Source organism: Bos indicus x Bos taurus, chromosome 7, assembly GCF_003369695.1.
Source record: "Bos indicus x Bos taurus breed Angus x Brahman F1 hybrid chromosome 7, Bos_hybrid_MaternalHap_v2.0, whole genome shotgun sequence".
Lineage (NCBI taxonomy): Eukaryota > Metazoa > Chordata > Mammalia > Artiodactyla > Bovidae > Bos > Bos indicus x Bos taurus.
Genome location: NC_040082.1, coordinates 90271764 through 90383359, shown reverse-complemented (window position 1 = coordinate 90383359; position 111596 = coordinate 90271764). Strand labels below are relative to the sequence as shown.

The window sequence follows — 111596 nt, the reverse complement described above, 5'->3', positions numbered from 1 at the left end:
AGTCCAAGGGACTCTCAAGAGTCTTCTCCAACACCACAGTTCAAAAGCATCAATTCTTCGGCACTCAGCCTTCTTCACAGTCCAACTCTCACATCCATACATGACCACAGGAAAAACCATAGCCTTGACTAGACGAACCTTTGTTGGCAAAGTAATGTCTCTGCTTTTGAATATGCTATCTAGGTTGGTCATCACTTTCCTTCCAAGGAGTAAGCGTCTTTTAATTTCATGGCTGGAGTCACCATCTGTAGTGATTTTGGAGCCCAGAAAAATAAAGTCTGACACTGTTTCCACTGTTTCCCCATCTATTTCCCATGAAGTGGTGGGACCGGATGCCATGATCTTCGTTTTCTGAATGTTGAGCTTTACGCCAACTTTTTCACTCTCCACTTTCACTTTCATCAAGAGGCTTTTGAGCTCCTCTTCACTTTCTGCCATAAGGGTGGTGTCATCTGCATATCTGAGGTTATTGATATTTTTCCTGGCAATCTTGATTCCAGCTTGTACTTCCTCCAGCCCAGCGTTTCTCATGATGTACTCTGCATATAAGTTAAATAAGCAGGGTGACAATATACAGCCTTGACGTACTCCTTTTCCTATTTGGAACCAGTCTGTTGTTCCATGTCCAGTTCTAACTCTTGCTTCCTGACCTGCATACAGATTTCTCAAGAGGCAGATCAGGTGGTCTGGTATTCCCACCTCTTTCAGAATTTTCCACAGTTTATTGTGATCCACACAGTCAAAGGCTTTGGCATAGTCAATAAAGCAGAAATAGATGTTTTTCTGGAACTCTCTTGCTTTTTCCATGATCCAGCGGATGTTGGCAATTTGATCTCTGGTTCCTCTGCCTTTTCTAGAACCAGCTTGAACATCTGGAAGTTCACGGTTCACATATTGCTGAAGCCTGGCTTGGAGAATTTTGAGCATTACTTTACTAGCGTGTGTGATGAGTGCAATTGTGCGGGAGTTTGAGCATTCTTAGAAAACTTTAAATGCCATTTAAAATTTTACATCGCCCTGTAGTTCTACTGGAAAACACTGGGATAGGTGCTCAGTGACTAAAGAACAACTGAAAGCACATATCAACTGTGGAGCCTTTTTTGATCACATTCTCTTGCTGCTGTACAATATCTCTATTATTTTCAAAGCATTTATTAGCAGCTGAAATGCCTTGTGTATTGTCTGCTTGTTTATCTGTTTCTCCTAGATGTCTCTCTCTCTCTCTTTTTTCCTTTGTGGCCACATACGTAGCTTGTGAGATTTTAGTTCCCAGACCAGGAATCAAACCATGGCCCTTGGCAGTGAGAGCACTGTGTCCTAACCACTGGACCACCAGGGAGTTCCCTTAGATTGCTCCTCTCTGAAGTAGGAATTTGCTCTTGCTTATTCGTGTGTCCCCGTGGCATAGAACAGTGCTTGGTACATAGCAGGTGTTCAATAAATATTTGTGAAGTGAATGAATGAATGAATGGAAGGAATATGGGGAAATTTGGGGAGGGAGTGAAAGACTCTTAAGTCCCTTTTACCTGCAGGTAAAACAGGAGATGGCAAGAGTGAATGTCGACATTCTAGGAATCAGCGAACTGAAATGGACTGGAATGGGTGAATTTAACTCAGATGACCATTATATCTACTACTGTGGGCAGGAATCCCTCAGAAGAAATGGAGTGGCCACCATGGTCAATAAAAGAGTCCGAAATGCAGTACTTGGATGCAATCTCAAAAACGACAGAATGATCTCTGTTCGTTTCCAAGGCAAACCATTCAATATCACAGTAATCCAAGTCTATGCCCCAACCAGTAACGCTGAAGAAGCTGAAGTTGAATGGTTCTATGAAGACCTACAAAACCTTTTAGAACCACCACCCAAAAAAGATGTCCTTTTCATTATAGGGGACTGGAATGCAAAAGTAGGAAGTCAAGAAACACCTGGAGTAACAGGCAAATTTGGCCTTGGAATATGGAATGAAGCAGGGCAAAGACTAATAGAGTTTTGCCAATAAAATGCACTGGTCATAGCAAACACCCTCTTCCAACAACACAAGAGAAGACTCTACACATGGACATCACCAGGTGGTCAACACCGAAATCAGACTGATTATATTCTTTGCAGCCAAAGATGGACAAGCTCTATACAGTCAGCAAAAACAAGACCAGGAGCTGACTGTGGCTCAGACCATGAACTCCTTATTGCCAAATTCAGACTTAAATTGAAGAAAGTAGGGAAAACCACTAGACCATTCAGGTATGACCTAAATCAAATCCCTTATGATTATACAGTGGAAGTGAGAAATAGATTTAAGGGCCTAGATCTGATAGATAGAGTGCCTGATGAACTATGGAATGAGGTTTGTGACATTATACAGGAGACAGGGATCAAGACCATTCCCATGGAAAAGAAATGCAAGAAAGCAAAATGGCTGTCTGGGGAGGACTTACAAATTGCTGTGAAAAGAAGAGAAGCAAAAAGCAAAGGAGAAAAGGAAAGATATAAACATCTGAATGCAGAGTTCCAAAGAACAGCAAGAAGAGATAAGAAAGCCTTCTTCAGCGATCAATGCAAAGAAACAGAGGAAAACAACAGAATGGGAAAGATTAGAGATCTCTTCAAGAAAATCAGAAATACCAAAGGAACATTTCATGCAAAGATGAGCTCAATAAAGGACAGAAATGGTATGGACCTAACAGAAGCAGAAGATATTAAGAAGAGATGGCAAGAATACACAGAAGAACTGTACAAAAAGGATCTTCACGACCAAGATAACCTCGATGGTGTGATCACTGACCTAGAGCCAGACATCCTGGAATGTGAAGTCAAGTGGGCCTTAGAAAGTATCACTACAAACAAAGCTAGTGGAGGTGATGGAATTCCAGTTGAGCTATTTCAAATCCTAAAAGATGATGCTGTGAAAGTGCTGCACTCAATATGCCAGCAAATTTGGAAAACTCAGCAGTGGCCACAGGACTGGAAAAGGTCAGTTTTCATTCCAATCCCAAAGAAAGGCAATGCCAAAGAATGCTCAAACTACCGCACAATTGCACTCATCTCACACGCTAGTAAAGTAATGCTCAAAATTCTCCAAGCCAGGCTTCAGCAATATGTGAACCGTGAACTTCCAGATGTTCAAGCTGGTTTTAGAAAAGGCAGAGGAACCAGAGATCAAATTGCCAACATCCGCTGGATCATGGAAAAAGCAAGAGAGTTCCAGAAAAACATCTATTTCTGCTTTATTGACTATGCCAAAGCCTTTGACTGTGTGGATCACAATAAACTGTGGAAAATTCTGAAAGAGGTGGGAATACCAGACCACCTGATCTGCCTCTTGAGAAATCTGTATGCAGGTCAGGAAGCAAGAGTTAGAACTGGACATGGAACAACAGACTGGTTCCAAATAGGAAAAGGAGTACGTCAAGGCTGTATATTGTCACCCTGCTTATTTAACTTATATGCAGAGTACATCATGAGAAACGCTGGGCTGGAGGAAGTACAAGCTGGAATCAAGATTGCCAGGAAAAATATCAATAACCTCAGATATGCAGATGACACCACCCTTATGGCAGAAAGTGAAGAGGAGCTCAAAAGCCTCTTGATGAAAGTGAAAGTGGAGAGTGAAAAAGTTGGCGTAAAGCTCAACATTCAGAAAACGAAGATCATGGCATCCGGTCCCACCACTTCATGGGAAATAGATGGGGAAACAGTGGAAACAGTGTCAGACTTTATTTTTCTGGGCTCCAAAATCACTACAGATGGTGACTCCAGCCATGAAATTAAAAGACGCTTACTCCTTGGAAGGAAAGTGATGACCAACCTAGATAGCATATTCAAAAGCAGAGACATTACTTTGCCAACAAAGGTTCGTCTAGTCAAGGCTATGGTTTTTCCTGTGGTCATGTATGGATGTGAGAGTTGGACTGTGAAGAAGGCTGAGTGCCGAAGAATTGATGCTTTTGAACTGTGGTGTTGGAGAAGACTCTTGAGAGTCCCTTGGACTGCAAGGAGATCCAACCGGTCCATTCTGAAGGAGATCAGCCCTGGGATTTCTTTGGAAGGAATGATGCTAAAGCTGAAACTCCAGTACTTTGGCCACCTCATGCGAAGAGTTGACTCATTGAAGAAGACTCTGATGCTGGGAGGGAGTGGGGGCAGGAGGAGAAGGGGACGACAGAGGATGAGATGGCTGGATGGCATCCTCTGACTCGATGGACGTGAGTCTGAGTGAACTCCGGGAGTTGGTGATGGACAGGGAGGCCTGGCGTGCTGCGATTCATGGGGTCGCAAAGAGTCGGACACGACGGAGCGACTGATCTGATCTGAAAATGATGCTGAAGCTGAAGCTCCAATACTTTAGGCATCTGATGCGAAGAGCTGACTCACTGGAAAAGACTCATTGGAAAGACTGAAGACAGGAGAAGGGGACGACAGGATGAGATGGTTGGATGGCATCACCGATTCAACAGACATGAGTTTGAGCAAACTCTGGGAGTTGGTGATGGGCAGTCTGCATGCAGTCCATGGGGTTGCAAAGAGTCCGATGCCATTGAGCATTGAGCGACTGAACAACCTGCAGGACTCAGTACTGAAGGTAATAGCCTCTATGGCCACAAGGGGGCGCCCGAAACCAGGCTACCAATCCCAGTCGCGGCAGCTTTAGTTTCCATCCTGCAAAATGGGAATTTTGAGCAGGGACACGGGAGGATGAAGCCCGAGGAGCAAAAGCCGCTGCCCTATCCCGACCCTGGCCCCTCCTCTGCACTTCCAGTTGTCTGAGTCAGTGGTTCTCAAACTCTATCAGGCATCCGAAACGCCTAGAGCCTCAGCGAAAGATTATGAGTCCCCACACCCCGAGGTTTTGATCCAGGAGCCCTAGGTGGGGCGGGACGGGCCGGAGAACCTGCATTTCTAACGAGCTCCTGGTGGATGCTGACGGGGGCAGGTCCGGGCACCTTGCTTTGAGAACCATGGATATAAATCTTTTCTCAAGGCAGATTCAAAATGAATCAGGACCAAAGAACTCCTCTTGGAGCCTTTTAGAAAAATGGTGGCAAAATACACAAAGCGTATATTCACAAAGTATTCACTGGCATAGCTTGGCTGCATTCAGGACCTTCACACTGTTGTGCGACCATCCCCACCATCACCTCCAGGACTTTCTCAGCTTCCCAAACGGAAGCTCTGTGTCGATGAAACACTGACTCCTCACCGCTCCCCCACCATCTACTTCCTGTCTCTATGGATCTGACTCCTCCAGGGACCTCAGGTGAGTGGAATCAGACACTATTTGTCCTGTTTTCTGGCTTCTCTCACTGAGCATCGTGTCCTCAAGGTTCATCCATGTTGCAGTGTGTGTCAGAATCTCCTTTTTAAGGCGGAATCATATTCCATCGTATGGGTAGACCATATACGTGTATCCATCATCTGTTGATCCCCTCCCCTCTGAGTTGGCTCATTTCTAACAGCTAAGCTGGGGGATCCCTCCACCTGATCCTGGGTCCTGTTCTCTACATCTTCCCTTTTCTTCATTTGTCTCCTTATTTTGATAGAGAGGACTTCTAGGCTCAGAGGGTAAAGCATCTGCCTACAATGTGGGAGACTCGGGCTTGATCCCTGGGTTGGGAAGATACCCTGGAGGAGGAAATGGCAACCTACTCCAGTACTCTTGCCTGGAAAATCCTATGGACTGAGAAGCCTGGTAGGCTACAGTCCATGGGGTCACAAAGAGTCGGACATGACTGAGCAACTTCACTTCCACTTTTGATAGAGAATATTTTAGAAGCATCTTTCTGAGCCCTGGGTCTGACTGAAGGCTTCTCTGTCTCGCTGTTTCCCCTTCATCCCATCATCCAGCACCCCAAAGCCCAGTCTCAGCCTCCCGCTGACCTCGCCAGCAACCTGACAGTGAAGAGAGGGGTCACGTGTCTGGAGTTGGACAGGCCTGGGTGAAAACATCCCAGCTCCGACCTACACCAACTGGGTGCTCAGATCCCCCACCTGTCTCTGAACAGAAATCATTAATAATGAATAAAACTACTAATAGCAACACTTATTATTCCCCAAACCATGACTTCAGAATGAATAACTGCCTGACCGTGGCACTGGTGAGCTCACCACTGCCCTTTAATAATATTATCATTCTTAACACAATAAGAAAAGAGGCTGCTTCACGACGAGGTATTTTGTGTGATTCCACACATGTGGCTTCAGCCCTCTGGGCTCCTGTTTCCTCATGTGTGAAATGGGGATGATAATAGTTTCCATCTGGTTGATCAATATTATCAAGTATTTATCATCTTCTAGGTGTAATGTTTTGTGTTAGGTAATGGGGATAAAACTCAACCTTCAGAAAACTAAGATCATGGCATCTGCTCCCATTGCTTCATGGCAAATAGATGAGGAAACAATGCAAAAAGTGAGAGACTATTTTTGGGGAGGGCTCCAAAATCACTGCAGATGGTGACTGCAGCCATGCAATTAAAAGATGCTTACTCTTTGGAAGGAAAGCTATGACTAACCTAGACAGCATATTAAAAAGCAGAGACATTACTTTGCCAACAAAAGTCCATCTAGTCAAAGCTATGGTTTTTCCAGTAGTCATGTATGGACATGAGAGTTGGGCTATAAAGAAAGCTGAGCACCGAAGAATCCATGCTTTTGAACTGTGGTGTTGGAGAAGACTGTTGAGAGTCCCTTGGACAGCAAGGAGATCCAACTAGTCAATCCCAAAGGAAATCAACCCTGAATATTCACTGGAAGGACTGATGCTGAAGCTGAAACTCCAATCCTTTGGCCACCTGATACGAAGAACTGACTCACTGGAAAAGACCCTGATGCTGGGAAAGATTGAAGGAGGGAGAAGAAGGGGACGACAGAGGATGAGATGGTTGGATGGCATCACCGACTCGATGGACATGAGTTTGAGTAAGCTCCAGGAGTTGATGATGGACAGGGAAGCCTGGAGTGCTGCAGTCCATGGGGTTGCAAAGAGTTGGACACAACTGAGCAACTGAACTAAATTGAATGGGGATATAATAGTAGTTTTAAAAAAAGGAAACAGGGACTTCTCTGGTGGTCCAGTGGCTAAGACCCCATGGTCCCAATGCAGGGGGCCCGGGTTTGATCCGTGGTCAGGGAACTAGATCCCACACGCCTCAACTAAGACCCAATACAGCCAAATACATAAATAAATAAATTTTTTTTAATTAAAAAAAAATAAAAATCAGGTCTCTGACTTTGGGGGATATTGCATAGCACTGAGCTCGACACTTAAGAATGTTATTATTATGTATAACTAATTTTTACCACATTACAAATACACGTTATGTATCATAAATATCTTATTTTACTTATTAGTATTACTTGTCTACTATATCACTATTTATTTTTTTTTAATATATCACTATTTAATAACGTTAATATATCAAGCAACCCACTCCAGTATTCTTGCCTGGGATAATCTCACGGACGGAGGAGCCTAGCGGGCTACAGTCCATGCTGTCATAGAATCGCACGCGACAGAGAGACTGAGCCCTACAGCAGTATTGGCAGAAATGGCGCTGCTCTTCCATTCTCTGGGCGCGTGAGGGCGCTCGTGGAGCTCCCGGGGACTCTGACGCATGCAGGCCCCGCCCCCGAGTCCCTATTGGCGATGCGCGAAGTGCGCGATGGCGCAGCGCCTGGCCCCGCCCCGGGCCCGCCCCTCGCTCCCTGGCCCGGCCCCCTCCCTCCGCTCTCCAGCCGGCGGCGGTTGTTGTTCAGCGACGGCGGCCGCAGCTCGGGTCGCAGCCTCCGGCCGCCCGGCCGCCCGCCAGCCCGCCGGCGGGTCCGCGCGCGGCCATGGAGCTGGAGGTGCCGGACGAGGCGGAGAGCGCCGAAGCCGGGGCCGTGACCTCGGAGGCGGCCTGGGCAGCGGAGAGCGGCGCGACAGCAGGTAACGGTTCCGGACCTTCCTCCCCTCCCCGCTCTCCGAATGGACCCGCCTGACCCCCCTGCCGGGGCCCAGTGGACCCGTCCGAGCGCTGGAGGGGCGTCGGGACCCGCTGCAGGAAGGCCGGAACGTTCCACTCGGGGGCGCTCGCGGGGGGGATGGAACGCCCCACTCCGGGGCCAGGGGACGCGTCGTCTGGGGCCCGAGGGAGGACGGAACACCCCGCCTCGGTTGCTCAGGCGTGGCGCCGCCCATTCCTGGGGTCCTTGGGGAGAGCTGTGGGTCTGGGGGCGGGGGTGGGTGCAGGGCCCCATTCTGGGAGGCTGTGGGTGGAGCAGCCCCGGTTGGAGGCGCGCGGGGAAGATGGGTCCTCACCTCTGGGCGGGGGGAGGCGACCCCCGTTTAGGACGCGCCATGGGTGAGTGGGTGCCCCGCCTGCCTCCTGCTGAGGGCGCTGGAGGACGACATCCCACCCGGTCTTGTGAGGGGGCTGCTCTACGCGTGGGATTGTGGAGTAGCCCCGTTCCGGTGAGGAGCCCTGCCTCCAAAGGGTGATGCGGACCCTCTGCTCCCGGCCGCCCACCTTGCTAGTGTCTGCTCCTGGGCCTCACCTCTTGCCCTGCAAGCGGTCACCCTCTGGGCCCATCTTACTGGTCGTGAAGGGCAGGGGCTGCTGTGGTGGAAATGGGGGGTCTCGAAGGCCAGCCGGGTCAGCCTCCTGACTACCTTATCATTCTTTGTGGAATTCACCAGACCAGGTTTTTAGTTCACTGGCCGTTCTTTCCCTTTCTGGGCCTCGGTTTACTTGCTCTAACAGGAGGGGGCTAGGGGTTGACATCTCCAGACACCTTCAGTGCCAGGGCTCTACAAGCAGGTGGGGAACAGGAGAGCCCCCAGCCTTTTCCCTGGATGTTGAGAGGGGGCTGCCGTGGCTCTGTAGGGGGTACTGCTTTCCCCTGCCCCTCTCCTGGGCCTGTATCCCTCGCCTTTCCCTAGAGCAGGTTTGGGGAGGGAGGCGGCCTCACCCAGCCCTGCGGGCTCCAGGCCGAGCCCAGTCCCTGCCTGGAGGGGCCGGTTCCTTCTTGGTCCAAATTTCAGGCTCCCAAGTACGAAGTTTCCGGATCATCAGAATTCTCCATTTCCCCCTACCTCCCCCCCGAGGCAGCCCTCGCTGGCGAGTCCCTGTGGACGCCCACCTGGGGCACCCATCCTCCTCCTCCCCCGGGCCTCCCGAAGCTTCCGTGGCAGGCGGGAGAGACTGCGCTGCCCGGGAGTTGAGAGAAATGTCTGGAGGAATAGCCGGAGCAGGGAGCAATCTCCACCCCGCCCCAGCCCACCCCGGGCTCCGGAGCACTCCCACCGCTCCCCTTCCTGCTACCATCTGGAGCTGCATGGTGGATGACCCCGTTCAGCTCCACCATCCGGCCCCCACGCCCTGCTTCTTTGCTGGCAGCGATGCCATGGCTTGCCAGCACCAGACAGTGGACGGGCCCAGCTGAAGTCCCTTCTCAGCCCCCTGACCTCCACCAGCAGTCCTCTGCCCTATATGGGCAGAGACAAAACAGCCTAGGACGCAGTGACCACAGGAAAGCCACACAGCAAACGTCTGTCTTATCAGGGGCTAGGTGATGGGGTCAGATAAAGTTCAGGCCCCAGCTGTGGTTGGGTCTGAACCCAGGGACTTGACCAGTGAGACCCCCCCCCCGACCCCCGCCTGTCCCCAAACCCACAGAAACCCCACTCCCACAGCTGATGGCTTATTTCACTCACTGTAGGGTCAATAGCTCCCTCTCTTGTGCTGAACCCATTTCTGTTAAGTTTAGGGAACAACTGTCCACGCCTTTCCTGCTGCTCACACAGATGCATAAACACACAGCTGGGGCTGCTCATTCACCAGGGGGTTTGGAGGGTACCCTCACACCTTGGCGCCAGTGACGGTTGGGGCTGGAAAATTCTTTGTTGTGGGGACACTGTCGTGGACACTATGGGGGGTGGAGCACTCACTTGATGCCAGGAGCCCCCCAGTTGTGATGACCACAGACCTCCTCCCCAGACATCACCCCTATTCCCTGGAGACGCAGCCACCAAAGGTGAGGCCTGCTGTACTTCCCTTATCATTCTATGCCTTGCTGGCTTTTTTATCCACAATATGATCCCCCCGACTCCCCATCCCCACGTTGGTATCAGTTCTTTTCAGAGAAAGAGAATACAGTGCTATGATTGAGAGGGTGGAAACTGTAGCTTGCCTGAGTTCCACTCAGGTGCTCTGTGACCTCCAAGGTCAAATGCCTTGATCTCTCTGAGTCTCAGTGTCCCCATCTGTAAAATGGGGCCACGCCGCCAGCAGTACCTGAATTAGCGCATCAGCAAGTGGAGAGTGCTTGGGGAACTTTAGCAACAGCCCACACCGGTCAGGCCTTACTAACTCAGGGCCTCCTGGTGGGGGACGGTTGGGTGGTGTCTGGAGCTGGCTTTGTTGTCACAGCCATACTGCAGTAAACACCCTTGGACGTGGCCTGGTGCCATGGTGCTTTCATCTCTAGAGGTTGAAGTCCCTGCCTCTGAGTGGCTGGGTCAGGGGCAAGCAGGTTGACGCTTGGGGGCTTTGTGAAGAGTCCCGGCAGGGCTGAGAGAGCCTGGCTGTCTGTGTGCCCACAGCCTTGCTAGCTCCACTCTGGATGTTATCGGCCTCGGTCACTGGGGCCAATCTGATGGGAGTTAAATGTTGGTGGTGTTTAGAATCTGGTTACTTTAAACACCTGGGTTCCCAAGGCCTGGTCCAGGGAAGGCCTGCTGGGGTTCTCTGCTGGCTTTTGGGGACTGTGTTGGGTGTCTGGCTCCAGCAAGGATCTCAGGGAGGGCTGGGCCCTGTGGGGGCCCATGAGCTACCTGTGGGCTTCAGCCGTGCTGTGGTCTGGTGCTTCTGAGCTATTTCCCTCCTGCCCTTCTTGCTTCCATGATATTTCAGAACAGTCAGCTTCGTCCCACAGACCCCCAACCCCTTCCCACGTCTAACTTGGTGGCAGATTTTGTTGGCTTTGCCTCCAAATGGACTGAAAATCCACCCACTTCCCCCCACCCCTCTGCCTCCTCCTGGTTTAGCCCCATCCTCATGGCTGGCCTGATCTATCTCTTCCTGTGATACTGCCACTCAACTCCAGAAGGCTCTGCCCCTCCTCTGCCACAGCCCTCCAGGGTCCCACATCTCTGGGGAAAAAGCACAGGTCCTCCCCAAGGCCATGCATGTCCTGCCCTCCCCTCTTTCCCCTTCTCTAACTCTGTAAAAGACCCCCAGGCCTCCACCCTGCTCCTCCAGCACACCAGACCCAGTCCTGTCCCAGGGCCTTTGCACCTGCTGTGCCTTCTGCCCGGGATGCTTGTCCTCCATATCCCTGTCTTTGCTTCTGGAGCTCTTCCAAGTTTTTGCTATGACATCTCCCCTTGGGCTTCCCCTGATGGTTGAGGGGCCTGAAGGAGGGGCAGGAAGCCAGCACGGCCCAGGCAAAGGCCTGAGTGGCTTGAAGAGCAGTGGGGGCCATCATGGCTGGGCAGATGGGGCCTCCTCATGAGGCTTCCTCTGCAGCTGCAGGTGGATGGTAACCTGGGGCTGTGGCCGCCCTTGTCCCCTCACTGACTCAGCTACAGCCTTTGGAGGCAGAAGGGTCCCAGTTCTAATCCCACCCTGGCCCCTTTCTAGTGACGTGATGTCTGGCATTTGGTCGGCACACTCAGTCCCTTCTGTAAAGCAGCCTCGGGAGCTAGACCATCTTTGCCAGCTGGGGACTCTCTTCCTTGGTTTTTGCATCTGTGAAATGGGCAGATGACTGTGCCTTCTTGGAGGGCTGGGCCAGGTGGATTGGCCTGTAGAGCCCTGGAAGGATGGATGGGGACCTGCTCGAGGGACCACTTCCCTCAGAACCTGGACAGGCAGGGCCCATGTCCAACTGGGCTCATGCGGTCATGTGGTTATCTCTCGCCCTGCGCCTGGTTGTGGCCTGTTGGACATTCATGGAGGCTGGCTGGGGGTGGGGGTCAAGTACCAGGGCTCCCTCACCCTCAGGTTGGTGGGGGTTAGGATGCCATGGCAAGCAGGTGAGACCAGGGGTCGTAGACTGAGGCCCGAGTCCATCCCACCTGCCGGTTTTTGTCTGTCGCGTCTCGTTGGTGCTTGGCCATGCCCTGTCACTTGCCTGTCGTCCACGGGGAATCCAGCTACAGCGACAGAGCTGAGTGTTGAGATGGGCTCGTGGCCTATGAAGTCGGGAAAACTTGCTGACTGGTGCTCTATGGAAGATGCCTGCCAAGCCCTGAGTCAGGCCACGCCAGCTCCAAGGGAGCTGTGACGGTAGTGAAAGGGGCATCCTGGCCCCAAGGGGTGACCAAGACCTGCTGTCTTAGAGCTGTCAGGGAACAGGTGACCCGAGGGAGAAATAGTAGCCATGTCAAGCATGTAGGCAGGAGATCAGCTGTGCAAAGGCTCTGAGGCAGGAATGAGCGTGGTGGGGACCTGGCCTCACTTGGGTTCTGGTCTGAGTCCAGTTGATGGTTCTGGCAGGTGTAAGCAGGGTGGTAAGTCACACTCCAGAGTGATCACACTTGGGCTGCTTGGTAGGGAGAGGGCTGTGGGGCCAGGGGCCTGGACGGGGGTCTTGTGGGGGTGGAGAAAGATGAGGGAGTCTGCACCCTGGAGTTGATGAGGGCAGATAGGGAAGGGCCCAAGAAGCAGCAGGTCTAGGGGTCCAGGCTCTGGCAGGCTTGTGCTGATGGGGGAAGGGAGGGTCTGGTGGGCTTCCCGGGATTCCCAACGCAGGTGGAGGCCCATGGGACCTTGGGTGGGGCGGCCTGAGGCTCAGCCTGACTTACTCTTGCCTGGGCCAAGGACTGTGTACCTCTCTCCACCTCGCAAGATAAGGACAGTGGGGTCCCAAAGATTTGGTAGGGCAGGAAGAGGTGGGACCCACCTCCCCTGGCAGCACTCATTAAGTGACAGCATTTACCAGCCTGGGGGCTGAGGATAAAGAGCTTCTGGACTCCAGGCCCCCTGTTCACCCAGCCTGCCGCCCCGGCCCAGCCCCAGCCATGTCACCACTCAAAACAGTCCAGGTCAGAACCCTGCTGGGAATTTCCAGGCTGCTGCCAGTTGGCTTCGGGGCTTGAGGTGGGACCGCCCACATTGGGGATTACTGACTTGGGGATTAGTTGAGGGGCCCCTGCACTAATTAGGCACCACCAGGCCGCCTGGAGAGGTTAGGGTCCAACCTGAGGAACCAGATGCCAGAGCCAGCAGGAGGGCATCTGGGGACCTGGCGTCTGGCTCCGACCCAGGAAAGGGACCCCAGCATTAGTCATAGTCGCGCCTCACTCAATCACACACTCATCGTGTCCATATGTGGGCCTTGATCCTGGGGGCCGGGGATGTCCTTGAAAGTTTGAGGCTGTGGGATGCAGGGCAGGTGTTCGTGTACACATGGGTGCTGAAGAGTGGCTGGGCCAGGCGCTGGAGCCAGCCCAAATGAGACAGTGTGGTCCCTGTGTAGGGGGTGTGGGGGTGGGGGGTTGCCAGTGGGGTGCATGCAGACAGTAAGTAAAGGAGGAAAAGAGGTATAATGCTGTCAAGGGGAAGAGAAGAGCAGAGCAGAGAAGGGGAGAGAGAGGACAGGGGTGTGTACTATGGAGTGTGGAGAGGGGCTTCCAGCACGTGCAAAGGCCCTGGGGCAGACCATGTTGGAGGAACATAGAGGAGGCTTGTGTGTCTGGAGCAGAGTGGGGAGGGGAGGTCAGGGAGGGGATGGGGCAGGTTGTGCAGGACCTGGGGGAGGACATGGGCTTTTATCCCAGGGAGTTGGGAGCCCTGGAGGGCTGTGGGCAGAGGAGGGGCGGGCCCTGACTTAGCTGCTCACAGACTAAGCCACAGTGGGAGACGGACTGTGGGGAAGGAGGAGGGGGTAGGGTACCAGGGCAGAGGGGACTGTGCGGGTCGTGGTGGGTGGGGCTGGGGCTCAGGTGGAGGCAGGAGTGATTCAGAGTAGATTTCAGAAGCCAGGTTGACAGGACTGATTGAAGGGTTGAGCATGGAGGGGCAAGAGACAGAGGGGAGTAGGGGGTGACTCCCATGTTGTGACCTGCGCCCCAGAAAGACAAGCTGCTTCGTCTAAGGTGGTGGACGGGGTGAGAGCAGGTGTGGGGGACGGTTGGGTACAGTGTTAGTGTGAGACACAGAGAAGTGCTTGAGGGCAGAAGACCCAGTCTGGAGCCCAGGGGTGGTGGGCAGGTGGCTTTGGGGTGGGGAGGTGGGGGCGAGGCAGGGCCAGGGCCTCCCTGTGTGGAGCGAAGACCAGGCAGCTGAAGTCCCTGTTTGGAGACACGTCTTAGCGCCTCTGGTAGGACATGGCCTTTCCAACCTCTGACCACTGGAGGGAAGGTGACTAGGGAGCGGGCGCAGAGGATTTGGGGTCCCAGCAGCTCCGGGAGGCTCATAGGGGAAGCAGGATTCAGACTTGCCTTCCTCTCGGGGTCCCGTGAGGGTTAGATGAGCTAGCTCACAGGAACTGTCCAGGACAGGGCCCAGCCCTGGAGGTTGGTGGCCCAAGGGGCACCTACCAGGGCAGAAATCTGAGTGGGCTGTCTCTTGGGTCCTTCTGCCACCAGCCAGGGGCTGGGATGGATGTGGAAAGAGCAGGGGCCTTTATTGGGGTGTCCTCAGGATAGGAGGGACGATCAGGGTCAGCACCCTGAGCCAGCTTAGGGTTGACTGGTTTGATGGCGGTGGCTCTGGGATGTGGGGTGGGCCCTGACTGGGCCTGGCCTGGCCAGGGGTGGTTAGGGTGGGGCCCCCGGGCTTGTGTGTGAGCAGGATGAGGAGGGGGAGGGTGTGAACCATGGTGGCTTGGTTTGCACAGCACACATGTGCTCATGGGCAAGTTGTTTGTGATCTGGGAGTTGGCTGACTCAAGGAGGGACGGTCCCCAGGTCTGCAGGACCCCCAAGATGTTGGAGCGTCGTTAAGATGCATGTGGTTAACCCCAGGTGAACTGTTCTGAGCTCCCTCCAGCAAGGGTGAGTGCTGCGCCTCGTCCATTTCTTCCATCTGTGCTGAACTTACACACAAGGGGATGTTTTGATGTAGTTGCAACTTGTATATATGTATCTGTCATACTAATACATATCAAATCTGAGTCAGAGAAAACATGAATCAGAGAGAAAGGTTTTCACATATTTCATCTTAATGTTTCATCTTCATTTTGTTGAAAATGTATCCTGGGACTTCTCTTGTGGTCCAGTGGTTACGATGCTGCACTTGCATTGCAAGGAGTGTAGGTTCGATCCTTGGTCAGGGAACTAAGATCCCATATGCCAAGTGGCATGGCCATAAAATAGAAAAAAAAAAAAATGTTTCCCTGCAAAAGGAGCAAAAAAACCTGAGATAAAGGGACCTACCCACCGAGGTCAAAGATAAGAGAGTTCTTGATACCTCTGACTATAAAGAGAGTTCTTGGGCCCGTCTGCATCCTGTCTTGATTCCATACTCACAGACCCTTTTTCCCCACTCACTCCACTTCTGCATTCCATCCTGCACATCTCAGGACTCTTACCTCACTTTCTGGGAACTGCATATCAATTGCATCGTGTGTTTCCTGTTTTCAAATTACATATCAGTCTTTTACTTGTTGATGTGTAGGAGCTTTTTATATATTATGGAAGGTTTATTTATTTTTTAAATCCATGATACAAGTAAGTGCAAGAAGCGTCTCCCCATCTTCTCTTACAGTGATTATTGACGCCAGGCAGATATTTTCTTTTCATGTGGTCACATTTATCATTGTCTCTCTTTCTATGGTTTCTCAGGTTGGTGAGTGTGTCATTTGTGCTGAGGTTACAGTTAAATTCCTCTAGTGCGTCCATAATTTTACTTTTTCCCCTTTATGTTTAAATTCCTGTTAGATGTGGAGTTTATCCCGGCATGAGATGTGCGAGGGTTTAATTGAGCAGAGTGCTCCCGGGCACCTCTGGGTCATCCCAGCCCCTCTTCTGGATAATCTGCCTTCCTCCCGCTGGCAAATGCCACCTCCCTCACAGGCCAGACTCCGGCGAGCGGCTGGTCTATTTCTGGACTTCTATTCGATTCCCCTCATCTGCTTCTGCCTTCATGCAGGAGTCATGCCTTCAGCTACAAGTAATAACACGTTTACCAGGAGAAAAGCTGCAGTGAGACCTGCAGTTGGTGGAAAGTGAGCGTTTGTTTCTGTCTCAACCCTGCATCTCTGCAGAGGCAATGACTGTCTTTCTGGGTATATTATTATCCTTTCAGCATTTTACTTTGAAAACTTTGAAACCTTCACAGGGTTCTGGGGACATTCTGGCGATACCCACATGCCCTCTGCCATGAAGTCCAGGGGAAGGAGGACACGCAGGGCTGGGCTCCCTAGGGCTCTGTCACCCAGGGTCACGACTGATCCCCACGCGGCCTGGTCTGACGCCAGCTGTTGATTCAGTCAGAAATGCAGAAAGCCCGGCGCTAAAGAGACCCCGCACCTTACCCTTGTCTGTGGTCTGAGGGCTGAGCCCAGCAGGCAGGGCATCACCTCACTGGGCATGTGGGGAGCATCCTAGGACCTCGCTGATCTGCATGTACCTGGGAGTGAACGTGTGAGTTACAGGTACATGCCAACCACTAGGTAGACCTGCAGATGGGGAATCTGTGAGTAAGGAGGACGGAGGAGGCCGGGCTGTGTGTCCCATAAACAAAGAGGCTCCCTGAGCCCAGCGCAGGGTCACGTGGAGGAAATGGAACGTGGGACAGGATTCAGTTCCATGAATTAACTCAGGCCGTCCTGCGTGGTAACATCTGCTTCCTCCCTGGGACTCCATCCAGGGTCACACTCAGCATTTGGGGTCAGTGGGACCCTCTGAGGGCCGCTCTGTGACCCAAACCTCAGATGACCGCCCATACCCTGCCACCTGTGGAGCCACTGGGCATGTGCCTGGTGACCCTGCCCTCCTTCAGGGAAGGGAACCTGTCCTCCGCCTGCTCCTCCAGGAAGCCCACTTGATTTCCCTGGCCAAGGCCGCTCCCACTGCCCTTAGGCCTTTCACGTGCTGTGCTGGCCATGTGGTGACCATCCACTGCCCTGTGGGTCGTCTCTGCCTGAGCTGCAGGCCCTGAACTCTGGCAGCAGACCTGTGCTTGGTCCCGATGGCTATTCTGCTGTCTGTGGCACCAGGAGTGAAGGTTCTGGAACCTTCTTTCTCTCAGGGCCCGCAGAGTCCTGGACAAACACCCCTGCCTCTGCCCCCTTTGCCATCCCCGGCCCTGTCCTGTGCAAGGCTTCCTGTTTACCACTCTGGAGACACTTGCTCCGTGCACTGAGATGGGGGGTTGCGGTGTGGGCTGCTGGTCAGGACTTGGCCCCCACCTGCACACTCCCCTCCAGCCACATCAAACCCTGTCTGCTGTTCCTGGAGAGTGTCCCATCCCATCACCACAGGGCCTTTGCGTGTGCTGCCCACTGCATCCCCCCAGCCCCCCTTAGAAGTCAGCTCTCATGATTTTTCTCTTCTGTGAAGCTGCCATGTGTTTCTGGCACAAAACACAGATCTGGCTCCACCCTCAGGCCCACCCCGGGCACCTCTCTCACCAGCACCCCTCATCTCCCACGCCCTCCGCCCCCGCCCACAATGCAGGGACCCCGGGTTCAATCCCTGGTCAGGGAACTAGATCCCACATGCTGCAGCTAAGATCTGGCACAACTGAATAAATAAATATGGTAAAAATACTTCATTGCTTAAAAACTCTACTGGCTATTTGAGCCTTTAGAAAGTAGTAATAATTTTGCAGTGGTAATGTCAAAGATCACTTACGACAGGTCACTGTACCAAGCATAGTAGTGATGAAGTTTGACACGTGAGAATTAACAGAGTGTGACTCAGAGACTTGAAGGGAGCAAATGCTGTTGGGTAAACGATGTTGGCATATCTGCCCAGTGCAGGGCGCCCACAGACGTGCAGCGTGAGGAGCACGCGGTGTTTGCCCCGTGCAGTGAGGCAAGATTGGGCTGCAGACCTGTCTGCACTTAGGCGTTTTCCTAAGCGCTTTTTTTTGGGTAACGGCTTTGTTGAGATAGAATTCGCATGCCACTGGGTTTACCTATTCAAAGTGTGTAATTCAGTGGTTTCACTATATTCAGAGTTGTGCGGCCATCACCACAGTCGATTTTAGAGCACTTTCATCACCCCAAAAGGAAACCCGTCCCCATGAGCAGTCACCGTCCATCCCCTCCCCAGCCCCTGACCACCAGGAACCCGCTCTCTGTGTCTGCGGATCGGCCTGCTCTGCGCGTTTCCCGTCAGTGGAGTCACACCCTGTGTGTCCTTCCATGTCTGCTTCTCTCACTGAGCACCGTGTTCTCAGGGTCTGCCCATGTGGTAGCAAGTGTCAGGGCTTCTCTCCTTCTCAAGGCCAAGTGACGCTCCCGGGTGTGGAGGGACAACGTGTGTTTATCCACCCGTCTGTGGGCATTCGGGCTGTTTGCACCTCTCGGCCCATGTGGCTCCATGTACAGCCCTTATGTGGACACGGGTCCTCGTGTCTCTTTGGCGGACACCCAGCCTTGGGGCTGCTGGGTCCAATGGAAACTCCGGTTACCCTTCTGAGGAGACACCGCCCTGTTCCCACTCAGCTGCACCTGTCCCCCTGCCCCATCCTCATCGTGGGGTGGGGGTGGCGCTCACCATGATCTCCAGGTGTGTTTCCCTGATGGTCAGTGAACATCTCTTGCCTGTTGGCCATTTATGTTTCCTTTTTGGAGAAATGTCTGTTCAAATCCTTTGCTTCTTTTCTTTTTTCTTTCCTTCTTTTTTTCTTTTAAGCGTTTTTTTTTTTTTTTTTGATGTGGACTATTTTAAAGTCTTCCTTGAATTTGTTGCAACGTAGTTTCTGTTTTATGGTTTGGTGCCTTGGCCATATGGTATGTAGAATCTTAATTCCCCGGCCAGGGATCAAACTCACACCCCCTGCATTGGAAGGCGAAGTCTTAACCACCAGGCACCGCCAGGAAAGTCCCTGCTTGTCTTCCAGTTGGGTTGGTTTTCGTTTCATCGCTGAATTGTAGACCTTCTTTCTATGGTTTCGACACGAGCGCCTCCTCGGGGAGATGATTCACAGTGCTCCCTCCTGTTCTGTGGGTGGTCCTCTCACCTCTGCAGTGGTGCCTGTGGAAGCACAGATGTATTTCATTGTGACCAGGCCCCATTTCTCTCTTTTCCTTGGCTGCTGGTGTTGTAGCCGAGAAATCCCTGCCTGACCTGGGGTCATGAGGATTGACCTTGTTTTCCTCTGAGGGTTTTATGGCCTTAGCCCTCGCATTCGTTTAGGCTTATGATGCGTTTGAGTTAATTTTGTGTTGCTGTGAGCGGGACCCCAGTGTCTCCTCTCGTCCAGTTGTCTTGGTGCCCTTATCTTCTGGTCTCCGGTCACTGGGGGGCCCGGACAGATTCCAGTCTGGGAAGAGCTGCAAGTGGACCCTAATCACCAACCACTCATGGGTCCTGCAGTGACAGATGGGGCAGGGCCTGCCCCCTCCCTGCCCTCACCTCTTGTCGCTCACTCTGTTCCGGCCTCAACAGCCTCTGGCTGACCCCTGGCTCCGCAGTCCCAGTCCTGCCTCAGGACCTTGGTGCTGGCTTCTCCTGCTGCTGGGAGGTTGTACGGCTCTCAGATGGCTGGTTCCTTCCCAGTTCTTCCGTGGATGCGGTTGTGGCTCAGGCTGGAGTCTGCTGTCTGATGTCAAATGCATCCTCCTCTCTTGGTCCTGAGTGGCCTCTGGTGAGTGACCTGGCCTCTCCGGGCCTCGACCTCCACATCTGCTGCGTGGACGTGATGATAGCACCAGTCCTGTGGGCTGATGGGCAGTTTCAGTGAATCAGCAGTGCTGGCTTCATCGCACGGCCACGCTCAGCAGTAACTGTTCCTGGGCCCTCGTCCTGTTGCTCCGGCTGCTCCCCACGGTAACCAGTGGGCCAGAGCTGGAGGCCCACACGGCAGGCTGTACCCCGAGGCTCCTGCCCCTCTCTGCGCCAAGCCTGCCTGCCCTGGCCCAAGACCTTGACATGATTCCTGGGGTCACCACCAGGGAGAGAGGGTGGGTGCTGGTGTCCATGGTGGTGCCAGGTACCTGCTCGTAGGGCTGCAGGAGATGTGACTGCTACCCACTAAGGGAGCAGCTGCTGGAGGAGCAGTGGTACAGGAGAAGGTCTAAACCAGGCAGGGTGTGACTTATGATCAGCGGCAGGGAGTGGTGTCAGGGGCCAACTCCAGCCAGTGGTCAGGGAAGGCCTCTCTGAGGAGGTGCCATTTGATCCAGACCTGATCCGTGAGCTGGGGCAGAGTGTTCCACACAGAGGAGAAGCATGTGCAAAGACCCTGGGGCAGGACTGTGCCTGGCACGTGTGGGGAACAGTGAGGGGGCTGTGTGGTGGGAACACAGGGAGTAAGGGCAGGAGGAGGAGGGGGGTGAGGGCCGGAGGACCCACCATGTGGACTGCTCTCTGTCTGCTCTTCCCCTTTGTCCTCCAGGGGCCATGTGGAGACCAGGCAGCACCCATTAGTTACTGCCGTGTAACATTATCCCAGAGCGTCATGGCTTAAAACAGCGAGAAACACCTGTCATCTCACGCTTTCTGTGGGTCGGGAATCCAAAGGGTGGCTTAGCACCACACCTCGTGGCTCCATCTCTTAGGAGGTCGCAGTGAGGCTGTGGGCCAGGCGGGAGGAGCTGCCCCCAGGATGGAGCCTCCATTCCCTCATGTGTAAAATGGGACGCTCCTAACACCAGATGGTCAACACTGAAATCAGATTGATTATATTCTTTGCAGCCAAAGATGGAGAAGTTCTATTCTATACAGTCAGCAAAAACAAGGCCGGGAGCTGACTGTGGCTCAGATCATGAACTCCTTATTGCCAAATTCAGACTTAAATTGAAGAAAGTAGGGAAAACCACTAGACCATTCAGGTATGACCTAAATCAAATCCTTTATGTTTATACAGTGGAAGTGAGAAATAGATTTAAGGGACTAGATCTGATAGAGTGCCTGATGAAGTATGGACTGAGGTTCGTGACATTGTACAGGAGACAGGGATCAAGACCATACCCATGGAAAAGAAATGCAAGAAAGCAAAATGGCTGTCTGGGGAGGCCTAACAAATAGCTGTGAAAAGAAGAGAAGTGAAAAGCAAAGGAGAAAAGGAAAGATATAAACATCTGAATGCAGAGTTCCAAAGAATAGCAAGGAGAGATAAGAAAGCTTTCCTCAGCGATCAGTGCAAAGAAATAGAGGAAAACAGAATGGGAAAGACTAGAGATCTCTTCAAGAAAATTAGAGATACCAAGGGAACATTTCATGCAAAGATGGACTCGATAAAAGACAGAAATGGTATGGACCTAACAGAAGCAGAAGATATTAAGAAGAGGTGGCAAGAATACACAGAAGAACTGTACAAAAAAGATCTTCACAACCAAGATAACCTCGATGGTGTGATCACTCACCTAGAGCCAGACATCCTGGAATGTGAAGTCAAGTGGGCCTTAGAAAGCATCACTACGAACAAAGCTAGTGGAGGTGATGGAATTCCAGTTGAGCTATTCCAAATCCTGAAAGATGATGCTGTGAAAGTGCTGCACTCAATATGCCAGCAAATTTGGAAAACTCAGCAGTGGCCACAGGACTGGAAAAGGTCAGTTTTCATTCCAATCCCAAAGAAAGGCAATGCCAAAGAATGCTCAAACTACCGCACAATTGCACTCATCTCACACGCTAGTAAAGTAATGCTCAAAATTCTCCAAGCCAGGCTTCAGCAGTATGTGAACTGTGAACTTCCAGATGTTCAAGCTGGTTTTAGAAAAGGCAGAGGAACCAGAGATCAAATTGCCAGCATCTGCTGGATCATGGAAAAAGCAAGAGAGTTCCAGAAAAACATCTATTTCTGCTTTATTGACTATGCCAAAGCCTTTGACTGTGTGGATCACAATAAACTGTGGAAAATTCTGAAAGAGATGGGAATACCAGACCACCTGACCTGCCTCTTGAGAAACCTATATGCAGGTCAGGAAGCAAGAGTTAGAACTGGACATGGAACAACAGACTGGTTCCAAATAGGAAAAGGAGTACGTCAAGGCTGTATATTATCACCCTGTTTATTTAACTTCTATGCAGAGTACATCATGAGAATCGCTGGGCTGGAAGAAGCACAAGCTGGAATCAAGATTGCTGGGAGAAATATCAGTAACCTCAGATATGCCTCAGATGACACCACCCTTATGGCAGAAAGTGAAGAGGAACTCAAAAGCCTCTTGATGAAAGTGAAAGAGGAGAGTGAAAAAGTTGGCTTAAAGCTCAACATTCAGAAAACGAAGATCATGGCATTCGGTCCCATCACTTCATGGGAAATAGATGGGGAAACAGTGGAAACAGTGTCAGACTTTATTTTTCTGGGCTCCAAAATCACTACAGATAGTGACTGCAGCCATGAAATTAAAAGACGCTTACTCCTTGGAAGGAAAGTGATGACCAACCTAGATAGCATATTCAAAAGCAGAGACATTACTTTGCCAACAAAGGTCCATCTAGTCAAGGCTGTGGTTTTTCCAGTGGTCATGTATGGATGTGAGAGTTGGACTGTGAAGAAAGCTGAGCGCCAAAGAATTGATGCTTTTGAACTGTGGTGTTGGAGAAGACTCTTGAGAGTCCCTTGGACTGCAAGGAGATCCAACCAGTCCATTCTAAAGGAGATCAGCCCTGGGTGTTCTTTGGAAGGACTGATGCTAAAGCTGAAACTCCAGTACTTTGGCCACCTCATGTGAAGAGTTGACTCACTGGAAAAGACTCTGATGCTGGGAGGGATTGGGGACAGGAGGAGAAGGGGACGAAAGAGGATGAGATGGCTGGATGGCATACCAACTGATGGATGTGAGTCTGAGTGAACTCCGGGAGTTGGTGATGGACAGGGAGGCCTGGTGTACTGCGATTCATGGGGTCACAAAGAGTCGGACACGACTGAGCAAATGAACTGAACTGAACCCCTGTCTCATCAGATGGGGCTGTGTGATCACCTTGGCTCAAGGGACCTCAAAGTGCAGGAGCCCCTGTGACACCCCTGGAGCCCAGCCAGGCATTGGGGACCTGGCTCGGCTGCCAACTTGCCAGGGACTTTGGGCGGGTTGAGGCCCTTGGATTCTGGAAGCCCCCTGGGAAGTGGAGCCTGGGACTGAATGTGAGAACAGCCCCCACCTGGCTGGCAGCACCACCCCGCCAGTGACCAGGGGTCTTCCAGCCACGGCCCCCACCTCACCCTGAAGGCCTTGTCTGCTGGAAACCAGTATGGCATGTGTCGTCTGGTGCAGTGTGTGTCGCCCAGCGCGGGCTGCCGGAAAGTAAAAATGTACATCTGGGAGGAAAACTGGGCCAGGAAGCCTTGTACACCAGCCCTGAGACAGCACGTGGCCCTCCACTGGACGCCTGCGGGGTGAGCGGAGCGCTATCCCTGGGCACTCTGGCCATTGTCCTCCAGTCTGGCCCCTGTCTGCTGTCCGCCTCCTGAGCACTGGGCCCTGTGCCCTGGTTTCCCCTGGGGAGCCCCTGCCCACCCCCCCAGGCAGGGTGCTGCAGCCCTGGGTGAGCAGGACCAGGCCCCACAGGGTCAGAGCCTCCCTGCCCTGGGACTTCGCAGGGGACAAGAGGAAGGGGCAGCTGGTCCACCCCTGGGCCCAGGCGTCTGTTGGGGGGTCAGCACCAAGGACAGCAGTGCTGCACCGGGGAGACAGAGCCCAGCGAGGCTTGAAGCCCATCACCACGACCTCTTTGGTCTTGCTGGGTTGCAGACCTTTTTTGTGAGGAGCTGGGTGGTCTGTGTGGGAGCCGACGCAGCTGTGATTGTGAATGAGCGGGAGGGGCCATGCGCCAGTAAAACCTTGTAACGACTGCGGTGAGTTTGGTCCATGGGGCAGGTTGCTGGCTCTTGATTTACATCAACAAATATTCTTCCCCGCACCCTCACCTTGTTTCTTCAAGGAGCATCCATCGTGTTTCTGTCTCGACTCACATCCGAATACCCCTTCTCAGAGCCCAGTTTCTTCCTCTAATAGGAGAGACTACCAGGATGTTGCTTAGACAGGCTGGGCTGGAAGCACCACAGTCCATGGCCGTACTGGCTTCCAGCCCTTCATCTGATGTCCAGCTTGAGGGAACATGTTGGAGACACTTGGGGCCTGCATTCCCACCACTCTTCCCCGAGGCTCCTGACAGGGCGTACTCTCAGCCTCCTCCATGCAGCCCTTCTGGGTTTCTCACTCAGCCGATACTCACTGAGGTCCACACCATGCCCAGCCCTGGGCGGGTGCCGAGGCATCCAGGACAGGAAGTGGAGCTTTTGGTGGAGTTGGGAGGGCAGTGGGGGCAGGATTGTCATGTGTTATGCAGAGGGGGTGATCCAGGCCACCAGGGGAGGATAGAGCTGGGGCTGCTGCGGCCCCAGGACAGGCGTGGGGAAGGTGAGCTCTGCCCAGGTGTGAACCAGACACAGCTTCCCTCTCCTTAGCTCTGCATCACAGGGGTGGAGCCGCGCCCTACCCAGTGATGGTATGGGCCCAGTGGAAGACCTCGCACAACCAGGCACGTCTGCCCAGCGCAGAGCAAGTCACTCATCAAACCCCCCAGGCCCTGGGGCTTGCTGGCTACGCAACCTCAGTCAGGCTATGTGGCTCTGACCCCGTTATCTGGAAACTGGACACCAGAACCTCCTCCACCCGCCGCACCCCCTCTCTCCCCTGCTCCAGCCTCGGGGTAGCTCTCAATGCAGCCAGTAGTGACCTTGCAGCCTTTGAAGTCACCGCGCCAATGGGCCTCAGCCTCTCCAGCTGTAAAGTGGGTTGAATGGCAGTTATCTCCTGGAGGTGGTGAGAGGGTTGGAGACTTGGCTGGATAGACCCTAACCCAGGGAGGCTGTGTGTGTGTGTGTGTGTGTGTATGCACGTGTGTGTGTGCGCACATGCTGTAGCCTTTCATTACAGTGCACTTCAAACAGAAGACAAAACAGACTGGATAGTGCAAGTAAGTGCATTTTTATCACGAAATATTTTAAATACCAGAGAGTAATATAATAAGCAGCCACATCCAGGCTCTGCCTCCTGTCCCACACATCTTTATATGTGCTCCATGTCTCCCCCCAGCACTGCCTGTGTCAAGTCAGGTCATCCCCTGGGTGCCATCCTGGGCGCTGCAGGGTGCTGGGCACACCTCGGCCCCATCCACTGGATGCCAGCAGCCCCCAGTCATGACGATCACAGATGTCCCCAGACATTGCGCAGTGTCCCCTGGGGGCAGGATCACCAGGGTGAGAACCGCCTTTAGGGCACTCCCCTCACCCGGACCCCTGGGTGGCCTTTGCTGGGTCTCCTCTAACTTGTCACAGAAAATGTTTGCTGACTCCTGACTTAAGGGAGAAACAAAGATTTGTTTAACCTGTATAGTAACACATTGGTGTCTTTTATATTATTTTGAATTTTTCTAGGCACTTAAACTCTTTTCTTACTAAACATCAGGCAAGGAGCCAGTTCCCTCTGGAGTGTTTTATCCCTAAAGCAGGACCCTGGACATAGGGGATGCTCACTAAGTTTGTTAGGTGTGCTCATGTATGTCCGCTGCTGCTCACTGCTCACTGGGATCACTCACATTTGTGGGCAGAACTTCAAAAAATATCTCCCCAGAGTTTGAAAACACCTGACATGAAAGGTCAAAATTCACCTTTAATGTGGAGGAAAAATATTTTATTAAGAACATTTTCAGTTGTATGGAAAAGTTGAAAGAATTGGAGAGTGGACAGTCACTCATTACCACTCAAATCCTACAATGGACGTTTTGCTGTGTTTATCTGTCGATCACCTGCCATCACTCATCCATTACTCTCTCCATCTAACCTTTTGAATGCATTTCAGAGCTGCAGACATCAGCACACTCCCCTGGAAACACTTCAACATGTGTTTCATTAACTAGACTTTGATATGTTCCAGCATGTTCTTGGTGTTCATGTTCTTGGTGATGTTAACTACTCTGATCACCCATTAACTTTAGACTTCTTAGCCTTCCCTGTCGTTAGTTCTGGTGGTAAAAGTATGAGATAACAACAAAAATATGAACGTTCTTTATTCTGTCACTGTGTGATATTTACCCCAGATTCATATCTCTTCAGTGTCACACCAGGTGTGACCCTGGGGAAGGAAAGATTAGCAGCTCCCTTATAATGTCTGTTAATCAGAGAGGTCGGATCCAACAGATAAAAATTAACTCAAGTGTGAAACCAGGGACAGGCATGCGTATAAGAATAAGAGCAGGTGGTGGTCCAAAGGGCAGAAACTCTGCATCTGCTTGCAGTATGACTGCAGGTGAGTTACTGGTATCTGTCTGGCCACATTGCTCTGCTCCACTTAATTCAGTGCTTCATTATGATGGTTCTGTTAGATTTAGATTTTGTAAAAAAAATTTTTTTATCTTTTCAATTTTCATTCCTTTTCTTTTTTCTTATTTTATTGCATTGGCCGGTTCTCCCACTGAAGTGGAAGCCCTCACAGCTGCACTCTGCCTTGTGGTTGATGTTAATGTGCTTACTGTTTGTACTTTTTTCTTCTTTTTTGGCTACATTACATGGCTTGTGGGATCTTAGTTTCTTGACCGGGGATTGCATCCATGCCCCTGCAGAGGAAGTGTGGAGTCCTAACCACTGGACCACCAGGGAAATCCCCTGCTTGTTTTTAAATAAAGGTTGTTCCTGTCCCCCAACTGGATGCTAGGGGCTCCCTCCCAGTATATATAATCCCAGTCGTGACGACTACAGACATCCCAGGAGACAGGCAGTGAGACTGTCTACACACGCTGGAAGCCCCCACCCCTACTTCCCCCACCCCCTGTTTCCTCTAGTTTCTTAATAGCTTTTTCAACATGACTTTTCTGTTGAATTTTATGGAATGCTGTTCTGGATTCTGAGATATGATCATAAAGTTTTTACCTCTGACTTGGGACTACTTCCTAAATTTTTCCAAACCCTTGCTTCCTTCTGTAAAATGGTGGTAAAGAAATGAGATCACTAAGTCAGATGGTGCCTGGCTCAGGTGCTCACGGGCGCCCTCTGGCTGCTGTAGGAGGAGCAGACCGTGAAGGGCGAGAATATGGATCCAGGCGAGTGAGCATGCTGGCCTTGTCTGTGTAGATTTGCTCATTTTCCAAGAAACCCAGGTTTATCTCCAAAACATTGTGACTTTGAAAGTTGACTCAACTCTCACTGACCCTCTCCCGCCAGAAAGAAAGCCCAGGGAGGGGTTCCCAGTGGCATAACTGGAGGATATAGTCACCAAGCTTGGGGCTGTGGAGTGGGCGGGTGGGTGGGGGGCCTGAGTTCACACCTCTGCCTGTCACTTTCCTATGGGGACCACCAGCTTCCAGGTCCCCTTGCAGACCGGGGAGGCCAGTCCCTGTGTCACCCAGTTGGCGTGGAGTGAGGGGACGAGTTGGGGGCGCTGTCGGACAGGGCCCGCACAGTGGGGAGTGTGGTGCTGGCTGTTACTGTGTCGCTGCCATCATAAACGCCTTGTGTGGGGGTTTCCACCGTGTGTAGACAGTCTCACTGCCTGTCTCCTGGGACGTCTGTAGTTGTCACGACTGGGATTATATATACTGGGAGGGAGCCCCTAGCATCCAGTTGGGCAGCCAATGTGGCTCCACATCCACAACACCCCAGATGCCCCACAGAGTGGCCCTCCCCTCGTGTCTGCAGTGCTGGGGGCCTGGGTTAGCGAGTGGGCCTTGGGGTGCCCGGAGCCCTGCACTCTTCGCGTCCTATGCAGCACACTGAGGAGAGGCTGGGCTCGCAGAGTGTCGCAGCTCAGCTGACAGCTGAGAGCCATGGTGGGGTCCCCGTGCTTCTGTCTGGAGTGATTGCAGTGTACGGAGGCTGAAAGAGCAGCAGCAAAACCTTGAGCTTGATCTTATGTGTCTTCCCCTCTCCAGTGACTGTTGTTTACCGTGTTTTGTGGACATCTCGGTCCAAGATGGGTCAGAAATAGGACAAGTTGGCCCTTCCCCACAGGAGGTGAGGGAGCGCCAGCCTGGAGGCTTGGCTGCCCTTCCTGAGCTCAGACACCTCCATCTGGCTGCACGACCTCATCTCGGGGTGGGGCAGGGGACCAAGGTCCTGCATCCTCCTGCTTCGCAGTATCACTGCTGGAGGAGCGGGGTCTGGAGGAGGTCCTGGAGCCACATGTCACTGGGTGGTGGTTTTGCAACTAACGAGCTTCTTCCTTTAAAAAAATTTTTTTTGAGCCATCGTTTACATAGTATAAAATTAACTCTTTTAAAATGTGCAGTTCAGTCATTATTATATTTGCTTTGTTGTGCCACCACCACCAAAATCTAATTCTAGAATACTCCATCAGTCCCAGAAAGCCCTTAGCAGTCGCCCCCCACCTCCTCCCACTCAGCCCCTGACAACCACTCACCCACTCTGTGTCTGTGGATCAGCTTGTTCTGGACGTTTCCCGTCAGTGGAATCACACGTTGTGCGTCCTTCTGTGTCTGCTGCTCTCACTGAGCATCGTGTTCTCAGGGTCCATCCATGTGGTAGCGAGTGTCAGGGCTTCTCTTCGTGGCTGAGTGATCTGTCGTGTGGGTACCTTTAATACTTTTGTGAATGTGAGGAACACAAGTTGGATGGAGGGCGTGAAGTGCTTGCTTCTGTCTTCATCTCCCAAAGGCTGAGACTGGGTCCTTATATTCCTCTTGGAGATGCTCTCGGCCTGGAGGAGTGGTCCCTGGATCAGTTAGCTGCTGCTATGTAGCAGCCACCTAGAGCCGCAGGGCTGCAAACTGCACACACCTACAATTTTGTCGTCTGGGTTGGGTTTAGCAGGCGGCACACCATCTAGGAGGCTCCTGCACTCACAGGCCTGGGGGGTGGGGGCTGCCTGGTCCTGCCCGCATGGGGTCTCCTGCAGGGCCTCAGCAGGGACCTTGTGGCTCAAAGCCACCCACCTTCCTCACGCTGCAGGGTCCCTTCTGCTGGGTTCGGTGGCTCAGGGTGGGTTACCTGGCTGCAGGGGCTGCAGCCTCCTGGCATCAGCCACAGAGCCCTCCTTGTGGGTTACAGGCAGATTTCCCTTGGTGGCTTGTGGGTGGCCTGTCCACTCTGGTCATGGTGGACCAAGACTCGGTGGGGGCGGAGCTGGCCTAGGGGGACTTTGCTCCTGTGGCCAGACCATTCCAGTTGATGGGAAATGAGAGAGCCCTGGCCCCAGTGCTGCTTCCTAGCTCAACTGCCTCATACTGTCTCATTTGCTCTGAGTCATGGGGAGCAGCCCTCCCCTGGGCACGAGGCGGGCAGTGATCCCACAGTGACCGCCTCAGGCCCCCCTGCCCCTCTGAGGAATGCTCCCCTGTGCACTCCAGACAGCTCTGCAGGTGACAGGGCAGACCTGATGCCCTGTGACTGGGGATATGGAGAGATGATACACAGGCACCAGGTGGGCCCAGTGCTGGAAGACAAAGCCAGAAGGTGGGGAGAGCGGCCTGGAGTTAGGGGGGCAGTCTGGGGTGAGGTGATCAGGGGAGCAGCTTATCTGATGGGTTGATGTCTGAACCAGGTATTGGCTGAAGCAAGGGAGCAAACCCTGCAGAGGTCTTAGGAAGGTCATTTCATGTGGGGAGAACAGCCCATGCAAAGGCCCTGGGGCAGGACTGTACCTGGCCTGCTGGAAGCGAGCAGCAAGGAAGCCCGTGTGGAGCAGAGTGAATGAGGGGGAGAGAGAGAGGGAGGGAGCACAGGAAAGGTTGTGCAGGGCCCTGTGGGCCCTGTAGATGACCTGGGCTCTTACCTCCAGGGAGGTGGGACCCAGGAGGGCTGTGGGCAGAGGAGGGGGCCAGGCCAGGGCGGGGCCTGATTCTGGTGCTCACGGGTACCCTCTGGTGGCTGCTCTGGGGAGGACAGACTTGGCGGGGGGTGGAGGGTGGGGGGGCAGTTTTCCACGTGTACAGGATGGGGGCTGAGAGGAGCCAGGCAGAGGTGCACTGTGAATGGACTTCGAAGTAAAAATAACCTAGTGTTTCTGCTGAAGGATAGATGATAAGGCCCCCCTGCCCCCGGTCTTTGGGGTGTGTTTTCTCTGCCTCAGTTTCTTCATCAAACGTAAGAGAAGTGGTCCTGTGTATGCTGGGGGAGGGGTCCCTCACCAGCAGCCTTCGTGGGCATCTGTCGGGGGGCCAGCCCCAGGCACAGCTGTGTCCCCAGTTCCCCCCCAGGTCTCAGCCCTGCCTCCCGCCTGCAGCGCCTCACGCTCTCCCCCTCCCCCGGCTATTTTTAAAACCTAATTTCCTCGAAAACGGGGTGGCTCATTCAAAAGATAATTGGTTACGTCTTGGGCTAGGAGGAGCGCAAGATCTTGGTCCCTGCTGCCCCCAGCCTGGATGGCAGGAGTGGGTGCAGGAGCCACCTGGCTGCCTGGCCCCAGAGCTGATGGGCAAGGCTCCAGAAGGGTATTTCAGAGAGGGGGTGGACGCGCGGATGGTGGGACTCAGGGGGAGGGGGAAAGGAGGCCCCTAGAGGGGATATCGGGGTGCATGTCTAGGCAGAACCCTGGCTCAGGTGTGCTGGCTACTTCTTGCCCTTGCTTCTCCCCCAACTCTGCTCCTGCCCTGGGCACTCCTGCCTGTGACCTGGGCTGGCTCAGAGCCTGCCTGCTGCCCTCCTGGCCTCATGCCTGGGGGGATTCCAGGTGGGGTAGGGCTGCCCCTTTATCAGCCAGTCAGTGTCCCTGAGCAGGGCAGACCCGGCTGGACCTCACGTCCGGCACTGGTGTTGGCTGGGCCCCTCCCTCACAGGCCTGAGACTGCGGAGGCCTTGGTGGTGGAGAGGGCAGGGACCATGGTGTTGGACTATCTCAACCCCGGGATGAGGGGTCAGGAGCTGCAGAGAATGTGGGTGGGCCCAGGGGTTGGGCTCCAGGCTCAGGTGCTCCAGGCAGACTGAGAAGGAGATGCCTGGGGCCCCCAGACGAGGTCTGGAATGTTCCATTCAGTCCACTGGCACTTCCTGCCTCATCCCCCCTTCCTTCCCCCACACCCCAGATGCAAAACCGTGAATTGTTCTGCTGTTGCGCAGCCAACGAAAATATTATGTCAGCTTCCCAGCACCTTCCGCCACCCCTCCACCCCCAGGCCTCAGGGTGGGCTGAGCCCAGGTTCGTCCTGTGGCCAGGGAGCCCCACATGTCGCAGGTGGGCATGTGGGCTGCTGTGTCCCGTCCTGGCGCTGTTACGGCCTTCCGAGGATCCGTGGGCTGTGTCCTCCAGGAGAGTCCCTTCTGTGGGCCCTGGTATCATGAAGCGCCGAGCTGGCTGCTCCCTGGCCTCGGTTTTCCTGTCTCCTGATAGCGGGTGGGTGGGGGGTGCACTGCAGGCAGAAGAGTGCTCAGGAGAGGCCCCACCCCAGCCAGCCTGGCTGCACCATGGCCGTGCCATCTTGGTTTTGTGTTCTTTATTGACAGATAATTCATAAATACCATAAAACTCATTTGTAAGTGTGTAATTCAGTTTTTCCTGTATCTTTACAATGTTGTGCGGCCATGACCACCGATTGCAGACCATTCTCATCCTCCTGGAGGAGGCCGAGTCCCATTAGCCATCCCCAACCCAGCCCTGCCCCAAGCCCAGTGGACAGAGAGCACGTTCTGACCCCTGACCCGTCACCTGGGCCTGCTGCTCTCTGGTGGCCCTTGCCCACCCCCCAGCTCGTGGGCCCAGGGCTGGGTCCTCAGGCCTCTCCCCTCCCCCACCCCCACATCTCCTGGGTGGTCTTGTCCACTCTTGGGGCTCCAACCCCATCTACACCCCGGACAACTGCCTCCAGTCCTGCCTCCAGCCAGGGCCTCCCTGAGCTCCTGACGTGGGGTCCAGCTGTCCCTCCCATCTTCACGCAGGGGTCTCACACTCAACATGGCCACCCTGCCCCTGACCATGCCCCACACCTCTCCTGCCCAGCCCCCATCCTGGCTGAGGCAGCTCCATCCTTCTGTGAGTTGCTCCAAAATCCTTAGTCATTCCTGACGCCTTGCTTTTCTTCAGTCTGCCTCCAGTGAGCACGGCCTGTCCGTCCTGATTCTAGATCTTCCCGGATCTGCCCACTTCTCTCTCACCTGCTTTGTGGTGGTCCACGCCATTATCTCCCCATTATCTCCCACCTGGACCAGCGTGCGCCGCTCCCCATCTGTCCCCCTTCGGCCACAAGGGGGTGCCTTTGAGCACCTGAGTGAGGTGTCCCCACCTTACTCCAGCCCTCCAGGGCTCCCATCTACCTGAGGTAAGAGCCCAAGCCTTCCCTTGCTGATCTGACCCCCCACCTGTCTCTTCATGTGGTCCTCCTGGCACTCGCTGTGCTGTCCAGACCCTTCTCTGCCCCCCCTTGACTGTGTGCCCTGGAAGGGGGGGCCAGGTCTGTCCTAGTCACCACTTGCGTCCCCTCCACGCTGACACCTGGCAGACACCAGTGTGTGAGTTCCCCCTTACAGCTGTAACAGATCACGACAGACTTGACCTGCTAACTACACAGATTGATTATCTCACAGTCCTGGAGGTCAGGAGTCCAGCTCAGTCCTCATGGAGCTAAATCCAGGCGTGGGCAGGGCCTGTCCCCCCGGAGGCTCCAGGGGAGCACTGGCTCCCCCGTTTTCCAGTGTTTTCCAGCTTCTAGAGGCACTGCGTCCCTGGCTCAAAGCCCTTCCATCCATCCTCACAGCCAGCAGAGCAGCATCTCCCGTCTCTCTGTCTCTGAACCCCCCCTCCCTCTTATGATGACCCTACAATGGCACTGGGCCCCCGGGAATCCAGGATCATCCCCATCTCAAGGGTTTTAACCCCCCCCAGCACAGTCCATTCTGGGACCAGAATATGAACATTTCAGGGGTTGGGGCAGATATGTGCTGAGCACTCACACTGAGCAGATAACCCTCAGCAGAAGCCAGCTTTCTGGGTGAGGACACCAGCGCAGCGGAGCCTGTGCTTGGCCTGAGGCCCCTGAGGAGCTGGGCTGGAGGGGGTGGTAGTGGTCCCAAGAGGTGAACGTCGCTGGCCTTCCACAGGGACCGTGGGGATGGGGGCCGTGTGGATGAGTGCTGTGTGGACAGGGGCCCTGTGGACGGGAACCAGGGGTGTCCTGGCTGGCTGGCTCTCCATCACCCGGCTGCCTCGGGGGCTGGTGCAGTCACTCTAGCCTGGGCCGCAGCCGCTGGTCACTGCCGCCCCGCCGTGCCTGGGGCCCTCCCAGCAATGGGCTGTGCCTTGTCTCCACCCGCCCTCCCACTACTCCTGCCTGCAGAGCCGCGTCAGCTTGGTCGCTGCTCGTCCACCCCCACATTGCGTCTCCCTACCACCTCCCCAGGGGCGCAGGGTGCATGTGTGGGGCAGTGCTGATGGCAGAGGCCAAGGGTCCAGACTAAAGCGTCCCTTCTCTTCCTCAGGTTCGGCCCAGAAAAAGACCCCAGCAGAGGTGAGTGTCCTCGGGGGCCCACCCTCCCTGCCTCCTGAAGGTGGACGGGGCAGCACCCTGCCCTGCCCATGTCCTGCTCCGTGGCCTTGGGCATCTCACTGCACTTCTCTGGGCCTCTGATGCTGCCATAGCAAATAAGCACGTGTCGTCAGACAGTGGAAACCGTCTGTCCCACCAGCCTCTTGAGTTTCTGGGAGGGATGGGGTGGGTGGGGAGAGCCCCGAGGAGCCTGGAGAGGATGGCCTCCTGCCTGTCAGCAGTGCCTTCAAGCCGGCCTTCCCCCCTACCCTCTGCTGTCCCATACCTGCCCACCCAGGGTCCCACCGGTCCTGTCCTCAGGCAGCTTTTCCTGGTGGTGGCCCCTTGGGTGAGCCCTTGGCACCCTGTCTCTAGTTTGTTAGTTTCCAGTCACTCCTGGAAGCCACCTGCGAGGGGCCTCTGTGAGCCCTGTTGTCTGAGGAGCCATGGACAGCAGGTTAGAGGACCCCAGGTACAGCAGGAGCCAGCCTGACATCCATATTCCCTCCCAGCCAGGCTCCTCTCCCAGGACACTGCTGGGCACCCAGGGTCCTTCCTAGAAGGGCTTTGCCCATCTGCTGGGGCTCTGGGGGGTGTCCAGCTGACAGGCAGTGGGGAGCCAGCGAGGGGTGCAGAGCAGGGCTGGCAACTAATGTTGCCTGAGGGAAGCCCGCCCCCTGGTGGCCAGTGTGCAGAACAGGCTGGTCTGAGCGTTGTGAATGGTGGCAAGTACACACCATCTGCCGGCCGGCCTCGGCCCGGCTCTTGAGCTGGTGTGTGTCCTTCAGGCCCCGTGGCCCTGTGCACCATCTTTCCCCTGTGATGTCACACATGGGGACCAATGGCTTCCACATAACTTTGCCAGGATGTCACACCTGTGCCATGGAGCTGGCAGGAACCAGCCTGCTCCCAGACCAGCGGGACCTCTCCCTCATCCAGGAGGAGATACTCTCATTTCAGTTCAAAGGGTTTCACCCAGTCACGTCTGGGAACATCTGTGGTTGTCACAACTGGGGGGCTTCTGGCACTGAAGAGGTGGGGCAGTGATGTTGCTCTGCACCCCACAGCACCCAGGATTCCCCCACAGAGTGACTAGCCCCAAGTCAGCAGTGCTGGGGGTGGGGGTGACCCTGAGGTTGGGGCTCTTCTCCCTGCAGAGGGCCCAGGCTGCTGACCTGCTTTTCTGGAGGAGCCGGTGGTCCTGGTCTGGGTGTGGCCCCCAGATGTGGGATGTGGGCCCCCAGAGAGAGAGCCCCCATGCCCGCAGCCTACCCACCCAGTCCCCGCCCCAGACTCCAGCTGGGCCCAGTGACAGAGGCCTTTTCTGGCCAGGATTTCCAGAGCGTTCTGGTTTCTTGCCATTTCTGAACTTCCTGCTTCCTCTTCCCCAGGTCCCACTGATGACTGGACAGCCCGGCCCTGGCCATGGGAAGAAGCTGGGTCATCGGGGCGTGGACGCATCTGGCGAAACCACCTACAAGAAGGTTCCTGCTCTGCCCTCAGTCAACGGGGGTGGGACAGGGGGGGCCCCCACATGTACACAGGGCCCACGGAAGGTCAGGTGTGGGCCGTTTGTGGCTGGAGGCTGCACCACCTGCCTGGCTCCTCAAGTCACTGTGGCCTTGACTGTGACCTTGGGCGAGAGGAAATTGCAGCTTCCTCCCGTCCCTTGGGAGCAGGGCGGAGGTGAGGTTGGGCCAGGGCTGTGCGTGGTGAGCTGGCCCTGTTGCTGCTGGTCCTCTCCGCCTGGTCGCACCTCCTAAAAACACCCACCTCGCTAAGAGCGATTGTGTGAGTGAGTCACCCTTCTGAAGTGTTCAATTAGACAGTTTCTAGAGTATTCAGAGCTATGCAGCCATCGCCAGAGTCAATTTTAAAACGTTTCCCTCACCTCAAAGGCCCTGTCCCCATTTGCCTCCCCCAGCCCCTGACAACCAGGAACCCACTCTCTGTGTCTAAGGATCGGCCTGCTCTGCACGTTTCCCATCAGTGGAGTCACACCCTGTGTGTCCTTCTGTGTCTGCTTCTTTCACTGTGTGTCGTGTTCTCAGAGTCCATCCACGTGGTACCAAGTGTCGGGGCTTCTCCCCTTTTTGTGGCTGAGCCATGCTCCCTTGGGCGGGGGTACCGTGTTCTGTGTATCCACCCTCTGCTGATGGACCCTCTCTGGCTGTTGTGAGCAGTGCTGTTGTGAGGGCTTGTGTCCAGGTGATTTTCGGGACTGCACTGCCCTCCCTGGGCCGCAGTCCTAGCAGTGGAACCGCTGGGGCCCCCCGGGGGGTCACAGGTAGCCCTTGGAGGAGCTGCCACGCTGTCCACAGTGGCCGTCCTGTTCTCCATTCTTGCCAGCTGAGCACCGGGACCCCACTCCCCGCCCTGTGTGGTGCTTGTCTGTGTGATCTGTCCCTCCCGGCGCATGGGCAGCAGGTCTCACCGTCTAGATTGGCACCTTCCCAGTGCCTGGTGGTACCCAGCACCTTCTGTGCTCACTGGTCGTCTGTGTATCTCCTCTGGAAGACTGGTTCAGTCGATGTCATCTTGAGGGAATGGATCGAGGTGGGGCTTCAGGAGGAGGGGTGGGCACTTGGGAAGGGCTTGTCCCTGCGACGAGGGTGCTGGCGACCCGAGTCGGTAACTTGAGGACCGAGGTGTCTTTCCTCGATGGTGGGCATGTTGCTTAGGGCTCATGGTGACGGTAACATGAATGGCAGTGCTGACAGATGGATGGGCAGCTGGTACTTCTCTAGGGAGGGCGGCATGAGGGGCCCCAGGAGGGCCAGTGCCAGGGTGGAGGACTGGGATGCAGAGAGGCAGATCCCTTTGAGAGTAGACAGAAGGAGCCCGGGTCTCAGAAGGGAAGCCTGGGCATTGCTGGATACTGTACTCCTGCTTCCCAAAAGAGAACCCTGGCAGTGGTAGACCCCCCGCCAAGTCGGGGCAGTTCTGAGCTGTAGGAACCTTCTAGAATGTGGATAGAAACAGGCCACGGGGCCGCACGGTGACATTGGAGCCTCAGCCAGGCCACTTCCTTGCCGTATGGTTATGCGGGCTGAGTGGCGGGCCTGAGGCCAGCATGTCTGTGACGGGCTCGGCGGGTGCTGCCTGGGGGCCCCTTGGAGGTAATGGTTGTTGAGGGCTGAGCCGCAGGCCAGATACTGCCCCCTCCATCCTAAGGGGGCTTCCCATCCTGTCTCGGACCCTGGCAGCCAAGGGGTGGGCCCCAGGGGTCTTGATGCAGCTGGGTTTCCCGCAGACCACGTCCTCTACCCTGAAGGGGGCCATCCAGCTGGGCATCGGCTACACCGTGGGCAACCTGAGCTCCAAGCCGGAGCGCGACGTGCTCATGCAGGACTTCTACGTGGTGGAGAGCATCTTCTTCCCCAGGTACCCTGCCCGGGCCGCCCTAAGCCCTCAGTACTCTCCCTGCATGCACACACCCCCATGCTCTTCTTTCAGCCGTTTTCTCTGCTGGAAATGGCTCCAGCTCCTCCTGGGCTCCCCCTGCCTTTGAGGTCCAGCCCTATGTTAGTCTGGACGTTTGCTGCTGAATCAGAGAGATGCAGTAGAATGGGGACTCTTAGAAAGAGAGGAAGACAGAAGTTTGTTGTTTCTCTCTTTCTAATATGTGTGTGCGCGTGTATACCCACACACACACACACACAGAGTCCAAGACTGGAAGATCGATCAGGTGGCTCCATGATGTTGCTGGGCCCAGATTCCTTCTGGTTTCTCCACCATCTTCTATGCTGCTTTACAAACCAGTGGCTGCAAGAGCTGCCCAGGCTCCTGCCATCACAGCTGCATTCCAACCACAGGAAGGAGGAGAGCACATGCCCCTGCCTTTTAAGGGCATGACTAGGAAAAGATCCAAGTCATTCTCCTCCTCTCATGGGATTGGCCAGGCACAGCACCCTGATCATGCCTGGCTGTGGGAGAGGCTGGCAGTGGTCTTATTCTGGGTGGCCACATGTACACCCCACACTGTGGGCTAATGAAGAAAGGGGAGGGTGCTCATTGGAGGACAACCCGAGACTGGCCACAGCCCTTTGTCCCGTGTCCAGCATGGGAGCCCCATGTCACTCTTTGGGTTGGCTATTTGGGTGCCTTGGGGCTGGGCCTGGGTGGGCAGGCAGGCTCTTGGTGGGGGAAGGTAGCGTACACAGGCCTGGGTCCCTCACAGTCTCCCCCCTGCTTCCTCTGCAGTGAAGGCAGCAACCTCACTCCTGCCCATCACTTCCAGGACTTCAGGTTCAAGACCTATGCGCCTGTTGCCTTCCGCTACTTCCGGGAGCTCTTTGGGATTCGGCCAGATGACTACTTGGTGAGTGTGTCCTCGGTGGCCGCTGTGTCACACGGGTCACCCGCTCGAGCCCTCGCTTGGGGGCTTAGATCGCTACCTGCTTGTCGTCCTCAGCCTCCATGGGGCAGGGACGTGGCTGCAGTGTTGCTGGGCTCCTTGCTCAGGTTGTCATCTGGGACTGGGCTGTGGCCTCAAGTGGACTCGACTGCATCGGGTCCCTTCCAGACCCCTGGCGTCATCAGCCAGGCTCCGTCCTTGCTGGCCAGGACTTCCATTCCTTCCAGACACTGCGGTCTCCTGTGTGATTATCACATGGAGCCGACTGTGACCACTTCCGGGACCACCCACCAGCCCCTGGGCCTGTGGGGTGTCGGTGACCACCCCCACCCATTCACCATCCCCTTTTCAGTACTCGCTGTGCAACGAGCCGCTCATTGAGCTGTCTAACCCCGGTGCCAGTGGCTCCCTGTTCTACGTCACCAGCGACGACGAGTTCATCATCAAGACGGTGATGCACAAGGAGGCCGAGTTCCTGCAGAAGCTGCTGCCCGGCTACTACATGGTGGGGAGCCCGGCCGCCCCTGGACTTAGGCCTTCCTCCCTCTGCTGAGGAGCTCCGGGCATCCCCACCTTGGGAACTACCCCTCCTAGGAACCACCCCCTCCAGGAACTGTCCCCTCTGGGCAGACCTTGACAGGCCGTCCTGGGTGAGCCTCACCCGCAGGACCCCCTCACGTGGCGAGCAGGAATAGCCATCTGGGCCCTGGTGGCCATCCCCTACCACCCACCTCCCAGAAGTCATGGCTTTGGGCCTCAAGTCTCAACAACCAGTGACTCAGACAGGCACTGGGGAGGAACTGGGCTATCAGCTGGCACTCAGGCCCCTGGAGGTGTGGAAGCAGGCGCCTCAGACTTCCTGGCCCCCAGGGGTGAGGGTCCTGATACACACCCAGATGGGAAGTGAGGATCCTTGCCTGAGGGCCAGCCCTCCCTGCTGCCTGGCAGGCGTGGTCAGGCCCTGGGCAACTTTGCGCAGATTGTGACCTGTCCCCGACCCTGTAACCCGCCTCCCCTCTGTATGATCCTGGGTGGGATCCTCAGCTCCCCTAGGTCGGGGGTCAGCAAACGTTTTCTGTAAAACATGAGAAAACAAACGTCTTCAGCTTTGTGAGCACAGCCTCTGTCTCCACGGCTCCGCTCTAGTGAGAAAGCTGCCACAGACAGGGTGAGAGCAAGTGACCCCGGCTGAGTGCCAATAGAACTCTTTGCCGAGGCTGCCATGTGCATTTCATGTCATTTTCACATGCCACAGGACACTATTTCTTGTTTAGTTTTATCAACTTCCTGACAATGTAAAACCATTGTTAGTTCCCAGCTGTACAAAGACAAGTAGCCTGGGACTTCCCTGATGGTACAGTGGTTAAGACTCCATGCTTCTTATGCAGGGGGCACAGGTTCAATCCCTGGTCAGGGAACTAGGATCATATATGCTGCGAGGCACAGCCAAAAAATTTTTTTTAAAAAAAGACAAATGGCCTGATGCCTAGAGGCCAACCAGCCCCCATCCCCTCAGGGCAGACTGGGGAGGTGAGAGACCTGGGTCTGACCTCGCAAGAAATCAGGCCCAATACCTTGGGAAGTCCCCTGGGGGCCTTTATGGAAAGGCCACCTCTCCCTGGGCCTGGCCTCGTAGAAACAGACCCTCCTGGTGCTTTTGGTCAGGTGGGGCGATAGGGAGTTCAGTTGGCTGGGTGCTAGGGGCGAGGAGGGAGGTGGTCAGGGCGGGCTTCCTGAGGAGGTGGCCTCTGACCTGAGCTCTGAGGAGCAGGCCGCAGGGTGCTGTGTGGGGTCCCAGCAAGGCTCCTGGCGTCCTCTCCACCCGCCCTCTCCCCTCCACCAGAACCTCAACCAGAATCCCCGGACACTGCTGCCCAAGTTCTATGGGCTATACTGCGTGCAGTCGGGAGGCAAGAACATCCGCGTGGTGGTGATGAACAATGTGCTGCCACGCGTGGTCAAGATGCACCTCAAGTTCGACCTCAAAGGCTCCACCTACAAGCGGCGGGCCAGCAAGAAGGAGAAGGAGAAGAGCATCCCCACCTACAAGGACCTGGACTTCATTCAGGACATGCCCGAGGGGCTAATGCTTGACGCCGACACCTTCTCTGCACTCGTCAAGACGCTGCAACGCGACTGCCTGGTGAGGAGCGGCTGGCTGGTCTGACAGGGTCCCATGTCTGAGCCCCGTCTTCCCAGCTGTGACATGGGGACGCTGGGAGAAGTTAGCGCAGTGAGCCGGAGAAATGCCCCGCCCCCCACACCCCACCCCCGCCGCCCTCACAGGCTGTGTTCCTGCTGCCAAACAGAGCCTTGGGGCAGCCTGAGGTTTTCAGGGCTCAACTCAGTGCACCTCAGGGCTTGCCTGGCCTGAGTGTTTAAGTGTTTAAGACTCTGAGCTTCTACTGCAGGAGGCACAGTTTCGATTCCTGGTCAGGGAACTAATATCCTGCATGCCTGTGGCATAGCCAAAACAAAAGCAAAACCAAAAAAACTTAAGGCTCTCCTCAGACCTAGGTCTGTGCAGCTGCCTCCTCCACAGGCAAGTATTTCTGAGGGAGAAGGAAGGTTTGCCAGGCTCATCCCAGGTCTTGCTATTGCGGTCCACCCCGTCCCCTATTGGCTTCAGAGGCGAGGATACGGAGGTCTGGAGGGGGTTCAAGCCAGGCCTGGGTCCTCCAGGGTCCTCCCTGCACCCTGGCTCCCAGACACCCCAGAAACCACCAGTCGTCTCCGTGCCCCAGGGCTTCCAGGCCCCATCCCCAGTGTCCGTGTGTCCACATCGTGGGCTGCACCTCATGGTCTGGAGCAGGGTGGGAAGCCAGTGAACCGGGCCTCTGAACCAGGGCAGGGGTGGGGTCACAGCCAGCCGACCCCTGACCCCTATTCCCGCAGGTGCTGGAGAGCTTCAAGATCATGGACTATAGCCTGCTCCTGGGTGTCCACAACATCGACCAGCAGGAGCGTGAGCGGCAGGCTGAGGGTGCCCAGAGCACAGCTGATGAGAAGCGGCCACTGGGCCAGAAGGCACTCTACTCCACAGCCATGGAGTCCATCCAGGGTGGCGCCGCACGCGGGGAGGCCATCGAGACAGATGACACGTAGGTGCCGGGGCTGGCGGGGCCAGGGGAGTTTTCAGCTCTCATCTCTGCCTCAGCCCCCTTGCCAGGCGAGAAGCAGGCAGGGGGCAGGAAGAGGGGGAGCCTTGAGGAAGGTGAGAGGGACAAGACCAGGTCCAGAACCTGGCGAGTTCCTGGTTTCTGGTTTGTAAGCCAGCAGTGCCCACCCGTCCCCATCCCTGGGCCCTGAGAGTTAGATATTGGGCGCACAGCTATGGCCGGGTGTTCTGACCTGACATCTGACTCAGTCAGTCAGTAGATGGAGGTCACTGGCCAACCCTGTGGGAAACACAGGTACCCCTGCCCTGGACCTAGGAGAGTTAAAGCCTCACCATAGGCAGCAAAGCTGGAAAGGTGTTGGAAGGCAGCCAAGAGAAGGTGGAAAGGGCTGGGGACGAGAGACCCTTTTCACAGCAAGTCCCTGCCCAGGACCCTGGGGAGGGGGGTGCAGGGGCTGACAACGTTCCTTGCCTAGTGATGCCAGGTGGCTGTGGGAGCAGCCAGGTCAGAGGGTCCAGAGGAGAGTGTGCCCCCTGACCACCGCCCCCACCTCTCCACCAAACAGCCGACCTGGTCCTGCCCTCGGGGCTCAGGCACAGACTCACAGGGCATCCCTACTCCCACCCCATGCAGGCCCCGGTCACTCTTTGGGTGTCCTGGGCACTGTGAGGGGTGGATCAACATTCCTGACCCTGGTCGTGACAACCACAGCTGTCTCCACAGAGCACCAGTGTCCCCGGGGACAGTCACCCCGCCATGGGAACCACTGCTGTAGACAGGTGTCACAATTGACCCTGTATCATCATGCACAAACCATTTGGGAGCTGGCTCGACCCACCATGTCCAGACCTTGTCCAGTCCTTACAGGGGGTGGTAGCCATCAGGGTGCACAGGCAGCTGGGGGACAGGCTAAAGCTTGGCCACCAAACTGGGCCATCAGCTGAAGGGCCTGCCTGGGATGAGTGGGGGGGACCTGAGTGGGCCCAGAGCTCAGCCGTCTGGCGTTTGTAGGGTTGGTGCCCGGCCAGGCGAGACGGCAGGTGTGAAGGTGAGCGCAGTGTGGAGTGCAGCTGGCAGAGCCTGTAGGGGGCCTGGGCGTGCAGGAAGCTGCTGCCTTGTGGGCCCCACTAACTGCACGGGCGGGCTTGGCCTGGGGCTGCAGCAGCTTTAACTCCCCAGCCTGCGCCCAAAGCCCAGCCTTGCCTGGGTGTGTATGTGCTCATGCATGCACCTATGTGTGTGTGTGAGTGTGCAAGCTCTGCGTGTGCACGTGTGGGTATGCATGCACCTGTGTGTGTGTGTGCAAGCTCCGCGTGTGCATGTGTGGGTATGCGTGCACTTGAGTCTCATAGCCTGGACCCTTTGGCAGCCTCTGGCCTGCAGTGTTGACTCAGTGAGCGGGCCAAGAAGGCCACTCGATCCTTCTTTGTGGCGGGCTTCCCAGGTGTCAGGTCCCTCTCCGAGGGTCCAGCCAGGTGGCCACCTACAGGGAGCGTGTGGATCCTCAAGCCCTGGGTTCCATCACTCCTGCCTCCTCATCCCTCTATCTCAGTGCCCCTAAGTCCCAGAGCAGGTGCCCCTGGCTTGGGGCTCTAGGCTACCTCCAGCCTGTGCTCCTGACAGACAGGGCTCATCCCTGGGCTGGCTCCATGGGTGCTGACAGTCTTGACCCCTCTCCTCAGGATGGGGGGGATCCCCGCTGTGAATGGTCGAGGAGAGCGTTTGCTTCTGCACATTGGAATCATCGACATCCTGCAGTCCTACAGGTGGGTCCTCGCCCCCTGTCCTGCCGGGGTGGGTGCATGCCCCTGGCCCGACTTTCCCAGTCCCCAGTGAGTGCCTGGTCAGGGACAGGTCAGGGCTGGCACAGGGCAGGGTAGAGGGTGGAGTGTCACTGGCTGACTGTAGGCCTTGCTGTGTGCCAAGACTGGGCTGCCCCATCTCCTGCTGGGGTCTCCCTCCCAGTGTGGAGCAGAGCAGGCAGCTTTCCGAGCAGTGGGTGAGGGTTTCCATGGAGACCCGGGTAGGGTAAAGTGGGCACAGCCCAGGGCGGGCGGCCAGAGCCCATCCTAGGGCAGGGGTGTGTGTCGAGGAGGATATCCTTCCCCCTGCAGCCCAGAGGCGTCTGGGGGAGCTGCCTGGAAGCAGCAACGTGCTCCCCAGCCCAGGTGTGGTATGGGGGCCTGGCTGGGGCATTGGGCGCTCCCTCCAGCAGGGAGGAGACCCGCTCAGCCTGGGCCATGGTAGAGAGGAAGGGCGGGCTCCGTCCCCCATGGAGGGCCATGCACCGCAGCCTTTCCACTTCCTCCTGCAGAGCAGCAGCGATGGGAGCAGCCAGCCAGTGGGGAGGGGTCAAGGGGGCCGGAAAAAGCGGGGTGGTCTCTGACTGATACAGCAGGTGGCCTGGTTCCTCTCGAGCAGGGCTCCTCTGCCCCCTTGATGCCAAGAACATTCCCAGTCATGATGATCACACAGGTCCCTGGAGACCACCTGTGTCCCCTGGGATGAGCTCACCTAGAAGAGACCTCCCCCGGACGTGGAAGTGTGGCTGATGTTCTGGGCGTTTTCTCCTCCGCAGGTTCATCAAGAAGCTGGAACACACCTGGAAGGCTCTCGTCCACGATGGGGTGAGCATCTTCCACTTGTTCATTCTGTCTATCCATCCACAAACATCCTGACTATCATCCTGGGCCAGACCTGGGTGCTAAAGAGCCGAGGGACACGTCCACTTTTTTGGAGCCACGGTCACAGGCCAGGGGATCAGGGCCAAGACAAGGCAGTGAGGCAGCCATGGGACCCCCCAACCAGGGGCCCGAGCCATCTGTGAGGGTACAGGCTTAGCATACAGGCTTCCCGAGGGAGGGGACTAGGGGCCCCAAGTGAGTTAGAAGTGAGGACAGGCTGGGAAAGTCAGGGGCCAGTCAGGCAGAGAACATTCTGAAAGTGTGTGATATGGAGGGGGTCTTGGGCCCCAGCTGCACCCCAGGGGCAGCACTGCACAGCTCTGACCCCGCTGACCCTGCAGATTGGGCCTGCTTACACAAATGGGCTCAGTTGTTCAAAAAAAGTTGGAAATTTGTGTCTTCCTGTGAGCACAGCTCACCCGTAAACCCTTGCAGTGAATTACTTCAAAGTGTAAAATACTGTGAGGACCAATTGCTGGGGTTAAACTGTCCACCTGTGGCCCTAGTCCGGCTATGGACCCCAGGCAGAGGCCTCTCCCCCTGTGCCCCCACAGGCCAGTTCTTACTTGAGTGCTAAGGGCTGTCTGTGTGTGAGCAGTCTGCAAAACCCAAGGTCCCAACAACCTCCCCCACTACACCCCGGAGTGTTTTGAGGGTCTGGGGAGCTTTCAGAATGTTCCCCCCTGGGTGGGGCCGGCGGGAAACCCTTCTGTGCGGTGAACCCACAGCAGAGGGGAAAGCAGATGGAGGGATCGTGACCCTGTCAGAAGATCGAGGTCAGCTCCAGAGGGGCCCAAACATCAAAGTAACCATCCAGGGGCTTCCCCAACAGTCCAGTGGTTAAGACTCCGAGCTCCCATCATGGGGGGCGCAAGTGTGGTCCCTGGTTGGGGAACTAAGATCCCGCTTGCCATGCATGCACCATGGCCAGAAAAAGTAACCATCCGGGTGTGTGAACCCTGAGACTGGTATGGTGGCGCCACAGTTCCTGGGGGCCAGCTTCTTCCTGCGTGTCCCTGTACACCCCAGGTATTGCCCTTGGCACCTGGCGTAAATGGCAGCCCCCATTTTGGCTCCAACCAGAGAGAGGGGCTCTTCCTCCCAGGGCGGAGAGACTCTTTTGCTGTCTTTGCTCACTCACCATCAACCAGCACGAGTCCCCGAGGCCATGTGACCGCCTCAGGGCAGGCCGGGACAGGAGGCCCTGTGTCCAGATGTGTTCTGTTACGTTATAGCTGGGGAGGCCACGAGGCAGTGTCTGAGAACGTCTCTGGTGGTCACACTGGATCTAGTGGGTGGGGACCAGGGATGCTGGCCCCACCCTAGGGTATAGGATGGACCCCCAGAGAACGACCAGCCTGCGATCAGCAGTGCTGGGGAGACAGTGCCGTAGCAAGTGAGCAGACTGGATCCAGGGACAGCCAGGGTGTGCACCCAGGGGCCCTGCAGTATGGCGCCCCAACTGTGTGCCAGGCTCCCTGCCTCACGGGCATCCCAGCCCTGCGTCCTGGCCTGCGCAGCAGCCTCGGGTCCACCCCGGGGCACCGACGAGCAGTGCATGGCCAGGGCCACCCCACCATGAGTGCAGGAGCCGGGTCTGCCTGCCCCCAGGACAAAGCCTTCCTTTGTAGCAGGGTCAGCTGCACCTTCTACCCCCCGGCTCTAGAGGTTCTTTCTAGTTTCTTGATTTTGATGTTTATTCAGTTACCTGAATAGCCATTTTATTCATGAGGGTCAACAATTAAAAATACGGACACCATTACCACAAAACCATCTCTCTGCCTCCCTGTCTCTGCCACCACTATCAGTTCCTGGGGTCCCATCCCCACCAAGGTGACACAGCAGCCCTGACACAGGGACTCCAATGGGCCCCCCCAGGCCTCATCCCCTGCCTGCCCTCAGGCCCCCCTTCCCTTCCCAGGACACAGTCTCCGTCCACCGGCCCAGCTTCTATGCCGAGCGCTTCTTCAAGTTCATGAGCAACACGGTTTTCCGGAAGAACTCCTGTGAGTGCCCGGGCCCTCTGGGTCGGGGTGCAGGGGGAGAAGGGTGGGAGGTCAAGAGCAGGGTAAACCCAGGGTCCTGGTCCTCCGCTCACCAGCCCTAGGATGCAGTCAGGGACTTGGTCCAGGGAACAGGGCAGCTGGGTGGCCCCTCAGGGACGTGCATAGGGCAGGGAACCCAGGGAGCCCCCGGCCTCTGGGACTGGATGGCTGTGTGAGGCAAACTGAGCCGCCACCGTATGTGGGGCAGTGGTCACCGGAGGCGCGGGAGAGGCTGGTGACAGGCCTTGGTGGAGCCAGGGTGGTGTGGAAGGTGTGTCAGGGTTTTCCTGCCACCTTTGACCCATTGGTGCAAATCAGGATGCAGGGGCCCCAAAGCCATGCAGCCTGGATGGGAACCAGGCCCTTGGCTTCCGTGTCTGAGAGTTGGGTGGGCTGAGGCCCCAAAATGCTAAGTAAACATTGGCAGCTGCTGATCCTACTGCTGTTTCCAAGGGGCTAGAGTGGGAGTTCTGGGTCCCTGGGATCCCATCTCTGCCAGTGGGCAGGACAGGGCACCTGGGCTCCTGCACCCCGACCCTGCCCCTGCAGGCAAGCCAGCTGGAATGTAGGGCAGGCTTCCCCTACCGAGAGCAAGAGCGAAGGGTGTTGGCGGACAGGCTGGAGGTGGGGCAGTGGGGCAGCCAGGCTTTGGTACAGAAGAAGCTCTGGGGTCTGTGGGGCCCTGTCTGGGTGCTGCTGCGGGGCTCAGGCTCCCCAGCACCAGCCGCCCTCCCTCCACAGCCCTGAAGTCCTCACCGTCCAAGAAGGGCCGTGGTGCCTTGCTGGCCGTCAAGCCCCTGGGACCCACGGCCGCCTTCTCGGCCAGCCAGATCCCCAGCGAGCGGGAGGATGCACAGTACGACCTGCGGGGGGCCCGCAGCTACCCCACACTGGAGGACGAGGGTGAGCAGGTGGCTGGGAGACGAGGGGCCTGAGAAGGGGAGGGCCCTGTGCTGGCCCCAACCTGGATGGGAGGGGCTGGGTCACAGTCACCCCCCTCAGCCCAAGATCTGCAGCTGAGAAGTGGGGAACAGCTGGGACTGGGCCCCTGGAAGAGCCACAATGAGAGCTGCGCACAGAATTCACCCCCCACTCCCTACCCTCAGGTGACAGGCTCCCATTATGTCAGAGATGCATGGAGACCTGGGGGGATGAAGTGCTTAATGGGGTCAGCCTGGTGTTCAGGAAGGTCCCTTCCATCTCCTGGGTCAGAGATTCCAGACAGGGAGGGGCGGGCGTGGTGGGGGGAGCATCAAGGAAGGGAGACATTGCCTGTGCAAAGGCCCAGGGGGCAGGACAGGGCCTAGCCTGTGGGTGTCTGGGGAACAGCAAGAAGTGTGTGTGGCTGGAGCAGAGCGGGGCAGAGGCCAGTGGAGCAGGACCCTGAGGGGAGTTTTTAATTGAGAGCAGGGGATAGGTACTGGAAGGCCGAGGCCAGGGGGAAATTGGAGCATATTTCTCCTCCTGAGGCTGGCGGGGACAACAGTGTGAGGTGGTGGCTGAGAGAGAGGACTTGGGTAGCTGGGGGTGAGCCAAGTTGCAGGTAGAGCTCAGAGGCCTGCCAGGAGCAGCCCTGGGTGCCTGGCTTGCACAGGTGGCCACTTGCTCCTCCCCCTAGGCCGGCCGGACCTCTTGCCCTGCACGCCGCCGTCTTTTGAGGAGGCCACCACCGCCTCCATCGCCACGACCCTGTCCTCCACGTCCCTCTCCATCCCAGAGCGGTCCCCCTCAGAGTCATCGGAGCAGCCGCGGTACCGGTAAGTGGACCTGACCATGTCCCTGGGCCGCGGGATGGGCGGGGTCGTAGGGTGGGCAGAACATTGATTGGGAGGGCCCTTACCCCACTTTTTCCACGTGTTTGCGGTCTCTCTGCAGGCGGCGCACACAGTCCTCGGGACAGGATGGCCGGTGAGATGAAACCCCAGCCCTCTCCCTTCTGTCTTGTCTCTTCTCCCCTCTCCCCTACACTCCCTGCCCCCATCCCTCCTCTGCCTTCCCCACCAGAGCCCTTTCTCTCTGACCACACCATTCTGAGCACAGATTCAAGTCAGGCTCTAGAAGCGGAGAGAATCTCGGGTCACTTGGAATCTGTCTTCCACCTTGGTACCCAGAGGACTCATCTCCCGCACTTGCCTGTTGGTTCTTCTTTCTCCCTTTCTTAGTAATATTTGTAGAAATACAAAAGGAAAAACAGAAATGCCTGTCCCATGCCTGCTCCCCTCTCTGGGAGTAACCAGCGGACGGATTTTTTTGTCTCTTGCCAGAGACATTTATGAATATACAAAGAGACACACATTTGGGCCTGTCTCGCCCTCTCCTTTCAACCAGCGTGCCTCTGGGCGCCGCCCTGCCCTTTGCTCTGTCACCTGCTGGCGGCAGGTCACCTCTGTGAGCAGGTGGAGTAGGTGCTGGTCCCCTTCCTCTGACAGGCTGTGACTTGCCCTCCTGCACATGTGGGTTGTTCCTAGGTGTCTGATCTTGTAACAGGACTGGAGTGGAAAGGGGTTGTTCTCTGTAATTGGTTTTTGGGGGGCAGTGATTTCTGCCAGTTGGAAAAAAAATCATGTGCGTCACCCTCTGTCCAGCTACCTGCTCTGACGTCAGCCACCCGTTTGCTCTCCGGTATTGCCATCCAGGGAGGTGTGCCATCTGCACACCCGGTTGCTGGCATGTTCTGACCCACCTACATCAGGGATCTAGGCCTGGAACTCCAGAACCACCCCAGCCCCCTAGTGCAGGCCCCAGGCCGGTGCTTAGCTGCCCCAGGGGGTGGGAAGGATCCAGACCCCCCATGTACTCATTATGCCCCAGCTGGTGCCAGAGTCACAGGCTAGCCCCAGGTGGATGGTCAGTCACTGGCCCCTTGCAGCCCCAGGTGGGCAGAACGGCCAGGGACCAGATGTGAGCTGGGCCGGCTCAGGGCCCTGGTCAGATGGCGCCCAGAGATAGCACCTCCTGGAGCTCCAAGCTTCTTACTGGGACTGGAAACTGACACTGGCCTGGAGCTCAGCAGGCGCTTCCAGGGCGGAAGGGGGTGAGGAGGGAAACTGAGGCGCAGCTTCCCTTTGCTTCCAGGCCCCAGGAGGAGACGCACGCGGAGGAAGACCTGCAACAGATCACAGTGCAGGTGGAGCCCGCGTGCAGCGTGGAGATTGTGGTCCCCAAGGAGGAGGATGCAGGGTGAGTGGGCCCCACGGTCGACTGACTAGTTCTTGGTCTCAGGTTCTGCTCTGGTCCCATTGGCCAAGCGTGGCCATGTAGCCAGCTGGCCGAAGGCGGACTGGGAAAAGTAGTACACAAGCTAGGGGTGGGGCTGGGGCTTCCAGCTTGGGAAGGGAGCGCGGAAAGCCGGGAATAGTGTGGGTCCTTCACTCTGGGAAGGGTTTCCTCCTCCAGGACGCAGAGCTGCCCTGACCTCTGAGGTCACTTTTCCTGCCACATTTCCTCTCTGCTTCCTCTTAGTTTTGCCGGGGCTTGCACGACAGTAACCTACGAGGTTTTCATGGGGGACCAAAGCCACGTTTGGTCCCCTGTTGTGTTCTGTTTTTATCTCATTCACTGTAACTCACCAGTAATGTGTTCTTTCTAGCTGCTTCTGGCTTGTTTTTCACTTGTTTCTGTTTTCCAGTGTAGGTTGAGTAAGTTCCTTCTTTTCTTTAACAATGAGGCCCTTAAGGCTATGTGTTTTCCTCTGAGTGCTGCTATTGCCAAGTGCCATGGGTTTGACACGAACCAGTTCTTTTATATTGGCTCAGGTACAAATGGGTAGTAATTTTCTTTTTTTTTTTTAATTTTCTCTTTAAATTAAGATAGTGGCTTTCAACAACCTGAGGGTGATTCTGCCCTCAGAGGACAGTGGGTGATGTCTGGGGACATCTCCGGTGGTCATGACTCGGGGGTTTGCTGGCATCATAGTGGGGGCCAGGGAGGCTGCTCTACACCCCACTGTGCCCAGGACTGCCCCCCACAGAGAATGACCTGCCCACTGTCAGCAGCGCTGAGGGCGAGACCCTGGACTGAGGCATTTCTCTCGTGTTTAAGACTTTCTGTTTACCTTTTTGGTACTTATTTCTAACTTTATTAGGTTTTGAGCTCCTCATCCGAGAAGTGAAATTTCTCACTAGTTGCGTGGCCGCCAGCCATGGCCTCTGGCACATTCCCCACCTTCACTCTATGCCTCAGTTTCCTCATCTGTAACACGGGACAGGGGCTGCTCTGGTGGCTCAGTGGTAAAGAACCCATCTGCCAATGTAGGAGACGTGAGTTCGATACCTGGGTCTGGAAGATGCCCTGGAGAAGGAAATGGACCCCACTCCAATATTCTTGCCTGGGAAATCCCATGTACGGAGGAGCCTGTGGGCTACAGTCCATGGGGTCCCAAGAGAGTCAGACGCAACTGAGCAAATAAACAGCAGCGACACAGGACAGCAGGCCCTCAAACAGGCCTGGCACCTAGGAAGTGCTCCAGAAAGAGGAGCAAAAGGTTCTGGCCCCTCAGGGTGGGTATGTGTCCCCACTTTACAGGTGAGGAAACTGAGGCCCTGAGAAAGAATGTAGTCCTAATGGTTGCCCAACGAGTGAGTGGTGAGGCAGGGATTTGCCCACAGGCATGCCCCTGAGTGGAGGGGCCAGGCCACCTGCTCGGAGCCGGGTTCTTGGTTCCCTTGGCAGCAACAGTGCTTGGGGTGTTTTGTTATGTGGGGGAACCAGAATGTGTCAGGCAGAACCCATCCCTGCCACTGAACTTCCTGCATCTATGGTCTCCATGAGGGATGGAGGGAGTGGGGAGGGTCCAGGCTGCGGTGCGGGGAGATGCATGCTTTCCAGAGCCCCCCCAGGACTCCCATGTCCTGCCCGTGTCCCCAGGGAGGGGGTGTCCCCAGCCTGTGCCTCTGCCGCTGTCGAAGCGGAAACCGCCAGCCAGGCCTCCGAGCCCGCCAGCCAGGCCTCCGAGCCCGCCAGCCAGGCCTCGGACGAGGAGGACGCGCCCGCCACGGACATCTACTTTGTAAGTCCCCCAGGGCTCCCTCCCGTCGCCGGACCCTTGACCATCCGCGCTCACCTGTGCTTACGTGTGTGTAGGCGTGCCCGTACAAACCCACGTATGCTCATGTCCACCTGCATTCACACACGGGCACACCACTCCCTCACACGCTCCCACTGACTCGTCGCACACTCAAGGCGCTCGTGCACACCTGCAGGTGCACTCAGGCACAGGCATGAGTGTGTGCTCACCTTTTCACACGCAGGTCCATGTGCCTGGCTCGCTCACTCTCAGGTGATGTGGCAGCGCCCCGCCCATCCTCCCCAGCCTCGTGACCACGTCTGGCCCTGAGCCCAGCGGGGCCTGGGGAGGTGTCTGGAGTCCCGGAGCGCTCAGCCCCCTGGCCCGAAGGGAGGCCCAGGCTGACCGTGGGGCTGCATGACACACACCTTCTCTCTGACCGGGTGGTGGGTACGGCGGGCAGACTCCATGCTTAGGGAGGCCGGGGCACCGAGGCGAGGGGCAGGTGGGCTCCACGATGCCAACCTCATGGGACGAGGACACACAGCTGCTCCTGGACAAGGTGGGATCTGTCAGAGCAGGAGGAGGCCCTCCCCTGGGTACCCGGGACCTCCCTCCAGAGCTGGCCATCTCCTCCCCCTCACACCTCCCACAGGCAGGCAGGAACCTGGATTAAGTGGGTCCTGGGGGGCCTGGGAGCCCGCAAAGCCCAGTCCAGTGACCGCCCCACCCCTAACAGCGGGTCCTGAGCTGTCTCCCCAGGATGTCCCGCTCTGGGATCAGATGGTCCTAATTACAGCAGAGAGGGCCAAACCCCAGCCCTGCCTGCTGTCCTTTTCTCAGACTTTCACTCTCACCTTTGACCCACAACCCTGCCCTTGCCCGGTGCTGGGCCTCGGGGCTGTTTGGGTGAGCCTGGCTGCCCTGCTGACATCGCTGCTTCATAACAGCCCCCTGCTCTCAGTCCCCACGCCAACGCTGCCTGGCCTGCAGGGCACCGAGCGCCCCCTGTGTCCCCTGCCCCACCCCACTGGGCTGATCTTTCCCGTTCTCTGGATCTGTGTGTGAGGCAGCCCCAGGGTCCATGTCCTGTCAGGAGTCGGGGGCGTGAAACCCGGATTTGCTGCCAGGCCCGGCACGCAGCGGAGAAGACAGCCAGTGGGACGCCCACCCCCTGTTCCTGCTTGGCCGTCAGCCAACCTGCCCCACCCGCTGCCCTCCCTGCCTGCCCGCCCGCCAGACTCCCGTGGCCTCGTCCTGTCACTTCATCCTGTCCTCTGTTTGCTTCCTCCCCCGCCCGCCCGGCCCGCCCAGTTCACCGATGGGAGGTACTGGATTTACTCTCCCCGGCATCGCCGACTGCGGGCCGTGACGCTGAGCTCCTCAGGGACTGTAAGTGACCACGGCAGGCCTCCAGGGAGCCAGGCCCCACCCCGCGCCCTGGGCAGCAGGGAGCCACAAGTCCTGGTCCCTCTTCCTCCAAGAAGGGACATGGGGAAAACATCGCTGCGGCTGAGGTCGGCCACACTGGCCCGCGTGGGACGCTGGGCTGTGGGCGTCCTGTCGGGACGTGTACTCCCCGCTGAATTGGGCGTCATGGCACCTGCGGGCACACTGCTGGGGCTCCCAGGGACAGCCTGGCCATGGCAGGGTCGGCATCTGACCCCCAGCCCCCAGACACCCCTGCCCCTCGTCCCAGCACTCCTGGGTCAGGGACGTGTCACATGGACAGCTCCCACTTGTTCAGATTTTGCTGCCAACAGCACTCCCAGAGCGTCTGTCCCCTGAAGGGGGTGACCTCGCTCCCTGTGGTCAGCGGAAGGACCACAAAGCCAAGCTCTTAATTACAGGAAAGAGGAGTTGGTGTCTCTGTACCTATTTCACAGATGGAGAAACAGACCTTGGCTCCGCAGGTAGCCCACAAGCACATAGTGTAGACGAAATCTAGGTCCCAAACTTGAGGCATATGTCTAATAAACACTTATCCACCGGCGTATCTGGGATGCTGTGGGGATGTTGTGTGGCAGTGGCATTGTTAGTGCTCGTTATTGTCATCGTGAGCAGTAAATGGGGTCCCAGAGAGGCCAGCTGACCTCCCAGAGGCACACAGCACTCAACGGGCAGAACAGGGCAAAGATCTGAAGCAAGACTTTGTGTTCTCAAGGTGAGGCTCCTCAGAGGCCACACTCCAGCCCTGTCAGTGGTCCCTGTGAGTGTCGCTGGCTGTCGTGCACTGCCGAGCAAGCCTGAAAAGGGAGATCCCCTCCACGCTCGGTCCAGCCGGGGACACTGCACGCCAGAGATGGTCCCAGAGCTGGGGACACATGGTGCCCAAGGGCCATGGGGATGGGAGCCAGTGGCAAAGGCCATCTGGAAGGGGTCAAGTGGGCTCTGAGATGTGCCTGGGGTGTGGGGAGGTGGAAGAGGAAGGGCTGTCTTCGCTGGGGGCACCACAGAATCAGATACTTGGGGCCGATGGGTGGAGAGGGAGGCAAAGGAGTGGCAGGAGGAAGGCTGGACCCTACGGTCTGCTGTGCGGGGCAGGCATGCCCTGGACTCGACTTCTGTGGGTCACCCAGGGCCAGCTCATCACAGGGTTCCTGGGGACCCCTGTGTCACCCATATTCTGAGCCCAGCACTGCCACCAAGCCAGCGTCAGCACCTGCTGTGGCCACAGACAGGCCTGGACCTGCGCCTTGGGCTCCCAAGTGTCCAGACATGGGTTTTATGGCTCTGTAACCCCCTGAAGCACGAGCAAGGCCTGCTCTGGGGCCTCACCCTGCTGCCCTGGCTCTGGGTGCCTTTGTGGGAACCCGTCCACATGGGGACACAGGCTTCTTGGGCCTCTGGGTCCACATGGGTACCATCGTGGCCTGTGAGCTGTGGAGAAAGTCTGGTGCAGCAGGTGTAGAGGCAGGGACTGTGTGGGTACCTGGAACAGGTGGACCCCGAGGGGCAGGAGGGCAGAGGCTGGTTGCTGATGATTCTCCCAAGCAGCCCAAGGAGGGTTGTGTCTGAGGGGCCATGGTGGGTTCAGGGGCCATAGGACAGCCAGGGGGGCGTGGCTAGGACAGGTGTGTGCTCTGGCTGGGGTGGAAGTAACAGGCTGTGGGGTGTTGAAGGCTGGCATGCAGTGGGGGGAAAGAGGAAAGACAAGAAGGTGGCTGGGGGAGCCCCACGGGAGCTGCCAGGCCCAAGAGGGTTCTGGTGCTAAGAGCAGACCCAGGAAGGGCAAGGGGGGCTGGGGAAGTATACGTCCTCCCCTAGTTGAGCCCCGCCTGGGACCTCTGCCCAGACATGGCTGGAGAAAGATCAGCCTGCCCCTGCCAGGCCCAGGGGCCCCTTGGTGGCCAGTCCCCACTCTGCCTGTGCCCCTCCCCAGGAAGGCATCCCTGTGCTCCAGGCATGGGGCAGAGAGGCCTGTGCTGCTTGCTGTCTGGGGGGCACCTGCCTCGGTCCCAGAGCAGGTCTGTGTGTACTGGAGCAGGAAATGGGCTCCACCCTGTGCCCCTACCACCCAGGACCCCCTGCCGTGGGTCCCCAGGGTGCTGCTCCAGCTGGCAGTCCCCAGTGGTAGGCAGGCCTGAAGCTGGGGTGCTAGGGCAGAGGCAGAGGCTAGGGCAGAGGTTAGGGGGCCGGGGTGGGCGGACAGCAGAGCAAACGGAGCCCCACCCGCCACCCCTTCCTGCTGTGCCAGCTCTGCCTTGACCCACGCGCCGCTTCCCGCTGCCCACCCCGCCCCTTGCCACGCTCTGGCCACTCAGCCCCGGAGGCCCGGCCCCCACCCCACCAGGCCCAAGGGCCGTCCAGGTTGGGGCAGGTCCTGTCAGGGAGAGGGCACGGGGGCTGAGCCGCCCACTCGTCCCACGTTGGGGGTCCCCCTCTTTTATTTCTGTTTCTTCCTTCCTTCTTCCCTGTTGCCTCTCGCGCCTCCTCGCACCCTGCTCTTCTTCTGCGCCCCTCCTGCACGTGCCGCCCGCCCGCCCACCCGCCCTGCAGCCCACCGATGAGAGGAGCTGGGTGTACTCCCCGCTTCACTATAGCACGCAGGCCCAGCCTGCCTCCGACGGCGAGAGCGACACAGTAAGTGAGCCCATGGCTGGCCAGCCGGGCCCACTCGGGGCTCAGACCATGTCCTCGGCCCAGGAGGGCCTGAGGGCCTGACCCCCAGACACCCCTGGGACCGATGGGGAAACTGAGGTCGCCAGTGGGAGGGGCAGCCAGGCTCTGCCGTGCCATGGCCTGTGTCCAGCCCTCAAGGCTCCCGGGGTCCCTGGCTTGTGTCGTTAGCCATGGGAGGCCGGGTGGGTGGGGATTGGCCCTAGCCCACCATGAGTTCACCTGCCCCCTTGCCTCTGCAGTAATTCCTATGCAGACACTGACCCGGAGCCGAGTGCCCGCTGCTGCCCCGGCCGCTTCCTGGAGGCACTGCCCACCTCGCTCAGCCCAGAGCTTGGGAGATGCCCGCCTGGCAGCCAGCCCTCGCCCTCGTCCTCCCCTGACGACACCGACACTCCTGGCTGCTGAGCGACCCCCATCCGGACGGCCTGCCCCGCTCTGGCTCCCCGACAACTACCTACGCCTGATACTGTGAACCCTCCTGCATTTCCGATCATGTATTTATTTTGGGTCCTTATTCTTTGCACAGACATGGTAGCACACATGGGTGTGTTTTTTTAGAAAAAGGAAAAGGCAAAAAAAAAACCCACAATGGAAAAGAAGAAACTCTATTTTACTGCACTTTTGGTTCATTGCTGTGCTTGCATGTTTTGCTGAGGGAACCTGCGCCCCAGCGGAATCCACTCTAGGTCTGGGCCGGGGTGGACAGGCCCCTAGGACAGAAGGGCCACTGTGTTCCCCAGGGTGCCTCTGGAGGCTGCACACTGCACCTGCCAAGCACTGTCGGCTCAGGTTTTGGGGCCGAGAGAGCTGGACACCATCCTTGAGGGCAGCACAGTGGTGGCTGGGGATGGCTTTTCACCAGTGGCCCTGCCATCTCTCAGCATCTGTCTCCCACCACCTGCCTCCCATGTGACCGCGAGCAGGAATCCCCAGGCGTAATGAGAACCTCCATGTGGACACATAGCTGCCCTGACTCAGTGGAGCTCAGGGCTGTGGGCTTCTCTCTTCTCTGGAAGACGGGCCTAGGCAGGAGGAGGCAGCCAGGCACTGAGGCCCTGGGACTTCCCAAGGTCTGTGTCCTGAAGGGGAGCCCCCACGGGCAGGCCGCCAGGGCTAGAAGACCAGACCCCCTCCTGTAAAAAGACGGAGGTAGGCATCCTCTCTCTTTTAAATGATGGAGACACCTGTGCCAATTGAAGGATAGGAAAAGAAATTATTGGTGAAAAAAACAATTTTTTTTGGATGGTCCCACTTCTGGGTCCAGAGCCCCACAGGGCAACTGCCAGGGGCCCTGCTGCGTCCATAGGCGGCTGCTGGAGCTGACAGCTTTGCAGGGTCTCTCCTGCCTGCCTCCGGAGAGGGACGCATCAGGGATTGTTCACTTGGCCCACCCGGCCCTGCGTGGGAGGAGCTGGGAGCCAGTGTGGAGTGGAAGTTGCACTTTGTGGAAGAACTCCCACCTTTGCCTCCCTGGTGGAGCCTGAGATGGCTGGAGAACCTGCCAAGCCAGGACCTGATTTTCAAGTTCGTTGCAAGCTGTGTACACTGCTGTCTTTTCCTACAAGGGCCCCTCGTCACCTCCCCTGGCACAGCCTGCTTTGTGCACCTGGACAGAGCCTCTTGGCTGGCTGTACCCCTCCTCGGGCTGTGCCCCAGGGGCTCTCCACTCACAGGGCCACCAAGGATGCCGCAGCACGAGGCTTGGGGAAGAGGATCCATCAGAAAAATCCTACAGGCGTTCTGCTCCCTTCCTACCTGCGAGGGGGTGTCCAGACCCTAGAGCATCCTCACCGGGACTTCCACCAAGGCACCATCCACAGTGCCCCATGCACACAAGTCCCCAGTTGGTGCCTGCCCTGTCCCGCCTGGAGGAGGTGGGCTGAATGGGCAGAGGTCTGAAGATGACTTAACAGCCACTGTTATGTTGCCCCAGTGCCGACATCAGAGCCCCTGCCCCAAGGCCAGCTGCAGAGATGCGGTGCATCCCGTGGGGACGACCAGAGCAGCAGGCCCCACTTCCAGGGCGCCCTCGGCCACCTGGAGCTGGGGAGTGGGGCCCTGGGGCTTTCCTGAGTGAATCACAGACAGATGCTTACTTGGAGAAGTTTGCAAACCTCCTGGACATCATGATGTTTTCATTCCCGTGCTAAGTCATGAATACCCCTTCAGAGTCCCCTTTGTGTTGGTTGCATTTTTTTGTCCCTTTTTCAGAGAACTGTCACATGGATGCAAGGTGGTCCTCGGATTAGGCTGCCGGGAAGTGTGTGCTTATGGTCAGGGTGAGAGGGTGGGAAGGCAAGACCTTATTTGTAACATGCAGTGAACTCATGGCCTTCCCCAGACCCCCAACAGGAAGGGCCCTGGACCCACCCAGCTGTCATCCCACCCCCAGGATAGCAATCTGCCAACTCCTTGGTTGTGATGCCCTAGTTCCGTCCCAGCTTGTCCTTGACAGCTGCTGTCACTGAGAACATGGGCACTGTCTGCCGTGCCATACTGTACACGGGAAAGGTGTGTCCTGAGACTAACAAGGTGGGATCTCCCACGTGTCCCCTCCCAGCCTCCATCCTCTGCCTCCTCTCGCCCCCTTCCTCCCACCACCTGGCTCAGTGCAATACTCCCATCCCCATGGGGTCCCCTGCCATGGTACTGTCGCCACAGCCCCTCGGTCCCCACCCCAGAACAAGCACCCTCGGTCACCTCTGGTAATTCAGTTGCATCGCCTGTCCCCACCCCAACCCCATTTTTATGGCCCATCTGATTTCCAAACACAACAGAACTGCAAACCTTGTGTGTCTTAATCTCACTGGGGGTTCCGTGTGCTCAGCCCCCGTGGTCTGGTGTGTGACAATCCGGGGCTCAGCCTCCTCGGGCGCAGGACGCCAGCCCGCTCAAACCCAGAGCCGTGGGCGCCTCTGTGACCGCAGCCACTGCTGGCCCCATAACACTCGTATGCAGCCCCAGATCCTCCCCACCCCAGCCCCGCCACCCCACCCCCCCTTTTTACGTTGAAGAGTTCTCTAATAAATTGGGTAATAAGCATCAGCCGCCTCTCTCTGTCTCTCTGGTGATCTGGGTGCGAGTTTAAAGACTGACTTCGAAGGAGAACACAAAGAAACCTTAGTAAGAATCACAATAAATAAAATCAACAACGGACCCAAATGCTTTAGTAGCATTGGCTTCCACTTCTGCTCAAAAAATTTTTTAAAAGCTGACCACAGGGGACTCCCCTGACAAGCCAGTGGTTAAGGCTCCACCACAGGGGACGCAGATTTGATTACTGGTCGAAAACTAAGGGAGAAGGCAATGGCACCCCACTCCAGTACTCTTGCCTGGAAAATCCCATGGATGGAGGAGCTTGGTGGGCTGCAGTCCATGGGGTGGCTGAGGGTCGGACACGACTGAGCGACTTCACTTTCATCTATTGGAGAAGGAAATGGCAACCCACTCCAGTGTTCTTGCCTGGAGAATCCCAGGGACGGGGGAGCCTGGTAGGCTGCCCTCTATGGGGTCGCGCAGGTCGGACACGACTGAAGCGACTCCCACATGCCGCCTGGCCAAAAAGATTTTTTTTAATAAATAAAAGCTGACCTCAGGAACAAACACTCCCCAGAGATTGTTCTGCCAGTCCGTCAAACTGAGTAATGCATGGACCCCTTTTAAGGGGAAAATATTTCTCCCTGACTCCCAATTTGAGAAACACTGCATTGAAGACAAGATTCTGTCTCTAAGCAAGCCCTTGACAACCCAGTTTTGATCCCAGACACAGATGGCACAGCTCGTTGGTACACGAGACTAGGCGATCACGACTATGTTCCCCTTATGGTCAGAGAGGAGATATGCTCAAGGATGCCTCCGGGTGGGGAAAATAACGTTTTGGGCCAGCCTGTCACCAGGACAACCCACATTCCAAGACAGGCAGTTATCAAGGGTTGCCTCCATGCCGCCACCCTCCAACCCGCGCTGCAGCACTAAGCAGAATATGCAAAGCTAGCATCTAGGATGGTGTCTGGAAGTTGTGTTCTACACATTTAAAGAGTTGGCTTAAAGAATTAAGCACCATCCCCTGGGGGTGGGGTTTGGGGAACTCAGAGCAGGACTTTGGGCTCCTCCAGATTTCGGGCTTCCACTCTCACCCCTTTGTGGTCTTGCCCCTGCCTAACGGCAGGGACTCCACCTAAAGACCCCTGATATCCCTCCCCGCTCAAAGCCCTCCCACGGTTTGCCAGCACCCACAGGACAAAGCCGGATGGGCCACCGATGAGCTCCACACTGGCTCATTGGGGGCGGGATTTTGGCGTGACTTTCTCTCTCTTAGCCTCAATTTCCCAATCTATAAAGTGAGTTAATGAGGAACTTAAGACGTTATGGAAGTGTTTTTTCAAAGCTTAATCCAAGAAACACAGGTATTGGCAGTGGTGTAGCATGATGAGGACTCTCACAGAGGATCAGCCCATCATCTAAGACTTTTCGGTCTCCATACCAGCACCCACCCCTGGTCTCCTGGAGCAGCCTGGATTTAAACCTACAGTCTGGAGGCTTCCCCGCCTCAAGACCAGCGAGAGTTCGCCCCCAAGACGTCTCCTAGGCCACGCCCCAGAGACCCCGCCTTCTCTTGACCACGCCTCCTAGGCCCCTCCCATGCCGGCTCCTCGTCCTCTCTAGGCCGGCTTCTTGGTCCCGCCTCCCCATGCCCCGCCCTTTACAGGTCCTCTTTCGCATTTGCTCCGCCCGCTGCCCCTCTGATTCGCTAAGGCGCTAGGACCCACCTGGGCCTGCCCCTAGTATTGCCTGAAGAGCGAATCCCAAATTCTGGCGGCGACAGTCCGGCCGGAGTCCATCACTTAGGCCACACTGAGGACAGTGGAGAGGTTAAGGAGGGTCGAAGTCCCCGCGGCATGGGGCGACAGGATGGGTTCCAATCTCCCTGCTCAGGCGTGGGCGGGGCAACCAGGCACGCGCCACAAGCGAGGAAGGCCCCCGGCACAGGCCCCGGGTATTTGTGTCAGCGCCGTCGCCACCGTCCCAGCCGATGGGTCGGGATACACGCTCGCGCTCGCGGTCGGCTGGTCGCAGGGGTCGAAGGCAACGGAGCTGGAGCGGGAATCGGAGCCGAAGTCGGAGCGGAAGCCATGGGCGGCGAAACCGGCGTAGCCGAGACGACGAGGGACGACGCAGACGGAGGCGGAGGAGTCGGGATCGTAGGTAGGGTAGTTGTGTAAGCCGCGCTGGAGGTCCAGCTCCAGCCTTAGGGGAGCTGAAAGCCCCTCGAGCTAGTCAGGGAGGGCTTCCTGAAAAGGGGGACGTCTGAGGACGTCGGAATTGACCAGGCAGCGATAGGAAAGCGAGAGGCTCCAGGAGCGAGGAGTTGGGGAATCGATGAGGTCGGAGAGGAAGCGGGAGACCAGATCGTGCAGGCTTGTGTACCGTTGAAGCATTTGAGAGTTATTTAAGAGGGGAGCAGGGAGCTGTGGAGTATTTCGAACCAAGAAGTGATGTCTGGATTACCTTGCACAGTTCCCACTGGTTTTCGCCTGGAGAAGGGACTCAGCGGGACTGCAGGAGTGACACCAAGGAGCAGGAACGTAGTAACAGTTGTCCAGGCAACAGATGATGATGGCTTTCTCGAGGGGAGGCTGTGGGAAGGTACAGTGAGAAAGTGGGTAGATTTGAGAGGGATTTCCGAAGTAAAAGTGACAACACATGTTCCTGGGGTGTGAGAGAGAAGAACCGTTGATGACAGGTGGCAGGACTCGGTTGAGTCCTCGGACTTGTTGCTCAGCTTCCCATCTGCCCACAGCCCTTTTCTTCTGGAGATGGGGCACCTGACCAGACTTGGCTTGAGTCTGCTTAAATCTGTTCCAACACAAGGGAATCAGCATGGAGATAGGGACTGACTCTCAGAGCTGGGTTCTACTGCTGGCTCAGCCTGTAAATGGCAGTCCCTGCCCCACTTTCATCCAAGTTCTGTCATCTGTGCCCCAAGGATCTCCACAGGGGCTCTGGAAGCATGCACTGTCTCCCCATCCCTCCAGCCTGTTCTCCACACCATAGCCAGGGTGGCTGTCATCCACTGTCATCCACTGATCACCCTCTAGGTTTGAGATCACCCTCCTTTTGAGTCTCATAAGATCACTGTCACCCAGGAATTCCAGGAAGACAAACGGAGTGAAAATAGTAAAGAGATGGTTTAAACCAGTATTTGGTAAACTACAGCCTAGGACCAAGAATAGCTTTTACATGTTTAAATGTCGAGGGGAGGGGGTGGGATGGGAAAGACAAAAGAGTAGTACTTCATGACACATTAAAAGTACATGATATTCAAGTTTTGGTGTCTAGAAATAAAATTTTATTGAATAAACTTATGCCAGTTAGTTCATGTGCTGTTCATGGGCCACTTTTGCCCTGTGATAGCCGAGTTGACTTACTTTGCCATCCACCATCTGGCTCTTCACAGAAAAAGTTTGCTGACTCTGGTTTAACGTTTAATGTTGATGTTTTAGCAGTGGTTTGTGGGTAGCAATAAATTGTTATTGTCACCTATTGGTTTCTAAGATTTTAGTTGCTCACAAGAATCAGCCACTCTAGATAGGTCATGAAAATCAATGTCATTTATGAAGATTTGACCAAGTTTGTAGTTTTTGTTTAAGTAATGCCAAATAATTGGTTTTCAAGGTGTAAGTTTTTTCTTGTGAGCTTAATGGGTGGAGCATTGGACAAAATAAAGACAGATTTAGTTGCTCAAAGGCCCCCAACATTAAAGAATCTATCCCCAGGGTTCATTACTTTGCCTGCCCGCCTCACCTGCCCTGTCAAGGCTCTGTATTCCCGCCAGTCTTGCTCCTGCCTGTCCTATAGAGCCGGCAAACACCACCTTCTTTCTGTAAACCCTCCCTGGACACCTTGTTATTGTTGTTTAGTTGCTAATTTGCATCTGACTCTTTTTGCAACCCCATGGACTGTAGCCCACCAGGCTCCTCTGTCCATTGAATTCTCTAGGCAAGAATACTGGAGTAGGTTGTCATTTCCTTCTCTAGGGGATCTTCCCAACCCAGGGATCAAACCCATGTCTCCTGCATTGCAGGCAAATTCTTTACGACTGAGCTACCAGGGAAACCCCCTGGACACCTTGGACAGAGCTTATAGTTCCCTCACCATCTGGCCCAGGCCACCTGCCCTCCTGCCCTCCCTCCCATTCTCCCCCTCACTCACTCTGCTCCAGTTACACAGGCCTGCCTGCTGCTGTTTAAATATGCCAAATGAATTCCTGCCCAAGGGCCTTTGCCCCATCACTCTCTCCAGATCTCCCCGTAGCTCCCTGACACTCCTCCAATGTCACCTTCTTAGCGAGCTCCTCTCTGGCCTCTGCACGCCCTAATGCACTGTCACTATCCTAGTGGCTCATGGTCCCATCTAGTGTCACATTTGTTGATGTGAGCCCCACAGAAGCAGGGACCATCAGTGTTTGGGTCACTGCTATGTTCCCAGAACCTAAACCAGCTCCTGGCCCCCAGCAGGTGCCTGCCCAGTCAGTGGCAGTGGGACAGGTGATTGGCCAGCTGGCGGCAAGCAGAGCTTCACGGGTTCCCTCCACAGGTCGGATTCAGAAGAGGAGCGACCACGGCGAGGCAGGCAGACCCGGAGCCCCTCTCCTGCCCACCGGCGTGCCCAGGACCACTCCTCTCAGTCTGACTCAAGCGATGAGCAGCAGCATCAGCAGCGGGGCCAATGGGCTCGCCGGCAGCGGCGGCAACGGACATGTTCCTGGTCCCCAGGCTCCTCAGCGTCCAGCTCCGCATCCAGGGACCACTCACAGAGCCCCCGGGAGGCAGCGGCAGCAGCCCTGAGCCAGCAACAGAGCCTGCAGGAACGCCTGCGGCTGCGCGAGGAACGGAAGCAGCAGGAGGAGCTGATGAAGGCCTTCGAGACTCCTGAGGAGAAGCGGGCACGCCGGCTGGCCAAGAAGGAGGCCAAGGAGCGGAAGAAACGGGAGAAGATGGGCTGGGGCGAGGAGTACATGGGTTATACCAACACCGACAACCCCTTTGGTGACAACAACCTGCTGGGCACCTTCATCTGGAACAAGGTGAGCCTCGGGCAGCCAGGCTGGGCCCTTAGTCCTGCTCATGTTGCTTGCCAGTCCTTTCTGTCTTTTTGCTTCATACACTGGTTACAGCTTATTTCCAAAGACATTGTTTAGCATTCCCAGTGCATGTGCCCAGGTTGTACCTGCCACTGACATTGTGTGCCTGCACGAGCACACACACCAGCTTCCGCCAGCTTCTCCTCTGATGACACTCTCCTATGGTGTAAAATTTCAGGCCCTCCACCCACAGAACCAGCCTAACCTCAGGCAGAATGGGAGAACAGGGTCTCAGCATCACATGCAGGGTGGGATTCCATGGTCAGGGCAGACAGAGCTCCATGATGCTGGAGTGGACTGAGCCGATTCTGCAGGCCGCAGTTCCTTCAGGCAGCCGAATCCCTCAGCCTCACACCCCACATCAGCAGAGCAGGTGCTTCGGCCTGGTGGGTCCCCACCTGGTAGAGCAGTTATGAAGTGTAGGAGGCTGTGCTGGATGTTCCCAGGGAGGATGGTGGAAGGAGGCATCTGTCTCAGCGGGAGTGTGGTTGGCCCTTCCAGGCCCTGGAGAAGAAGGGGATCAGCCACCTGGAGGAGAAGGAGCTAAAGGAGCGGAACAAGAGGATCCAGGAAGACAACCGTCTGGAGCTGCAAAAGGTGGGGGCGCCCTGGGGTTTCCTGCTTCCCTCCTGAGGGATCCAAGGGAAGCAGACAGAAAGTGAGTCTGGCTCACCCTGGCTTAAGTCCAGGGGGACCTGATTGGCTTTCGTGGAAAATTCAGGGGAGATTGGCCTCAGGCATGGCTGGATCCAGAGGCTCAGGCAGTGACAGTACCTCAGCTTTGCTGGCCTCCAGGATTTATTCTAAGGCCCTCCCTGCTGGGTGGCCAGAGCAGCCCTGGCCATTAAAGCTACTGTGTCTCTAGTAGAAAGAGGGTTCCCTTCTGCCCCAGGGTCTGTCCAGAGCTTCAGGCATCCCTGGATGGATTCCTATGTCCAGGGCCAGCCCACTGGGGCCAGGCGCCAGGAACAGTACCCCGCCCCCCAAACCTTGGGGAACCCCACAGGCTGAGAGGATAAGGGCAGACCCCACGAGACCCCGTCGTCTGCTGTCCCCCCCTCATTCTCTGCATGTGCCCTCAGGTGAAGCAGCTGCGGCTGGAGCGGGAGCGAGAGAAGGCCATGCGGGAGCAGGAGCTGGAGATGCTGCAGCGAGAGAAGGAGGCGGAGCACTTCAAGACCTGGGAGGAGCAGGAAGACAACTTTCACCTGCAGCAGGCCAAGCTTCGGTGCTTGGGTTCCCCAACCCCTCCTCCTCCTGGGCCCGCCCCTGCTCCTACTAAACCTGCCCTTCCTCTTCCCCCTTCTGCTCCTGGGCTCGCCCCTCCTCCTGCTCCTGGACATGTCCCTCCTCCTCCTAGACGCCCCCTGCTCCTGGACCTGAGGGGGTGGGACCCACCCTTGCTCCCCACCCTGCCCCCTTGGCCCTCAAGCTTGCACCTCGCACCTCCTCAGGGCCCATCCTGACTCACTTTCTGTCTGCTTCCCTCATCATTGCACTCTCACCCCGTGATGCCAGGTGCTGCGGGTGGTACAAACATACGGCTGAGTAGAGGGTACCAACCAGCCCTGACTGGCTAGGCCCTGGCTGTCCGCAACCTTTGAGGCGTTTTGCTCATCAGCTTCATCTACAAACAAGGAAAGCGAGGCTCCTGAGGTGTCAAGAGTTGTCTGAGGTCATGTGGGCTGTGCGAGCCTCAGGCCTGGCCCCTACTTACCTGGCTACCCACAGTCCCCAGGGGCTCAGACCCGCCTGGTCACAGGGTTCTCTGGGGTTGGAACAGGGTTAGCCTCTGATGCCCGTCCCCATGCACAGCACTGAGGCTTTAGATCTTTCGCCCGGGCTGTCCTCTCTGCTCCTCTCTCGTGGCCCACCCACTGTTCTTCAGACCCTACCTTGTCCTGTCTCTGCCTCTTTCAGGGCCTGTGCTTTCCAACTTTTCTTGCTTCTCGGCCTGATGCCTCCTCTTGCACAAAGCCTTCCCTGACCGCCGCCCACAGCGGGCTGGGCTCCTCTCCTGGCTCCCAGTCTGGGAGTGAGGATGCGGCCCTGGCTCTGACTCTGCCCTCTGCTCCCTGGCAGGTCCAAGATCCGCATCCGGGACGGACGGGCCAAGCCCATCGACCTGCTGGCCAAGTACATCAGTGCTGAGGATGACGACCTGGCCGTGGAGATGCATGAGCCCTATACCTTCCTCAACGGCCTCACGGTGGCTGACATGGAGGACTTGCTAGAGGACATCCAGGTGCGCCCTGCGGTGTGCCCCCCCACCACCACCTCCAGGCCCCAGGCATGCCCTCACACCAGCCGTGCCCCCTCCTCCAGGTCTACATGGAACTCGAGCAGGGCAAGAACGCAGACTTCTGGAGGGACATGACAATCATTACAGAGGACGAGATCTCCAAGCTCCGAAAGCTAGAGGCCTCGGGCAAGGGGCCAGGTAATGTGGGCCAGGCCAGCAGTGTCGCACCTCTGGGTCTGGTAGGAGCAGGTCAGGTGGCTCCACAGAAGACCCGATTCTCTGCAAGTCTCTGCCTCCCCCCTGGGGTAGCCACAGCCTCATCAGGCCTCTGCAAGCCATCAGGAGCAGCTGGTGCTAAGCGAGGGGCTCTTCTGCTGGTGGGGGAGTCTCACCCAGCAGTGTCAAGGGCTTCCTTTAAACAATCGCCTACACTTGGGCTCTGTGGTATCAGCACCAGTAGGACTCTTCTGTTTGGGTGTTAAGTTTTTACTGGAGGCTCAATCTGTTTCAGTGAGAACAGCACCCGACTCCACTTGGTAGGAACCTGTGCTGTATGGAGGGCTTTTTTCTTGTTTGGGAGGTGTTTCTGGCCACGCCATGTGTTTTGTGGGGTCTTAGTTCCCTGACCAGGGATCAAACTCATGCACCCTGCAGTGGAAGCTCCAAGTCTTAACCGCTGGACCACTAAGGAAATCTGTGTTCCTTTTTAATTGCTTTTCTTTTCTTCAAAATGATTACATGCATATAATTGCAAAGAGGATAAACTCTAAAACAGTGTCTCCCCCCATAGCACTGCTCACATCTGGGCCCAGACCATTTTCTGTGGGCCTGTCCTGGGCCCTGTGGTGTGTGGACAGCCTCCCTGCCCCCACCTACTCAGTGCCAAGAGCTCCCAGTCGTGACAATCACAGATGTTCCCTATATGGCCCAGTGGCCCCTGAGAGGAAGCAGGTTCAACTGTGGTTGAGAGCCACCGTTATAAAAGCCTGCCAGCAACCACAGGAGCCCCACTGCCCCTGCCCCTTGAAGCCACTGGCTTTAACGGCATCCAGCTCCTGGGGGCCTTGAGCCTGTGTCGCTAAGCTCTCAGCCCCGTATCTCGCTGCCCACCCACGGCAGCTGAGGGACAGGCGACCTGTGTCCCCTGAGCCTGTGTACATGCTGCTCAGACGGGGTGGTCGGGGCTGTTTCCTTTCTCTTAGAGGAGGAGCATCCTTTATCTTCAAAAGTGGAGTTGTGTTTCTGTCAGCCCTCCTCTCGGGGCGCATCCTGTAGTGAGTCCCAGAGAAAGGAAGGGGCTCTGCCATCAGCAGTGCATGTCCAGAGAACTTTCACGGCTGCACAGCAGTTAGGGCCCAGCGTTCCCACTGCTGCAGGCCCCGGGTTCTGTCCCTGATTGGGAAACTAAGCTCCCACAACCCTCTCAGTACGACCAAAAAAACCCCAAAACAACAACAGAGAAACGTCCAGAAACAGCTGCTTGGTTGGCAGAGGTGCTGGTTGAGAGGTGCCGCAAGCCCCTTGGACTGGATGACAGCCTGGGGCATGACTCTAGGGGCACACCCAGGCCAGTGAGTGAGTAGCTTGGCCACCAGGGGTGGTCAGCAGCCTCCCCAGAGCCTGGGTGTTCTTCCTGTGCACAGGGGACAACCTCCCGGAGGGTTTCCAGAAGAGAAGTGAGCACACGGTCGTCAAACATTCAAAACAGCATCCACCTTTATGGAGTTGACGCCTCAGCTCAGGACTATGGAAGGCATGGGGGATTTTTCACCAATGACCCCACCTTCCGCTTCACTCCTCAGGGGGCCAGACACCTGGGAGGCTCCCATCCGGCCCCCTGCCCCCCTCCCTGGGCCCTTCCTCCCTGTTCCCCTGAGGGTGGGGTTGTCCGCCACCACCCTTCTAGGGCTTCCTGCTTTCGCACCAGCAGTGGAACCCTGCTTTCTGGGACCCCACGGCTCTTTTCTGCAGCTTGGCCCTGCACCCTCCAGTAACTTCTAGAGCGAGGCAGGAAATGGTTGGTGTCCCAAATGTCAGGAAGCATTTCCTCTCCCCTCACTGGTGTTTGCAGGGCTGGGGCTGGAGCTTGGCTCTGGCTGTTCTCTTTCTGAAGCACAGCCCCACCCCAAGGCTGCAGGAAAGTGAAGGGGCATTGTGCCAAGTGTCTATCCCTGGTCCCGTACCCCCGCCCCGTTTCCAGAGCTCCCCGAGTGCCTGGCCCATGCCCCCTCCTGGCCCCTCCTGGCCCCTCCCCATCCCCACTGCATCAGTGACCCCTCTGTCCCCTTTCCCCCTGCGTGTTGTGGTTGGGGCCCCAGGTGGCTCCAGGTGTCCTCAAAGAGCAAGTGTGTTTGCTTTGGGCCTGATTTCTGAGAGAGGAGGGGAGCTGAGAGGTGTGACCCCACTGTTCCCAGAGCCCTGAGGATAGCAGCCTTCCCCCTTTCCAGTTAAACTGGCCCTTTCCTTTCCTTCCTTCTTTTCCTTCTCTTTTCTTTTTTCTTTCCTGTTGCCCCACCCCCAGGCGCACTGCATGTGGAACTTCCCCACCTGGGGATTGAACTTGAACCCACTGTAGTGGAAGCACAGTCTTAATCACTGGACCTTCAGGAAAGTCCTCCTTTTTTTTTCTTTTCCCCTCCCATCACCTCCCCTTCTCACCTTTGTAGCTGGGGAATCCTCACTATACAGTAGGGTTGCAGGAGAAAGTGGGTCCTCGGACACCCCTGTGGCCTCCTCAGTTCCCCACCCTGTTAAAGCCCCCTTAGGTCCTTTAGACAGTGGCTTAGTGCCTGTGGCTTCTGTGGATTGTTAAGTTTTCACTGTGTCAACAGGCAGAGGCCTGGCTTATATCGGAGTCAGTGCAGGACACGGTCCTGCCTGGCTGGGTGTGAAGGCTGCTGCCAGATTCGGTTTTGGTCCCGTGATATATTTGCACCTGCGAGAAACCACAGCCAGGCTGCTGGTCCTACAGGTCCCACTGAAGCCAGTGCTGCTTGGGAGCCCAACTGCTGGTTGCAGGGTCCCACGTTGGTTGGCTGAAGGGACTTGGGTTCTTCTTGACCCTGTCTGATTAACTGACCTTCTGTCCACTGGCAGGGGTTGGAGAAGCCAGCTTTTGAGCAGGGAACACGAGCTGGTTGCCTGCCCTACATTCACCCAGCCCAGCACAGTGCTAAGCCAACAGCAGCTGGAGGTCCCCGCCCTTGGGAAACTGAGAGTTAGGCCCTTAGGCCAAGGGAGGAGGCTGGTGACTGTGGATGGCCTCTCAGTGGACAGGACATTGTCTCAGGACTGAGGATGGCTGGGATCTAGGAGGCCAGCTTCATGGGGAAAACTTACTGCTGGTGGAAAGCTTGCATGGCATGTGCAGAGGCCCTGGGGCTGGGCGGGAGTGTACACAGCTTGCTGTCTGATGAGCCACAAACAAGGAAGCCAGCCAGTGTGAGGGACAGGGGTCAGTCAGCCTGTGCCTCGCTATCTGGGGCCTCTCAAATGTGAGGGGTTAGGGCCTGGGCCCAGCCCTTACCTGAGCCACCTCTGCCCCACTGCAGGTGAGCGGCGAGAGGGGGTCAACGCCTCAGTCAGTTCCGACGTGCAGTCAGTCTTCAAGGGGAAGACATACAGCCAGCTGCAGGTCATCTTCCAGGGCATCGAGGGCAAGATCCGGGCTGGAGGCCCCAACCTGGACATGGGCTACTGGGAGAGCCTGCTGCAGCAGCTGCGGGCCCACATGGCACGTGCCAGGTAAGCAGGTGGGGCCTCGCTGGGGGCACCCCCACCAGCTCCCAGCCGCCTTCCCGCCTTCCTTCCAGCCTCCACTGAGCACTTGGTCTTTTTTTTCCTGGGTTAATAGACATCACGGGAAGCCCCAGAGGCCGCTGCCTGCCCCATCCACAGGCTCCATTCTCCCAGTGTTTGAATTCTCTGCGTGATGGGACCATCGTGTAAACACAGTTCCTGTCTGCCACAGAATGCAGTCACTTCTAAATTTATCCTCTTCCTCGGAGAAGGCAATGGCACCCCACTCTAGTACCCTTGCCTGGAAAATCCCATGGATGGAGGAGCCTGGAGGGCTGCAGTCAATGGGGTCGCTGAGGGTCGGACACCACTGAGTGACTTCACTTTCACTTTTCACTTTCATGCATTGGAGAAGGAAATGGCAACCCACTCCAGTGTTCTTGCCTGGAGAATCCTAGGGACGGGGGAGCCTGGTGGGCTGCCGTCTGTGGGATCACACAGAGTCGGACACAACTGAAGTGACTTAGCATAGCATCACCAGTCCGTGGTCCTTTTCCGGCCCAGGGCAGGGACCTGCCCCCTCCTGGTGTCTGTGCTGCAGCCCCTTGCTGCCCTCAACCTGGTCCTTGCTGCAAATTGGGAGTCATGAGAAATCTTGGGTAGGGGCCTTCCCCATGGGGCTTCCGGATGACTGCCTGGCCTGCCCCCCAGGCTCCGGGAGCGGCACCAGGATGTGCTGCGGCAGAAGCTGTACAAGCTGAAGCAGGAGCAGGGCGTGGAGAGCGAGCCGCTATTCCCCATCCTCAAGCAGGAGCCACCATCTCCTGGCCACAGGTAAGTCCTGGCCTGTCTGTCCCTGCTCCCCAGGACCCTCTTCCGCTACCGGCCCTGCTCAGCCCAGCCCTCTTCTGCAGCCTGGAGCCTGAGGACCCAGCCCCAACTCCGCCTGGGCCCTCAGAGGGCGGCCCTGCAGAGCCGGAGGCCGAAGGGGCCACGCCAGCGGAGGGCGAGGCGGACGGGGAGGCGGTGCTCATGGAGGAGGACCTGATCCAGCAGAGCCTAGACGACTATGACGCCGGCAAGTACAGCCCGCGGCTGCTCACAGCTCATGAGCTGCCGCTGGATGCCCACGTGCTGGAGCCGGACGAGGACCTGCAGCGCCTGCAGCTGTCGCGGCAGCAGCTTCAGGTCACAGGTGCGCGGTGGGGGTGCAGCAAGAGGTGGGGCTTCCCTGTTTATGGGGTGGGCAAGGGCAGGGCTTCCCAGCGGAGAAGGGGGCATTGTCCTTGAACCCGCTTGGATCCTCCTCCAGCTCTCCTGAGTGTCCCTTTGTTCACTTGCTTGTTTGTCCAAAGGACACAGGGATGGTGGTGGTTACCTCCAGTGCCCGGCTCTGCTCTGAGCTCCTTACATGGCCCGTGGGCCAGGGCCTGGGCCTCCCGGGGCAGCCATCATTCCTGGCACAGAGGAGAAACCGCCTCAGGGAGACCGGATCCAATGTCCCCATGCGGGCCTCTAACTACCAGGCCCTTTGGGCAACTCAGCAAGGGGACACGTGGTGTTTGGTGCCCACCTGGGAGGACAGGGGGCACAGGACAGGCAGGCCGGGAGCAGGGAGTGTGACAGGCAGGGAGGCCGGAGGGGGGTGTCCGGGGTCCCAGGTAACGCGCCCCCCACCTCACTCCCTGCAGGCGACGCCAGCGAGAGTGCAGAGGACATCTTCTTCCGGCGAGCCAAGGAGGGCATGGGCCAGGACGAGGCCCAGTTCAGCGTGGAGATGCCACTGACCGGCAAGGCCTACCTGTGGGCAGACAAGTACCGGCCGCGCAAGCCGCGCTTCTTCAACCGCGTGCACACCGGCTTCGAGTGGAACAAGTACAACCAGACGCACTACGACTTCGACAACCCACCACCCAAGATCGTGCAGGGCTACAAGTTCAACATTTTCTACCCCGATCTCATCGACAAGCGCTCCACGCCCGAGTACTTCCTAGAGGCCTGCGCCGACAACAAGGACTTCGCCACGCTCCGCTTCCATGCTGGGCCGCCCTACGAGGACATCGCCTTCAAGATCGTCAACCGCGAGTGGGAGTATTCGCACCGCCACGGCTTCCGCTGCCAGTTTGCCAACGGCATTTTCCAGCTCTGGTTCCACTTCAAACGCTACCGCTACCGGCGGTGATGGCCAGGACCCCTCCTGGAGCCCCACGACCCAGAGAGGGCTTGTGCAGAGCCGGCAGCCTCCCCTGGCGGGGCCTGGTCCTCGCAGGGCGCCCCCCCCCTTCCCTGCATGAACAGGTCCCACTTCCCTGCGAAGCCTACCTGGGAAAGCTGAGGGGACGCACAGACAGGTGGGCCTGTGGCACTGACACACTGGAGGGGCTGCTAGGGGGTTTTCAGAGCCCAGGGGACCCGGCAGGTGTCGCCAGACCTCGGTCCCTGGGCTGACGCTGAGCCCCAAGTGAGACAGACCCCACATCAGCCATCTCAAGTCAGGGCCTCAGGGCTGGCAGGGCACTCACTGGCCCAGGTCGCTGACGGGTGGGTGTGGGACCAGTGGGACCCAGGCTCCAGGGCCTTGAGTGCATGCTCCCCAAGAGGCCATCCAGGGATGTCTGAGCTCTCAGGTGCCCTAGCTCACCCCCTGTGCTGGCTGGGGGTCAGTCTCCTCCCCATGGGCACGGAGGTCCCGTTACTGCCCACTATCAAGTCTGGGAGCAATATCCTTCCATAGCTGCCGCTCCGGGGGCCCCGTCTGGCCTGGGCATTCTCCTGTCCCTTAAGGATGCCACCCAGAGCCACCCTCCTTGTCCCCGAGTCTTGGATGGGGACAGTGGAGAGTCTGACAGGTACGATCTCTCACCAGGTCACAGAGCGCCAGTGGGGCCCCAGGCCGGCCCCCGCCCCGCCCCAGAAACAGGCTGCTTTTTAACAATTTCTTATGGAGACATTTCCAGCCTCAAGTGAGAAGAAGCCTGAAGGGCTGCCTCCACTACTCAGACAGCGTGGTCCAGACACCTTATTTCATCTGGAAATATGTACAATTCAGGTTGTTTCTCTACAAAGATTTTTTTAGGTGGGGGGAGAAAAATCTTGTTTATTTTCCTTTAATTGGTCTACTTGTGAGAGTGCATGTTTTTTAAAGAAACATTTTATTTTAGAATAATTTTAGATCGTCAGAAATGCTGCAGAGGTCGTCTCGCGTTCCCGCCCTCAATGCCCATATCCACACCCAGCTGTCCACATGGCTAACATCTTGTGTAACCACAGTACATCTGTCAGAACTAAGACACCAAACAACCAAGACCTTTAGAAAACAAGTACAACCCCTAAAAATAGTCGATAACCGTTCCCGAGGGAGCTCCTTGTCATCTGAGGGTTTCCTCCATCTTTGCCCTCTACCCTCACCCCCCAGAAGGAGGGTGCATTCCTAAACACCCCAGGGGGTGCTTAGCTGTTCACCTAACCCAGGGTTCGATGCTCAGCGGTGTCTAGGGACAACTGTGGTTGTCAGGACCTGGGGGACTCCTGGCATCAGGGGTGGGGGCTCCACACCCCACCGTGCCCAGGATGGCCACTCTCAGAGAGTGATCTGCTCCTAGGTCCCCAGCACTGAGACTGACACCCCCAGGTCCCCCAGTCATCTCCCAACTCTGACTTAACTGTGTCCAGGAGCCTCTGGTTCAGCTCTGGCCTCCACTGATGTGCCCTGCCCCACATGTTCTCATACATCAGCGGACACGTTCTAGATAGCAGGGCCTGGGGACTCGGGGACGAAGTGCACGTAGTCAAGGGGCACCCACTCCCCACTGCAGACCCTGGCCCACCCAGCCAGCTTGGTCCAGGTGGAAGAAGACCCCATCCATCCCCTTTGGGACCCTCCATGGACATCACTAATCAATGGCTGATTGCCATAGCAATCAGCATCCTCTGGGCAGCTGCTTCCAGTTGATCCCTGGCCTGCTTCACCGTCATGGGAGCAGGACAGGCCCTGGAGCAAGGTCGAGTCTGGGGCAGAGCTTGCTCACCAGATGGGTGGGGCCCTGTTCTGGTCTCAGCATGCAGGCTATGTGTGGCTGCAATGACCTGGCCTTTACAGGCGTTAAGCAGACCTCACGCCAGCCGTACATGACAGCATTTACATCCATTTGGGAAACAGACTCACAGAGGCCCACGTTTTCAAGCCTAGAAACCAGCTGTCAGAGTTAGAACCCAGCCTTCTCCAACCTCCCATTTCCAGCCTCAGGTTCCCTACCTGCCCCAAGAGGAGTCCTCCCAGTCCCAGTGTCTCAGTTCCTCCTCACTTCACTTCTGCAATCCAGGTGGCCTGTAGACCCCAAGGGAGACTCTGGGGTCTGGGGGAGGGGGGAGGGGAACAAGGCGGCCATGTCCCCGAATAGCTGGGCACATGTTTAGCAGGAGTCCCCAGTCCAAAGGGAGGAGAGCTGCTCCAGGCAAGGGTTCAGGCTGGGGCAGGGGAGGCTCAAGGTCTAGGGGTCCCAGAAAGGGCTCTGAAGGTTCCCTGGGGGAGGGCCCTGCCAGGCCTGGGAGGACAGGGCTGCCGGACAGAGAAGGAAGTTGGGCCTGCCTTGCAGAGGAAAAGGCAACAAGTGCTTCCAGGGCAGTGAAGTGAAGTGGAATTCACTCAGTCGTGTCCTACTCTTTGTGACTCCGTGGAAAGGAGCCCACCAGGCTCCTCTGTCTGTGGGGATTCTCCAGGCCAGGATACTGGAGTGGGTTGCCATTTCCTTCTGCAGGGCTTCCTGGGCAGGGGTGAATGCAAGTCCAGGTGCTGGGCTCTAGGGCACTGGGGAGGCATAGAGGGTAAGTGAGCTGGGTGGGACACAAGCTGGGTGTCAGGAAGACCCATTAGGCAGACTGGAGGCACCACAGCACCCAGCTGCCCCAGGACCCAGCCCCTGCCCAGTGTCCACCCAGCATCCTTCAATTGCCCTCAACCCCCACCTCAGCCTCTTCCTGCCCTTGGCTGAGTGTGAGACTAAGAATAGATGCTCCCCGACTCCCAGCGGAAACCATAGCCCCGGGAAGCCAGTCCTGAGCCTGACCTCTGTTCCCACCATCTGCCGCCCCCCACCCCCACCCCACAGACCATCTCAACGCTTCTCACGACTCCCATGTGCCCTTGACCAGGGCCAGGGCAGAGACCAAGAGACCTCCAGCGGACAGCCTGGGAGGTGGGGGAAGCGCAGAACTCACGGTCAGATCGCACCTGCATGTGGCCTTAGACCCAGCCTTCCTGCCCTCCAGGCCTCAGTTTCCCAGTCTATAAAATGAGCATTTTCGCCCCCTGCCTTGCAGAGTCCTGCTGTAACCCAGGCACTTGCCAATCTCAAGTCAAGTGTGTTTATCTGACCCCTGCCCTGGATGTTTACCAGAAGGAGCACTGTCCTTTTATCTCAGGGCAGAGGAAGTGGGAACGGAACAATCCTCCTCCATCTCAGCCCACCCCCCCCAATCTGGAGCCCCAGCCCCACATCCTCTGCCCTCCTTACAGTCCCCTGAAGCCTCATGCTCTCTCTTGCTTCCAAAGCATATATATAATTTCTGCCCTGTCTCTTTCTTGCCCTCCTATGCATTCCACAAAGCCCCCGTTCTCACAATTTCTGCCCCATCCCCACTCCAGGATGCCTTTCAGACTCACCTCCTTGGCCCCCCTAACCTCTGTCCCTTCCTTTGGCCCTGCCCTGAACGCAGGAGGCTGGGAATGTCTGTATCCAGCTTTATTTTTCTCCAGCCTGGGGGATCTTTGAGGGCAGATGTGGTTTACAGTCTACTTGGGGCTCACAATTGTCCTACCATATGGGCTGGGGCAAAGAGTTTCCCTAAAGGAAAGGCTGGGAGGAACAAGACTGCCTCCTTTGATGTGAGGGACATCAAGGCTTTACAGAGGAGAGAGCCTCGGAGCCAGAGTTCTGCCAGATGCATAGGAGTCGGGGAGACTCCTTGTCAAGGAAGAGGAGTTAGGGTTAACCTGCTGAGGACTCAGACAATGGTATGGAACAGAGGAGGGGCCGTCTGGAGGGATGGAGAGGCCAGAAGGATAGTAGGTGGACCCAGTGGAAGGGAGATCAGGGCCAGGGCAGGAGTCCGTCTTTCCCACTCAGAGCCTGTACTGGTGTGCCCCTCCCAGGCCCCTGAGGACTCGGTGGCATGAGATCAAGGCCAAGGCAAATGGGTTCCAGCCCACTCCAAGCTGTAACTCAGGGCCAATGAGGCCCAAACTCACCCCTCTATGCCCTAACCCTGCCTTCCATGCATCCTCAATGGCCAGTCCCAAACCCGTGGACCCCCTTCATTCACCCAAGGCCCAAGGACTGTGGGCAGGAAGGACTTTTAAGAAGCTTCTCACTTTCCTGCACCACGGTCTGGGTTTAGCCTCCACACCTTTGCTGTAGCAGTACCCGACTGCTCACTCTTTACTTTCACAGCTTTGGGCCGATGAGACCCTGGCCCACAGCCCTGAGTGAGTCATGGGGCTTTCAAGAAAGTCCATCCTGTCTGGAGAGTCATTCCCAGCTTCCAGCTCCCTGCCTCAAGCGCGATCATTCCTGCAGTGACGGGCTTTAGGGAGCAGAGCGAAAGCGTACCTCCCCACCCTCACCTCAGGAGCCCAATGCCAGCCTAGGTGCTCCCAGATGCTCCCCCTAGAATGCAGCCGCCCACAGCCCTCCCGCTCACCTGCTCCCGGGAAAACCTGTCTGAGCAGGCTGCCCACGAGGCTTCCGGCTTCAGAGTGCGGTCCTTCTCCCCTCTGAACACCTCTGCACCCCCACCCCCAGCCCTGACAGGGGCCTTAAACAAACCCTACACTGATGAAGCCTCTACTGAGGGGCCAGCCACTCCTCAACCACCACGCACCCCGCGTTCACCAGCTCTGAGCTCTGGGCCTCTGGACAGGGGTCTGGGAGCCCTGGGGAGCTGACCCCGCCCCCGCCCCCTCTCGGTCTGGGGTACTACCCAGACGGTGAATAATGCGGGGCCTGGCGGCTGGAGCGGCGCCGGAAAGGGGCCTAGCTGGGGCTGGCTTGGGGGAGGGGGCGGGCGGAGGCTCCTGAGAGGGTGCCGGCCACCCCGGCCGCCGCGCCCCTGCCCCTGCGGCCCGGGATCCCACGGACTCCCCCTCCCCCAGGAGGCCGCGCTGTCTCCCCGGGGGCTGGGGGCGCCCCTTGACCCTCAGCAGCCAGGCCTGGGCGGGAGGGGCGTGGCCAGCGCGGGGCGGGAGGGACTGATGCGAGACAGACGAAAGACTGAGAGACTCGGGCAGAGAGACTAGATCCAGCTGTAGAGCAGAGCCCCCGCCCCGGGCTATTTTTAGACCCCTTGGGCCCCCCTCCAGGCCGGGAAGGGACCTAGTCACCCCTCCTTCGGCCGGGGACCCCGCGCCGCCAGGCCCTCCGTCGGTGCCCCTGCGCGACGTGGCAGCGCGGGAGTCCTCCCGCTGTGACTCGGTTTCCCCAGGGGGCCCGGGAGGCCGAGCTGCCCTGCTTCCGCCTCCGCACTCCCTTCCTCCCGCCAGACATTTACGCGTGCTCCAGGGCCCAGGACGGCGCGCCTACCCCTGCACGCCCCCTCGACCACCTTCAGCTGAGGACAGTTGGCCCTGAGGTAAGGGGCGGGGCATGAGAGTGGGCAGGTGTGGCTTGAGTGCATCCTACCGGCCGATCCGCGCTGCCGTGGGTGTGTTCCCGTGGGCGGTGACAGCTACTAGGTGCTCGGTGTCCAGGGGCACTCTTGAGCCTGGGTCCCAGTCTGGAGTGCTGCCTGCCCTGGGCACCTGCTGGCTGGTGTGAGCAAGAATGTGCTTGTGTGTGGATTCCCTGAGTCTGGGCCAGCCCTCTCCGCGTCCTGTAGCGCTGCAGCCAGAGACAGTGCTGAGACGCTGGGTATGGCTGCAAGTGAAAGCACACGCCTGGTTGGTTGTGTGTCTGCACACACACTCGGAGTTGTGTCCATCACTAACCAGTGGCTGCCTGGCCTGGATCGGTCCTGTCCCTCTGTCACCCATCTGTTCCCCTCGCCAGTGGTGAGTGCTGAGAGGATGCCCGCTGGACAGATGAGGAAACTGAGGCTCCGGGGGACCACATGAGTCAGGGCCAAGGCTCAGCTCTAACCCAGTCAGGCTGACTGGGGTGGGGACCTGGGTGGTGTCACAAACAGGAAAAGTTCCCGGAAATAGAGCCTTGTGGTGAGGGGAGGCAGGGCCGGGTCTGGGAGCTGCCTTGCGTGGAAGTGTTTGTGTCTGTGTGGGCGTCTGTGGCTTCACAAGGGCGTACAGAGGGTCCCCACCCTAGGGCGTGCAGATGCGAACGGGGCATGAGCTGGAACCAATGCAGTAACGGGCCTGCTCCCTGCATGTTCGTGCCAGAGGGCATGATCCTTGGTCAACTGGGCAGCATTAGAAAACTTAGGAAATGTGGAAATAGACTGAGGTCATACAGTGCATCAGGGCTCCCACCTGGCTGCTCAGTGTGTGCACCCAGGAGACAAGCTGTGAGCACAGCCAGGAAGCAGGAAGAGTGCGGGCACCAGGCTGGGATGGGTGTGTGTGTGTGTGTGTGAGTGAAGACTGAAAGTCTCAATGGCAAGAGCAGGTCGGGCCTGGGAAGACTAGCCCAAATGCTGGCAGGCAAGTCAGTGGCCTTGTTGTCCCCATTTCAGAAAGGGGGAAACTGAGACTTGGCAAGGTCGAGCCCCCGCTTGACAGTGGCAGATCGGGGGCTCCAGTCCAAGCTTGTCTGAGGTCACTGTCGCTCCTCTGGGGGGAGGGTGGGTAGGCCCCTGGCGAGGGGACAGGCAGGCAGGCCAGGGGGTGGGGTGTTGAGAGGCAGAGGGACTTGTTAAAAAATGGATGGCTTGTGGAAGCAGCAGGGGGAGAGTGGGCAGGCAGTGATGGACCATCAGGCAGAGGAGGGGCCCAGCCCTTGGAATCCAAAGACTACAGTCTGCCAGGGACACCGTGGTAGTGGGGGGGCAGCCTGGTGCCCACGCCTGGCCCAGCGCCCAGGCCTCTGGGACAGTGGGCTGGAGCCCTCCCAGCCTCCCTGAGGTGAGCTGAGGGAGCACTGAATGTTTGTCCTGCAGTTATGCAGAGAGGAGCCAGGACCCAAGAGAGAGAGATTTCTGGAACTCAGGACCAGCCAATGAGAGCTGTTGGAACCTCAGCCCCCTTAAAGTCTAGATGCTTCAGGCCTCTGGGTTCCTGAAGTGGGACCTTGTTAGAATTCTAGAACCGGGGACTCGTTAGAATTCCAGAACCCTGGATTTTCCAAATCCAGACCTCTCCCACTCTCGGGTTGTAGGATCCTTGGGTTTGTCCAGCAAATCTGGGGTCCATGTTTCTCATGAGGCACAGAGAGGGAGAGCAGTTCTCCCAAGGGCCACACAGCCGTGCTTCTGGACCTCGGAGCCCTCCTGGTCAATGTGGGAGGGAAAGGGAGGCCCCGCCAGGTGCCCCTCCTGGCCCGCTTTCCTGGGGAACTTGAGCAGGCTGCTATCACCTGAACCCCTGGTTGGGGGACTGGAAACCACATGCTGGGGCCAGAGGAAGTGGTGCCAGTTTCCAGTCTCCCCCAGGCCAGGGGTCCTGGGGTCGCAGTTTTTGTTTCCACATATGGGAAGCGTGAAACAGACTCGGGGTCTATGTCCCTGGGTGCATGAGCTCCTGCACAAGAGTAGGGGACCCTGGGGCCATGAGATGCGGGAGGGGCTGGCAGTCACTCCAGGGTGAGGCAGGGGCAGTGACCACAGACACAGCCCGAGTCCCGAGAATATTTAGAAACAACACATACCAGCTCCGAGGGAGGGAGGGAGGGAGCGCCCTGTCCCAGGGGGAACTCAAGTGCAGGTCGAATCTGAGCTGACGACAAACACATCCCTTCCCCGGAGTGGCGGGCTCAGATGGCCACGCGCCGTGGAAAGGCCGCATGCCACCCTCACTCAGGATTTAGTTTCTCACTCGAGGCCCCACCCCACCAAAGTGGTGCTGACCTTGGCTGTCAGCCTGGGAGGGAGGCTCAGAGGAGCTGGATAATTTATGAGGCTAGATAAGGAGTTGCTGAGATGAATTAAAGAGATGGGGAGTGAGGTGGGGTGCAGCTAAGCACACTCGCTGCTGAGGCTGGTCACGGGACACAGCCCCAGGGCTCGTCATTGGCCCCATTTTATCAGAAGGGAGACTGAGGCTCAGAGTAGGGAAGAGACTCCTCCAAGGTTCGTGAGGGAAATCATGGCAGTCATTTTAGAAAAATTCTATCCCTTTTTGGCTGTGCCTCATGGGACCTTGGCAGGGCAAGCACGTATGTAGTCTTACTCACTGGACTGCCAGGGAATTCCCTAGAAATGATGACCCTCCACACCCACCTCTCACCAGCCTCTGCCTGACTGCAAGGCTTTTGACACAGATGCACACATTTGATCTCCAGTCAACTCCGGCTAGGCTGTGTGACTTTGGATTAGTTACTTAACCTCTCTGTACTTCTGATTCCCTGCCTCCGCAAAATGGGGATCATAAGACTCTGAGCTCTCATTTCAAGGGACCCTGAAAGGTTTGATCCCTGGTCCGGTAACTTGATCCCATATGCTGCAACTAAGACCTGGTACAGTTTAATTAATTAATTAATAATAAAATAATGTTGTCGTGGTGGTTTAGTCACTCTGTTGTGTCCAAGGCTACTCTGTCCATGGTATTCTCCAGGCAAGAATACTGGAGTGGGTTATCATTTCCTCCTCCAGGGGATCTTCCCAACCTAGGGATCGAACCTGTATCTCCTGCATTACAGGCAGATTCTTTACCACTGAACCACCTAGGAAGCCCAATAAAATAATAATAACTAAATTTTTTTTTAATTAAAAAAAATAAGTGGACCTTTCTGGGCGTCAGCTGCCTGGAACCTCCATGCCTCCCACCGTCCTGCCTCCCCACCTTTGTCCACTCTGATCCTGCGGCCAATGGCCCCTCACTGCTGGCACAAGCATGGTTTGTGATAGGCACGCATACCACATGGGAGGCTGGCCCCATGGGTGGCCCTGTGCCCTCCCAGCTGGATCCTTTTGGGCAACTGAGAGAAGACTTTTTAAAAAATTATTATTCAAGTATAATTGCTTTAGAGAGCTGACTTTTAAATGGTGTCATTTTCTTTCTCCTCAAACACTGGTCAATTCATCCACACCCCAGTCAGACCCACACGTCTCTCCAGTTTTCTCCCCCAGCCCCATACTGAGGAGTTTATAGCCCATTTCCTCCTGCTACTGTTTATAGCCCGTCACTGGGGATCCAGTTGCTTCCAGTGAACTGGGTTTTTTTTTCCCCCAGAATGGAACTGGATTTCAGGGTTTCTTTTTTATTAAACAAAAATGGGGGGGGGGAAGGAATATACATGGTTCTAACACAGGAGGAAGAATGTCCCTAAAGACCAACGGGGTCGAATCTTCCCCGAGGCCTTCATGAGGAATTGTGACCTCAAGGCTGACCACAGAGCTGGCCTGAGAGTCAACGACCTCTGGCTGCCAGCCAGTGGCCCTCCCCACACTGCACGTGTCCTGTTTTACAGCAGTTGAAATCTGTCCTGGATCCTTCCTTCCATGAAGGACTCAGATGGATGACCCCCAGGGAACCAGAAGTTTAGAGAAGAAAAAATCATTTGCCTGAGGTCGCATAGTTGGTGTCAGGGCTAGAGTTCAAACCCAGAGCTTCTCAACCCTTCTCTGCAACCTGGCAGACACTAATTGGTGTCTTCCAGGGTTCCCAGAAGAGGAAACACTGATCCTTGCCTTTGAGGGTCACTGAGCCTGGGGCAGGACAGAGTTGGAGCTAGTCATACTAGTAATTGTAATAGCAGGACTACTACTAGGAGTAGTAATAGTAATGCTTACTGAGCTGGGAGTGAGATAAGTGAGGAAAGGCATCTTCAAGGAGGGTATAGTTGAGCTGGGGCATTGAAGTTTGTGTAGGAGTTCACTGGGGCCACTCAGACTAATATGCAGAATGAATCACCAAAATCTTCTCTGCCGCCCACCTCCCCACAGGTGTCTCTGAACCACCACCAGCCTTGGCCTGATGAAGTGGTAACCCTCCCTGCTATGCTCCAGAACCATGTGGCCCAATGCCAGTTCTCTGGGGCCCTGTTTCCGGCCTATGAACATCACACTGGAGGAGCGGCGCCTGATTGCCTCCCCATGGTTTGCAGCCTCCTTCTGCCTGGTGGGCCTGGCCTCCAACCTGCTGGCGCTGAGTGTGCTGATGGGCGCACGGCAAAGCAGCTCCCAGTCTAGATCTTCCTTCCTGACCTTCCTCTGTGGCCTGGTCCTCACTGACTTCATGGGGCTGCTGGTCACCGGCGCCATCGTGGTGACCCAGCACTTCGTCCTCTTTGAATGGCAGGCCGTGGACCCTGGCTGCAGCCTCTGCCACTTCATGGGTGTCATCATGGTCTTTTTCGGCCTGTGTCCGCTGCTGCTGGGGGCCGCCATGGCCTCAGAGCGCTTCCTGGGCATCACCCGGCCCTTCTCAAGGCCTGCGACTGCCTCGCAGCGCCGAGCCTGGACCACAGTGGGGCTGGTGTGGGCCTCTGCGCTGGCGCTGGGCCTGCTGCCCCTTCTGGGTGTGGGCCACTATACCGTGCAGTACCCCGGCTCCTGGTGCTTCCTCACACTCGGCACCGATCCGGGGGACGTGGCCTTCGGCCTGCTCTTCGCACTCCTCGGCAGCGTCTCAGTGGGGATGTCCTTCCTGCTCAACACCATCAGTGTGGCCACCCTGTGCCACGTCTACCATGGGCAGGCGACCGCCCAGCAGCGCCCGAGGGACTGCGAGGTGGAGATGATGGTGCAGCTCATGGGCATTATGGTGGTGGCCAGCATTTGCTGGATGCCACTGCTGGTGAGTGGCGGGGGTAGGAGCGGGGACTGCCTGGGGCCTGGGTTCATCCTGAATAGATTCATAACCCTCAGGTTCTCATTAGCCCAAGAAAATGTGACCCCAGGGTCCAGGGGTACTCCCTTGAGTGAGACACAGATAACCCCAAACTGGGGGCAGAACTGGGGGCAGGACTGGGGCAGAAGCAGTGTCCTGGGACTGAGATGCCCAGGGAGGGGCTCCCAGGCTCTCCCCACCCCAGGGAGGGTATCAGAGAAGACTTTCCGTAAGAGGGTCATTGGAGCTGGGGTTTTGAAGGAGGAAGAGGAGTTTACCTGCTAGATGAAACCAGGGAGGATATTCCAGGTGGAATCACTGAATCATTTCTACCTTGTGCCTAGTTCTGGGCTGGACCCCAGCTTTGCACAGATGTTCCTGAGTCAGGTGAGTTTACTGAAGTCCTTCCACTGATTAATATAATTGGCCTTTTGGAGTTGTTATTTTTCCATTTCTGATTCAATCTGGACAAGTCTGAAGACCAGAATCAGATACTTGGTTTCCAGCCCATATCCAACAAGGACTTACCATGTGACTCTGGCTATGGGCTTCCTTCTTCCAGCCTCAGTCAGTTCCTTAGATTTTAAAAGAAAGAAGAAAGTGTTCATTGCTCAGTCATCTCCAACTCTTTGTGACCCCATGGACTGTATAGCCTACCAGGTTCCTCTGTCCATGGAATTCTCCAGGCAAGAATACTGGAATGTCCAGGGGATCTTCTCGACCCAGGTATCCAACCCGGGTCTCCTGCACTGCAGGCAGATTCTTTACCGTCTGAGCCATGGGGGATAATTTAAAAGGTGCCTGCCTCTTAGAGTGATTCAGGAGGAAATGAACTCATTTATCCATTTGTTTCTTCAACAAACATTGATTGAACACCCAGTGTGTTGCAGGCTCTGGTCTAGATGCTGAGCAGGGAACAAAAAGTACAAAATGCTTGACTTCCTGCAGCTCTTTGATCATGGTGGTGGCGGTTTAGTCGCTAAGTCGTGTCAGACTCTTGCGACCCCATGATCATGGGGAAGACAGCAAATAAACAGTGCATAAATAAGTGACATGGTAGATATTAGGAAGTGATAAGGGCTAAAACAAAAACTAAATCTGTGGGATAGGAAGATTGCAAATTTGGTTGTGCTCTGTTTTGCTAAATGTTTTTACATGTGTCAGTGGTGGGAAAAGAAATAGAAGGGAGCATAAGTTTTTGTGTGTGATACATGAAGCTGCAGGCATGACGGGCCCCAGGGGAGCAAAAGTTACAGTATGATGCTTCTGGCTGAGCAATGTGCTTCTGAAACCCAGTCCCTGGGGTGTCCCTCCCAGGTCTGTTTTCATACAGCTGAGACCGTTTCTATTTTTGTTTATTATAATTATTATCATTATTATTTATTGAGCAGCATCCAGAGGATGCCTGTGAGCACCTGATTCGGGTTTCCCCCTCTCTGCCTACAGCACCTCAGGGCTCCCATCTCCCTCAGGATAAAACCCCAAGTCCTCCTGCAGCCCACAAGACCCTGCGAGACCTTCTCCATCCCCTCCCTGCCCTTCTGTCCGCCCTCTCTCCCCCTTGCTCACTCTGCTCCAGCCACACTAGCCTCCTTGCTGTTCCTCCAACATGCCAGGCATGATGCTGCCCCAGGGCCTTTGTATGTGCTGTACCGTCTGCCTGGAATGCTCCCCCAACCCCAGATCTCCATGTGAATCACTCCTTCACTCCTCCATGTCCTTGCTCAAATGTCACCTTCAGCAAGAGTTCCCTGACAAAGGTCTGCCTCAGCATCTTCCTGATCCCTGCCTTCCAGGCTTGACTGTCTTAGAATACCCCCAGATGACCCCTGCCCTGCCCTGAACCATTAGAGTCTCAGCTGAGACTCTGAAGGATGGATAGGAGATTAGAGAGATGTGTGTGTTAGTCACTTAGTCGTGTCTGATTCTTTGTGACCCCATGGATTGTAGTTCACCAGGGTCCCCATCCATGGAATTTTCCAGGCAGGAATACTGGAGTGTGTTGCCATTTCCTTCTCAGGGATCGAACCCAGGTCTCCTGCATTGCAGTTGAATTCTTTACCATCTGAGCCACCAGGGAAGCCTGAATAGGATATTTGTTCTTGTTCAGTCGCTCAGTTGTGTCCACCTCTTTGCGACCCCATGCATGCCAGGCTTCCCTGTCCTATCTCCCAGAGTTTGCTCACTCATGTCCATTGAGTCGATGATGCCAGCCAACCATCTCATCCTCTGTTTCCCCTTTCTCCTCCTGCCCTCAATCTTTCCCAGCATCAGTGTCTTTTCCAATGAGCCAGTTCTTCCCATCGGGTGGCCAAAGTATTGGAGCTTCAGCTTCAGCATCATCCTTCCAATGAATGTTCAGGGTGGATTTCCTTAGGATTGACTGGTTTGATCTCCTTAATAGGAGATAAGCTGCCAGATAAAAACCAGGAAGGCGTTTTAGGTAGAATCACTGAGTCATTAAATGATTCCCAAGTCCCCTTTGGGAGCCAAGTTTTTCCTAAAAGGCCATATAGTATCCCTTTTAAACACTGTCTCTGGGACAACCACACAGCTCTTCTATTGGGGTGTGAAAGCTACCTGGAAATGACTGGGCACGCCTAAGTGCCAAAAGGAGTTCATTTATGGACTCGGAAATGTGAATTTCATGTAATTGTCACATGTCACAAAATATGCTTTCTGTTTTTTTCTCACCATTGACATGTGTAAAAACATTCTTAGCAAAACAACAAACCAAAAAGGCACAAATAAAGCAAACAAAGCACAACAAAAACAGGTGGCAGGCCAGAGTTGGCCCATGAGCGAACTCATGCTCTGAAACCTCCCATGGCTCCCTGTTGTCCCAGAGGAAAGGTCCACAGACACTCCCCTCCATCTCACTGGGGAAACTCCTATTCTCCATCTGATTACCTCTCAAGCCTGGCCCAACGCCTCCTCTGGGCTACAACAGTGCCTCCATGTCTGCTTGGTCACACCAACCCCCACCACCGAGCCGAAACCACCTGGGCATGTAAGTAGAGCCTGGGTCCATTGTGGCCACAGCACTGTCCCCAGAATTGCCCAGCACACAGTAGGTGCTCAGGAAACAACTGTACTGTAGTGATTCAATATAATATTAATATTAATCATAGTATTATTTTAATTATAATTATGAAATATAATACCCACTATAATAATTATTTGTATTAGAATTAATATATATAATTATAACAACTGTGATATAATTGTTAAATACTATATAATATACACTATAATTGAGTGAGTGAGTGAGCGAAGTTACTCAGTCGTGTCCGACTCTTTGCGACCCCGTGGACTGTAGCCTACCAGGCTTCTCCATCCATGGGATTCTCCAGGCAAGAATACTGGAGTGGGTTACCATTTCCTTCTCCAGGGGATCTTCCCAACCCAGGGATCGAACCCAGGTCTCCCATGTTGGAGGCAGACGCTTTAACCTCTGAGCCACCAGGGAAGCCCGAAACTATAATTATATAGTATTAATTAATATTTAATAAGTATATTAATCATATAATATATAAGGAAGCCCCAGTTAACATTTAATAATTATATCAATCATATAATATATATTTATATAGTATATAATTGTTAAATACCGTCAGTCTCCTCAGTCCATGGGATTTTCCAGGCAAGAGCGCTGGAGTGGATTGCCATTTCCTTCTCCAGGAGATCTTCCTGACCCAGGAATTGAACCCGGGTCTCCCACAGTGCAGGCAGACGTTTTACCATCTGAGCCACCAGGGAAGCCCCAACATATAACTATAATTATATATATTCATAGAATGGGAAAGACTGGGGATCTCTTCAAGAAAATCAGAGATACCAAAGGAACATTTCATGCAAAGATGAGCTTGATAAAGGACAGAAATGATATGGACCTAACAGAAGCAGAAGATATTAAGAAGAGATGGCAAGAATACACAGAAGAACTGTACAAAAAGGATCTTCACGACCCAGATAATCACAATGGTGTGATCACTGACCTAGAGCCAGACATCCTGGAATGTGAAGTCAAGTGGGCCTTAGAAAGCATCACTACGAACAAAGCTAGTGGAGGTGATGGAATTCCAGTTGAGCTATTCCAAATCCTGAAAGATGATGCTGTGAAAGTGCTGCACTCAATATGCCAGCAAATTTGGAAAACTCAGCAGTGGCCACAGGACTGGAAAAGGTCAGTTTTCACTCCAATCCCAAAGAAAGGCAATGCCAAAGAATGCTCAAACTACCACACAATTGCACTCATCTCACACGCTAGTAAAGTAATGCTCAAAATTCTCCAAGCCAGGCTTCAGCAATACGTGAACCGTGAACTTCCAGATGTTCAAGCTGGTTTTAGAAAAGGCAGAGGAACCAGAGATCAAATTGCCAACATCTGCTGGATCATGGAAAAAGCAAGAGAGTTCCAGAAAAACATCTATTTCTGCTTTATTGACTATGCCAAAGCCTTTGACTGTGTGGATCACAATCAACTGTGGAAAATTCTGAAAGAGGTGGGAATACCAGACCACCTGATCTGCCTCTTGAGAAATCTGTATGCAGGTCAGGAAGCAAGAGTTAGAACTGGACATGGAACAACAGACTGGTTCCAAATAGGAAAAGGAGTTCATCAAGGCTGTATATTGTCACCCAGTTTATTTAACTTATATACAGAATACATCATGAGAAACGCTGGACTGGAAGAAACACAAACTGGAATCAAGATTGCCGGGAGAAATATCAATAACCTCAGATATGCAGATGACACCACCCTTATGGCAGAAAGTAAAGAGGAACTAAAAAGTCTCCTGATGAAAGTGAAAGTGGAGAGTGAAAAAGTTGGCGTAAAGCTCAACATTCAGAAAACGAAGATCATGGCATCCGGTCCCACCACTTCATGGGAAATAGATGGGGAAACAGTGGAAACAGTGTCAGACTTTATTTTTCTGGGCTCCAAAATCACTACAGATGGTGACTGCAGCCATGAAATTAAAAGATGCTTACTCCTTGGAATGAAAGTGATGACCAACCTAGATAGCATATTCAAAAGCAGAGACATTACTTTGCCAACAAAGGTTCATCTAGTCAAGGCTATGGTTTTTCCTGTGGTCATGTATGGATGTGAGAGTTGGACTGTGAAGAAGGCTGAGCGCCAAAGAATTGATGCTTTTGAACTGTGGTGTTGGAGAAGACTCTTGAGAGTCCCTTGGACTGCAAGGAGATCCAACCGGTCCATTCTGAAGGAGATCAGCCCTGGGATTTCTTTGGAAGGACTGATGCTAAAGCTGAAACTCCAGTACTTTGGCCACCTCATGCGAAGAGTTGACTCATTGGAGAAGACTCTGATGCTGGGAGGGATTGGGGACAGGAGGAGAAGGGGACGACAGAGGATGAGATGGCTTGATGGCATCACTGACTTGATGGACGTGAGTCTCAAGGAACTCCAAGAGTTGGTGATGGACAGGGAGGCCTGGCGTGCTGCGATTCATGGGGTCGCAAAGAGTCGGACACGACTGAGCGACTGATGTGATCTGATAATTAATTATATCAATTATTATATAATATATGATTATATATTATATAACTGTTAAATACTATATAACATATAACTATAATTAGGGGGTTTCCCCAGTGGCTCAGCAGGTAAAGAATCTATCTACAATGCAGGAGGTGCTGGTTCAGTTCCTGGGTTAGGAAGATCTTCTGAAGAAGGGAATGGCAAGCCACTCTAATATTCTTGCCTGAAAAAAAGCCCATGGACAGAGGAGCCTGGCAGGCCATAGTCCATGGGGTCACAAACAGTTGGACCTTACTGAGCAAAACTATTATAATTACATATTATTAATTAATATTTAATATATCGATCAGTATATAGTATATAATTGTTAAATACTATATAGCATATAATACATATTATTAATTAATATTTAATAACATTGATCATTATATATTATATAATTGTTAAATACTATATAACATATAGCTATGTTATTAATGAATACTTAGTAATTAGATCACTCATGTAATACATAGTCACATTACAATTATATATTATATAATTAATTACATATATAATTTTAAATACCATATAATAAATAATATGGTTATAATTAACAACATATTATTAGGTAACTATATTATTATATCTATAATTATTTGTAAATTAGTGTATATAATAATTTGTATCATATTACATATTGTGTAATATTAAACATAAATCCAATATTTAATAATCTATATTAAACTTACTATGTTTAACATAAAATTATTTAATATAAAATTTTTGTCATAGAATTTTATAAACTATAAATTTCAATGTAATATAAAGTGACAAAATAACATAAAATTTAATTATTGAATATAAATCTTATACCATAATTTGATATATTATTATATATAGTATGTATATTTGATATATGTAAAGTTTATATAAAATATGTGTTTAATAGAATAATAACACTGGCAGTCACAGTGATTCCACCTGTTCGCACCTGCAAGTCCTCTTTGTCCACCGTGTTTAATCATGTCCAGGGAAGGAGCAGGAAAAGTCTGCTATTTTGCAGCCACATCAGCTGAAGCTCAGAGAAGTCAGGCAGATATCCTGAAGGTCACACAGCCCAGCAGGAACAGAATCAGCACTGGATCTCAGGGGACAGCAGGTGGCACAGGCAGGTGCTGGTGGAGGGCAGGGCTGGCTGCCAGCCTGGCCCCTGGCTGACTGCTCTGGCTCCCGGCAGGTCTTCATCGCCCAGACGGTGCTGCAGAGCCCACCCGCCATGAGCCCGACGGGGCAGCTGTCCCGCCTCACGGAGCGGCAGCTGCTCATCTACCTGCGAGTGGCCACCTGGAACCAGATCCTCGACCCCTGGGTGTACATCCTGTTTCGCCGGGCAGTGATCCAGCGCTTCTACCCTCGCCTGAGCACCCGATCCCGGTCACTGTCCCTGCAGCCCCAGCTCACCCGCAGGTCAACGATACACTAGGCTGGACACTCTGGAAGGACAGAGCACCCTGCCAGAATGTCCCCCACCAGACCTTTATCCTCCCTGTCAGTCGCTTCTGTCTGTCCTGATGCCCAGGAGCCAAGAGTGTAGCATAGACAGAGGGTTTGAACAACAAAATTGTGTGCTATCTTCCATCAGCCCCAGGGACGCCCCCAAGTCTTCCCTGACTCCCCTTTCCAAAGCCCTTCCCCTCTTTCAACCCCTTCTTTGAATCCCCTCCCAACCCTAGGAAGGATGTGACGTTGCTGGGCAGGTATCTGGAGGAAATCAGACTTGTAAGCTTCCCCTTGCAGAAATCCTCCAAAAATAAGGGGCTCCAACGCCTGAATCTGACCTTCTTACTGGGTATGGTTGATTCCCTTTGACATCCCAATTCAAGAAGGCTCTGTCTAGAAAGGTTGAATGCCAACAGACCCCCTCTCTTGCCAAAATATAATCTCCACCTCGGCTTTATTTTCCTTTGGCTCTGAAATCATCCATCATTGAAGTTTCTGGTGTCAAGATTCCTATCCAGCCCACAGCTGCTGAACAGGACTGGGGTGGGGGTTGGGGAAGCCCCAGCTGAGCAGGACTAGGGTGGGAGTTGGGGAAGCCCCTAGAGGTGGGGCTGGCTCCTCACTTCTCTCCCCACCCGCTTTATTGAGTCTTCCCTGAACATTTCACGGTTGAGATCTCCCGGAATCCTGCCTGAAACCCCAGGAGAGGGTTCTGGGTTAAACCCATTTTGTAGATGAGGAAAAGAGAGGACGACATAGATACCCAGAGACCATGGGGTGCACACCTGCTTCCTCCACTGCAGATGAAGCACATGCCTTGATCAGCTTGTGGTTTCACCATCTATCCACTCAGCCCCTCAGACTCGCTGCACCTTGAGCAAGCAGCTCCTGGCCCACAGTAGCTGCTCAATAAAAGTAGACTGATCTTATACAGACTGATGTGTGTCCTGCAGGGCCCTCAACACCTGCACAATTAGCACTTATAGGGTGCCTGGCACATAGTAGGCACTTAAGAAGCATCTAGTGTTTTCGTGTCAGCCCCTTCCTCTGCTCTCCCCCAAATACCCGCCAAAATAACACATCAGGCTGCAGGGGTGGGAGGTGCCTTTATGCCTTTATTCCCCACGAGCCCTCAAGCCCTCAAGGTACATGAGAAGGAAACTGCCTCCTGCCTCCCCTGCCCGCCCCTACCCCACTGCCCTCCCATAGACCTAGGATCAGCTGTTTCCACCCTCCCTTCCTCACCTGCCCCACCCCATGTGCGGGGTGGGTGTGGAATGAGGTCACCTGCTACTTCTGGGCAACCCAGGCAGGGAGGAGCAGGAGGAGCAGGATGGGGGCCCCAACTATGTCACGCCCAAGCTACTGCCCTCCATGGTGGGGTAGGAGCTCTGACTCCCGTGGAGGTAACCCAGACTCCCTGAGCATGGAGGAGGGGGCAGGCCCCTCAAATGAGGGTTCAAGGGGCTGAGAACGAAGGAGGGCCACCCTGGGGGCAAAACTAGGGATGACGGATTTGGTGGGTGGGGTAGACTTCTGGGGTCCCAGCTGGGGCTTGGGGGAAAGGGCTGGTTTCTGGGGGGTGAAGAGGGACTGTGGGTGTGGGGCCAGGGGAGAAGTTGAGGGGCTTTGGCCAGGGCTAGGGTTGGGCGGGGTTCCTCGTACCAGATCATGGGGATGGGGCTGGGGGCAAGAGATTTGGCTAGGACCTGGAGTCGGGGCTCTGGGTGGTGGGCCTAGGTGTCGAGGTTGGGCATAAGGGGCGGGATCAGGCTGGGTTCTGGGGTCAAGGCCTGGGGTCTGTGGGCAGGGCCCCTTTCTAGAGCTGAGCTGGATTCTTGGACTGGTCTGGCTTCTAGTTTTAGAATCAGATTCAGTTCTGGAACTAAGGTGGACTCCAGAGCTGGGCTGAGTGTTTGAAGTGGTCTGGGTTTCAGAGCTGGGCTGAATTCTAGAGCTGCACTGGGTTCTGGAGCTGAACTGCACTCCAGAGCTGAGTTGAGTTCTTGCACTGGTCTGGGTCCCAGAGCTGGGCTGGGTCTCAGGACTGAGCTGGGTTCCAGAACTTGTCTGGGTTCTAGAGCCAGGTTGGCATCCAGAAGCAGGCTGTGTTCTGGAGCTGAGCTGGACTCCAGAGCTGGACTGAGTTCTTTCACTGGTCTGGGTCCTAGAGCTGGGCTGAATCTCAGGGTTCAGCTGGGTTCCAGAACTGGTCTGGATTCTGGAGCCGGTTTCGGATCCAGAGCTGGACTGTACTCTTGAACTGCTCCAGGTTTCAGAGCTGGCTTGCATCTCAGACCTGAACTGAACTGTGGAGCTGAGTTGGGTTTTGGAGTTGAGCTTGACTCCAGAGCGGGGCTTAGTTCCTGCACTTATCTGCATCTCTGAGCTGTGAGGGGTTCTAGAGATGAGCTGCGTTCCAGAGCTGGTCTGTTTCCCAAAGTCTGGCTCAGTCCCAAAGCTGCCCTGGGTTGTGGCCTGGATTTGGTTTCTAGAACTTGTCAGGCTTTCTGAGCTGAGCTGAGCCTCAGAGGTGTTTTGAGCTCCTGGGCAGGGCTGGGTCCTTGAACTGGGCCTACTCTCGGAGTTTGACACAGCTGTGGAGCTGAAGTCTGTGTCTGCATCCTTCTGGGTCCCAGGACTTGACCGGGTTCCAGATATTAGCTGTATTCTGGAATGCACCTGGGTCTCAGCAGTTGACTGTGTTTTGGAGCCAGGTGGGATTCCAGAGCCAGCCTGGGCTCTAGAACCGAGCTGAGTTCTGGAGCTGGGTGGAGTGCTGGAGGTGGACTGAACTCTGGAAAGAGGCCAGGCCCGGAGATTAGTCCTTGTCCCAGAGCTGGATGGCATTCTAGAGTTGCTCTGTGCTCTGCAGTGAGCATGGGGCTCAGCATCAGGCTGAGCTCTGGAGGCAGGTCTTGCCCCAGCAATGGGTGGGGGTCCAGAGCTTGTCTGAATCCTGGAGATGGGTTTGCTTGTTGCACGAGGCTGGGGGCTAGAGCTGGGCTCAGTCTCTGAGCTGGATTCATCACTGGAGCTGGACTGAGCCCTAGGACGCAGATAGTGTCTGGACCTGGGCTGGACTGAAGTGTGCATCTGGGTTCCTGAGCTGGCCTGGGTTCGGGAACAGGGTTGCATTTCAGAACCGTCTTTGACTGCTAAGCTGGAGGGGCTTCCAGGGCTGGACTGCCTCTTGAGTCTCACGTGGGCTCCAGAACTACCTGGTGTTCCTGAGCTACATTGAGTATCCAGGTTCGGCTGAGTCATGGGGCTATCTTGAACTGCAGAGTTGGATCGAGTTTTATGGCAGGGCTTGGTCATAAAGCTGGCTTGGCTTCCAGAACCAGGTTGGATTTCAGAACTGGGCTGGGTCTTCAAATTTATTTGGGTTCCAAAGCTTGACTTCACATCAAAGCTCCACTTAGCCTCAGAGCTGTCCTGGGCTCTAGAGCCATCCTGGGCTCTAGAACTGAGCTGGGTTCTGAAGCTGGATTGCATCTCAGAACTGGATGGGGTTCTAGTGATGAACTGGGCCTCAGAACTGACCTGGGTTCTAAAGAGGGACTTGGTCTCTGAACAGGGCTGAGTCTCAGTTCTGGGTTTGGTCTCTGAGCTGGGCTGGGCTCTAGAGTAGGGCTGGGGCTCTGATCTGGGCTTGGTCTCTGAGCTGGACTGGGCTCTAAAGCAGGGCTGGGGCTCCAATCTGGGTTGTGTCACAGATCTGAGCTTGGTCCCTGAACTGGACTGGACTCTAGAGCAGGACTCGGGCTCAGATCTAGGCTTGGTCTCTGAACTGGGCTGTGTTCTAGAGCAGAGCTGGATCTCAGGTCTGGGCTTCTGGACTCTGGAGCAGGGCTGGGCTTTGGAAAATGACCGGGAGGGCTGAGGCGGGGGGCTGGGCTCCGAGCTGGGGCTGCGCTTGGCACCAGAGCAGACTAGCCACAGGCTTCCCTGGCCTCGCCGATGGCGGCCCACACCTCCACCACAAACTCGTCCGGGAAGGCGAACTCGCCCAAGACGGAGTCTAAATGGCGTGCAAACTCCTGGACGCTCACTGTCTTCTTGGACGTCTCCACCATGGTGGATGCTGCAGGCCAAGCAGAGGGGAAGTGGGTGAGGGTTCTCCCTGGGGTGGGGGGGATCCCTGCCTCCTCCCCGTGGGCTGTCCTCCCCCCAGGGTCCACCCAGCTTACCCTGGCCCCTTACCCAGCTCTGGGTCCCGAATGCCCATGTAACTTTCCAGCAGATCGTCCACCCTCCGAGATGCCTCCTCCTCGAATTCACTGGGCTGGGGGCATGGGGGGCAAAGCAGAGAGTCAGAAGCCTGGGATCCTCCGGCCCAGCCCCCTCCCCAAGCCACTACCCCTTTGGTGACAGCAGATTGGGATCTTCCATGAGTCAATGCTTCTGGTCCTGCCATTACTGCCCTGCCTGACAAGAACCCATTCTGCAGATGGGGAAGCTGAGGCTGAGTAAAGGAGAGGGTCTTCCCCAAGGTCATGCTGAGTCAGCGTCAGCGGTAGAACTCTGTGTGCAAGAGCCCCTGAAGGCCCCCCATCCCCTCCACTCACCACTTCCTCCACAGTGGCAGCCCCCCCAGACCGAAGCCGCAGGGTCTCCCTCCCACTGCTGACTTTTGCTTCCATGGGGTATTTGCTGCTCCGGCTCCTCTGGCCGATCATATCTGGAGGGGACAGAGTAGAGGAGGTGCATGTGTTCTGGGTGAAGCTACATCTTCGTAAAGACTCAGAAGCCACCAGCTGAGCCCTTCTAGAACATTCCTACCCTCCAAAGTCCTCCTTATTTCCATGGATGAATCCTCAGAGACCCTGTTTGTGAATCCTTCCTTCCCTTAAATTTCCTTCCTCCTCTCAAAATGACTCTCCCTAGAAGAAACTACTTCAGATTCTCCTTAGGGACAGTCTAGAAAGTATCTTGCTCTAGCATTTGCTCTCCCTAATCTAGTCATTGCGGGAAAGCAATGACTAGATTAGGGAGAGCAAATGCTAGAGCAAGATACTCCTGTATTCTTGCCTGGAGAATCCATGGACAGAGTAGCCTGGCAGGCTACAGACCATGGGGTCACAAAGAGTGGAACACGACCGAGAGACTAACACTTTCACAACCTAGTCGTGAGGGCTTCCCAGGTGGCTCAATGATAAAGCATCTGCCAGCCAATGCAGGAGACGTAAGAGATACGGGTTCGATCCCTGGGTCAGGAATTTGCCCTGAAGTAGGAAGTGGCAACCCACTCCAGTGTTCTTGCCTAGAGAATCCCATGGACAGAGGAGCCTGGCAGACTACAGTCCATGGGGTCACAAAGAGTAGGACCTGACTGAACCACTGAGCACTCACACATGCAAGGTGACCTCCTTATCTCATCCACAGACCAGTCACAGACTTCTCTTTGAAAAGCTCCATTCAAGAATTCCCTATGAAAGCTACTGTCTAGAACTCACCAGAGACTCAGAGCAGGACTTTAAAAGCTGCCAGTTAGGTTACAGAATAGATCCAGACAGCTCCTTATCCTTTCTCAGTCTTCCCAAGCCTCCCCCGACCCCATGCCTGGGCTGACTCTATGACAATGTAGAAATAACCCACCTGTTTCTCATACAGTGCCAGAAGGTCTCTGTCCTGTTACCAGGGGCATCTAGACCCTTCCATCTTGTCCCATCCCCTGACCCTTTGCCGCTCCTTACATCCAGAGAACCCATTTCTGAAAGAGCTTCACCCCACCCAGCCTGTCCCCCAGGGCCCCAGGTGGCCCTCACCGAAGGCTCTCTTGGGCTGCACCAGCCGCAGGGTGAAGGGCTGAGACTTCGGCAGCTCACGCAGCATCTTGGCCACCTCGTAGTGGCGGCAGCCGACGATCGAGTGGTCGTTTATGGCCTCAATGCTGTCTCCCACACACACTGCCTCGATTCGGTTGATGATGCTGCCTTCCTTGATCCTCTGCGGGGGACCCAGAGTCATTCACAGGACCCCACCATCCAGCCACCCAACTCGGGTCCCCAGAGCCCATTCACACCACAGAGGAGCAGGGGCTCACCCCAGATCGCCGGACACCCTGGAAGCCACCTCCCCCTCACCCCAAAGTGGGCACCTTGATGAAGGCATAGCCGGCCCCGTTGTCCGTGATGGTCAGTCCCAGGGCGTCCTCCGTCTTAGTGACCTCCACCTCCTTAGTCTCGCCGCGCACATGGGCAAAGATAAAGTCCTCCAACCCTATCTGGCCGCCCAGGAGTTTCTGCATGTCCACCTTGTGGCTGTTTAGGGTGCAGAATAAGATCTGCCCCAAGAGGAGAGGGAGCCCCAAATTAACGACAGCCCTCATCCCCCACCATCTGCACAGAACAACCAGGGGATGGGCTCAGGGGCCTGATAGGGATACTGCAGCACAAAAGCATGAAAACCCTGCCTTCCCCAGGATCGTAGTCATGCTTAAGGGCAGAATATGGGATCCTCAGAATGGAGTAGGAGGCGAGGAGACTGGGACCCCCAGACTGAGGAGCAGGATGAGAAGGAGGTTGCGGACAGATGGACGCCCTTCTTCCATCCTCCCTCAGACTTCCACTTTTAACCCTTTGATGACCTGACAACCCCAGACCATCTTTTAAAGGCAGTTAGTTCCAAATCTCCTGGCGCCCCCTGGGGGCTGAGGGGCGTACCTGTGGCCCAGTCCCTGACTCCCATGACCTCGGACATCTCACCTGGCAGGGAGCTGCCGGGAACCCCAGTCCCCAGCCGCGCCCAGGAACCGGAGGCGCTTCCCTGAGGGCTGGGGTCCACTCCTAGCTGGGTAGCCCAGTGTTTTCCGGACGATCTAAGGATCCACGAACCTTAAGACTTGCTCACCTTTTGCACAGGGAGTGCAAAGGGGGTCCACGGGGTATGGGCACCGCAGGATCCGAGAGGTGAGTCTCTGAGATCTGGAGATAGGGTCCCCTCCATCCGGAGATGGAGGATCTGGGGACCCCGTCCCAGAGTCCAGGGTTCACCCCTATCCCCGGTCGACTAGTGGGCCTCGGGTGCTGGGGTCCGCGGGCCTCACCTCGGTGGGCGCAATTCCGAAGGCCTCGGCGATCTTGGCGTAGAGCTCGCGCACGTTGGTGAAGCCCTCGATCTTGCCCGTGGGGCTGCCGTGCGCCAGCTGCGTGCGGAAGACGAGGCGCGGGCGGGCACGGGGCGCGGCTGGGGTCTGGGACGCCGCCGGGGCCTCGGCGGGCGAGGGCGGGGGCGCGGGCAGGCTCTGAGCCTCGGCCCCCCGGGCCTCCCGGGCCTCTGTGGTCTCCATGGCAGGAAGAGCTTGGTCACCGGGGCCACCGCCACAGCCGCCGGATCCACCGCTTCCTGCAGCCTCCCCTCCCCCGGCCCAGGGCGCGACAGCCGAGCCGCCCGGGGTAAGGGGATCCGGGAACCCGAGCCTCCCGGGAAGACGACACCGCGGAGTGTGTATGCGAGGGTGGGCCCCAGGTGTCCCGGCCCTGCCAGGTCCAGCTGTGCTCTCCCCGGGGAGCAGGGGAAAAAATAAGGATCACAAATAAGGATAGGGCAACTCCTAGTGCCAGAGTGCTCACTCTCTGCTGGGCGCACTCATTTAATCCTTGCAACAACCGTCGGAGGTGGGGAGAACCCTTACCCTATCCTTACCCTCAGGCATAAGTGAGCTACATCGTGTCCATCCCCTGCCCACAGCCCTCCAGGGCTCCCACCTTCCCTGGGGTAAACCCTAGTCCTCTATTCTGCCCACAAGGCCCTGCACAAGCTGCCACATCCCCATCCCTGGCCCCTTCTCCTCCCTCTTTTCTTCTGGCTCACTCTGCTCCAGACACATGGGCGTCCTCCCTGCTCATTCAACACACAGGGCCTTTGCACAGGCTGTGCCCCCTCCAACACCTGGAACGTCTCTCACATCTCCAAGTGGTTCACTCCTTCGCCTCCTCAGCTCTTGGCTCAGACGTCACCTCCTCACCAGGTCCCAGTTTCTCTTCCCTGCTTTTTTTCCTCCCTAGCACTGAGCGTGACCTGGCAGGGCAGATATTTTATTTATTCATCCTGTGTTTCCTCAGTCTCCTCAACTGGAGGAGAGGAAGGCAGGAGTTCTCTGAGCCCATTGGGTTACAGATGAGAAGGCTCTGGGTACTAGGAGGTTTCTCTCAGAATCCCCTGGGGACCCACTGTCACCAAAAGGAATGTTGATTTTGGCTCAATAAACAGCACTGGAATGCCATACAGCAGCTCAAAAGGGAGGACTTATGCCTCTGAAGAATCTCAGAAACCAAGCATTGCTGGAAAAGGCAAGTTACAGAAGGCTTCAGACGAGGTAAGAAAATTTACGAAAAAAAAAAAAAAGAAAATTTACGTAAAGCTTGAAAACGTGCAGAACGGCATACACACCATAACACAGATGAGCCTTGAAAACCTGATACTCAATGAAGGAAGCCAGATTGCAAAGGCCACATAGCCTGGGATACCATTTAGATGAAGTGTCCAAAACAGCCAATGCATGGAGACAGAAAATGGATTTGTGGTTGCCAATGGCTGGGGGAAGGGAAGATGGGGAATAATAGCTAACATGGAAGGGGTTGTTGTTTGGGGGGTGATGAAATATTCTGGAATTAAGTGGTGCTGGCGGTTGCACAACTTTGTGACTATACTAGAAACCACAGAATTGTACATTTTCAAATCTTTAGAAAACAAACTAAAACAAACAAACAAAAAATCCATCAAAATGGTATTCTTGTGGAAAGACATCCTTTTGTGCTAAAGGTTATGTAAAGACCTGACCAGGAATGGTAAACTCCAAACCTGCGATGAGGGTACGATGCCAGAGAGGGGGTGAGGTGAGGAAGCACACACGTGTGTGTGTGTGACAATATCCATCTTTTCCAGTTTCCTGGGGCAGCCATAACACAGTACCACCAGTTGAGTGGCTTAAAAATGATAGAAATTTATTCTCTCAAAATTCTGAAGGCTAGAAATCAATTTGTCAGCAAGTCCAAGCTCTTCTGACTCCTTGGGTGGCATCCTCTCCCCCCAGCACCACTCCCAGCCTCTGTTGGTGGCTAACCATCCTTGGCCTTCTTTGGGGTGTGCTCTGCTCCAGTGTCTGCCTGTTGTCACATGGCTGTCTCCTTTCTCCATGTCCAAATCCTTATCTTCTTTTTTTTAATTTTTAATAACAATTTGTTTATTTTATTCAGTTCACACAGTAAAAAAAAAAAATTGGAATCTCATTTTGTTGAATATGTGACAAGTTACATAATTGAAAGTATAAATTTAGCCCAAAAGTTTAACATTGACTGTGAAATTGCAGTTGGTTCTAGAGCAGTGCAGAGGCTAGCGGCGCTGACCACCCTGCCCCTTGTTGTAGAAAATCCATGTATAATTTTTGATCCCTCAGAACTTAATTTGAAGTAGGCTGCTGCTGCTGCTGCTGCTGCTGCTAAGTCGCTTCAGCCGTGTCCAACTCTGTGCGACCCCATAGACAGCAGCCCACCAGGCTCCCCCGTCCCTGGGATCCTCCAGGCAAGAACACTGGAGTGGGTTGCCATTTCCTTCTCTACTTTATCTTCTTATAAGGATCACCAGTCACATTGGATTAGAGGCACCCCCCACACATACACTCCAAGATGACCTCATCTTAACTAATTATATCCTCGGTGACCCTATTGCCAAATAAGGTCACATTTTGAGGTTCTGGGGGTTAGGGCTTCAAGATTTTCTTTGGGTGGGGCTAAATTCAACTGATAACACCAGTGTTTGTCAAATTAAATCTCTGGAATTTTTAGGGTGTCTCAAATATTCCATAAAAGGCTTAAGTCTCTGAAAGCACTCCCCAGTAAGTTAAGTACAGAATTATCATCTGACCCAGCAAGTCTGCTTCTTGGGATCTACCCAGAAATAAGAGCAGGTGTTCAAACAAAAATCTGTATGTGTGTGTTCTCAGCAGCATGATTTGCAATAGCCAGAAGGTGGAAACAACCCAAGTGTCCATCAACCGATAATGGGTACACAAAACATGGGCCATCCACACTATGGAATATCACTCTGCCAGAAAAAGGAATGAAGCACCGAGAAACGCTACAACATAGACTTTGAGGACATGACGCTCAGTGAGAGAAGCCAGACACAAAAGACCCAGTGTGTGATTCCATTTGTATGAAATGTCTAGGACATGTAAATCCAGAGACAGAAAGTGGACTAGTGGTTGCCAGGGGCTGGAGAGGGTAGGCCTGGGACCCCAACAGAGGATCCTGGCCCATTCCCCTTTAAAAAAAACACACATACTCATTTAAGTTTGAAATTCAATTCCACCTTTTTTTTTTTTTTTTTTTATTTAAGAAGTCCAGATCGAGTGGTGGCAAAACAACTGCCTCCATGGTGGTTCCTCAGCTGAACGAGCATGGGGTGGTGCCAGCCCCCCCATTCAGGGGTGCAGGAATGCGAGGGTGACAGATAGATGGCTCCGCCAGGAGTGTGAAAGTGTGTCCCTGCAAGGTGCCTGCCCGTGTGGGTACTTAGGGTGACACCTGCCAGGCAGGAGTCCCCGTGTATTGGATGTGGGTTTTCTCTGCCCTGGGTCTGGGAGCTGGTCCCGGGGAGTGGGTGTAGGGTGTGTAACTCTCCCCACACCAGCTGTGAGCGGCTGTGGGTTTCCTCCTGTCCCGGGCTACATTACCCCTCATGTGTTCCCACGTCTGTGTAGTGTGATGTGACCTGTGAGGCCAACAGGCCTGGCTGGGCCCTGGGAGTCTGTGCACAGTGCATGGTGGGTGGGTTTTCTAGGATGGGGACCTGGGGAGATTCAAAGCTAGAGGGATGCTGTAGAAATTTAATTTTAGGGGGGCTAGAGCCCCCAAGGTGCAGGATCAGGCCTGGCCCCAGAGGATGGAACCCCCCACCCCTCCTCCAGGGGGTGCAACTGGGGGAGGGGCCATGACCAGAGCTTGGTCTTCTCTGGATCTGTGGGGCGGCCGACACCCTCATAGATGCTCACTGTGACAAAAGAAGAGATTAGTTGATGGGGGACCCACATCAGGTCTCAGCCCCCATCCCCATCCTGGGGTACCCCAGAGGCCACCCTCCTCTGCTCCTTCGGATGCTAGGGTGGGGGGCCTGGAGTTGATCCCACCTATCCTGGGCAGCTAGGAGCCACCCAGAAAAACCCATGCAGAAGCTGTGGTGAAGCTCTGGGTCCCCTGAGCCAGAGGTGTGCTGGCCTCAACATCCCCCAAGCAGCATTTAACACAGTACCAGGCTGAATTAGGGCTCCCCAGTAGCTAGGCCATTAGCCACCTACATCAAACCAGCCCCACCTAGTAGATCCTGCAAGCACTGTGGCCTCGGAATAAGATCTGGCAGCTAGATCCCACTTGGCGGCAACGGCCCCAGACCCCAGAAAGCCCGCTGGAGACCTAAAACCGGTTTATGTAGCCAGGCTTCTCCAAGGCAAGTCAAGCCTGAGGTGGTCCCCACGCGAGGCAGCCCAAGCTGGGCTGAATGGGCGGGGGGCAGACCTGCCCTGGTACACACCTGGCGACCTGGGCCAGGATCTCCTTGATGCGGACGATGAGCTTCTCGTGCTGGGCGGGGTCGCGCTCGATGGCGCCGTGCAGCCGGGCCATGTAGAAGTCCAGGGTGCTGAGCGTGGGCGTTTCGCCGGTGCCTGGGGAGGCAGGGACCCGTCAGACGAGCCCAGTGGGGGATCACCACGGAAACAAAGATCAGAAGGTGGGGGTAAGAGGAAGGGGCCATGGGTGAGCGTCAGTGGGGTCAGGTGCGCGCGGTCAGGGCGTCTGGACCCGGGGAAATCAAGGTCAACTGTGGCAGAGGTCAGAAGATGGAAGATGGAGAGGGCGGGGTCGTGATGGGGGGATTCGGGAACTGGTGGGGGAGAAGTTGGCCTAGGTCAGCCGAGGAATGAACACGGAAGTTAGACCCGGGGAGAGGCGGGGCGCGAGGGCTACTGTGGGCGGGGCTGGCACGAGCAGCGTTCCAGTGAGGACCGGGCCGCGGGGGCTTAGGATTCCCGGGAGTAAGGGTCAGCAGGGGCGCGTCGGTCGGACAGAGAAGCGGTTTGCGCAGCGACTGGGGGTGAAGCGATGCCAGAGTGAGGACTTGCTGGGCGGGGTCAGAGGGGGCGGAACTCGCGGAAGCCCGGGCAGAGCCGAGGTCATCGAGGGCGGGGTCATAGGGGGCGGGACTAGGTTGTTGGGGGCGGGGCCTCCACACCAGGCACTGGCAGCGAAGCGAAGCTGGCGGTGAGCGCTTGGCGCACCGCCTGGAGCTGCTGCTGCAGCGCCAGCGTCCGCCGCTCCTCCAGCGCCAGCTCCTGCTCCAGACGCTCGCGCGCGCTGCTCATGCTCTGCGTGTGCCTTTGCAGCACAGCGTTCTGCTCCTCGAAGGCCACGTTCATCTTCCGCAGGCGCCGCAGCTCCGCCTCCCGTGCTGCAGGCGGGGAGCCGGGTAAGAGCCTGACGCTTCCCCGCCATCCCCCGGCCGCCTTCCGTCTGCGGACTTCGCCCTGAGCTGTGTCCCACGCCAAGCCTTCCGTCACTGCTCTGTCTCCAGCCCCACATCTCAGCAGTCTGGGCTGCGAGGGCAAGAGAGGAAGGCACCCACTGCCTCCCGCCTCGATGCCCTCTTGGTTCAACGCTTGCTTCAAGAACTGCTGGTCAGCGCTCACCTTTGTTTTGGTCCAAGAACTCTTCAGTGAAGATGGGGACGTCGAAAGTCGAGAAGCCGTCACAGTCCCCACCCTGGGACGACAGGACAAGGTGGCAATTTTGAGGGGGGTCAGTCAACTCTCCTATGGGACATCCCCTAAGCTTGGGAGGGTCTCCTGAGGCTACCTGGGTCAGAGTCCATTTTACTGCCCCCCTCTCAATTTGTGTGAGTGCCCCGCCTCCACTCGCACACATCTGGACGGGGTGCTCACTTCACCCCATGAGCGACGGTCCTTGGTCACCCGGGGGTTTAAACACGCCAGACCTTTCTCGCCCCGGTGTTCTCCGTGGAGGAGGGACGCTTACCTTGTGTCCATTCAAAAGGGTATTCATGAGCCCAGAGCTGGAATCCTCTGGTGGGGGAGGGAGGAGGGCAGGGTCAGTCTCCCAGGTCTCCTCTGACCCCCTGCTTTGCACATGCTGTCCCCTCTGCCTGGAACGCCACTATTTCCACCAACACCCACCCCCTTCCCCCCACCCCCGCACCTGCTCATCCTGGATCAAAGGCCCCTCCTGGGCCCCTCCCCCCACCCTCATATCCATGAGTGTCCTATCTCAGTACAGATCAGCCCCGTTCACTCACAACTGTCTGGTTACATGTGTCTCGTTCCCACATGACCGTGAGAGACCCTTTGGCAGGGGGTGGGGTGGGGGGGTGCATCGGCCTGGGTCACCTGTCTCAGAGTAAGCACTCAGCTGCCTGGAGGCTGAGGCCCTTCGCACCTTTCTTGATCTTCTTTTCCTGGATCTTCTCCGCACACATCTTGTAGGCTTCCGACTGCTGGTAGGCCCTCAGCTCCTTCATGTACTGCTGCTTCTCCCGTTCAGCCTCGTCCAAGTACCGCTGGTGGGGGCAGGGAGAGAAGGCTCGGCCCAGTGGCAGCGGAGGCCTCGCAGACTCCATCACTCAGCCCGCTGTACTACACTTTGCCACAGCTCCCTGCTGCCCTTCAGACAAAACTTCGCACTTCGCTCTGCTGCTCAAGCCACCTCCCAACTCCCGGACCTCACTACCTCACCCCAATTCCAGCCTTTTTAAACCACTCCCCGGTGTCTGACTGTCTGCAGGCTCCCACCTCTGGGCTGACCTGCCCTTCTAAACCCATTTTGCCTGTTGAAATACCATGTAGAGGGTGTACGCTGCTGGTGATTTTGTTACATTTCCTTGATGTTTTTGCAAATTTTAAATTAATTACCAGAACTTTAAAACCGCAAGGTTTCTAACAAAAATCCAGCATCCACCCTCGACTTCTTTTATAACGGTGTTTATTAACTTTTATGTTTATTCCAGCCAACTGCCACCCTCCCCTCCCTTCAACAAGCTGGAGAGAGCTAACGGGTGGTCAGTCCTCCCGGCAGAACGAAGGGCCTGCCACACCTGTTCAATGGGGGTAAGTGATGCTGATGGATGTCTGAGTGAGTGAGAGCAGGTCAGTCAGTGGTCCCGGGCCGTCCCCACCTGTTTCTCCGCCGGCTGCAGCTTGCTCCACTCGGCGCCCAGCATCTTGGTGATCTCGGGAAAGGGCAGGTCCGGGTGGCGCGTCCGGATCTGCTCGCGCCGCTCGTTCAGGAAACGCACGTAGCCGGTGACAGGTGCCTTGGGCCCATTCGGCAGGATCTTCTTCCGCTTCTTGCCCTTGGGCCAGCCGCGCTTCTTCACCGGCTGCAGAACCCAGTCGCGCTGTTGGGAGGGGTCTGGAGGGCTGGGGCTGGGCACAGAGGGGAAGAAGCGGGGCCCTGGAAGACTTGGGTGGGGCCTAACCACGAGGTGGGACCCAGAGGTATGGAAGTATGGCCTGGTCAGGGTTTAGAATTGGGAGAGTGGGGTTAAGGAACCCCTGGCCATGGGTAAAGGGATCAGAGAGGTACTGGGGACAGAGCATCAACCCAAGGATTGGGTTGGCTTGTGTTGTGGGCGTGTCCCCTGTATGGGCGTGCCTTACTAGCAGAGATTCCGCGGGTAGTGGGCGGGGCCTAGACAGTGGCTGTGGAGCTCTTGGGGGCGTGGTATCTGACATGGGGCAGGCCTCAGCTTGGGAAGGGAATTCTGGACTGTGGGCGGAGCCACAGCAAATTCAAATTTAGCTCGGGGCGGAGCTTTAAGGCTAAGGCCCACCGACACAGCAGTGCAGGGACTCTCACCTCCTCTTCGTGGGACCCCTTCTCTCCGGCCCGCGGGCCCTCGCCGCGCTCTTGCTTGACAGCCACCACGAAGCTCCCATGCTGTCCTGGAGCCTTGCCGCTCGCCGGCCTGTAGCCACGGGAAGCCAGGGTCATTCCCACTCCCCACCCCTGACGACGGATTTGGCAGCAAGAGGCCTGAGTCCTCAGAAGAGGGCTCTGAAGAGGGTCAGGATACGGAGGTTGAGATTGGAGCACTAGGGGAGTCACAGGGGACCTCGGAGAGACTAGAGCTACGGGACGCCAGGGTCACCCACCCCTTCCCCCACGACGAAAGCGCTGGCAGCTAGCGGCCTGAGTTCTGAGAGCAGGGGTCTGAGGAGGTCAGGATCCGGGGTTAGGGCAGGAGAACTAGAGAAGGTCAGCAGGCCACTCCTGAAAAGGACTAGAGCACGGAGGTTTGGGGGAAGCCCGTGGGAACTCCGAAGTGGGGGGGGCTCCTGTCCCAAGTCGGAGGAGTCAAGACCCTGGGCCCGGGGTTCGAGAAGCTCCAACGGGACGGGGTGGTTGCATCCCCGAGTGGGCTGAGGGGGAGGGGATGTCGCACTCACGCGGAGGCCGCGCCGGGCTGCTTGGGGCCGTGGGACATGGCCACTCCCGGCCGCACCTGGAACGTAGACGCGTGGCCAAGTGAGGGTCGCCCAAGCCAGCGATGGCGGGGCTGGGCTGGGAAACCCTGTAATGCCAGGTCCGGGGCGCCTGGGGGGGCCGGAACCGGGGGCGGGGAGGCCCTCGGGGGCGGGCGCCCCAGGGATCCTTTGTTGGGCGATCGCCCCCCAGGAGGCCTGGGTCCGCACCCTCCCGGCCCAGGAGGGTCCCCGCCCCGGCCCAGGGATCCCCGCGCCCCCGCCTCCTCGCAGGGCCCCGAGTTCCGCGGCTGTTTTCACCTCCAAAGAAACTTTCCCGGACCTCTCGGCTGCTACGACGCTCCAACCAACCGCCGGGAGCCCGCCCCTGCTGCCCGCTCCGCCCTGCACCGCCCCCGACATGCTAATAACGACTCGGCGAGCGATCGGATTGGGTATACCCATCCCCTGGGGCGTGACCATGCAGATACAGGTCGGCGCGCCCGTTGGTGATTGGCTGCGGTAGCCACTGAGCCGCGTGGGAGGTAAGTAGAGAAAGCTGCAGGCGGGCGCGTCAAGTTCGGCTGTGCTCGGCCGCTCTCGGGACCAATCAGGATGTTTTCAGGTTTCGCCGGGTGGAGCCTCTTAAAGGGCCAGCAAGCGCGGCTCAGACTCCTCCCCTGCTGAAGGCGAGACTCCCCGCCCCTGCAGGATCCGGAGACCTATGAGGCCGAGTCCGGCCCCGCCCTAGTTGTCATGGGGACGGTAGTAAGTTGCTAGGGAAGGGGTTAAGGTCTTTTGGAGCAGTCCCTTTCCCCACTGCAAGGTGGGACCTGTTCTTAGCAGACCGGGTGGAGAAGTTTCCCGTTTACTGACTGGACTTAAAGCCCCCAACAGGGCCGTGCCCCACCCTGCATGCAAGAGCTTCTCTCCCTCCTGTGAAAGGGCCTCAGCTTTCTCTCCTATGCAATGGAAGCTTTGCACAGAGTCCACGTCCAGAAGGCCGGATGCAGCAAAGCTGAGACCAGGAGCTGGGCTCGAAGCAACTAAGAAGAATGTGGTGGGGACAAGAAAGCTGCGAGGATCTCGTGAAGATGAAGGGCCAGGAGACCCTGCTCTGGAGTCTTGGGGACCCCCAGGCAGCAGCCTGGTCCTCTTACAGCCTGGACTGTGTTTCCTCTGACCCCAGGATAATTGTGGTCACTGGATGCTCCTGATGGCCCGTTAGACCCCAAACAATCTACCCACAGCACCTTCCTGCTCTCGCCTCCCTTCATTTTCCTCCTCACTTACTCTGGCGACCTCAACGTTCCTTAGATATGTCCATTTCATTTATTCCCACCTCTGGGCCCTTGCACTTGCTCTTAATGCCCTTTCTCCAGGTTAAATGTCCCCCTTTCCAGTGAGACATTCCCAGGCTTGTACCCCACCCCAAACACCCCATCTTATCTTTGCTCCATATGTTCATTTCCTCCCTATAAGCTGCCTGTTTGCTCATTGCTATATTGCCAGCACCCAGAACAGTGCCCACAGGTGCTGTCAATGCATATATATTAAATAAACAAATAAATGTATAATGTAAATTTCTAACAGGCAGGTGCAGCAGCTTTGGAAAGCAGTCTGGCAGTTCTTCAAAAGGCTAAAAACAAAACAAAACATAGAGTTACCATGCGATGTACCCAGGAGTTAAAGAATGGGCTTGCAATACAGGAGACCCAGTTCGATCCCTGGGTCAGGAAGATTCCCTGGAGAAGGAAATGGCAACCCACTCCAGTAGACAAAAGCGCCTGGCAAGCTACAGTCTATGGGGTCACAAACAGCTGGACAGGACTGAGAGACTAAACCACCAGCATCCAGGAATTACCGTGCAATGCATCCACTGCACTCCTAGGGACATATTCAGAATTAAAAACATACATCCACACAGAAACTTGTACATGAATGTTCACGGCAGCATGATTCACAATAGTGCAAAAGTGGAAACAAACCCAAATGTCTATCAGTTGATGAATAGGTAAATACTGTGGGCCAGCCATCCAATAGAATATTCTTGGCTATAAAAAGGAATAAATTGCTGTGTCATGCTAGGACAGGGATATGCCTTGAAAACATTAGGCTCAGTCAAAGATGCCAGTCACAAAAGGCCACACAGTGTATGGTTCCATTTATATGAATTTTCCAGAACTCCAGAGAGATAGGAAGTGGATTAGTGGTTGCCTGGGGCTAGAAAGTCAGTGGGCAGGGGCAAAGGAGGTCACGGGGCTTCTTTTGGGGTGATCAAAACGTTCTAAAATTAGGCTGCTTTGATGGCTGCATAACTCCATTAATGTACTAAAGTTCACACAATTGTACACTTTACACAGGTGCATTATCTGGAATGTGAATTAAATCCCAATGAACCTGTTTCTCTAAGAGGCATCCCAGAGCTGAGGAAGATAAGCTGTGCCCTGGAATTTTGACAGACCCAAATTCCACACCGCTCTGTTGCTTCATCAGATGTGGGACTTCCTACACCTGCTTGCCTCTCTGCTTGGTTAGAAAATGTCTAGGTGAGAATTCCAGCCAGGAGAATAGGAAAGACCCAACCTCCAGATCCTGCCTCTTTGGCTTGATTGACAAAGCTGATGTTGCCATAGAAACGTGTCCTTCCACTCCCAAGGTACTACACAAGGAATTCAGGGGTCTTCCTGTGCATGGAAAAGAAATGAAAGGTCTTGAGGTTGATTTTTTTTTTTTTTTATTGGCATATAGTTGATTTACAATGTTGTGTTAGTTTCAGGTTTACAGCAAATTGAATCAGTTATACATATACATATATCCACTCTTTTTTAGATTCTTTTCCCATATAGGCTATTACAGAGTACTGAGTAGAGCTTCCTGTGCTGTACAGTAGGTCCTTAATTGTTATTTATTTTATATATACTAGTGATATAGATATCAATCCTAATCTCCTATCTTATTGATGTCGATTTTGAAAGCAGTTTGCAGCTCCTTGGCATCAGGACAAATTCCTTGCTGTGTGGATATTTTCTGGGAAAAATAAAAGTGTCTTGAATCCAAATGGCATTGCATCCACTCCAGTGCATGTGATCCAGACACCCACCCATCCCCAAGAAGCAACATGTAAGAAGCAGCATTTCTACTGTTTGACTTTATATCTTTCATTCTTTGATCTAAAAGCCGATACTTTGGCCCCCCAAAGTATAAATAGGTTTTTCCTTAGCCACAAACTTCTCTCAAGTCCTAGCTCTCAATAAAACCAGGAACTCTAGCTGTCTAACCTCATATAATTTCATGTTAGTTTCTTTGCATTCATTTCTATGCTCCATTTGGAAATGTAAAAAATATATTTATTTATTTATTTGGCTGCATTGGATCTTAGTTGTGGCATCCAGGCCCAGTTGCTCTACAATGTGGAATCTTAGTTTCCCAACCAGGGATCAAACCAGCATCCCCTGCCACTGGAAGAAGAGTTCTTAACCACTGGACTACCAGGGAAGTCCCTGGAAATTTTTATCGTGTGAAACCAGGAAGAGGGCCCCAATTTGTAGCCTGAGAAATACAAGATCCATTAAGGATGACTTAACTGTCTTTGTGAAATTAATTTTATGATGCAAGCAATGTGCAAATTCATTTCATTTGTACAAATTAAAGTTGTGTGTGAAGGCTACCAGACCCATACCATACTTCCCCTTATAAGCTTGTCACATTTCTTACCAAAACTTTTCCTACCTACCTATACACATACATACTCTGTGAGTCTCCTAGGGCTATAGGAACAAGGCACCACAAAGTGGGTGACTTGAACAACTGAAATTTATTTTAAAAAATAATAATAGGGGCTTCCCCAGTGGCTTAGTGGTAAAGAATCTGCAACCAATGCAGGAGACACGGGTTCCATTCCTGGTCCAGGAAGATCCCACATGCCTCAGAACAACTAAGCCAGTGCAACACAACTCCTGAGCCTGTGCTCTAGAGCCTGGGAGCCACGACTCCTGAAGCCAAATGCCCTAAAGCCCATGAGAGGCCACTGCAATGAGAAGCTCCCGCACAGCAACAAAGGGCAGCCCCCAATCGAGGAAATGGGAGGAAAGCTCATGCAGCAATGAAGACCTAGCTCTGCCAGAAATAGAGAATTTTTAAATGGTTAAAATATTAACTAATAATAATAATAAGTTAAAAGGACTTCCCTGGCAATCCAGTGGTTAAGACTCTGGGCTTCCACTGCAGGAGGCATGGGTTCGATCCCTGGTCAGGGAAGCTCTGCATGTCTTTGCAGTGTGGGGAAAAAAAAAACAAAACAGAGTTATGGGGACCAGAAGTTCAAGATCAAGAGCTTGGTCAGCACTGGTTCCTTCTGAGGCTGTGAGTCTGTTCCATGCTCTCTGAGCTCTCCCAGCTTCTGTGGCATCTCCTAGCCATCTGCAACCTTCCTTGACTTGTACAAGCATCACTGCATCTCCACCTTCACATTTATATGACGTTTCTGGGCGTGTGTATTTCCAAATTTCCCCTTTTTTATTAGGTCATGGGTTGTATTGTACTAGGAACCACCCTGCTCCAATTGTGACTCATCTTAATTCATTACATCTGCAATGACTCCATCTCCAAATAAGGTCACATTTGAGGTCCTGGGGATTAGGACTTTCACCTGGGAAGGCTGGGGGGCACAAAGCAAAACACAACACTTACACACACACACGGGTGTGAATGCACTCCTATAAGGAATGTAAGCTCACGTCTTGCTTTTTTTTTTTTTTTTTTTGCCACACCAAGAAGCATGTAGGATTTGAGTTCCCTGACCAGGGAGTGAGCCTGTGCCCCCCTGCAGTGGAAGCCTGCAGTCTTACCCACTGGACCGCCAGCGGAGTCCCACAGCTTGCTTCCTGTGATCATATGATCAATCACGCCGTGAACATCCTCTGCAAACTCTTGAGTCCGCAGCCTTTGGCCCAGTGGCTTTATATGTGAAGCCCAGAGCCCTGCCTCTGGGGCTGGGTAATTTCCCACAGCAGGACCTCATCACCGCCTGTGTAACGAGCTCTGGCAACTTCTGGTTCTTCCTCATACGACTGTATTGCCGCCTTTGTTTCAAACGTTCCGAACCAGCTGTCTGGACCCCTTTTCCAGCGTAGCTAGGAAAACATGAAGTTACGCGTAGTTCCTCCCACCGCCGCCCTCCAAGCCCCGCCTCTTTGGCTTGATCGACGAGGCAGGCGTTGGGGCGGGGTTACCGTTTGGGGGGCTTTTTGTTTTGTTTTGTTTTTGTTTTGCAGGGCTGCGCTGTGCAGCATGCGGGATCTTAGTTCCTCGACCAGGGATAGAACCCGTATTCCCTGCATTGGGAGCAGAGTCAACCACTGGACAACCAGAGACGTCATCCCCCTAACCCACGCCTCCGCGTTTACGTTTGTTTTTAATACTTATTTGCCAGCACCGGGCCGTTCAATTTCTCTCCATCCCCAGGAAGGATCAGGATGCGGTCGGCGCTCTCGTGATATCCCCGCCTTCGTTAGGCTCTTTTACAGAGTGAATTTAATTCAGGGGATTGCCGTCGTGAGCAATGAAGGGCCAAGGAGGCAAAAGCGAAACGCAGAGGCAACCGCTGTCCGAAGGAAGGGGTGTGGGGACGGGGTCTCAGTCTTTTGGGCAAGGGACACCCCCCACACACACACCGCTGCTGCTGGACTCTCCTGGGCTCAGGGAGGTGGCGCTGAGGCCCACCTCTGTGACTTGGGCAATTTACCAAACACTCTGTGCCTCAGTTTGCCCCACCGCAAAGTGGGCTAATAAGCATGTCTGCCTGTATGAGGTTGTGAGAAGGATTTAACGAGTTTAATTCAAGCACAGTGCTCGCGACCCGGCCTGGCTGGTCAGTGCTCCATAAAGCATTGGTTGCTCCTGTCCACGGAGACTGAAGCCTCTGGTACAGAGAATTTTCTAGTGTCGTGGTTTCCACCCAGGGGTAATTCAGCGCCCCTCCCACCCCCACCCAGGGGTCTGATGTCTAGAGACATTTTTGGTTGTCATGTCTAGGGCGAGTGGGGCTGCTCCTAGCATCTACCCGGTGAAGGCCAGAAGTGCTGTCATCCCAGGACAGCCCCCACCACAAAGAATAATCCAGTGCCAAGTGTAAGCTGTGAACAGGATTGGGAAACCCTTCTCAAGGGTCCAGGAAGTGCTCTATCCGCCTGATCCCCCTAAGGTCTCCCAATAACTCTAATCAGAGTTGCTCCTCTTCCCTGGTGGCTCAGTGGTAAAGAATCTGCCTACAATGCAGGAGCTGCAGGAAATGGGGGTCGATCCCTGGGTTGAGAAGATCCCCTGGAGGAGGACATGGCAACCCACTCCAGTATTCTTGCCTAGAAAATCCCATGGACAGAGGAGCCTAGCGGGCTCAAAGAGTCGGACACAACTGAGCATCATACACACTCTCACCTCCATTTTATACAAAGGGGAAACTATGACCCCGTAGCTTGCACAAAACTGCCTGGTTTGATCTTGGCTGTGGGCCCTGGGATGTAAGGAAATTTTTTTTGAGTGTTAGAACCTTCCCCCTCTGAGTGTCCGCCCACCCCCCACCCATTTTGGCCTGAGAAGTTCAAAGGTCAGAGAGAAGATCAAAGCAAGCACCTTCCCGATGCTGGATGGGGGCTGCCAGGTCATCCGATACTCAGCTGGAGGAGGAGAGCCGCGGGTCTGGCGTCTGAGGCGGCTGTGGACGCTCTGGGGGCATCAAAGCATGTCTGGATCTCTCCTGAACACAAGCCTGTCTGTCCTTCCTTTTGTCCTACCCAAGGGTTCAGCATTTATCTGTCCTTCCTGACATCCCTTCCCCTAGGCATGGCCTTCTCTGATCTTCCCAGCAAATCTGACCCCACCCCCTTATTAGGGGGGCTACGTGCCCCCTGCTGGTAGCCACCCAGGCAGCTGAGGCCTGATTTGGGATAAACCACCTTCACCTCCTTTCCCACCCCCACAGGCTTTTTTTTTTTTTGGCTGTGCTAGGGCTTCGTTGTTGCATGGGAACTTTCTCTAGCTGCTGTGCGCGGCCTTCTCATTGCAGTGGCTTCTCTTGAGCCTTCTCATTGCAGTGGCCCCTGGGCTCTAGAGCATATGGACTCAGTAGTTGTGGCACATTGGCTTAGTTGCCCCATAACATGTGGGATCTTCCCAGACCAGGGATCAAACCCATGTTCCCTGCGTTGGCAGGCTGATTCTTAGCCACTGGA

At 55.6% G+C, this 111596-nt stretch overlaps 5 protein-coding genes across 13 annotated transcripts; 3 read left to right on the top strand and 2 right to left on the bottom strand.

The window, feature by feature from the left end:
• The first annotated feature begins 7728 nt into the window (after window positions 1–7728).
• On the top strand, window positions 7729–57630 carry PIP5K1C (phosphatidylinositol-4-phosphate 5-kinase type 1 gamma). 7 transcript variants are annotated; one of them, XM_027547219.1, is made up of 20 exons: window positions 7862–7925; window positions 32075–32309; window positions 33466–33494; window positions 34904–34996; window positions 36766–36896; window positions 37716–37833; window positions 38222–38374; window positions 39713–40012; window positions 40765–40970; window positions 42671–42754; window positions 43567–43615; window positions 45594–45678; window positions 46459–46620; window positions 47336–47474; window positions 47593–47625; window positions 48793–48897; window positions 50584–50725; window positions 52037–52114; window positions 54722–54805; window positions 55084–57630. In XM_027547219.1, the coding sequence occupies exons 4-20, from the start codon at window positions 34913–34915 to the stop codon at window positions 55084–55086; spliced, it is 1956 nt and encodes a 651-aa protein (XP_027403020.1). In that variant the 5' UTR covers window positions 7862–7925; window positions 32075–32309; window positions 33466–33494; window positions 34904–34912; the 3' UTR covers window positions 55087–57630. The 7 variants fall into 7 exon arrangements, with proteins under 7 accessions (XP_027403016.1, XP_027403014.1, XP_027403021.1 ...); XM_027547213.1 differs by lacking the exon at window positions 32075–32309 and having other exon boundaries at window positions 7730–7925; XM_027547214.1 differs by lacking the exon at window positions 32075–32309 and having other exon boundaries at window positions 7779–7925; window positions 36787–36896.
• Window positions 57631–58411: 781 nt separating this feature from the next.
• On the top strand, window positions 58412–72133 carry CACTIN (cactin, spliceosome C complex subunit). 2 transcript variants are annotated; one of them, XR_003511913.1, is made up of 11 exons: window positions 58412–60049; window positions 62441–62930; window positions 63489–63584; window positions 64070–64215; window positions 65070–65232; window positions 65313–65427; window positions 68781–68973; window positions 69679–69801; window positions 69882–70162; window positions 70659–71318; window positions 71834–72133. XR_003511913.1 is itself a non-coding variant. In XM_027547212.1 (10 exons), the coding sequence occupies exons 1-10, from the start codon at window positions 59877–59879 to the stop codon at window positions 71147–71149; spliced, it is 2271 nt and encodes a 756-aa protein (XP_027403013.1). In that variant the 5' UTR covers window positions 58412–59876; the 3' UTR covers window positions 71150–72133. The 2 variants fall into 2 exon arrangements, 1 of the variants encoding a protein (XP_027403013.1); XM_027547212.1 differs by having other exon boundaries at window positions 70659–72133.
• A 2355-nt stretch (window positions 72134–74488) lies between these two features.
• TBXA2R (thromboxane A2 receptor) lies at window positions 74489–89818 on the top strand. 2 transcript variants are annotated; one of them, XM_027547211.1, is made up of 3 exons: window positions 74489–76593; window positions 81013–81865; window positions 82243–82529. In XM_027547211.1, the coding sequence occupies exons 2-3, from the start codon at window positions 81080–81082 to the stop codon at window positions 82354–82356; spliced, it is 900 nt and encodes a 299-aa protein (XP_027403012.1). In that variant the 5' UTR covers window positions 74489–76593; window positions 81013–81079; the 3' UTR covers window positions 82357–82529. The 2 variants fall into 2 exon arrangements, with proteins under 2 accessions (XP_027403012.1, XP_027403011.1); XM_027547210.1 differs by lacking the exon at window positions 82243–82529 and adding an exon at window positions 88627–89818 and having other exon boundaries at window positions 76044–76593.
• Window positions 89819–92579: 2761 nt separating this feature from the next.
• Window positions 92580–96596, bottom strand: GIPC3 (GIPC PDZ domain containing family member 3). The gene is made up of 6 exons (XM_027547209.1): window positions 95941–96596; window positions 94993–95178; window positions 94661–94841; window positions 93461–93573; window positions 93096–93177; window positions 92580–92976 (listed from the first exon to the last, which is right to left on the bottom strand). Exons 1-6 carry the CDS (start codon window positions 96181–96183, stop codon window positions 92825–92827), a joined length of 957 nt encoding a protein of 318 aa, XP_027403010.1. The 5' UTR covers window positions 96184–96596; the 3' UTR covers window positions 92580–92824.
• Window positions 96597–99188: 2592 nt separating this feature from the next.
• Window positions 99189–104770, bottom strand: HMG20B (high mobility group 20B). Its single transcript, XM_027547207.1, has 10 exons — window positions 104686–104770; window positions 104350–104405; window positions 103760–103868; window positions 103077–103280; window positions 102341–102461; window positions 101924–101970; window positions 101578–101650; window positions 101124–101339; window positions 100425–100557; window positions 99189–99887 (listed from the first exon to the last, which is right to left on the bottom strand). The coding sequence occupies exons 2-10, from the start codon at window positions 104385–104387 to the stop codon at window positions 99875–99877; spliced, it is 954 nt and encodes a 317-aa protein (XP_027403008.1). The 5' UTR covers window positions 104388–104405; window positions 104686–104770; the 3' UTR covers window positions 99189–99874.
• Between the last annotated feature and the right edge of the window lie 6826 nt (window positions 104771–111596).

Bases quoted from the DNA above. Each gene is read 5' to 3' on its own strand.
- PIP5K1C (XM_027547213.1), top strand. From the start codon at position 7,832: ATGGAGCTGGAGGTGCCGGACGAGGCGGAGAGCGCCGAAGCCGGGGCC. The intron at 38,375-39,712 runs GTGGGGAGCCCG...CCCCTCCACCAG, and splicing joins TGCTGCCCGGCTACTACATG to AACCTCAACCAGAATCCCCG. The intron at 48,898-50,583 runs GTGAGTGGGCCC...CCGTGTCCCCAG, and splicing joins CCCAAGGAGGAGGATGCAGG to GGAGGGGGTGTCCCCAGCCT.
- CACTIN (XM_027547212.1), top strand. From the start codon at position 59,877: ATGGGTCGGGATACACGCTCGCGCTCGCGGTCGGCTGGTCGCAGGGGT. The intron at 60,050-62,440 runs GTAGGGTAGTTG...TTCCCTCCACAG, and splicing joins CGGAGGAGTCGGGATCGTAG to GTCGGATTCAGAAGAGGAGC. The intron at 64,216-65,069 runs GTGCTTGGGTTC...GCTCCCTGGCAG, and splicing joins CTGCAGCAGGCCAAGCTTCG to GTCCAAGATCCGCATCCGGG.
- TBXA2R (XM_027547210.1), top strand. From the start codon at position 81,080: ATGTGGCCCAATGCCAGTTCTCTGGGGCCCTGTTTCCGGCCTATGAAC. The intron at 81,866-88,626 runs GTGAGTGGCGGG...GGCTCCCGGCAG, and splicing joins TTTGCTGGATGCCACTGCTG to GTCTTCATCGCCCAGACGGT.
- GIPC3 (XM_027547209.1), bottom strand. From the start codon at position 96,183: ATGGAGACCACAGAGGCCCGGGAGGCCCGGGGGGCCGAGGCTCAGAGC. The intron at 93,574-94,660 runs GTGAGGGCCACC...TGTCCCCTCCAG, and splicing joins GCAGCCCAAGAGAGCCTTCG to ATATGATCGGCCAGAGGAGC. The intron at 92,977-93,095 runs GTAAGGGGCCAG...CTTGGCCTGCAG, and splicing joins CATTCGGGACCCAGAGCTGG to CATCCACCATGGTGGAGACG.
- HMG20B (XM_027547207.1), bottom strand. From the start codon at position 104,387: ATGTCCCACGGCCCCAAGCAGCCCGGCGCGGCCTCCGC. The intron at 101,651-101,923 runs GTAAGCGTCCCT...CTGTCGTCCCAG, and splicing joins CCCTTTTGAATGGACACAAG to GGTGGGGACTGTGACGGCTT. The intron at 100,558-101,123 runs GTGTGGAGGCCC...CTGCCTCCCCAG, and splicing joins CGCTTCGCTGCCAGTGCCTG to GCACCGGCGAAACGCCCACG.